Below are 144,179 nucleotides of genomic sequence, written 5' to 3'. Positions count from 1 at the left end.
ATTTACCAACTTTCGTAACAGCAAATTTAAATAACACCTTCCTCATATTATACATGAAAAATATATTCTAACAAATACCAATCTATAATTGTCAGATGAAAACCAGCTCAAAATTAAACAAAAAATATATTTTTTCATTAATTTAAGATTCTTTTACCTGATTACATGTATCTACATGTACATAAAAAATCAGGGCAAATAACCTCTATGGGTGAGCATGTTATGTGGTCGAATGATACAAATACCAAAAAATTCGTAAGGGTTCCACGAAACCCAGTGTCTCGCCTACTTTTGCTGTAAGTCGCAGACACAACAAAATGGGGAAAAAATTATTAAAAATTTTCCTCTAGATACTATCTTTTGATTGTAAGAAGTTCTGTTCAAGTTTGGTAAAAATCCAAGAAGGTTTATGAATCTAATAAATGTTTTAAAAACTTTAACCATGTTAACTGCAGACTGTACGTAATGTTAACTGGAATAAAACTAAGTCCATTTATAAGTAATATACAGAAAAACAGGAAATAAATTTTTACAAAATTTCCTTCTAGATACTAGCTTTTGATCATAAACAAGCTTCTGTCCAAGTGTGGTACAAATCCAGGATAGTTTAAGAAAGTTATTAAAATTTGAAAAACTTTAACCACAGAGTGAATGTTATGTTAACTGGCAGAAAAACTAAGTCCATTTATGAGTAAAATATGGATAAACAGGATTTTTTTTTTTACAAAATTTTCTTCTGGATACTATCTTATGATTATAAACAAGCTTCTGTCCAAGTTTGGTACAAATCTAGGATAGTTTAAGAAAGTTATTAAAATTTCAAAAACTTTAACCACAGAGTGAATATTTGTGGACACCGCCGCCAACAACGACGGAATGTAGGTTCCCTATGTCTCGCTTTGCGACGGCTCGACAAAAAGGGGGTATGTTGACTGATTACTTTCCTGTAAGTAGTTAAATTAATTGATAAAAAGTGACAAGAGGAAAAGAATACTAATTTTTTTTTCTCTTTCCAAAAGCATAAGCATTACAATGTGTGTTGATTTGTTAAACATTGTTTATGTATGATGTGAAGGTAAAAAAAGTTCATCTCAATCTGATTTTTAACATGGAAACAAGTGCTTGTGGTGCCAGGCTAAGGTTTTACGTTAAACCATATTTGAGCTGGTATCAAAAAGAACTGGGTTCTTAGTTATTTGATTCTATCAAATACTGAAGATATATTACCATATTGAAATAATTTTAAATTCTTTTCCAACAGTGTAAACGATTTTTGTTGTCAATGAAGCCTTGGTTGGAATGCAATCACTGCGCATGCGTGTGAGTCAGTGTTAAACATAATTTTATTTTATCGATCGTTTTCTTGTTCTCTACAAGCGTTTAACTGATTTAAAAAAGTGATTAAAGGTTTTCGGTCTCGGGTCAGCACTGTCTCGGTTTTGTAAATGCATTAAGAGAAATATCAATTTCATTTAAATAACATTTATGTGAGTGTTAAAAACTAGCAGAAAAAAATGTAAAGAGACTCAAAATGGGAAGGTTTACAAAACATAGTGGAAGTTAAAAAGTGTAAAACAAAAGGTTGTTGTTTCCTCCATATCTTCAAGTTCCACTAATTGCATGCCTATTAATAGAAATGATTTCCCTTTGGATGGTTCAAACCTGATGAAACCTGGACTATTATACTGTTAGTCCCTGCTCAAACTGTATGCATTCATCATTGTATTTGTAGTTGGGATGCTCTTTTTATACGACCGCAAAAAAATTTTGTGGTCGTATATTGGTATGACGTTGGCGTCGTCGTCGTCGTCGTCGTCGTCGTCCGGCGTCGTCGTCGTCGTCGTCGTCGTCCGGCGTCGTCGTCCGAATACATATTGGTTTTCGCACTCTAACTTTAGTTTAAGTGAATGGATCTTTTTGAAATTTGACCATAAGGTTAAATACCACAAAAGGAAGGTTGGGATTGATTTTGGGGGTTATGGTACCAACAGTTAAGGAATTAGGGGCCAAAAAGGGGCCAAAAATGAGCATTTTCTAGTTTCCAGACAATAACTGTGGAACGGTGTATGGATCTCTCTGAAATTATACTACAAGTTTCCATACCACAAAGGGATGGTTAGGATTTGCTTTGGGGGGTTATGGCTCAAACCGTTTAGGAATTAGGAGCAAAAAAGGGGGAAAAACAAGGTTGTCCTGGTTAATGGACAAATACTTTAGTACAAAACATAATTTAAAGCAGTGTAAGGGAGATAAATCAAATACATCATTGAAATTATCTCCCTTACACTGCTTTTAAATTATGTATAAAGTAATGGTTAATGAACAATAAAGATAATCTAAAACAGTGTAAGGGAGGTAATCCAAATACAACGTTTTGGTTACTTCCCTTACACTGCTTTTAAATTATGTTTAAAGAAATGCATATTTATAAAGGAAGACCAGTAAAAATATCTGCAAATGTTTTCATCTTTTTTTTTTACAAAAAAATCCATATGAAAGATTTGACACTATATTATTATTAATTCTATTATAAAATAGATTAAGTTAGCACTATGGTAAATTTAAATGGGTAATTATGGTTGCCAACTCCATTGGAAATTTGAATTGAGATTATGACCATATCTTGAGGGAAAGAATTTTTTGGGGGGAAAAAGGGGGGGGGGGGATAAAAAGAAATTGTGGGGGGCCAATTTTTTCTCATTTCAGATTTCAGAAATTAAAAAGAATTATTCTTCAAATATTTTTTTTTTTTCAAATTTCAAATATTGAAAAATTTCAAGAAGTAATCTTTAATTGCACAGTATGGCGCATTAGATTTGTAAAATCTTTGATCACATTTATTTATTTGTTATGCCGAATCTAACAGTGTATTTAGATTTTTAATTTTGGGTCCAGTTTTCAAATTGCATTAATGTCCAAAGGGTCCAAAATTAAACTTTGTTTGATTTTAGCAAAAATTGAATATATGAGGTTCTTTGATATGCTGAATCTAAACATGTATTTAGATTTTTGATTTTTGGCCCAGTTTTCAAGTTGGTCCAAATTGGGGTCCAAAATTAAACTTTGTTTGATTTCAACAAAAATTGAATATATGGGGTTCTTTGATATGCTGAATCTAACCATGTATTTAGATTTTTTATTTGTGGATCCCCGTTATCTAATTGGTTCATATTGAGGTCAAAAGGGTCCAAAATTAAACTTTGTTTGATTTCATCTAAAATTGAATTATTGGGGTTCTTTGATATTCCAAATCTAACCGTGTATTTAGGTTTTTAATTTTTGGATCCTGTTTTTTAAATTGGTCTACATTGAGGTCCAAAGGGTCCAAAATAAACTTAGTTTGATTTTAACAAAAATTGAATTCTTGGGGTTCTTTGATTTGCTGAATCTAAACATGTGTTTAGATTTTTGATTATGGGCCCAGTTTTCAAGTTGGTCCAAGATAGGGTCCAGTATTTAAACTTTGTTTGATTTCAACAAAAAATGAATATATGGGGTTCTTTGATATGCTGAATCTAAACATGTATTTAGATTTTTGATTATGGGCCCAGTTTTCAAGTTGGTCCAAATTGGGGTCCAAAATTAAACTTTGTTTGATTTCAACAAAAATTGAATATATGAGGTTCTTTGATATGCTGAATCTAACTCATGTATTTAGATTTTTTATTTGTAGGCCCCGCTATCAAATTGGTTCATATTGAGGTCAAAAGGGTCCAAAATTAAACTTTGTTTGATTTCATCGAAAATTGAATTATTGGGGTTCTTTGATATGCCAAATCTAACCGTGTTTTTAGATTTTTAATTTTAAGTCCCGTTTTTTAAATTGGTCTTCATTGAGGTCCAAAGGGTCCAAAATTAAACTTAGTTTGATTTTAACAAAAATTGAATTCTTGGGGTTCTTTGATATGCTGAATCTAAACATGTGTTTAGATTTTTGATTATGGGCCCTGTTTTCAAGTTGGTCCAAGTTGGGGTCCAAAATTAAACTTTTTTTGATTTCAACAAAAATTGAATATATGGGGTTCTTTGATATGCTGAATCTAACCATGAATTTAGATTTTTTATTTGTGGGCCCCGCTATCAAATTGGTTCATATTGAGGTCAAAAGGGTCCAAAATTAAACTTTGTTTGATTTCATCAAAAATTGAATTATTGGGGTTCTTTGATATTCCAAATCTAACCGTGTATTTAGATTTTTAATTTTAAGTCCCGTTTTTTAAATTGGTCTACATTAAGGTCCAAAGGGTCCAAAATTAAACTTAGTTTGATTTTAGCAAAAATTGAATTCTTGGGGTTCTTTGATATGCTGAATCTAAACATGTGTTTAGATTTTTGATTATGGGCCCAGTTTTCAAGTTTGTCCAAGTTGGGGTCCAAAATTAAACTTTGTTTGATTTTAACAAAAATTGAATATATGGGGTTCTTTGATATGCTGAATCTAACCATGTATTTTGATTTTGGACATTGGACCATAATAGGTAAATTAAAAAAATTCAAGTTCTTAGACCACATTCTTTCTGTGTCAGAAACCTATGCTGTGTCAAATATTTAATAACAATCCAAATTCAGAGCTGTATCAAGCTTGAATGTTGTGTCCATACTTGCCCCAACTGTTCAGGGTTCGACCTCTGCGGTCGTATCAAGCTGCGCCCCAGCGAAGCATTTTATTTCTTGTAAAGTTTAGACGAGTATACACCAGAAACCATATAAATTTAGGTGTACATATGACAAAATTGTCATTAATTTCGAACTTCTTTTTCATCCTGTGCTGTCTATTGATGTTTAGCATGCATCGTGTTTTGATAGCTGTTACATGTCTTGATTTCAGATTGCCAAGTCTGTTTTCTTTATGTGTTTTGTGATCAAATGTAATGCTGTGCGCACTGTAATCGGTACAATGCATTTATATTATATCCTGCAGGCAGTTTTTATATAATAATGTTAAAACAGAGACATATAATACAATGTGTATTATAAGTGCCTGCTTAAATTTATATTTATAGTTTTAATTGTTTTTTCTTCTGAAATTGAAGTAATTATATAAATAAAATAGATACCCGATGAAGAATCTATGCTAACTTGTGACCATATATGTCGAAGAATGACAACACCATGTCTGAGGTTCTGGATGGGGTTTACAGAATAGATAATAATGTTAAAAAACACACAGACTATTAAACGGACGGGACGAAAGAAATACAGAACAGGGAAAACTGGACCAAACTTATACAGAATAGAGAATAATGGGGTGCTAGAATATAAAGAATAGAGAATAATGGGGTGCTAGAATATAAAGAATAGAGAATAATGGGGTGCTAGAATATAAAGAATAGAGAATAATGGGGTGCTAGAATATAAAGAATAGAGAATAATGGGGTGCTAGAATATAAAGAATAGAGAATAATGGGGTGCTAGAATATAAAGAATAGAGAATAATGGGGTGCTAGAATATAAAGAATAGAGAATAATGGGGTGCTAGAATTATAAAGAATAGAGAATAATGGGGTACACAAGTATAAAGAATAGAGAATAATGGGGTGCTAGAATATAAAGAATAGAGAATAATGGGGTGCTAGAATATAAAGAATAGAGAATAATGGGGTGCTAGAATATAAAGAATAGAGAAAACTGGGGTGCTAGAATATAAAGAATAGAGAATAATGGGGTGCTAGAATATAAAGAATAGAGAATAATGGGGTGCTAGAATTATAAAGAATAGAGAATAATGGGGTACACAAGTATAAAGAATAGAGAATAATGGGGTGCTAGAATATAAAGAATAGAGAATAATGGGGTGCTAGAATATAAAGAATAGAGAATAATGGGGTGCTAGAATATAAAGAATAGAGAATAATGGGGTGCTAGAATTATAAAGAATAGAGAATAATGGGGTACACAAGTATAAAGAATAGAGAATAATGGGGTGCTAGAATATAAAGAATAGAGAATAATGGGGTGCTAGAATATAAAGAATAGAGAATAATGGGGTACACAAGTATAAAGAATAGAGAATAATGGGGTGCTAGAATATAAAGAATAGAGAATAATGGGGTGCTAGAATATAAAGAATAGAGAATAATGGGGTGCTAGAATATAAAGAATAGAGAATAATGGGGTGCTAGAATATAAAGAATAGAGAATAATGGGGTGCTAGAATATAAAGAATAGAGAATAATGGGGTGCTAGAATATAAAGAATAGAGAATAATGGGGTGCTAGAATATAAAGAATAGAGCATAATGGGGTGCTAGAATATAAAGAATAGAGAATAATGGGGTACACAAGTATAAAGAATAGAGAATAATGGGGTGCTAGAATATAAAGAATAGAGAATAATGGGGTGCTAGAATATAAAGAATAGAGAATAATGGGGTGCTAGAATATAAAGAATAGAGAATAATGGGGTGCTAGAATATAAAGAATAGAGAATAATGGGGTGCTAGAATATAAAGAATAGAGAATAATGGGGTGCTAGAATATAAAGAATAGAGAATAATGGGGTGCTAGAATATAAAGAATAGAGAATAATGGGGTACACAAGTATAAAGAATAGAGAATAATGGGGTGCTAGAATATAAAGAATAGAGAAAACTGGGGTGCTAGAATTATAAAGAATAGAGATGATAATAAGTAAAAAAGATAAAGTATAGAGAAAAATGTTTTATTTTTAAATACAGAAATGAAGACCACTATCTTGACCCTCATGTTTGAAAAAAAACCGTCGAAAAGTCATATAACTGTCAACAAAACACAGACAACTAAAGGCGGAGCAACACTTTGTATCATAACGGAGAAGCAATTTACCTCTGTAATATTAATAACTGCGATGTTGTTGAAAAATTGAAAAAGGAAAACTTTAACTCATTTTTTTTAGTTCTCAACCGATCCTCATTGTCAATTGCTATAATATTATGACAATCAAGATGAGAAGCAAAATGTTACAAACAATGTGTTTGTCAAAGAAATCAAAATGTAAGAAATACCAAAGTTCTTATATTACATAAACATTGATAAAACAGAAGAAATATATGAAATGATAGAAAATATTTGCAAAAGGAAGACATCGGCTGAATTTGACATTTAATTACAAAACAAAAGTTAATCTATGTTAAGTTAGAGTCATATATACCATGAATTACTTTTTTTGTTAAATATTATAGAAGACTTGCAAAGATCAAACGTCGAACGGCATTTGTTTTATTTTGGCACCGTCCTTTGAAGTACTTTCGGAGTATTTTTTAAATCTCTAATACTTGACAGATCGATGCGAGTATAATAATACGGTAACTCGGCATAATAATTGCCATTTGTAAAAAAACAACTTGCTTACTTATTTTTTAATTGGTTTTTGAGCGTTCCTGATGAAGGTAATTCCAGAAAATCGTTTCGGACGCACGGATTTATATAAATTGTTTCATTTACTAACACTGCTGGCTGTTTGTTATTTCACAGATAAGGTTCCGAATCCCTCAGGCAAAGCTGACCTTAAATCATTTATGATTTTCTTTTTAGGTCCCTGTTATGGTCATATATATATACCTCATCACGTTCACAGCTTAGGTCTTATATATCTTTGGCTTTCAAATTTTTGGGTTTGAGCGTTACTGATGAAGGTAAATCCAGAAGAGCGCTTCGGACGAGCACAATTTACTAAAGAGTTATTTCATTTACGTCTTATCTTTTATTTTCGATTATATTTATTTAAATTTCAATTTATTTATTCTAATATGACCATTCGTATTTTAAGACAAAAGAGAACTAGGACGTTATCTAAGATATACATTTCCAACAGCATTTCGTTTTTTACAACTGCTTGCCATCACGCGCTTTCATTGCAGTAAGAAAAGCATCGCATACATTATACAATGAGGTTTCACGGGAGTGTAAGTTTACTGCAAATCTTATATCGTACGTTACATTATATTGGGAGTATACCAAATGAAAAGTTTGAAAAGGGACATTAATTTGCAAACAAACGATAAACTATTCTTCCCTTTTTATGCTCCAGATGTACCCATTTACGTGTATATAACAGCTTCGGTGTGGAAACGTTTCGATTGTAAAATATATAGACTTACTTGTCAATGATAATTGTATTATAGTTTTTAAGACTGAAAAAAAAAAGACTTCACCGGAATATGAATAAGGGGGGAATACAAGACGAATAAAACAGGTCAAGTTTTAGTAAAGAAAAAGAATCATATATCACTATCTATCTGTAAAATAATTTGATATATTAGAAAAAGAACCTTTCTTACCAGCATTATGTTTTTCTTGATTGTCTTCCATGCAGTCAAGGCTCTCAATAGAAAAGAACTGGCGCTATCGTTCAATTTACTGAAAGTAACGGTGACAGGCACTCTGATTATATGTCCTAGTAAATAATACATTTATGTTGTTCTGTAATCCCTTAATAGCATACATTTACGATGACAATCAAAAAAGAAAGATGCGAGTTTTCTTTTTTCATACATTATGTATCGAATGAATGAACAGGAGCGTGACAACAGTCTGGAGAGCGTAAATTCTAAACAAAGTAAGACATAGTGGCACAAGGTAAGTAAAAAAAAGAACATAAGGACATGCCAATTGGACAATGCAAAGAATAATTCAACGAAAGACAGACACCCGATCGAAACAAAAATCCTCGAAAATACTAAAATTACCTGAAAAATACGCACAAAAGCAAAGACTTAACTAAATGGTGTCCATAAAATATTACACGGAAAACTAAAGGTTTACAATGGATTTACCTGATTGCAACCGGATTTTTATACAAATTTTAAATCTATCTGTTAGAAAAAGAGAGTAGATCGAGTCTGTAAAATTGGCTGTGTTCTAATTGTCGATTCGAATGAAATATATCTTTTCATGATTTTTTTGTCGACTGCCTTCTCATAATTGCCTTTGTATATATTAATCTAATTTTAAGGACTATGATGATCAAAATAGAAGGGCAAATCTTATGTGACTTTCTACATCGATGATAAATGCATAGACTTTTTACAAGTACCGCTCCAAACGTTGACTTGCCAGCCCCATCCCCCTTTCAACATCCTGAATCCGCAACGTATAACTAGAAAATTTATATTCCTGTAGAATTTACCAAAAGTAAGTGTGTAATATTCGCCGGTATTGCATGCAGCGCATGCAATATTGCTTCAAATATAATGACGTTACCGCTTGGTAAGCACAATTTACTGATCATTGGCAAGTTTTGCCACACTAAAAAGTGGTTTTTGTATGAATATTTTATCATTTTATTATTAATACTGATCTATATATTCATCTCCATGTTAATTTTTACAATAATTAAAATTGCATTCAGGATAAGCTATTTTCAACATCTGAGTCAATAGTCATGTTTTCAGTTCCACTCGATGATTTTATTCCACCACAATCAACTCCTTTACAAAGAAGAAAATGTTCAACATGTTTATGAATTTTACTTCTCATTTGTAGAATTTCACGTCTTTCATTTAAAGTACACATTCTGGTAAATATTTTTGGAACGAGACACACAAAAGTTGTGGTTGCAGTTTGTGTTACTACAGAAAGCTGCTGAAATCCATCAAATCGCGTTAATATACCAACAGAAATGTACAAACATAAGAATATGGTGGTTACTTTAAGAAACGATTTTAAAATTTCAACTCTTTTTGGTTTTTGAGCGTCTACTACAAACATGTATAACTCAAGCGGAATTCTAGCTCCTTCAATGTCCTTTGTGTGCAGTATAACAGGACAATCCTCTGCAAGTTGCCTATTCAATCGTTTACATACTTTCTTTGTCTGGTTGAAGAGTTGTTCGTAAGTCTCATTAATGGAGTTGGTGCTATCATACAAGTACATTGTTACAGTAATAGAAAAGATAAGGTATCCCTCTGTGTAACTTGGGTTTGCAAAAAGACCGGTATATGTAAAAATTGCAACTCTCGACAAGAAAATAAAGCTATCAATAAAAATTATAGAAAACATATAAACAGTAAAAGTTAGTAGAACAATACAAACAGGTAACACAACAAACATAGCTGGGTACCCTATCCTACTGTTTTTTAACCAATCATAAACGTTCCTGGAATAAGCTCGATAGACTAGTCCAATAGCAAAAACAGTCGGAAAACCATAACACATTAATGTAAAAAGCAATTCAACGAAGCAAAAAGTAAGATAAGGAAAGATAAAAGCTATCACTTTGAAACAATTAAGAACTAGACTCTCCCCAATTAATTTTTCCGCAATATGTTTGAATCGGTCAATTTGAAGTGAAATTGCGTATTTCCAAAACCTCGGATTGAGCAGTGAAAATATGTTTGCAAGCATGGTTTTCTGAATCTTTCCATACCCGTCTTCTCGAATAGTAAGAATCCTGCGTGAACCAAAAAACTCTCGTAGCTTTAAATCGATCGTTACAACAAATCTTGGTTTGTTTGCTTTCTCGGGTAAACCCACTTTAAGAAAGTCTGAAAAACATTTCGGAGAGCAAACTAAAACAAAAAAACACAGCAAATATGCCCCGAGTGCAATATACGGACCACCAAGAAATATTAAGAAGTTATTTTTGCTCAGTTGGTAACCAGCTATCATTGATAGAAAATTCATAGGCGCTCCCTGTTTAACACTTTCTATTATGTATGCGCGGTCGTATTGAAAATGAACAAACACTTTTATAAATATAATCGCAACACTTAAAGCAGCAATTATAAAACGCAGTACTCGAGACGTCAGAACCGGATACAGACGACAGCACTTTCTAAGCGGCATGACACAAATTGCAAACAGAGTAACTGGATTATGGTGAATCCATTTTTCCTTTTCTTTTGAATTTCTGTAAATGTTTGCTGACATATTTTTATATTGTTGTTTGCGTGCACTTGGAATTTGTTGAACGTTGTTGCTACTATGCCCAGCTATCAACGGCAGGTGTTTGTATAAAACAGATAGAAGAGAAAAAAGCATTAATGCAAAGTATAAATATAATATAAAGCCGATTACAAATGGACACACCCACCATACACCATCAAACACATAGAAATGTCCAGGACAGCGGATAGTAAATCCATGTATGTTAACGTCATATGTATGTTTGCAGCATCTATAACCAATTGTCTCAATTGGACAAATGACGTGCAAACAAAGTTGATATAAAAAGTAATTTTCAACAAATATTCTTTCTTTATAACACCAGTAACTATAATTATATTCATCTTTGGTCAATGCAAGATCATTGGTAAAATTATCAAAAGCCATTGCCAGGCGCATTGTTGTATTTTTGGCACCAATCACTAAGTCACATTTACCTTGAACGGTTAGGTTCATGTGAAGTGGTGTTGAAGTGTGTGCTTTTAACATGCCAATTGAGAGCGTTCCATATTCCGGTGGCCAGGTTAGATACTGTCGTCCTCCGTAGTTCCCCTCAACTCCACGAAATGTCCAAATCCAATCCATGGGTTGGATCACACATCTGGTATAATGAATTTCCTTATGTGATGACAAGTTCAGAAACCTCAAATGGATTGGCACAAACTTGAATTTATATTTCATAACTTTATAGGTAAAGTATTGTTTACTACTAGGAGTAAAAGAAATAATGCATTCTTTATCCAAAGCATTTCTGTTATTGTACGGTCTTAATTCCTTGTAACGACTACATGGTATGCCTTCAGAAGAATTGGCAATGTTCGACATATTTCCAGAATCGGTAACACCTGACAGAAAAACGTTCGGTTGTTGATAGTGACAGTAAGACAATCTTAAATTTAACACAGAATATACTAACAATAACAAATAATTCTTTTTATCTGGCATTGCGAATATCTGCATCACAGAAATGTTCAATATGGGAATTAAGCAGCGTTAGTCTTTTCAAATCGGAATTTCCACCTGTTATTTTTTGGAAGTGTATTTAAATTTTCAGTACATTTAAATCGTTTGTGTTAAGTCACATGAGGAAGTTTTTTAATACACCGATACTGAAAGTTCAAAATAAATGACCTATAAATACTGTGCATTCAACATGTTGTCTAGATATTTGTAAGGTATATACTATTCAATTATACCATTGAATGACTTAGGGTATTATGTTATATATAAATGGAGAAACGGTTTAAGAATTCAATTTGTTTTAAAAGTAGAATAAAATATAAATGACCAAATTACTTTATTCGGTGTCAGTTTAAAAGGAAACCATAGAAATTTGATGATTATTAGTCATTTCAAAATAAATTAAAGAAAGCACATGTTTTCGATTCTACTGACCTGCTGAGCTCATCGGCATGGGTTACTTTGACAAACTTCAAAAGGGGTCAAATTCGGACGGTCCATTTCACCCATGATAGTTGAACTTCATTGGCTTTGTCACTACAGCTACAAGACCACATTGTATAGAAAAAGACTCGTAAAAGAAGTACAAGTTTATGAAGTAATTGTTAAACCTTGTCAGATTATATGGAGTCCGACTAATGGAGTGTCAGATTTATAAAGTGGTTTTTTCCCGGACTTTCAAAGGAATGCGTATACCGGGCTTATAGAAAGTCAATTGAACTAAAAAAAAATCATATTTTAGAATAAAATCACATCTTCATTATCCTGCTTTTAAAAAAATAAATAACTACAAAAACGTTGATAACGATGCACGTATCACGAGATTTTAGGAAGAAAGCAATTAACCAGTTGCATAATTTCCGCATATAATAGATACATATTTAGGAAGTATATGTACATTAAATATATGATTAAATAAGTAAGTGTGAGAAGTCCTGTAAATATATGAAACCCGACCACGATTTCGGGATTTAAATGACGATTGGAAAACCCATTACAATTCAAATTGGCATGGCTTTGACACAAAAATAGATATACACAGGTGAAACACAGGTATGTTGTCAACATATAACTGGGACATTTGAAGAACATCAAATTGAAATATGGAAATAGGATTATTATGTATCATTCTTTATTATTTTTTTAATGCAACATTAAGTGAAAGCATAACAAATTTAGTTTCTCACAGAAAGAAGAGTTTTTGTTATACAAACGTAGCGAAATCTTCGAAAATAAGATGCAGTGACTACGCTGATGTTCGGCCATACAAGGATCAGAGAAAATTGGACAAAGACTGTTCGTTTCACTTTACCCCGGAGAGTAAGGAATATTTTACATATAAAGTGACAAAATTCAAGTACAGGTTTGTTAACTTGCATTTTCAGTTCTGTAATCATTCGTCGACGGTGAAATACACGAGATGTGTAATCCAACCATTAGAATGGGTTTGGACATTCGATGGTTTTGAAGGAGGTGAACAGTATCTTGATTGGCCAGCAGAATATGAAACTCTCTCCATGGGGATGCTAAAAAAGTACACTTCATTACCACTATGGCTTAACATAACGGTTAAAGGTAATTGTAATATAGCTATTGGACAGAAAAATACCACGGAAAGATTTGCTTTGGCGTTTGCCGACCTTTACCATGATCTAGCCAAGATGCATGACCAATACAACTATAGCTACTGGTGTTTCAAAACTAGAATCTTCATCGAAAGCCTGTTTTTGTACAAATTATGCAAACAAGTCATCTGCCCTGTAGAAACTATAGGCTATAAATGTTGCAAACAGATATTTGATGTCAATACAAAGAATATGACGATCATATGTCCTGGCGAATCATTTAAATTCGGAAGTGTATGGTGGATATGTCCATTTGTGATTGGTGTTGTGCTTTATCTTTATTTCGGAATAGTACTCGCCTGGGTTCTGTCATATATCTATAAGCATTTAGATGCTAATGGAATAGACAATATATTCATGCTTCTAAGGCCAGTCGTCGATCAACAGAAAGGTAATCCAAACGAATCAACACCGCTGCTCCAGGAATCGGGACCACTTGAAATATTATGGATAAACCATAACCCGATCACTGTACTTTCAATAATTGCAAGTCCAATCAGACGCTGCTGTTTGATTCATCCAATCACTACCTCGCGAATAATTCGATGTTTATTAGCAGTGACAAGTCTTCTTGTTATTTTTCTGAAAGTTTTGGTTCATTTTATATACCACAGAGATTTTATTATCGAAAGTGTCAAGCAAGGCGCCCCAAAGGATTTCTTATCAATGATAGCTGGATACCAGCGAAGCAAAGACAATTTTCTAATATTTCTCGGAGGACCATTTGTTGCGTTAGGTGCGTATATCGGATGTTTGATAATTTTCATTACTGTACCACGAGATCTTGGAGAAACACTTGTAAGTGGACTTCCAGTAAATAATTCGGAACCATCGTCACCCTTGACAATGAATTTAAGATTAAGAGAACGGTTTGGAACTAAACGTGTTTTATGTAATGGCCAAGGAGGGTATACAAAAATTCACCAAACAATGCTGGCCAATATTTTTTCATTATTAAATCCATGCTTTTGGGGATATGTATTAGATTTACAACTCGGCAGATTTCAGTATTTCACAAACCGCATTCACCGTGGTATTTTTACTTACATCTTTTTAATTATAGTAGGTTTATTTTATTTATTTGCTTGTTTAATTGAACTATTGTTAACTGTTGCATTTTTTGGTTTTCCTACAATTTTTGGGATATTGATCGTATTCAAAGCATACACAAGAAATCTGATAACTTTGCTAGGCGACAAAGGTTCTATTGGGAAATGCTTGGTTGTTTTTATTTTACCTTGCATATTTGTGATGTTAATGATAACTTTTTATATGTTTTCCATTATATTTGTTGACAGTTTTATATTTATTGCAAAAGTTGCTATTTTTACATATACTGGGCTATTTGTAAACCCAAGTTATACAGAAGGATGGGTGATATTCGGAATAACAATTGTTATGTATATATACGACAGTATTCATTCAGTAAATGATACATATGAACAACTTTTTGTACAAACCAAAAAAGTTTGTAAACGAAAAGGGAAGAAGCTGGGCATTATGCAACATTTGTACAAAAGAGAAGTTGAAGGTGCAAATATCCCGCTGGATCTTTATAAATATATTGTTCATACATACAAACCAATACGAGTTGAAGTGTTTGTCTCAGTTATAAAAATCAGTATTATAATATTTTGTCTTTATATTTCTTTGGGTATTTTAGTGAATTTTGATGGTTTTCAAGAATTGAATGTTGTCACACAAACCGCAACGACACTTTTTGTCAGTTTTATTCCGAAACTTTTAAAACGAATGTGCTCTTTAAATGAGAGAAGAAAAGTTCTCAGAATGAGAAGAAAGATAGACGAGATTGTAGAAAGTCATTTGATATACAGGGGAATTAATATGGAGGGAGAAAATATTGCGTAGCAGGCTTTCCAATCTTGAACTTAAATTTTACACGATATACATCTACTTCAAATAAAAAGATGTGTAATTGATTTTAAACTTATGTGTTACCGTACATGTTACAATGTAATCTGTAATGAACATTTTATATCTTGACTGTTCAGATTACGTTATCCATTATAATGCAAAAAGATTTTGATGTTATGTTATACAAACTGATATATTTTGTATTTAGATTTATAGGTATTTTCACTTTATTTGTTAGCAGTACATGTATGACTACTTTTTTCAGAGTATCAGTATATTAATAATATTGAAAAATAAATTGTCGAAAGTAGTTTTTTCTAAGATACACACATCTGTATGTTTATTGATACATTAAACCAGTACCCATGAACTGCAGTTTTATATACTATGATCATAGTTTCGTATTTTACAATAATAACAAAACTTCTGATTTTTCTGCATGCGCTTTACACCACTATTCCCCATGCTTAATTGAAAGATCGTATGGAGTTTACATATCTAAATTGATAAGCTACGCTTATGTATGTTCACACTATGCGGATGTCATTAGCAGGATGAGCGCCTTACAAATACCACAACTCCTCTTGAGTTTTTTAGGAAGAACGACTGAAATCAACACTACATAAGTTTTTCTGTCACCATCATATTGGTTGACAGATACGGAATATATGTCTTAACTCACTGGTTACTTGTTTTCACTGTCTTGGTGTTTAGATACCAGAGTATTCGTCTAATCTGTAACTTTACCCACTTTGTTTCGTATTCTCGATTGTGACATTTTGGCTGAGTGTGGACAGCATGGCTGGTGATGCATGTATAGCAGGAGATGCTTACCGTGTAGAAATAATCGCTCTTGCTCCTTTTGGGGTTCATGCGATTCCTTAGTTACCTTGATTTTGTCTTCTTATAAAAATACGAAGATGTGGTATGATTGCCAATGAGACAACTATCCACCAAAGTTCAAATGGAGTGGATGTAAGCAATTATAGGCAACCGTACGACCTTCAACAATGAGAAAAACCCATACCGTATGGTCGGCTTAAAAGGCCCCGACATGAAAAATATGAAACAATTCAATAGAGAAAACTAACGGCCTAATTTATAACAAAACAGTTTTCGAAAAACAAATATGACAGATATGAACCAACGACAACCACTGAACTACAGGCCCCTGACTTGGGACAGGCACACAAAGAATGTGGCGGGGTTAAACATGTTTGTGAGCGCTCAACCCTTCCCCTTACCTGGGACAGTGGTGTAACAGTACAACATAAGAACAAACTATAAAAATCAGTTGAAAAAGGCTTAACTCATCAGATGGATACAAACAGAAATACATCTAACAAAAACACAAAGTGGACGTGGATGGGTACTTATACATCCCAAAAACAAAAATACAATAAGTACAGATCTGAGAGTACTCGCAGGTTGCTGACAGTTAGTTCAAAGACAATAACAACTAATGAAAAAAATCATGTATCTAAGACTAAAAATGGATTTAGTGTAAAGACGTCATTCACAGTCAGAGAAAAACATGACCTGGTGCATTGCCAAACTATAAGTATCAACAGATTGTAGTACCGTGAAAGTACATATGTGTAATATTTAGTATGATTTTAATTTAGTGATAACAAAATCAATATTTACACCGATAAAAACAATATTCAAAGATTTAATTATAGTGTTGAATAGGTAACCTTTTAGAATAAGTTTATTTAAAGGATTGATAAGCTTACGCAGGTCGTATCTAAATTTCCGGGCTCGGTTTACAACATCACCGTAAAATTTAGGGTGTGCTATATAAGTTGTCTACAGATACAGTCAAACTTGCATACCAAATCTTTGAATCTATGAAAGAATTTAGTAAACGTTTTAAGTAATTTGTGGTAACAAAATCCCTGACTTAATAATTTACTAGTGATACATAGATTACGCTCATTAAAATCCCAAACGTCACTACAAACACGAGCATAGCGAACGAGTTGGGATATATAAACACCGTAAGACGGTGCCAAAGGAACATCACCGTCCAAAAAGGGAAAATTAACAATAGGGAAAGAAAAATCATCCCTTTTGTCGTAAATTTTTGTGTAGAGTTTCTGGTGTAATACTGAAATATCAAAATTTAGGAAAGGACAGATATTGTTGTTGATATTAGATTTATTTAAAGTAAGTTCCTTTGAGTAAATTTCAGCAGTATAGTTAGAGAATTCTTGATTAGTTAACGAAAAAATATCATCAAGATAACGGTAAGTGTTGTTGAATTTATCTGAGTTTGGTCATAAACTGTGATTCAAAACAGTAAAGGAACAAGTCTGCTATTAAAGGGGCACAATTGGTGCCCATAGGAATACCTACAATCTGTCGATAAACTTTATTGCCGAAATATACATAAATGTTGTCAAGGAGAGAAAATTTAGTGCTTTAATCATCTCATCACACCTCCAGTAAGTATATCTAGCATATTTACCTTTCTCATTAGAGAAAAGGCTTTATATGAGTTGCAGCAAATAAATGTGCAACCAGATATATCAAACGACCATTTAATTAGATAGAAAAACTTTTATTTGATAAGATTGTGTAGAAGTGTAGTATAAAGAGTGGAAAAGTCAAAACTGTCAACCGAATCAAAATGACCATCAAATGTATGTAATTTATCTAAAACATCCAAAGAATTTTTTACACTCCAAAAATGGTTCATTCCATTGTTTTCATATGTGTTATTACAAAAATTAACGATAAGTTCTTTGATAGTAGTTGAGGAACTCGTTAAAAGCACCGAAAGATTAGTAGTAGAACACTTACTAGAGGCCAAGATGAAACGATATTTTACGGGTTTTTTGTGTAGTTTAGGTAACCAATACAGAGTTGGGACCTTCAAATGTTTCGAGGAGGCCTTAAGCTGAACTGTGGTAGTGACATGATTATTTACTATATGACTCTCTATGGAGCGTACGGCCTTGAATGTAGTTGAATGTATAATTTCATTAAGGACTTCCGTGTAGTAATTACGTCATACCACCACCACATTGTTGGCTGCTTTGTCGGCCTATAAGTCGGTTTATGTGATTGAACATCGATAAATTACCTTTGCTAAATTTGAATTAAAAATTGATATCACAATCTTGCAAAGACGGTCATAAATCGTGTGGAATACTTTCAAACTGATTAGTTCTTCTATACCAGCGAATAGGGAAGCTACAAAAAGGACTGATAAAGCCCAGTACAAAAGGATAAATGCTCTTACTGAACTATATTTACGAGTTTTGTTCTTCTCATATACTTTATGATGGTATGATACTAACTTAACCCCTAAAGGGAGGGATTGTGCTTGCTTTTCATATTATGAAGACATAATCTTTCAATCAGTTTAATTGAGGCCTGGAGCTGGCATGTCAGTTACTGCTAGTAGTCCTTTGTTAATGTATGTATCATTGTCTTTCTGCTTAGTTTCTTCTGTTACCTGTTCTGACATCGGACTCGGACTTCTTTTAAACTGAGTTTTACTATGCGTATTGTTGTGTGTTTGTTTATTCTACATTGGCTAGAGGTATAGGGGAGGGTTGAGATTTCACAAAACATTTTAACCCCGCCGCATTTTTACGCCTGTCCAAAGTCAGGAGCCTCTGGCCTTTGTTAGTCTTGTATGTTTAATTTTAGTTCATTTAAATGTTTCGGAGTTTAGTGTGACGTCCATTTTCACTGAATTAGTACACATTTGGTTAGTGGCCAGCTGAATCCCGCCTCCGGGTGCAGGATTTTCTCGCTGTGTTGATGATCAATTGATGGCCTTGGGCTGTTTTCTGCTCTTTGGTGCGGGTGCTTTGGTCGAGTTGTTGTCTCTTTGACACATTCCCCATTTCCATCCTCAATTTTATTGAATTATTTCCCAGTAAATGTGGCTCAAATTTACAGCCAACACAAATACCAGGATTAAAGTATCAAACCTATAAAGCCAATGTATATAGTCTTGAAAAAAACACATTTGGTCTTAACAACTTGACTCGCTCTGCAGTTGTATACAATCGCTGATTAACAGACCGTGAAGCATACCTCTGACCATCTAGTTCCAACATACTATCTATACAAAACTCATCATAAGTATTTCTCTATAGTCGGACAGATTGTTATCTATTTATTAATGAAATGCACATTTATACCCTTAGGGGTTGAAGGCATATATAAACAATACAATACAAATATATACACAATGCAAAACTTAAGTTATAACATATTAAACATCATATATAAAGTGGTAAACAGTAATATTTATGCAGGTGTTGTGTCCACTCCCCTCAGTGCAAATGACTTTTTAATGAACGGAACAGTAAGCTGCATAATATCAAATGAAGATAGAAGTAATTGTAATCTATCTGTTTTAGACAATTTAAAGTATTCTGGACATATATTATTTATATCTTTCTCAAGCTGATTACGTAAAGATTTATTAATTTTACATTTTAAGAAAAAGTGGGTTTCATCTTCAACCTCATTTATATTAAAATGTTTACATATTCTATTTTCTCTATGAATTCTTTTATATCTACCCCTCTCTATTTCATGTTATCATGCCAGTAGATTTCGAATTATCACTGTTGGTGGATACAATAAATATACATTGTATTTGTTCCCTGCTTGGTAATTATCTATGAAGGCCTGTCAAAAAGAAAAACCCTGCCTTGCTGTATCAAAATGTTAGAGATACACTTGACGTACTATTACTGTTACGTTTCTGTAAGGAGTCTTATAGTATCCAAGCAATAGTAGTATCAGATGTTAATCCTTCAATAACAGATCATGTCATTATAATTCCATATGGTCTCGCCTAACGGGCAGGTTTAGACTTTATCTTTCATTTGTTTAATAGCAAAAAATATAAGAAAGCCAATAGCATCATCATTACTTACCAGTTTTACATTCACATTTACGAATTGCTTGATCGATACGATGCGACATGTTTTAAAGGTCTTAATTAGGTCTTTAGTTACCAGAATAGTCATGAGATTTGTAAAAAGTGTTTTTTTTTCAAATCTAAATATGTGTATTTTCTTAATTCATTTAAGATATTTTAACATCGATAAGCTACTTACTGTTCCCTTTTAATTTTAACATCTGTCTGGGCACTTCTTTCAATCCAATGCTAGATATAGAAAACTACACTAGCCATCGACAAATCCCCCCAATCAATAGCATCAGAATTAATTTTTATACTATCTGCATCCTCCTATATAAAGTGACCTCCACTAGAGTAGTTGACCGATGTTCAAATCTCAAAAATCAATTAAAAAGAAAAATCAAGTTAACAAACATAAAAAGTTGCCTCTAATTCAATAGAAAAACATTGACGGACTTTGTAGAGTGAAGACATGAAGTCATTTATACAATATCGTAGTTGGGATTCATCAATTCGTTGAGAAGAATCCCGAATATGATATTTGTAAAAAAAAATCTAAAATTGTAAAGGTTGTACACTGTTTATTAGAATAATAAAGGTTCATTTAGATCTAGTAATAAGTTGAAATTTGTTGAATTACAACTAAGGCAGAAAAAAACATAATATTTAGATAATTTTCTTAATTAGCATTGAATTTTTTCCACATGTTTTTATTTAACTCAACATCGTGTATAACTTGTATCATTTATATTCGTTGAATTGTTCGAGCTGCGTTTAGGATTGAATCAAATTGTTTTTAACAAACGTGTTATCAAACTTTCAAACTAGGAATCGAAAACCCCTTTCTATCAAACCATCGATTCCTTTCTTTAAAACGCACGACGACTATGTTTCACTGCTAAATATAGTACAGTTTCTATTCTTTCCTTGCGTAACTTTTGAAATAATTTAATCCAAAAACAAACTAAATGTTATAGAAATTAACAGTTTACTAAGTAGTCTTTGCTATTCTTCCAAAAATATATGATTTTACGAACAACAAATTCGATGCATTTTTCCTTTTGTAGAAAAGTTAACTCTACTTTTCTGCTTTGACAAGAACGTGTAGTATCCATATTCTTCTTTACTTCCACCAAAGGAAACAGCTATCTTCACAATTTGTGTTACAATAGTGAACAAACTGACAAAAGTTACACAGTCTATGCGGACGATGACATTCACTGTTGCATAGTCCTTTAAAGAAACAGTAGTAACAATACGAACACACCCTTGTTCCACCTGCAGTTAGATCTGCCATGGCTGCATCGTAATCGCCAACCATACAAGATCCATTTCTGGTACATAAAAACACTGACAAAAGCAGCACGATACTTTTCATTTTTACAATTTCAATGTCAATGTTTGTAGCTGATGCAACTGTACACTAGACGTAAATTATGATTTGATATTAAGGAGTGACAAGTTCAACTACAATAGGTAATACAAACTATAAACGGATGCTATATTTCTATGTTCCAAATACTTGTATGTCAAAAGGTCATTCAATTGACATGTTTAACTAGAACTCTTAATAATTAAGTATCACAAGTGCTTATACATGTACAAAAGGTGAAGTATCTTATACGAATGAGGTCAACAGAGGTTTGTCAGAGGTTTCTATCTGTAGATTACCAATCGCACTTTTGCAAATTGTTTGTGCTTTCTATTGATATTAGAAAAGGAAATTACTACATAATTTAATCTAAATTAAACGAAGAAAGGGTTCGACATTTAAATGCTAAAATCACAAAACAAAAAACAAAAATATCATGGAAATTGCAATTTCCTATCTTTGTATTGACTCTTTTACGCGTAACGTGAACATTCAATTATTTACTACACATAATATTCAGAAAGACTTAGAAAAACAATTACCAATAAAAACTCAAGTTTTCCATCAGTCGTAAAGATAAAGTCAACCATCATTCTAAGAAGGTATCGGTTTTGAAAAATGCACAAGATAGATTATATGCTTCAAAAGTGTATAACAAAACTAAACGTAAATAAAATAACAAACAAAAATATACAATCATGAAAATATATCACTAACCTAATATAAAAATTGCTGACTTTGACCGTTTAAAATCCCGAATATCGTACAAACTAATTTTTTTCACGTTCAGTAATTTTAAGAATCATTACCAATAACACAAAAGAAAAAAACCTTTTAAGGTAGTCACAAAAATTGCACACTTAAATTGCAAAAAAAGGCAAAACACACGACTAGATCTAAAAGATATAAAGTTAAGTTTTAAAATTCACATCTAGATTTGAAGAAACACTGCTATTTTTTTTAAATTACACATGTGGGTGTGAAAGAGGCATTTTTTTCTTAACAACACAGACAAATTTGAAAACTACACAACTAGATTTGAAAACTACACAGCTAGATTTGACGTGACTTCACTTTATGCATTTTTTGAAAATTTATGTCTTGTTACGTCAGGGTCTGGATTTCTTCCGCGTTTTATTTCTGGTATTTGTGAAAGTTATATAAAGTGGTCCGCTGTATGGATAATGAGGCAATCAAAACAATTATCCCCATTTTTATCATACATACACGCATATTTGACTTTTATTTTTAGGGAAGCAAACTGAGAAATCAAGGACCCATGCTGTATTGGAGGGGATGATTCAAGGGCGGAGCTCGTGTCCAAAAAGAATTTTCAGTATTTTTTATGTTTGCTTAACGTCCAGTGGCAAATATGTCATGCATATTCAGTACTTGAACAAATAAACAGTAAATCGAGCAGTATATAAGTAGGTCAGTGAATTGTTTTACAATAAGATTTTTTTCAATTTTCATCCAAATATGGTCACTATGAAACATTCAGGTAATTTTACATTTACCATATCTTTTCAAAATTATCAAGGCTATCTGCCCTTTAATATGGTACTATCTTTTAAAATGAAAAAGTAATTGCTTTTTAAATAAAACCACCCCAAATTTTCCTGAGATAGATTATTCTGTTTTATTCATACACAAACTCTATTAAAGAATACAATGTATTATGAAATAATAAGAAGATGTGGTATGATTGCCAATGAGACCTCCACCAGAGACCAAATGACGTAACGTAGAAGCATAGATATAATGGCTATTATATCTATGGTAGAAGTAAGCATTTATAGGTCACCGTAAGGCCTTCAACAATAAGCAAAACCCATAAACAATCTTTATTTCAAGAGGATAATCCCTTAGTTAAAACAAATCTTCCTGAGAGTCCTCAAAATAAAAAAAATAATATACACATTAAGTACAATATAATCATAATTATATTGATATATACACAATTTACAATTTTATATAGATTTTAATGAAAAAGCATATTAATCTGCCTTTTTCATGAAAAAATTGTAACATTTTGCTTTAAAAGAAACAAGTGTATTACTCATCTTTATTTCATTTGGTAAACTGTTCCATATTTGAGAACCAGAATATAGAAAAGTTTTCTTCAAAAATTCTTTTTTTTGGCTTTGGAAGTTTCAATAGTTTTTCAACATTTAATTATAATTTTGATTAATTATCAGTAAAATGAAAGTTTTCTCGTAAATAGTTAGGAACCATATCCTTTAATGATTTAAATACAAGTATTGCCTTTTGATATTGAATTCGTTTTTCCACATTCAATCAATTTAAACTATTAAACAATAAAGTGTAGGATATCTTACCATACCGCACAGTAAGCTATAATTAAAAGACCCCGAATTGACTAGTGTAACTAAAAACTATTCAAACGAGAACTACAACCACGGAACCACATGCATTCAGACCCTCATTATCTAAGTTCAAATGTATCAACAATTGATGTGATAAACAATATCAATCATATATTTAAACAACCACTGAACCACAGACATTCAGACCACCATTATCTAAGTTCAAATGTATCAACAATTGATGTGAAAAACAATATCAATCATGCATTTAGCAATCACTGAACCACATGCATTCAGACCATCATGATCTAAGTTCTAATGTATCAACAAGGAATTGTACAATTCCTTGGTATCAACAATTGATGTGATAAACAATATCAATCATGCATTTAAATATTCGACTAAGTGCAGTATTCGTGTTTTGTTCACTGAAATAGAAGTTCCTTCCGATAATATAAGTTCCAAATGGAAGAAATAGTCAGTAAAACTATTTCCTCTAGAACAAATATTATTTGTTTCTAACGGAATGAAGATTATAGAATATTTGTTCCAACGGGAACAGATTTTGGCATTGTTTTTCACAACTTCTGTTTGTCGGATCAAATACACGTGAAACCCGTTTCCACCAACTTGACGTCCGAATCTTTATATCTCCTCGGATTTCTAACTAACTTCTCTTTAGATTTGAATTACCAAATACATGTAATATTACATAATAAACTTAAAATGAACAAAATACAAAATCACATAAAAGGATTAAGATAAGAAAAGAAATTATACACAATAGACTCGTGATGACAACGGATTATAGAGTACGTAACTTATAAACGTGTAATTAGCACATTCATGTAGTTAAAACCTTTTCAGATTTAAAAAACTGCATGAGAAGAAAGAAAACAGTGAACATGTCGAAATAAAAGAAAGGAAAAGTTACTATACTTTAGTTTGACACCATAATTAAATTAGTACTGTGTGGACTGCCTTTAAGTTATCGTAACAGTATGACTTTTATAATACTGAGGCGGTAAAATTAAACGTCAACATAGTTTATTATCCGATTAAATTACATGTACATCCTATTGATATTCAATTTAACCAATATAAACAAACATCTGACCAAATACGGATGAAATAAAATCACAGGTCAAAGGGTACAATAAATACTTACAGTTTGTTAGTATTTGCACCTTTTAGTATTGTTACGGATATTTGATTATTGTGACTCATTTATTTGTTATTTGACGTTTGTACTGAATGGATATATATTCATATTCAATTATCCTGATTTCTGTGTTTTTGTGCCAAGAAATACGTAAGTTTTAATTAATTTCAAATATATTTTCTTTTAGCTAATTGTTTCCTTAGATCATTTGAGGTCACCTGATAAATGAATTTTGAAATCATGTGACAATCCCGCTCTATGTCCATTTCAATGTCAGAAATGTTGATTACAATTATAAAGTGAAAGATGTCTATTTTATGTGTTCATATTAACTTGTAAATACATTATAGATGGACTAAATAATTGTAAAACATTCGATTCTATGTGTCTAACCCCTATGGTTGACTTGGGTACAGAAATATGCCCGTCCGCCAAGGGAGCCCATACTAAAATGAAGTGGGATGCATAAAGACGCAGCCACGTCCGGTCGGACGTTAAATTAGATGCCTTATATAAGGAGAGAACCACACTCACTGCACATAAAGAACCTTTGAAACAACTCTCTGATGGATTCGTATGTGGCCTGTTGCAAGGCAAAATGTATACCCCCGTCCAATACACCCTTATTTTCAAATGGCAGTCCACCAACCCTTAACCTTTGCAGAACCTTCCTAACGAAATAATTGTTAATTCATTCACGTCCTGAACATGCATGAAATATTTGCAAATAGAAGTATAGCAAGCAAAAATCAACCAATCAATCTATTGGCTTATTTTGTGAAATAAAGAAGGACTTGAGATACCAAGGAGACAGTCAAAAATACATTATTTGTAGAAAGGCAACACACTGGCAGTATAGCAGAACATTCTTCATTTCAATACACAAAAGGTAAAGATTGAAACTAACCCACCGGAAACCGGGGAAATGTTGAACTTGGTGCTTTGTAAGAGCAAGCAGTTCAAGCTCCACAAGTGGCAGCTAGCGTGTTGCATAAGGCAGGTACAATTCCTATGATAAATGGCATTCGGTGACAATAAACACGAAAGGAAGACGGGTTGTAGCAAGAAGAAATGGAGGATATCCTTGGTAAAATATGATGGATGAAAGCGTGATTGTTAAAAATGTAAGTACATGTTCAGTTTATTGATTGTTGTTTGCTTTACGTCCAGCAGCAAATATGACATGTACACATTCATGACAATACCAAATTGTCATTTAACCCACTTGGTAGGTTTGTAAAGTGTATCGACTGGGATACAGGGATGCCAAATCTGAATCTGAAAAGGTATGATGTTTTGAAGCAGAGTTTTGCGTTGCAACATGCCACTAGCTGAACCATCAAAGAAAAGTTGGAAGAATTTTTTAAAGTGCAAAGAGCGTTGAACTCTTCTTTCACTAAGCATCGGATTTAGCGTTCCTATTTCAACCTGATGTGGTTGTGTAATCATGCACCCGACACAGCATATGTATAATTGACGCATTGGGAAAAGTAAACGCGATCATATTGGTACACTCAAGCCATTCTTTGGGGTTATAATTTCCTGAACTAATTGATTGTTTACACTGTAAAATGCAGGCTTTGTTTCCTATTTTGTCCTGTCGGGTCCTTTTATAACTTGTTATACGTTATGATTTTGCTCATTGTTAAAGTATTTCGGTGACCTATAGTTGTTTACATCCTAGTCCTTTGGTCTCATTGGCAAGCATACTATATCTCCTTATTTTTGTATTGCAGTGCGACTGTGTTCTTGTTAGATCGATTCGTAATTAACTGGTATCCTTTCTTCTGTCACACTATCAAAATTGTAACAGCTACCAAAGTGATCACGATTACAATAAATAAAATACATTGTCATGAGTACAGTTTGATTTCTCAAAAAAAATGTGCGTGTTTCTATTTTCTTTACCCCTGTCTCTACCACAGCTACAAACTAGGAGAAGCGAATATTATATTTATAGTCCCTCTTATATAACTTTAACACTCCCAAATTTGGTTCAGAGTTTTCCTGATAACTGTACATGTTTATCTAGAAGTGAGCATGGAAAGCATGTGCACTCTCCCTATTTAAACAGTTCCACACTAAGTTTCTTTTGATAAGAAGTACTAACATTTCTCCTGTATTTTTGAATTTTAGAGATAAACACTCAACAAACATGTAGATCAAAACAGAAATTTTGTGATACATGAGTTTCTAAAGCTTCTATTTCTAATTTAACTGTTGCCAATATAACTTAATTGTTAATACTCATACGTTAACCAAAACAATTCATAATTCAAATGGCTAAGATCTGTATAGTAGGTGGATCCGGAAGAAGACCGAGCATCTGCAACTATGAAAAACGATTATTAGCCTATTTTAGAAAGATAAGAAATCTTAATTGCCAAAGACCCGTTAACAAAGCGGATTTTGATCCGAAGATAAGTTGCATTTCTCCAGTACAACGGGTTCATCGCAAATTCCAACCAAAATTCGAGAATATAGGGAAAATATATATTATGTATATGTAATATATACTAGTACATGAGGTTCTATAGCTTTTATGTTTGCTGTTATTTCTGTCCTTTTAATCTGTTCTATTGTGCAATGTAGCCTTTTGTTGTTCACTTAGTTTGCTTTATCTTTTATAGAAACCCAACAGTGTGTAAAGAAAAAATGCGAGAGCAAAAATGGTGGATACAAGTCCTGTAAAGTTAATGCAGTACCAGATGACAACTTCATTACTTCTGTGACTGTCAAGGAGGAGAAAGACTCTGATGAAAGTGATGAAGTTTTTTGCGTATTTAATGTAACCTATGGCTACACTTCCAACACAATATGGGTAAATCAAGGATGCAGGGCTGACTTTATAGCTTGCTACAGTGGAGTAAAAAGTAAGTACACGGTAAATAATGGCGTAATTGTCATTCTATATACATAATACAGATGGCATCGATGGGAAGTGACATAGAAAGGTATTACGATATAGGATGGGTGGTTGATTTTAAATTTCAGGAAAAAATGTTGTTTTAGCATAAATTGTTTTAGTTTTGATCTGTTGATAAGTTTATATCGTGTCATGGTGGTCTATCTTATTGAAGCGAAACACGGACACATGATTTGTACATTAATAATTCTGCCTTGTGATGGGTTATCTGATTTAAAAAAAAACATATGTCAAATTGTGGTTACAGATGCAATGCCAAATGAAATAATGGTCTGATGCGACAGTATTACATGTATCATAAAAGAACAAATCGTAAGGATAACTATTTAAAAAAAAGTTTTTATTCCAGCTTGCTAATTTGAATAATTTTATTTTCTACAAATTCAAGTAATCTCTATTGGTGAATTCGTCCATAAAATGTTGCGGTGGAATTACTCTGTTTTTTTTTGTCGTTGTCTTTGTCATTGTCCTGAAGTTCTATTTGACAGAGCATAAAGTGTTACACTGTACCATGTTAATGACCAAACTATGTTTTTTTCTGTCCTAGGCATGTATTTAGCTAAGACATTTTGGTCACCACTCTTTTGGAATAAGTTGTTTATCAATGCTCGTCTTCTTGATTGTTCAACTGATTTAATTTACTTTCAAACTGTTTAGATTCAAGTGCCCCTGGTGTGTATTGTACCATTTATATTAAACCAGTACTCCTGAATATATATTAAGTCATGTATGAATAGTGTATTTGAATTTCAGCAGCGAACATTCATAAATACTGAAACAAATAGATTTACACATTACATCATAAATACCAGAAAAAATGGTACTGTCTATGTTATGAAATATACTATATTAATTATTTAATAAAAGAAACAAATCACATCAGGAATTTCGTGTGCCCCAAACCACGTTTCTGGAGTTACCTTCAACAGGAACGCTTATTGACCTTATTCCTAAAAATGTGAAAGTCTGTGATGTATAAATACGTAGAAACATAAGAACGCAATTTGACCAAAATAAACCGTGGCTAAAAAAACTACCCACATTTATCTTAGGTCAAACTGTGCCCGATGGAGTTGGAACCTTAGTAAATATTTTCATAGTTCTATATTTTTCAAATGACTTGACAGTAACCCTTTTTCAGTTTATATCAAATTTTGAAAATATGGTTGTGCTGACATTTTCGGAGTTGAAAATAACTTCAAATAAATGTTAATTCAACATCTTTACATTATTCTACAGTTTCTTCTACATCCGTACCTTCCACAACAGAAAAGAAAAATAATTCAACTGCATTTTCAAGTTACATGAATGCAACAGCAAGATCAGGTACTTGTAAATGATTAAGCCACAACGCGTCACATTTCTATATGTATGTTTCACGAGAATCCGTTAGTTTGATTGGTTAACAACAATAGCGCTTTATTAAAAAAAAAATTAAAACTTCATATCAAAATGAAATGTTACATTCGCGATGACACGTGCTTCCACAAAAAAAGTGCACAGGTAAAAAAAAGAAAAAGTTGATAAAACTTTTTTTTCATGGCCTTAGCATAAAAATGTGATTATAAGAAATGCATGCTTCTTTTAGTAATTTGATAGGGTTGTAAAATTGTTGATCGTGCACACATTTTTAGAACGATGTGCTTCCGCGCTTTATACAAAATGTGCTTCGGTCAACACTTTTAAACCCCGATAAAATTACAAAAAGAAGCATGCATTTCTTACATTAATAATCATGCAGATTACCTATAATTTGTGTGACTGTATTCTATAAACATTTGTTCAATATTCATGATTTTTAATAAACACACTTTATGACCTTAGGATTTGTAACCTATAAGGCAGCTACAGGTAGTGATATATTTTTGCAAAAAAAAAAAAAAAAAATGAAGTATCATAAATTAAGAAAAACCTGACAAATTGTAAAAATCTTTCCTTGAAATGAAAACGTACAAATACATTTCAACAATGAAAATAAAAAAGTAAGAACAGTGAAATAAGAAGATGTTGTAAGTATGAAAATTCACGATGGAATAGTTTAAGACCAACCAGCCAACATGAACATATAGCATAGTAAACTATAGTAAGATTGTCATATCAATACAAACGCTTAAACTTTAGTAAACTCAATTCCATTTGAAAAGTAAGAATCTGCCGTTGATACGTGGTATTTGTTGGGCAACCACAAAAAAAAAAAAAAAAAAAAACATGGCAAAAAAGGTAAAGCAAGTGAAACTTTACTGAGCTGTGGTAATCTGTGACATTCCATCTCTTAAACAAGATTCCTTCCAACGGAAAACAACATTAGGACACCTATATCTGGCTTTGTGAATCATTTGTCGGATGGCTTCCTCCTTCCAGTTACTGCATATGTATATGCAGGGAGAAATCATTGATAACTAATTTTAAAGTAAAAGTAAAACATGAAACGATGTAATTAGAATTTACAAATATTGTAACATAAATATAAATTTACATAATAGTCTCGTGTCTTCAACATATATTAGAAAGAAGACAAAAGTATCCCTAAAATCAGCACACTGTCAAAATGAATGCAAATAAACACGTTGTTTGATTGTAGAGTCACCTTTATACACACCATGTCGTCTTATAATTCTAACAGTAACTAGGTAGAGGTAAAGCAAATTTTACTTGCATTCGTTTTAATCACAGGTTCAAAACCAGAAAGATTAAACACCCACTGGAATTCGAAAATTTAAGTGTTTACATAATATACTTTTAAAAATTTCAGCAGCTGTACATACTTCATAAAATTAAGATGCTAACAAGTGCCACATATTGCTGTTGAAGTCAACATTGAGTCTTTTACATGGTTTTGTAAAAGGCATCGAAGGTTATCTTTAACGAAAGAAAATTAATTTGTATTTGAAAGAGAACATATATATAATTACTTCCTTTAGAAATATCTGTTCGCAAAGAATAGATTCTTGTACATTTTTTTCATAGTTTATAAAATTTTACCAAAGTCTATAAAAACTGCAGGTTTGAGCCATCTTCAGGCATTGAATAATTTCGGAAATACGCAAAAATGTCGTAAAAACTTTATTGTACATATAAATCTTTACCACGGACACCATGGATATAAATAATTGAAAAAGTGTTATAAAACGTTGCTGTAGTGAAATAAATTTAAAAGAAATGGCCTTATAATATATTTGATATAGAATATTTATAGAATGTCTATTCCCGGTAGGTATAGTGTCCGGCTAGAATCATGGTTTTTCGAGTGATTTGATCGGATTTTTTCGAGTGTGACCACTTTTTTTCGAGTGAATATAATAAAAAATGGAAACAAACAGACTTCCTTTCTAACAAGACGTGATATAGAAGCTTAAGTTTAATATACAAGGATATACAAGGTGTGTTAGTATTTGAGATAAAAAGATATTATCAATCCGACATTATTTTTCGTTAAAAAAGTTGAATTTAGCCTTACAATGCTTTTATTCCAAAAAACAGAATAAAGCCATTTTTATACATATACCAATGCAAATGTCGATGGAAATGCATACATGGAATCCATATATCCTTAGATATACAGACACTTTACAAAAATTCTTGTTGTTGCATCGAAAACGACATTTTGAGACTAAATTCATTTCTATGTGTTCGGGTTTTTTCGAGAGCAGTCCGGGCTTTTTCGAGTGCGTCCGTGTTTTATCGAGTGATTATACAAATTTCCTATAGCTTAGAATGTTATGTGTCAGTGTATTTGCGTTTAAAAACAATAAAAAAGGGTTCAAATTGTGTACTTTTTAAGGCACAAAACCAATGCATTCGTCAGTTTGATAAAGGTGTACTAACACTTACACTTTATAAACAAGTATCGTTCATTTGTATATATTTTTGTTTGTCACATCTTATAAATTACATGTACAGTTTATATTCATGATGTCAACAATCTAATGTAAGCATAGATAATTTGGATTGAGACGTACGTACAAATAGTAAATTAAGCTGATGAATTATTCATTTCATTGTTAACTATATATGAAATTTAATTCAGATTTTATTTACAATGGGAATAAAAACTGGTCGGATTAAGTCTGTGAATGTGTGTGAATGAGGGGGCATACCTCTTGTAGTAGAATATTTTGTATTACATAGCATTTTTCTGATTCTTCTCTGCTGTCCAGTAGGTTTCTTACTCCGTTTTATAATAACAGCTGCGCCATGGGCGCATGATACGCCCGTCGCGTTTTCAAAGAATAAAGTCCATTCTCTCATGGTTGTGGCTTATTATATATTTCTTGCATGAATAGATATTGCTTATATCACACTGCACGGAGTGTGATACGAAAAAGTGATATGAAAATCTGCGTTAATTTTATTTGCTTATCCAGAGCATCATAAGACGACATTACGGCATTTCCATTGGCTATTCGTTAGGTCATTGACGACCATCAAAGGTTACGACGATGTACATTTCGTGTGCAAAACACTAGACCAACGATTCGCGGAAATTTTAATTTAACACAGTGATGGTGTTGACCATAAGACAAATAGGTTTAACAACTTGTGAGAATGGGATATCGCTTGATATCAACTCTCGTTATTTAATTCAAGTAAGTAAGTAAGTAAGTAATTTCCCCCTCGTTATTTTATTCAAAAAGTAATAATAAAATCACCGGAGGCTCGTTTATTATTATATTGAAATTAAATAACTCGAGTTGATATCAAGCGATATCCATTCTCACTCGTTATGAAACCTATAAATAATTTCTCAATGCCATATAAAAAATTTATGAAAAAAACTAAAAGGGAGGTTACCTTAATCTATATAAAGCAGTCACCAAAGTTTCATGAAAACTCCGCAAAGCAAAACTGTAAAGTCATCCCTTTCTAGCTCACCTGGCCCCAAAGGGTCAAGCGAGTTTTTCTCATCACTTGGCATACGTCGTTGTCCGTCGTCGACGTCCGTTAATTTTTTCATTGTGTTGTCCCGTGATGCTCGGAATTATACGTCTAGAGTGTTTTAAAATTGCTGTTGAACAGATCACAATCTGAGCAGCTTAATAACTGTATTTTAATGTTAAGGATAGCGGATCATGAGCAACGCAATTTTTTTAACAAAAAATCTTCTCCTCTGAAACTTATGGACCAAGTTCATTATAGATAGAATAAACAGCAAGAATGTTCAGTAAAGTTAGATCTACATACAAGTCACCATCACCAAAACAGAATTTAGTCATGAATTCTATTCTTGTCTTTAAAATAGAAGAGTGTCCTTTGTTTGATATGCACTTCAGCACATAGACCAAGGTGAGCGACACAGGCTCTTTAGAGCCTCTAGTTTGTTTAATAAAATCCCATAACTCGGAAACGTAAAATCTAAAAATTTTAAAATTCTAAAGGGAGGATACCTCAATAGATATAAACAATTCACCGGAGTTTCATGTAAATTGTTTACCGCGTTTTTGAGTTATTGTCCGACATGCTGACGACGGACGGGCGGACGGACAACGGTATACCATAATACGTATAAAAATTCCGGGGTTCACTGCGAAAAAAACTATTAACTGTGACAACAAAAGTACCATAAAAATGAAGTTGAAATGATTATGAGTCCCCCTGCACTATGTTCTAAGGACCTTTTAATAAAGAATCCAATAATTTCTAATTTAATACTGGAAAGTTGTGGTTGAACGTTTTCCGAACAGAAAATGTGCATTAAATTGAAAATGGTTAATTTTGATCAACGTAGTAATATGTTTTGGTGATTTATTGAGAAAATATGATATTGTCATTCATAAAATTACTTTTATAAACTAGAAAAGTCATTTTTTAAAGTCAAGAATTCCTTTTTTCTTATTAAAATTTCTGTTAAAAAAAACCCGGACCATTTGTTTAAAAACCCGGACGGTTTCACAGTTCCTCTCGAAAAAACCCGGACAATAACAAACACTGAATTTAATGGTTAAATACAAGGAATTGAACTTACTCAAAACATGTGTAGTATTCAAATAAGATGGGTAGTCATGTAAAAGACTATTTTAATTACGAATTAGCAGTTAATTGACCTAATCGCATGTTTTATCACTCGAAAAAGCCCGATCTACACTCGAAAAAAAATGGACAGATTCACTCGAAAAACCACGATCCTAGCCGGACACTATACCTACCGTGCTATTGATTTATTTCAGGTATATCAACAAAACATATCAACCAATCCACATCTAGTCAAATGAAGATGAACAGCAACAAAAGCATAGCAGGTTAGTAAATGTATTAATCAATCTCGCCTTTCCACTTTCAACATTACTTAATGTTAATTTTATTACAACATCATAGTATATGGAAAATAATTGATATGGGATAGATATACCTGAAACAAACGAGGAAGGTGTCTCTAACACAATATGAAGTACTCAAAGAAAAAAACAAATAGTTCAGCACGAAAGAACTTCCAAGTGATGCGACAGTCACTACAAGGTACTAAAGGACACCTTACAATAATTTCTAAGTTTTCTATTGAACATCGACACAAATGAATTATTTTTTTGCAATGTAGATAAAAAACGAAAATCAAGAATAATCTAAAATACAACCCATTACAACATACCGCATCAACCACCAACCATGGGTCACCCGACTGCTCCGGAAAAAAAGACATACAAACAAAAATGAATCACACATGGTCCATTCAAGTCTGTTCAGATAAGAGTATGCTGGTAAAGCATGTGTAGATCACAAACAATTTCAGTTATAGTAGTTGTGGATAAAAATAATTTAATTTTCATTAATAAATCTGAATTGAAGAGATATAATTTGAAAAAAGCACTCTGTGAATGTAGCATGGGAGATATCCAATTAAATACTTGTATAATCAATATAAACATTTATAGGGAAATTATAGTGATGAACCAAGTATAAATAAAAGGAGAGTGTGGTTGCATACGTCAATGGGACAGCAACGCAACAATACGAAAACCCAGAAGATATCTACAGGTCGCATACGGTCTTTGACCATACACAAATGTCAATTAAATTTGCACATATGTATTAATATTTACAAGCATGCGTAAGTAAAGGACTTACAAGATATAAAGTAAATCCTCTTTTTTCAGGATTGGTTGCAGGCATTATAACAGGTGTTGGTTTCATTGCTTTGATAATTTTAATCTTCATTTTTAAACGGTACGTATTGAGGGTTTCAAGATCTATTCATATTTATTGAAAACTGTATTTGATTTGCATTTAAGCGTTTACTAGGTATTAAACTGAAACTTTTAAAAATCGTTCATTTAGAATGTGTTGATTCTACAAAGTTATACCATTAGTGAAATTTAGACTGCAATCTGAATATACTTATTAATTTCATTTACTGGAAGATAAGCATTTTTATAAATTTGCTTTATAAAAAGAATTCAAATGTCACTTCTCTGGTTTATGAGTATTTTATTGGTTTTGTTAACAACTTTTCAAGTTGTATGTACTGAGTAGTAGAACATGAAAATTTTAACGTAACTTGTTAAAAACTTTTTCTCTGATTCATTTGTTTTGCCACAATTCTAGATATTTTTTATCATTGACATTACCTACATTAACCTAAAAAAAAATGACAGCATTATAAAGGTATATGTTTATCATAATTCAGTGCTTTGTATCAATATAATCAATATTTGCAGAACAAATTCTAATTCATTAACATATCATTTTATATTTTAGTTTTTCTTTGTCCTGTTTTGCAAGGAATGTCCCTTATGAAAATAAAAATGGTGCACAAGGTTACACAGGGAATCAAAATGCTACTTACATCCACTCAAACGCTTCTGATATTCAAGAAAATAATAAAAACTATACCACACTTGGAAATGAAACAGATAGTCATTACTACAGAGAATTTAAAAATTCCCCGCAAAGTGAAAGTGAATACAATAATATCGAACCACATTCTTATATGACCGTGTATGACTCCTTTGACCAGAATAAACAATCGGCATTGACTAATGCCACATATGAGGAAGTCCGACAAACAGAGAAAGGTTTTACGGAAATTCTTGGAAAAACTGGAGCCAAACATTATGATTATGCGGAATTTGCAACAAACATCACAAATTCACAATATGATACTCACTCAAAGAAATCGAGTGAGCCACACGAATACTTTATCCTTGACCCAAACGAAACTACGTACGAAAATCATAAATGTCACAGTTCTGGAAAAGAATCAAATTCTAGTCAGACGAAGGACTATTTTGTACTTGATCCAAAAGAAACAGGCTTTGACAGAAGCTCAATTAAAAACTTGGATACTTCTTGAGAGTACATGCTTCAAAAGACAACCGATAGTATAGGTCCATAATTTTTGCGGAGTAGTATCAGCAAGTGAAGTTACGTGTAGCCATGCACAAGGTTGATTTAATTTTTTTATGTTAATTAAAAGTTCTGTTCACTGACCTTATTTTTTTAATTGAATTACATGTGTTCATCTATTTACTCTCAAGGATTCAATACACTATTAATTGAATTTAAAGTCAGATAGAAAAAGTCAAACGATTCCTTGTTTGCTTTCTGAATTGCTATATGAAACATTTTACTGTAATATTCCCGTATAACTGACCACTTGTCACATGTCAACCGATTTGATAAAATCGTGAATTTTTTTTTTTATAACTCCATTACATAGAAGTTTCATACGAATCCGTAATTTTAATTGGTCGGAGCTTTCCAAACGTCATATTTTATTTCCCAATAAAATTCAACATCTATGACTGCGTGTGCTTTACATATGTACGTTAAAACTATGCATAGACAATCAAACGAAAGGCTTAATTTAATTTTTTATAGCATTAAAATGTAATATAAGAATTGAATGCTTTTTTGTAATTTTCACCGGAAAGGAAGCAGACCAATGTAAAATCATTACTGTAATATATAGGCAACGCTTTCTGGAAAATTAAATAAATTCTAAATATATAAATTGACGCTGTAAGAATTCTAAAAAAAAGTCCATGCGCCCCACAGAGAGTCATATAGTTACATGTAACAAACATATCATAACCACATCACAGCTTAAGGCTTCTTCTGAACATTTTAAGGTCCCTACTATATATTGGTTACCTAAACTACACAAAAAAACAGTAAAATATCGTTTCATCTCGGCCTCTAGTAAGTGTTCTACAACTAATCTTTCAGCGCTTTTAACAAGTTCCTTAACTACTATCAAAGAGCTTATAAACTATTGTAATAAAATATATGAAAATAGTGGAATTAACTATTTTTGGAGTGTAAAAAATTCTTTGGATGTTTTAGATAAATTACGTGCTTTTGATGGTCTTTTTGATTCTGTTGACAGTTTTGACTTTTCTACTCTTTACACTACACTTCCACACAATCTTATCAAACAAAAATTTGACTATTTAATTAAATGGTCGTTTGGTAAATCTGAATGCAAATATATTTACTACAACTCATTTAAAGCCTTCTTCTCTAATGAGAAAGGTAAATATGCTAGATATACTTACTGGAGGTGTGATGAGATGACTGAAGCTGTTAATTTTCTCCTTGATAATATTTATGTACGTTTCGGCAGCAAAGTTTATCGACAGGTTGTAGGTATTCCTATGGGCACCAATTGCCCCCCTTTAATAGCAGACTTGTTTTTGTACTGTTATGAATCATAGTTTATGATCAAACTCAGTAAAGACCCGTGTAAATTGCATTTAATTGATAAATTCAACAACACTTACCGTTATCTTGATGATATTTTTTCGTTAAATAATCAAGAATTTTCTCAATATACTGCCGAAATTTACCCAAAGGAAGTTACTTTAAATAAATCAAATTTAAACGATAACAACTGTCCTTTCCTAGATTTAGATATTTCGGTTTTACACGGGAAACTCCACAATAAAATTTACGACAAAAGGGACGATTTTTCGTTCCCTATTGTTAATTTTCCCTTTTTGGGTGGTGATGTTCCTTTGGCACTATCTTACGGTGTTTATATTTCACAACTCGTTCGCTATGCCCGTGTCTGTTGTGACGTTTTTGATTTTAACGAACGTAATCTATGTATTACTGGTAAATTATTAAGCCAGGGATTTCGTTACCACAAATTACTTAAAACCTTTACTAAATTATTTCACAGATATAAAGATTTGGTTTTGAAGTTTGGTTGTACCTGTAGAAAACTTATTTCAAACGGGATTGCACATCCTCATTTTTACGGCAATATTGTTTACCGTGCCCGGATATTTAGAAACGATCCTGGTAAACTTATCGATCCTTTAAATAAACATATTCTAAAAGGTTACCAATTCAACACTGTAATTAGATCATTAAATATTGTTTTTATTGGTACTAATATTGATTTTGTTATCAGTAAATTAAAAGCAAACTAAATATTATTGTTATATACATATACACATTCATGGATCTACAATCTGTCGATACCTGTATCTTGGCATTGCACAAGGTCATGTTTTTTTCTGACTGTTTATGATGTCTTTACACTAAATCCATTGGATGTTGGATGTGTACGGATTGATAATTTAGTCTTAGATGCATAATTTTTTTTATTAGTTGTAAGTGGCTTTGAACTAGCTGTTAGTAACTGCGAGTACTCTCAGATCTGAACTTAGTGTCTTTTTGTTGTTTGGACGTACAAGTACCCGGCCACGTCCACTTGTATTTGTAGTATTTGTATTTTTATCCATCTGATGAGTTAAGCCTCTTTCAACTGTTTTTTATAGTTCGTTCTTATGTTGTACTGTTACACCACTGTCCCAGTTTAGGGGGAGGGTTGGGATCCCGCTAACATGTTTAACCCCGCCACATTCTGTATGTATGTGCTTGTCCCAAGTCAGGAGCCTGTAATTCAGTGGTTGTCGTTTGTTTCTGTGTTACATACCGGTATTTGTTTTTCTTTAATTTTTTGTACATAAATTATGCCGTTAGTTTTCTCGTTTGAATTGTTTTACATTGTCATTTCGGGGCCTTTTATAGCTGACTGTGCGGTATGGGCTTTGCTCATTGTTGAAGGCCGTACGGTGACCTATAGTTGTTAATTTCTGTGTCATTTGGTCTCTTGTGGAGAGTTGTCTCATTGGCATTCATACCACATCTTCTTTTTTATATTAGCTGAAAGAATTTTAGAAATGAGGCTTACTCGGTATATAAACTATATGCAATGTATACAAGGGAAGAAAGTTTGTGGGTATCCTAAAAAGAGTTTCACCCGTTACTGTAGTATATCAATTATTTTTGCTGTTTATTTTATGGTTAGACAAAGAGGTAAGTTAAACCTTCAAATTGAAAGGATGTAGCGTGAATTATCTATATGGATAAACAATTGAGCATTTTTATTTTTGAAATATTTATGAGGTTAATATCTTTTGCTGGCCAATTTTATACTTTATATAGGAAACAATATTTAATCTCTCTAAGTATTTTCAAAATGTTCTCAGAAGTTTATCATGCATTCATGTTTAGATGAGGGGTGGACAGCTAAAAAGTGAGGTGGGAGAAAGGGGGTAGGGAAGTGGGAGAAGAGGTGGTGGGAGGTGGGAGGCATGGGGTTGGGAGGTGGGAGGTGGGAGAAAGGGGGTGGGAGATGGAAGAGAAGAAATTTTTTCTATGTAAAATTAATCTAGAGCCGATTTTATATCATTCAAAGTGATCGTAAATGATCTAATATTGGTCTTTGATTTTCTTAAACTTTTATACAGCATTTAACATTGGGACATAATTTCATAGAAATTGATCCAATATCCACCCATTTTGGTGTGAATCATATCTCTAGCCTAATTTCATATAAATTAATCCAATATCCACCCATTTTGGTGTGAATCATATCTCTAGCCTAAACATAGAACTCCAAGACTTAATAAAAACAAGAAAAAGACTAAAAACATTGAAAAGTTCAAAGCATTCAAAAATAAAATAAAATTACAAAACAACAGAAAATGTTTGTGATCCTAATCTTGTTTCGGTTCGCATGCTTATTTCTCTTTATAAATTAATTGGCTTAGTCTGCACCGTTATCCACTAGTGCGATGCCCCAGACTAATAATTTTTTTTGCAAAACTTTGTTCAATTTAGAAAAATGTTGGAATATTGGTCTTCGGACTAGACGTCGGAAAAGATTTTGGTGCAGACTGTTGGCAGAAGACTTACATCAACTTAATTACCAAAAATTTCCAAAAAAAACAACCTGTGTACGATTTTAAGATTGATATAAATTTAACCTGGGTATCTTTGGCAGCTTTCATTTCATCATAGGTAATTTTCCTTACATGAAACGTACCCAGCGTACACAGGGTACTTCTTATAGTACCCACAGTGCACTTTCAGCTTCATAAAATCATAATTCGGTGGACAAATATATTAACATAAATTGTGTTATATACCTTATCGGAAAAAAAAGTCCTCGCCAATACGTTAGTGTTTTAGTTGGTTCGATTTACTTTTGAAGCGATGTCCTATATATTTCTTTCTCATGTTTCTGTCAGTTAAGGTTATTCCGAAGACCACTGACGTCACTCAATGAGTTCCGAAAAGTAAAGGAGTAGGGCCACGAAGGGTTAAAAACGGCCCCGTCTCAGAAATTGACGAAATTACTGCAGAAGGATCACTTACTAGTGTAGTTCATAAAATGATAACCATTAGACTTGCAACTGTGTTTGTATAATTTTCCAAGGCGTTAAAAAAGACCAAGGTACAATGGTATTTTAGCCATTTGCGCGTAACGTTAAAATTGTTTTCATTAACGTTCTTGTAACTTTATAATCATTTTACCACAAGAATTTTTTTACAAAATATTTCTTGAATCTCGTCCCTATATCTTGTTTTTTTTTTAACTCTATTAACAGAAACTTACTAATATTAACGTTTAAGCTGCGAAAAGCGCTTCAATTAAATTTTGTATAAGTGGCCCGAATACTCGTTTTCTGTATTGATATTCACGAAATAGAAATTGCAGACTACATGTAAACAAACATAATTCTATATCATAGATTAAATTAAAAGTAATAAAAGATTTTAAAAGATAAGCAATGAATGTCTTCTATTGGGCAGAAGGTATTTAGATTGAAAGCTGTAAAATATCTTGGCGAGCGAGGTACAGTCGTAAAAAAGTATGGAGATAGTTGATCACACCACATCATCTTATTTGAAATGGAAAGAAAACCGTGATTCACTTAGACACAGAAAAGTTTATTTTCTAGTAAAGAAGTAAAACATGAAAACACAGATAAAGATAAACATTGTGTATAGACAGTACATAGCATTACATGTACTTCAATAATCATAGAACACATCATAATTGTACAAAAGTCATCAGACACCATAACCACTCATAAACATCATCTCATTCCAGAGGATAACATGCTTACTCTCAAAGCAAACATTCAGAATTAAACACTTGAATGAACAATAGTTTCTTATAATACTGCCATTTATACGTCACTGACCACATTACATAGTACTGCTATCTCTAATTGTACCTAAAGCGCATGAAATATGTAGTCATTTGTAAAAATTGAAATATAATGCTTTCAAATGGTTCAATGAATCCTTTTTTATATTTTCCCGGAACTTTTTTGCTAGATAAAGTAATAGTTTAAAGGCAGTGGCTATTTTGCCGGCGCCGCCAAAATTAAAAATATGCTATTTTGCCAACTTTCGGTAAGCGGAAGCCAGCATACCAGTAAAAAAAATTGTGTTTACAGATATGCAATTCAAAACTGACTATTGCTTCAAAACTAAATGTAATCTAAACATTTTTGATTTTGAAGCTATGTGATTGATTTTTTTAGACTGTATAATGTTTTTATCAATTCGTTATGCTATGAGATTTTGTCTTTCATTTTTTTTTTACAGCATAGTTTAAAAATTGAGATCTTATTCTTATGCATACATGTAGCATTAGACTGATTTGAGAAGTAATTTCAACTACATGTTTTGATATGATTTCATTGCTACAAATGGATGCTCAATAGTTTTTATTTTTATTCCTTTTTACAAATTCTTATTTTCACTTGGACTCATAAATGTTTTTAAACGATTTTATCTCAAATATTGTGACATTTATCTTATTCAACTATATGTCGAATAATAATTTGATTCTTTTATGTTAACAATGCACATTTTCGTAGTGTTTTTCACAAGTAAATAATTAAAATTCACTCTTTACAAAGAAGCGGCAAAATAACAAATTTGTCATGTTGTAAAAATGCGTGAAATTGTGCATTTTAGCATTTTCATCTTTTTATGTCGTGTTTGGTATCAAAAGTCATTATTTCTTATGAGTAATTAAGTTTCAATATTTTTATTACGGAAGGAGTGCATTTTGTTAGGGAAACAAGGTTTTGAACTATTTTTCAAATATTTTCATAAAAGACATTTATAAGCCGTTTTAGCGTTACATGGAAATATTTATGGATTAAGATTAAGATTATGTCGTGAGAATACTTTTTGACAACAATGGTCATCAATGTAATTTATTTGTCAACACCCGAACTTTATATAGAGTGAATAATGTCAATTAACACTAATTCTTGATTCTACCATTGATGTGATGTGCCGTGTGAAGAGAAAACGGTTCGATTTTAATTGTGAAATGAGATACTATTGGAAATTACTTACACTTGTATTGAACTTCAGTTTGAATTTATATTACATTTGCTTTATATTTAACATTTTTTTTTCACACTTGCATATTTTATTGCTTTTAATTGAACGATTTCGTATCTAGTTGAAGTCCAATAGCCGGTCTATTGTTTCTTTTTTCTTGATGTTTATAGTGCTAAACGTAGTCTGATCAACTACTAGAAATTTTGTATAAGCTCAGTCAAAATTAATATAAATGTGTAATATTTTAAGCAATTTTTTTTACTTCATGAAGGCGAGCGATTTAAAACCCATGATCACGCACCTTGTAATCTACGAAAACAGAAAACTGGATATCGTTGGTATTTGTCACAAAGCTAATTAAGGCAATTGACAGGTTATCCAAAGCTAAGGAAGGCATTCTGATAACTTTGACCAAGATATTGTTCTATTGAAAGTGCGAACGGTATTCTGTCCGGGTTGAAATTTTAAGGAGGTTATAGGGGCCTGCCTTAGATGAATTTCGAACCTCAACGGACCAAAACCTAGCATTAAATAGACGATGTTTTATTTTTGTATATTACTTGGTTTTTATTTTCGTGTAAATGGTTCTCAATTACGTTTACGAAGTAGAGGTTCGTCCGCATGATATATTTTTTTTTTTCAAAATTAATATGCAAGATTATAAAAATTGAGAAAAGTTTATGTCAAATGTAGATGTTGATGTCAAAATGTATACAGCTTCGGGGTCCGAAGCTAGAGGGATGTTGGGAGAGTTGTCATGTTGTAAAAATGCGTGAAATTGTGTATTTTAGCATTTTCATCTTTTTATGTCGTGTTTGGTATCAAAAGTCATTATTTCTTATGAGTAATTAAGTTTCAATATTTTTATTACGGAAGGAGTGCATTTTGTTAGGGAAACAAGGTTTTGAACTATTTTTCAAATATTTTCACAAAAGACATTTATAAGCCGTTTTAGCGTTACATGGAAATATTTATGGATTAAGATTAAGATTATGTCGTGAGAATACTTTTTGACAACAATGGTCATCAATGTAATTTATTTGTCAACACCCGAACTTTATATAGAGTGAATAATGTCAATTAACACTAATTCTTAATTTAATCTGCTTTTGATATATTTCATTGTTTGGAAACTATTTGTTTAGAAGTACCTTTTTCTATTTTCATTGGTCAAAACGCTTCTATGATCATGTTTTATAAAGGTTAATTTTGAAACCAAAGAGAGGTAGAGAAAAGAGAGAGAACTATGTGACGCATCGGTTCGCCCCGCTCTCGATCTGCGAGTAGCGGCGGGTTAATGTATGTTGCCATGATTACTATTTTGTAAATATACTTTATGAACTGTGATTGTATATATGTTGGATGGAAAAATAAAGTATGTGAACGTTCATTTATCCAGTCTCGTGTATTGATTTACAACAACTTCCCAGTACGGAACCTTTGCCATCAGAAACGGGCCTAAATCATTTGGATTGTAAAACAATGTTATTCATCTCCGATGTTGGAGAAATTCTAGTCACGTCAAATTCACTGTATTGCCGGCGCCGACAAAATAGTCATTGCTATCGAAATATGCTATTTTGCTTGTTTTGATTAAGATATTTAAATTAAAGACGACAACATAGCATATTTTCTATTTTACCGACGGCGGCAAAATAGCCACTGCCTAGTTTTAAAAACTCAAAAATTTGACAGAATACTCATTCTCATTTGTCCATTGTGGACGATTTCATTTAGAGATTTAGCTATATTCAATTGAATCTATCCTACTTTTGCATGTTTCTATCAATTACGTTTTCAAAGAACAAATACTTTTATTATTTTATGATTCGTGTTCTCGTTAAACATGTTAAAGGGGCATTAGCTACGAGATATAAACAAAAAAGATTTTTTTTTGTTCAATCATTAATGAAAGTGAAATAGTGAAATAATAATTCGCTTTTAGCAGCCAGTCTGGTTCAGTTCTGTCAAAATAAGCAAAGAAACATCGCTTATGAATTATTCACTTGCAAGTGGATAATTCGACCTCATTAAATCCATATTCATGTGAATTTCAATTGAACCCCCTAGCTAGAGATGGGTTACGCATGAACTAGACGTGTTCAGGTATTAAAAATAAAAGAATTGGAAGTGAAACAAGGGTAAACCATTTGGTTGACTGATTCGATCTACAAAAACTCATTCTTATACAGGTAAAAACGATTATTAACATATTGATTTAACCTATAATTTCAAATGAAACAGACCTAGAAAAATCCAATTGCACGAGTTTGCTATCTATTTATATCTTTGTTTATGTTTAAATCGGGTAAGATGACCGTCGGCGGTCTTCAGAAGGTCGCCTTGATGGTTAATTAGATGGCGTCTAGACTAAAATACACAAGAAATGCTGATACATACTATCGAGTCTATGCATCGTAAATTGTTTATTTTACACTTTTTTTAATTTGAATATACGTTTTAGTATGTTATAAGTCGAATATGAGAGTTTGAGTCAAATCGGTAAACATGAATTTGACAGCTAATGCCCCTTTAAGTTTTAAACTGAAATTCTTTTATAAGGTTTTCACAATCGTCAATTTATTCTTAACTAGCTTTTATCTTGTAGTAGTCTTGCTCTTGGTTAAAGTGTTCCGGTATTCCACATACGACTATCATTCTTATCTCGAATAAAGTTCGAGTGTACTTTCTTATTACTTTTATTATCATTTGGTCAAATTAAACAGATTCATGTCTCAATCCGTATGAAAAAAAAGAAGATGTGATATTATTGCAAAGAAGACAACTTTAAACCAGATACCGAATGACGTGTCCATATGGATGTATTTTAAAACTAATAGATATCCATGAATATCAGTTTTTTTTTATTTGGCTTTGATTGTAACGATATAAGTGTATGTAAGCTGCGTCCATTCAAGTAATTATTATCAATAACTATAATTAATATACAAGATCAATTATTTTCGTCTATATATATAAAAGAGATGTGGTATAATTGCCAATGAGACAACTCTCCACAATGTTTGTTTTCTTTAAAGTGAAATGAAATGTGAACTATTTCTCATGGATATGTTATAAACCGGTAAACATGTTTTAAGAGTTTTCAAAAAATTTGCTTAGTTGCAAAAAGTATGATATAAACAAATAGGTTTCAAAAAGATGAGCAAGAGGAGTACTGAGATAAACGTCAATGTGACCGCTACCTAACAATGATTAAATTAATATTCTATTCTTCAACTGCACTCTGCTCACTGTCACTTTCGTCCATGGCATGTGGGATAAATGCTGCATCTTCAAGAGAAGCTCCTCACTTCTGGACTCCATGTGTGATGTCCAGATTATGTCTTGTATACCCTAGATACCAGAGTCTAGAGGCAATGTGCGCAAATTAACATGTTCTCGTCCGGAATATGCATAATGGGGGGGGGGGGGGGGGGGCAATAAAGAATCACATGACCAATAAAATAAGGGTGCACCCTTATTTGTTTTTTGATATTTAGCAAAACAGTGTGAACCTAGTTAATTTGTAATAGTAAATCTTCAATAGTTCAAAAATCACCTTTCCTGATAAAAGACGATTCATATGATTCGTGATAATTAACATTGTTTATCTTGGTATATCATGTATATTGCCGAAAAGAAAAAATCGTTCAAGAATGTGGTAAATGATTTTGCACTCATTATTCCTAAAATTAGAATTAAATTATTATCGCAAATCGTACTGACTTCATGATTTAGCTAGAAAACTTTCCAAGATGGCGGCTCATAGATATAGAGTTGAATGTTCCGTTTATAGTGTATATCAACCTAAAGTGAAATCCAAGATTTTGACCAGTATTACAGAAGAAATAACAGCAAACTGATCACATTCAAAAGCATCCAAAGATGAGGACTCATCAGGGATGAATACACAAGAATGTTCAAGCCAGATAAAAAGTGGGTTTTACCTGTTACCTATGCAGGAAAACAAATGCGTTTATTTCACAATAATTGTGTGATAATTAGTTACCCCTATTGTCACTTGTGTGTTTCCCCCCCATTAGGCCTTTTTTCGCACTTATTAGATAAGTGTTAAATTGTTATGACTGAATGCACTAATGAACAAACGATTTAAATATTTCAATAACATACATAATTTTAGTTTGTAACTGAAGAGACCTAGCGTGACAATACGATATCAACTACTTTTTGATACTACGGTACAATAATGAAAAGAACAATACTTTATACTCTCGGGTGTGTTGTCTGTTACTGTTTCCTGTGTCTAATTAGACAAACGTCAGGCCAAAACACTGCTAATTCAGGTATGTCATTTTAGTAGTTTAAATAGTTTTTGATACAATGACACAATAGGTCTCAGATAAATAGGGAATAAGGAACGTCATATGAAATCTAGGTTATTTGTTTTAAAAATACAATCCTATTAAAATTAATTGAACGTAAATTGTTTTGCTTCTTTGTTATTTTTTTCTTGTTCGAAATTCCCCTCAATTACTAGACAATACACAACTTCATGTGTTACTTTTGACTGTGTTGTCTCGCCGTCAACTTCATCCAGATTTTACGATTCGATATTACCTATTTACATATAATATTAAATATCTCTGACATACATTGTATTATGAATAATTGCTATAAATTCATTGTTTTTTAAACTAGAAAACAACCATCAATCTGATCATTGAAGAATCCCTCAATATATTTCAAACGATTTTCACTGATTTAAATATCCTTACAATTGAAGTGTTGATCTTTCGAGACTATTTGTGTTTTGATTTGTTTTGGCAATCTTATTCATTTTTAAGAAAAATGATCGAAGGGAGAGGTTTGATCAGAACTATTGTTGGCTTTTGAGAAAATTACAATAAATCAAATAGTAGTAGCAATTAATTGACATGGTATTATAACCCAGAAGATTTGAATTAGAAATAAATCAAATTCAGACAATATATTTTAAGTGCTATAGTATACGTCTATCTAACCTTTTACCTTTCTATGTGATTAATTAATTCAATTGTTAAAATGTTTGTCGTATTGGAAACTACCTTTGCGATAACAAGTTAATTCGTTGGACACTAATCCTTTTCTCTAGATACTGTTTTTATATACTTTTGTATGATATTTTGAAATCGGTTAAGGTCTTGGGTCTAGTACTGTTTGTACTCTACTAATAAAGATTAAAATATTAATGTTCCGAATTTGAGTTAAAATGGCCGGAAAAACTCGTGAGGCATTCTTCTCCCCCCCCTCCCCCCCCCCCTGTTTTGGCACATACTTAAATGTGAACCTCATTAAATTCGATCCCAAAACAGTCACTAAAAAGGAAAAAATATTTTAAAAGTCGTAATAAATTCCATTGAGCACAAAAATAATCCAAATCGTATTTCATTTGCTTTAATATTCTTACTTACATTTCTTTTTTGGCAGAAATTACAATAAAAATATATTATCTTGTTTGACTTTGAAACACTTAATTTAAGATTTACACTGTACACAACATAAAAATATCATAAAATGTTCCAAGGAATAAGAAACACTTTCTATTTCATATTTTGAAATGGCAAAGTTTGTACAAAGTTGTTTATGTCGTAACTTCAAGGTCAGTGGCGGATTTAAAAAAAAAGGGGAATGCGAAGAGGCCGCACACCCTTTGATTGGTCATGTATATCATTTTTAAGCATAAAATCGTCAAAATTGTTTTTAGGGTCGCTACACTCGCCGGTATTTCTTCCTATTTTCTTTTTATGGAATTACGCGCCCTTTGACAAATTCTAGACCGTCCCTAAAGGTAAGAATATTTTTGAACTGTGTAGTATATCTGAGGTATTTAATGCTCACCTTAGCTGTGCATTATCGAAATTATAGCACAGTAAGAACAAGGAGATTTCACCTATGTCATGTGCTTAGCACCAAAAAGCCCATACCTATGTGTATTTTTTCGGTAATTGTGACGAAAAAAAAAGCAAAATTCATGGCGTTTCGCTATTTATGACGACTCTGCATGTCTATACAATGTGTTTCCTGTTCCAAAACAAGCTTATCCCAAAGTTATTTAGAGTGAAGATAGCTGATGTTTTGCTACATAAGTTTGATCGATTACATTAGTAACTGTTCGAAAGGAACCCTTTGTTTACATATCATCTTAATACAAAGACATTAAGCATAGAAAATAACAAGTATAATTATGTTAGATGGGTAAATCTTAGGTCAGGTTAAATGTATTGGGATGTTGAAGAGAAACGCTAATTTAAGCAATCAAGGTAACTTTATGGAAATACCCCGTTTTTCGATGATAGTATAGCCCTGGGATTCAAACAGAAGCAAGCGAGAGTTTTTCTTCAATGTCATTAATCTACGAAGGAAAAGACCAACAGTTCTTTAATTAAGTCCTGATGGGTGAAATTTACAGATTGTAGTCTCAGATTGAAAATCTCATCAATGCAATAAAGGACAGGGTGCGGCCTGTTGTAAACACACTTGTACAGGTAGTAAGTAGTAGCTTGTCAAGTGCGAAGTGTGTCGTCGTAGCTAGTAGGATACCACATTGTTCTATTAAAACAGAGCTATCCATGACGATAAACATATTAGTTAAAAGTACAAATGTAGGAATCAGGTTTATATTGGCTGAGGTAGAATCGTTGTAGATAAATTTTACTATCAACACAGAGTCGCTATTTATAATTTACTGGTAGTTGATTAGTATTTTGATTAGAAGGGGTGTGTGGTGTAGTATTTATTGGCACCAAATTCCCTTCGGACTCTTTTATTTAAACAAACTAAAGTTTTTAGCAAAATTACAATAATTCCATCTTAAACAATAAGAATATATGAAATCGAAATAGAGAAGCAAAATTTAGTTCGTATTTCAGTTAGGACTAGATGTGATCTAATTAAGCATCGAGATGACACCAAAGCTGCAAATGGTCATGTGGCCCTTTATAGCTTGCTGTTCGGTCTGAGCCAAGGCTCCGTGTTGAAGGCCGTACTTTGACCTATAATGGTTTACTTTTACAAATTGTGACTTGGATGGAGAGTTGTCTCATTGGCACTCATACCACATCTTCTTATATCTATGTGACCCAATATAGACTTGAATATAAATAGAAATAGATAGATAAGCATAATGACGATTTTCTAGGCCTAATGATGGAAGTATAATGATCTATAATGGATTTCTTGTCATAGATTAAAAACAAAAAATAAACGTTTTAACTGTATAATAATATTTTGTGGGCCGAATCTTCCTGGTAGCTCCCTTGCTTTCTCTTTTCACTTTTGATATTAGATAAAACAATTAAACATGTGCAGGACCAAGGAAAATGTAATAAAGTAATTTGTCATTTCGAAAATAATATCATTAATGAACTACAAAACATTGAAAATAATCTATATTCTAATGAAGTAACTGATAAACCTATAATAATAAAACAAATAAAACATATTTTGAATAAATTAAAGCAAGGTAAAGCAAGTGGACCAGATTGCATCTTAAATGAAATATTTACACATAGTAGTATGCTCACATTAAACTCTTTAGCAAACTTATTTAATCTTATTTTAAAAACTGGACACTATCCCACATGACTTTGATACATAAATCTGGTAGCAAGTCAGATCCATCAAATTATAGAGGGCTTTCTCTCTTTACTTGCATATCAAAAATATTTAGTGCAGTACTTAATGAGAGATTAAAAACACTAATGAAAGATAAATACACAAAAACACAGTTTGGTTTCAGAGAAAACCACAGGACAACTGATAGTCTCTTTATATTAAAGGCATTGATAAATAAGTAATTACATAAGAATAATAGTAAGTTATATATTTGAGCTGCGTCGGATAGAAATCGACCTGATGTAAGTGCACGTATACATGTTCATTTATAAGACTTTGATTAATTTTGGAAAATTCAAATACGAAATAAAAGATGAATTTTGGTCTATTTTGTAGGGTTCCTGTATCGACTCAATTTTCAAACAGTTACAGAGTTTGCATAAAGATTTTTTCAACCCGAAATAAGTTAACAAATGTATTGATATTCATTTGCATAAGGTCGATTTCTATCCGACGTAGCTCATTTGTTTTTTTGAATTTCAAAAGGCATTTGACTCAGTGTGGAGAAGAGGTTTACTGTATAAATTAGCAAAAATTGGAGTGGGCAAAAATATATTTAATATTATAAGAACCAGTATTTGAAAACTGAAACTTCCTTGAAATGGAACAATACTTGTTCCAATTTCTTTGAACCCTTTCGAAGAGTAAAACAGGGGGACTCCATTAGTCCCACTTTTTTAATATCTTTATAAATGACCTAGATAATATCTTCTGTGCTGAAGACTCCATGCTACCAAAACTAGTAGACTCAACCCTTGGATCACTATCTTTTGCAGATGATCTACTTTGATATCAGATAGTAAAGAAGGTCTACAGAACAGTATAAATAAGTTTAGTAGTTTCTGTGAAAATTGGCAACTTACTCTAAATATAAATAAAACTAAAACCATGATTTTACAGCCACATTGTGCCAAAAGTGTAGTTTCATTTCTTAACTACAATGGTAATATGATAAAAAATGTATTAGAATATAAATTTCTAGGAATTCTTATAAAGAGCAATGGTAACCTTATTTCAAGTTTAGAAGACCTAGCGAAAAAAGCAAGAAAAGTCATGTTTTCGGTTAAAACCAAGGTAGCTTCATTGGGAAATCTCCCAATAGAAATTTCTAGTAATCTTTTTGATAAATTAGTTCAACCAGTTATAACTTATAACTCGGAGATATCCTCTATGGATAGCTATATAACACGATACAGAGCTAAGATAAGAGCTGACGGAAATAATAAAAACTTTGATCAAAGAGTATTTCATTTATTGATAAAACTCCTTTCGAAAAGGTTCACATTAATTTTTGTAAATTTTTGCTGGGCACCAAAAAAACCGCATCGACTATAGTAGTCCGAGCAGAACTAGGAAGACTCCCCCTTGAACATTTTATTTTTTTACAGTCTCTATTTTACCTAGAAAGACTGAATTCTAAAAAATATAAATCCTTTACTTAAAGAAGCATATTATTATAAAAAACTGCTTGTCTCCCATTGTACTTATTCTTGGTATACATATGCAAAGAATATTTCACCCAACCAAGACCGTTTAGATAAAGTTAATAACTGTAGGGACTTTAATGAAATAAAGTCTTTTCAGCCCTTGATTAAAAATGAATTTAAAGAACATTTTTTGAATATGTTTGAAAATAGAATAAATAGTTATGATGAAAATAGTAAACTGTTACTTTATAAAAATTTAAAACTTAGCTTGGATAGGGAATTTTATTTAGCTTCTAATTACTTTTCTATAAGAAAATGCTTCACTAAGTTGAGAATTAGTGACCATAACTTAGAAATAGAAAAGGGTCGCTATTATAAAATTCCTAGAAAGGATAAATTATGTAAACTGTGCCACTTGCTAGAATGAAAAACACTTCCTCCTTGAACGTAAAATTAACAAAAAAACTCAGGGATAATCTATTTGAAAATTGTTTACCTTCTCATAATTTTATGTCTCTTACCCAAGAACAAAAAGTAAAAGAAATGCTAAACCCCTCTTTCATGGAACACGTTAAAAATATTGTCTCCTTTATAAAACAGTCATTAGAACTGAGGGCAGAAGTCTTATGATTTTTTTCCATGTGTTCATTTCTTTGCTATATAATGTTTGTTTTTGTTTTTTTGTCACAAACTAATAATGTTTATATGACAATAAAGATATATATTTTTGAATATTCTATTCTAATTGATAACTGAACATGCTGAAGCAAAGTACAACCCATCTTCAACTAAGGGGAGTATTAATGGTTGCATGCATACGGACATTATTACATCGGCCTTCTTTTTGAGATTATATTTTCAAAATTGAATCAAACTGGTTGCAAATGGTGAATTATCATTTCAATATTCCGCTATTGTGAATGTTTAAAACAAAACAAAACGTTTTTTAATTTGTTGTCTAAATCGTAGCTAATGCTCTTTTAATCGTACATGTTACTTAATGAATAAATCAAATACATTTAATTTGTAAACATAATATTTCGAATCCAGAACTGGTAACGAATCGAACCTTTAGACATTTTAGAAATAAATAGACATGCTTTATACCTATTGTACAACGAAGCCGTCATATTTGAAACCTGATTGGATAATATTTGCTTTTAAACTTAAATTTTCCCACTATATAAACGGTGTCCTCTACGAAATGTGCCTTCGCGTTCTCTGTGTACTGTGACTTCATTTTGCAACACCACATGACAACATGACATTTAGTTTGGTATGTTTGTTTTGTTTTCTATATTGATTCTTTACTTTTTATTAACATGAAATATTACAGAATGAATTTTGCAAACATTAATTGCTCATTTACATAAAAATAATAATAATATTCAAAAATATTTGGGTGTATTGTCTGAGGGTCCGATCGCGTTCCAAGTTTTTTGACAATTTATTTAGAAAATACATTGTTGCAAAGACCAAAGCATGAAATAAACCCTTCTTCAAAACCCTTTATCTTTGAAATCAAGCAAGCATGATACCTAATATTGCTGTAGTTTACATGGAATGAATATACATAGTCGGTTGAGTCTGCAAGTGTACTGTGACTTCGTGTTCACATTAGTCCAGTGAATGTTTTTTTGAGTCGATACATGTCCATATTTGTAGGATTTAATAGCGTATTCTATAAAATTATTGTACTATTAAATTTTCATGTAATTTGGTGCTTTCTTTATTTTGTATGTCGTTCATTTGTGTAATCAGTATTGTATTACCTTATTCTTTTATTTTCCACAGCTGTTCTTTATACTTTTCAACCCAATTATTCTCTATTCTTTATATATTTTGCTCATTTTTCAATGGAAAAAAAAACTTCACCTTATCACATAAAAACATTGCTCACTTAAACTAAGCTAGAAGTGAAGTGATATTTTTTCATAGATTGTTCAAAGCCTATGATTTATTTATACAACATACATGTAAGCAGACTAATAGCCGTTCACAGCACTTTGCAAGCCAATAGTTTGTGTACTTCGTGTGTACTGCAAATGTGTTGTTATTAAGAAGAAGTTTTTAAGACTAAAACTATATAACTTCTGAATCAGACCATTGCTTTTCTTTATGGGTTGGTTTAGCTTGAAGGTACTTTGCATCGGTAAATCTTAAAAGCAGTGACTATCTGTGTATTTTTATTTGTCTAACCCTAGGTGATTACGAAATTCATTATCCATCAACACAAATTGTCTCTAACACTTAAAGTTAAACATTACTAAAACTTTTAAAAACATTTCTCAGGCCAAAGTATTAACAAGACAATGACAGTTAGAAACACCACAGACACTGGACAAAATATCACAAGATACGATATAGAAAGTATAAAGCAAAACCAACACAATCACAACTTGATAAGACCTTGGGTAAATTCATGTGTTGTAAATCAACTTATTCTGAAAGGTTACTAATTCAACATTGTAATTAAATCTTTGAATATTGTTTTTATTGGTATAAATATTGATTTTGTTATCAGTAAAATAAAACCATACTAAAGATTATTGTTATACACATATTGCACCTATTTTGACAGTTTTTTTCACCTACGTTTATTTATGATACAGACAAAGTTTCCATTCTGTGTTTATTTTGTAAATGTATCCTTATTTACTATATAGTTCCACCAATTTAATTTTGAATCCATATTGAATCATAGAAAAAATGGGTTTAAAACCACCTCCAAACGATTCATGATTCTGTAATGAGGAGTACCCAAATTGCATCCATGCTTAAATTCACATCCGTACAAATCGAATAACTGATGTTTTGTTTTATTTCTACAAAAATTTAGAACAAGTTGACAATAGTCCATGCTTACTATTCATTTTTTTCTCGCCTTGACGGAGTCAAAAAGCGAGACATAAGTATGCTGTTTCCGGCGTCAGCGTCAACAATGTATTAGTTTGACATGTGATTAGGTCTAGTTTATGGTGAACCACTAGTGGTAGGCCAATGATATTTGGTTTGCAGTTGTATAAGCCTTAGCACATCTCATTTCCACGGAGAATATTTGGTCCTTACCCCTCAGTCATGGTCTATTGACTTTGAAACTTTTGCTTAGTTTACATGTATTAGTTTGTGATTAGGTCAGTTTAAGATGGACCACTAATGTTAAGTCAATGATATTTGGTATACAAATGTATTGGCATTTGCAAATTTCATTTCCATGGAGATTATATAACCCCACCCCTTCATTATGAAGGAATATTAGAAACCTTTACATAGTTTACAAGTTAATGTATGTGTTTAGGTTTGTTTAAAGGGAACGACTTATGAAAAGTCAATGGTATTTGGTATGCAGTTGTATTAGCATTGGCACATCCCATTTCCATGGAGATTGTTTAGCCCTGTATCTTCAGTCATGGTTCATTGACTTTGAATATTTGCATAACTTACATGTTAAAGTATTGCTATTTTAATTTCAACATTTGCATTATAAAAATAACAAATAGGCGAGACATATCTCTGTGTTAACAGTTTATTCAAGAAATGGATGCCTGTAACATATTTTAATTGCTCGTTTTTAAAAGTTGACTCTTTGTGGATGTTACATTACGACTTTTCCATAGATTTTACTTTATTCCAGTGGATACTTCATCTGTTGATATATACTCTGAACGTTTTGTGTATATTTGAATATAATTAGATATATTGAAAGACGTGCATAATGTCAAATCATAAAAAGACAAATTGTTTAGTCTCTATGAAAACTTCTAAGATTTCCGCTGCTATTTTTGCTAAATGGGTGCAATTTAGGTACTCGGTCTATGACGTTATGCAAATTCACGGTTCTACAATCTTCCTGTATTTTGGCATTGCACAAGGTCTTGTTTTCTCTGACTGTTAGATGTTAGATGTGTACTGATTTATATTTTAGGCTTAGATACATGATTTTTTATTAGTTGTTATTGACTTTGTACTAGCTGTCAGTAACTGCGACTACTCTCAGATCTGCACTTTCAAATTGTGTCTTTTTTGTTGATAGAGATGTATAAATAACATGCCACGCCCGGTCTTTGTTTTTGTTGGATGTTTTTCTGGATTGTATCGATCTGATGAGTTAAGCCCTTTTCAACTGATTTTTATAGTTTATTCTTATGTATTACTGTTACACCACTGGGCTAGGGAGAGGGTTTGGCGCCAGCAAACATGTTTAACACCTCCACATTCTGTATGTGAAGGTCCCACCTCATGAGCCTGTAATTCAGTGGTTGTCGTTTGTTGCTGTACATCATATTTGTTTTTCGTTTATTATTTTGTGCATAAATCAGGCCGTTAGTTTTCTCGTTTGAATTGTTTTACATTTGTCATTACGGGGCCTTTAATAGCTTACTATGCGGTATGGATTTTACTTATTGTCGAAGGTCGTTAACTTTTACGTCGTTTGGTCTCTGGTGGAGAGTTTTCTCATTGGCAATCAAATCACATCTTCTTATTTTCTATAAACGTATTATTCCAACTTACCGGTAGTAACATAAACGTATTATACCGGCCTCCGGCCTCATCCTTATGGATTTTACTAACCCTCAATAGATTCGTAGAGGGTCAGTAGTAAACCATATATAACTTATAGAATGATACTGGCATAAATAAACATACCTTAAACGTTTGCTACCGATTTCAATGCATTGCACTCAACACTCGATTCTGAAATAACATTTATCGGAAACGCTCGAATTAAAAAGTTTTGGAAATCATTACATAAGCGTTCGTTACCCATGTTACTATTGAAAGCAAATCTGTGAGTTATGACCTTAGTTTTAATATTATTGTCCATCAGCATCGGTTTCAATCAAGTGGTAGTAATATAAACATACGGGTATGATACCAAAATATGTCATGTGTAGCTAGAAACTCGAATCTAAATGTTTGGGAATTCACGTTCTGTCCTAATTGATAATTTTTGTACGAAACAATATAATGCCAATGTTTCAATAAGCCTCTACTTATTAACCAGCAAACAAGTCCAATCATAGGACAAACACGAATCTACCAACAAACGTTATTTTTCTTTTAAATGACGTAAACTATTCAATAGAAATTCGTCTCATGAAAAAATAGATTCATCGGGTTATAAAGTAGAAAGGTAAACTTTTAGGAATGTTGGATCCTCAATGCTTTTCAACTTCGTATTTTATTTGACCTTTTTAACAATTTTTGATCCGAGCAACATTGGTGCGTCTTTTGTAAACGAAACGCGCGTCTGGCGTACACAATTTCAATCATGGTGTCTCTGATGAGTTAATTATCATAGAATAAATTAAATCAATGTTCTGTTATATGCTTAATGGACTTTTTAAATTTTTTTCAGATCTCAATTACATTCTGTGTGAAAGTAAAAGAAGTCCAATTCTTGCATGTTCTACAACACAAATAATCACCATTATAGATGCCATTTATGGTAGAACAGATTCCAGTGTGTGTCCTCACCCTAGTGTTAAGTCTAGCGTGTCCTACTCGTGTAGAAGGACAGCTACCAGCCGTGTAGCGAGTAAATGTAATTCTTTCCGAACATGCTTACCACAGTCTTCAAATACATACGGCGATCCTTGCCCTGGAACATACAAATATCTAAATGTGACGTACAGGTGTATCGAAGGTAAATAGAATAATTGGTAACATCAGAAAAAAATATTTTTAAGAACTGCCTGCATGCTTCAGTGTGATTGTCGTGCTTAATACTGACAGTACATGTTTGATTTCTTTGCCAGATTTATATTATTGATATTACTCCATGTTCACAGTTGTGGCGTGATCTTAAGTGTGCAAAGAATTCCGCTCAAACCGGTGCTAAGAATCGTCTTAAAACTGAATATAAAGTTGCATTACTATCAGTTCATATCAGTTTGATGACTATTTTGAGGCCCCACTCCTTAGGTCATGGTCCAGTGACTTTGAATTAATTAGCAATTTTCAATGTTAAGTTTTCTGCTTAAGTCAGTTTGATAAGGGCTAACTGTCAACTATCAATGATATTTTGTATAAAGTTGCATTACTTTCAGTGCATATCAGTTTGACGGCTATTTTGATGTCCTGCCCCCTAGGAAATGGTCCTGTGACTTTGAATTAATTAGCAATTTTCAATGTTAAGTTTTTCTGCGTAAGTTATATTGATAGGAACTTCTTACAATAAACAACGATATTTTCTATAAAGTTACATTACTATCTGTACATCTCAATGTGTCGACCATTTTCAGGCCCTGCCCACTAGATCATGGTCCAGTGGCTGAATTAATAAGTAATTTTGCTGTCTATCAGATTGTCTATTTCTGAATTTTATGCAGATAGGCGAGACATATCTCTGTGTCAACAGTTTATTTTGCTCCGTGTTGAAGGCCTCACTTTGACTTTGAGATGAAGAACAGCAATACAAGCGCTGTTCCTTTGCTTTTTGAGATTTTTACTGTCCACATACTGATTTTGTGTCGTTTATTCAAAAAAATTATATGAAAAGGGTGGGGTATTGGATGTTTCATCTGCTCATCCATACCGACTTTCCCTCTCATCCCTACATAAATTGTTATTTCTATCTCAGAACACCGTTTTTGGCGTACGTTTTCAGTCCGCTGTCGAATGTGCATCTAAACGACAGTCAAATACAATCTTTTAAAAGACATCCTAAAACATGTGGTGAGGTGTCTTACGATTACGATTAAAATTAATACATATCTAAACTTGTAACACTTTCCAAAACGTGTCTTAAGACTGGACACGCCCGTAAGACCGTATTAAGACATGTCTTAGTCCTAAGATACTTTCGAAAACCAGGCACCTGGCCCGTGGTCTCGAATCACTAATTGACTGGTATTGCTCTTAGTTTCTGTATATTATGATTTAGAATCTTCACTACCACAAGATAATAGAGATTGTTGAGATGAATAGATACAGATAGGCAAATCTAAAACTACATATAGTAGATGAAAACGAAAATACCCAAACATAAAACATTTAGTAAAAACCTTTTTCTCTGGTTTGATTTACCAATTTGGGGTTTTTCTTACATAAGAAATGCGGAATATCTTTTTTTGCAAAGGTAAGAAATTGGCACAAATTCAATTGGAAATATTTTTGAAGTACTTAGTGGTGTTAATTATCAGCAAAACGATACATTTTCGATTTATTTATCCCTGACACGGATATATACTGTAGCAAAAAATTTGGCAATAACAGTATTCATTTTTCCTCAGTCGCAATTTCCCGGAAATCTTTTATTACTTTTTTTTTATAATTTTTTACAAATCATACGCATAAATCCTTTTCAACATGAAAACTTTCATTCTTACCCATTTCTACATCCGCTGAGAAACAGAAATGCGTTTTTTTATGTTCGTGCTTATCTTACACTCTTTCTTGTGGAATTGATGCTTCGCTCATAAAGTTCCGTACCAGCAGCTAGTACGCAATTGATAATCAATTACTTTTGTTATTATTTCAAAGTATTTTTAAACTAAAATGTCAATTTTTTTTATCTCTCAAATTATTAAGTCGCTATATATTTAAAGCGATATCATGCCAATTGCTAAATCTTCGGAACGAGTAGTTTTTTAGGTCCCAAGTACATATAACTTAGCCAAATTACTTCATAATGAAAGTCAGGTATGCATGAGTACGTAGAAACGTTAGGAGCTATATAACCAAAAGGCATAAAAAGAATAGCATAACTCATCTATGGTCAAGAAGTTTGCCTGAGGGAGTTTGAACCTTAGTAAACATGTCAATTGTTATATTTGTTTTTCAAATGACTTGACAGCAACCCTTTTCGAGCTCATACCACATCTAAAAACTATGGCTGTGCTATGGGAGTTTGATACATGTATTTGAATAATATATTAACTTGAAATAAATTTTGATTTACCACGTTTTCATTATTCTACAGTTTTATCTACATCCGTGCCTTTAAGAGAAAAGGAAGAGTTTTCAACTAAATCTTTAAGTTCGATGAATACAACAGCACTATCATGTACCTGTAAATAACTAAGCAACCTTACTATATTTAATATCATGCATATTATGATTTAATTTCTTTTATACATTCGTTCAATATTCATGATTCTAATGTACACATTTTACTCACACTAGGAATTATAACATATAGGCAGCTACAGATAATGATACATTTTGAAAAGATGAACTATCGTTAAGTAAGAAAAATAGGATATTTTAAATCTGTTCTTAAAATGAAAGTATAAAAAGTAAGATAATGATACATTTTGAAAAAAAAAAATGAATTATCGTAAAGTAAGAAAAATAAGATAAATTGTATAAATACACATGTATGTTCTTGAAATGAAAAGCATGAAAACAATGCAAATACATAACAACATAATGTAAATAAATCAAAATAAGAAAAGTGAAATAAGAACATGAAGACGTTAGTATCAATATGTACCACAGTCAACACGAACAGAGCATAGTAAACTATGAATTGTCTTAACAATACCTTTGCTTGAACCTGAGTTAACTCAATTCCATTGGAATAGTAAGCAGCTCCCGCTTGATACGTGCTAATTGTCGGCTAACGCATGGCACAAAAAGACAACAATTCATACTTTACAGAGCTCTGTTAATCTGTGATATAGAATCTAAAAAACGAAACTCATTCCAATCGAAAACAATATTGGGAGAATTTAACTTCTATTTAATTATGTCAGCTATATCTGGCTTTGTGAAGCTTTTGCTGGGTAACTCCCGCGTCAGATTTCTACATATGCATGTGAAGGAAGAAAGTATTTTTGCTACTGAATTGAAAAAAAGAAGATAACCAGGAAACAATATAATTAAAATTTAAATTTACAATGACTCAACCGTTAAAGAGATTTAAGATGATAGTCTTATGTCTGCAACATACGGAAGAGACAACACCATCTCTTGAATTGCACTCTTTCAGACTGAATGTAAATAAACATATTATTAGAATGTCATCTCGTCATACAGTCTTCTTGTAATTCTGTAACTGAAAGAGTTATATACAGCAAATTTTCCCTGAATTTGTTTCAATTAAAGATTCATAATTAGAAAATAGAATAAACGCTGGAATTCGAATATTAAATTAAGTATTTATATAACATAAATTTAAAGTTTCAACAGTAATGTTGAACCTACTTCCATAATAATAATAGTCGTTTATTCAAAAGCAATACAGCTTATAGAGTTTACATATACAAATATAATAGCATCAGTGATTAATTACATATGTGTTTTACAATTACAAACAGTTTGAACCATTAAATCATCGGCGGAGAATGACAAAAAATAATATAAATAATGAAATATGAGCATTACATTATGAATAACGAATCTTATCAGCTATATAAAGGTATTTACCTAGATTGTTAAGCTCTTTATTGTTACGAACAGACAATAATTGTATAAATTTATAGCAAGATGTTTTTTTTTCTCAATAAAATGGTTTTATATATTTTTTCCTTATATCAAAATATTTGTCACATACTAAAATATAATGGTATTCATCTTCAATCAGATTTTTATCACACATATTACAAAATCTGTTTTCTCTTTCAACATTACAAAATCTGCCGGTTTCAATGTTAAGGTAGTGTGTAGACAATCTATAAAAAAAAACTACAAATGTATGGCTTATACACATAGTTTACAGGTTTTTGTAGGTAAATTGGTAAAGTATCTGGATCGTGTATATATCTATAAAACTGACACTTTGATGACTCATTGAAAAAAAGCATTCATTTCACTCACAAAACTACCTTTCATTTTATTGACAATTTCTTGCAAAAACAAATTAATACTATTATATTATAGTAATAACATTTTGGTGTAACCATACATCTTGACAACCAAAACGAAATAATATGTTTCTAATTTTACATGCCAAGTTTTGTTTGTAACGAGGTTTTAAAATCTCTCTATGTACAAAGGGTTATCTACCCAACTCACTATATACCATATAATTAACAGTAGATAACAGTCTCCGGGACAAGTTTGCACTTCCGCTGAGTGCAAAAGTTGTCACCTTAATTTTTGGAGTTAAGTCAAAATGAAGTTGATAACTTGGTTGGTATTGGTTCCCTGATATTTGTCCTAAAAAATTTTGGCTCTAGCACCACTGTTGAAAAAGTTATGCCCCTTTTTTCAACAATTTCCTCAGAGGAAAAGTAGTTTTCCTCAAGGGAAATCAAATTTCCCTAAAGGAAAAAGATTTTTCCTCAAGGGAAATTGTATTTTCCTCAAAGGAAAAAGATTTCCCTTAGGGAATTTGCTGCATTAATATTTCCTTTGAGGAAATTCTATTTCCTGTGAGGAAATTTGCGGCTTCAAATTTTCCTTTGAGGAAATTCTATTTCCTCCGAGGAAATTTGAGGCTTCAAATTTTCCTCTGAGGAAATACTTTTTCCTGTGAGGAAATTTGCGGCTTCAAATTTTCCTTTGAGGAAATACTTTTTCCTGTGAGGAAATTTTGTAAACAACTATTTCCTGTGAGGAAATTTTTGACAGACACTTTTCCTTGAGGGAAAATTCAAGACCACAAATTTCCTCTAAGGAAAACATTGTTCTCCAAATTTCCTCTATGGAAATTTCTGTTATTCAATTTTCCTCTATGAAAATTTCAAAACAGTAAAAACAGTATGAATATAATTTTTCTGAGACTGAATAATTGATACAAAAGATAATTAAAACTTTAATAAAATGTTCACTGATGAGTAACATGACATACAAAAACAATAGGCTAGCTGTTTGAGACAATACAATAACAAGCAAAACGCTATGAATATCATACTATTTGTGATGTTATTAATATTGTGCTCATATTTGCAGATTAAATAAAATAACCACTTTTCATGTTAATTTAACTTTTCTTCTGTTTAGGCTGCTGCGAACAATTATTCAATCCCCTACATAACAGTTCAGTGAATAAATAATTACATCCACCAGACATCTTCCTTCAATTGGTAAAGAATACATTTTTGCAATTTGTTCTTCAAACGTCTTCCTCTGTATATTTGATATGACAGAGCTATGTACATGAATGGATAAAGCAGGTGTTTATTTCGACAACAAAATACTATTTTTTCTACATTTCTCCATAATCCATCAGTGAATATGTAGGTTGTTGCAATTACACTATTGTGTTCTTGTGCATCTATGATTGTACTCCATTTTGTTTACAGCCATTTTGTAGAAATTTCCTATTTTCTTTTTCCAGGTAAGCACACATTTTATTTCACATTAATCCAATTAGCACACAATGTAGAAAAGTACTCTTCTGTATTGACCTGTTGATGATCATGAAAACCAAGAAGTCTCACCTATAAATACACAAAAAAATAAATTGAGAAAAAAACAGCAATATGAAATAAGCTTATTTTATCATGTTTAATATAAACATTTTGAGAAACTTAAATTTGATATTCTTACTAATCATGATTATGAGTTCTGTTATTTCAGTGCTTTGTGTCCACGACTTAATATCAGTCGTTTTAGTGCCTTGCAGTGATAATGAGTTGAGCCACTTGCAACAGTTTTTACAGTTTGTTCATATGATGTGCTATTTGAACCACTGTCCTAGATTATGGTTAGGTGGAGTGCTCACAGACATGATTTTTTTATTAATTGTTATTGGCTTTGAACTAATTTGGATGTGTCTGTCGTCAAAATTTCAAATTAATATATTACTTACAGAAGCAATTAAAACAAGAGGCTCACAAAATGAATGGGATCTAAGAACTTAAAAATTTCTAATTTACCTATTCAAACCATATCATTATTATTTGCTTTTATATATAAATCATTCAGAAATAACCAAATTTTAAAGAAAACAAAAGGAAAAAAAATCCCCCCAAAATGTTTTGAACCCCCTTATGATTCATCACCCCCAAACTCAATCCCAGCCTTCCCTATGTGGTATGGTACCTTGCTGTACAATTTTAGAGAGATCCATACACTTGAACACAAGTTATTGTCTGGAAACTAGAAAAATGCTTGTTTTTTGGCCCCAAATTCCTAAACGTTTAGGGCAACTACCCCCAAACTCAATCCCAGCTTTCCCTTTGTGATATGGAACCGAGTAGTACAATTTCATAAAGATCCATACACTTACACACAAGTTATTGTCCTTAAACTAGAAAAATGCTTGTTTTTGTCCCTTTTTGCCCCTAATTCCTAACATTTTGAGGCAATTGCCCCCAAAATCAATCCCAGCCTTCCCTTTGTGGTATGGTACCTTGCAGTACAATTTCAGAGAGATCCATACACTTGAACACAAGTTATTGTTTGGAAACTAGAAAAATGCTTATTTTTGGCCCCTTTTTGGCCCCTTATTCCTAAACATTGTGGGCAATTACCCCCAAAATCAATTCCAGCTTTCCCTTTGTGATATAAAACCTTGTAGTACAATTTCAGAAAGATCCATACACTTACACACAAGTTATTGTCATGAAACTAGAAAAATGCTTGTTTTTTGCCCCTTTTTTGGCCCCTAATTCCTAAAATTTTGAGGCAGTTACCCCCAAAATCAATCCCAGCATTCCCTTTGTGATATGGAACCTTGTGGTACAATGTCAGAGTGATCCATACACTAACACACAAGTTATGTCTGGAAGTTACAAAAATGCTTATTTTTGGCCCCTTATTCCTTAACTGTTGGTACCATAACTACCAAAATCAATCCCAACCTTCCTTTTGTGGTATTGAACCCTAAGGTAAAATTTCATATAGAGATCCATTCACTTAAACTAAAGTTAGAGTGCGAAAACCAATGTGTCTTTGGACAACGACGACGACGTCAACGTCATACCAATATTTTGACCGCAAAATTTTTTTGCGGTCCTATAAATACTGCAAAGTTTCCTTAAAATTACCAATCTAGTGGCAGCAACCCAACAATGGATTGTTAGATTCATCTGAAAATTTAATGACTGATAGAACTTGAAATAATGAACAATTTTACCTCACATAAGATTTGCTCTGAATGCTTTAGTGTTTGAGATATAAGCCAAAAACTGACAATTTTATGTTTAAAGGGTCTATAATTTAGATTGACAACTTCAGACATACTAATATTTGACCTTTTCAAACTATACATTACCAAATCACTACTTAAGGATGTTCGCTACTCTGTTTCAAAATAACAAGCTTTTTAAAAGACTGTTATAAATTGAAAGTATATGAATAAAGGAACTAAAAAAACAGAAAAATGAAGGGTCCATGTGCTTGTTTTTAAGATATAAGCCATTTAAAATTTGGCGGGAAGTGATTCTCTCTAGACTTTTCATACACTTAACACTGGCACCTTTTTCTTTCAAAAGCTATGGAAAAATTACAAGGATTTTATAAGATTTTCAAATATGGCTTAAACTATGAAATAAAAATATGAAGAGAAAAGTAGGGATTTGCGGGCAAAATTTTTTAATGGCACTGCATGGATAAAACCAGAGGATTCCGAATATCTGGTAAAAATTCAAAATCAAGAGGAGCGAACATCCTTAACCTAAAAAAATTGCCACATTTTTTCCAATGTAATTTGGAAGGAGTATGAAAATAATTTGAAAGTTATACACTATCCACACTATAGACCTAATAGAGCATGTAGTCAGAGTAGAAATACTAATTTTAATCAAACTTGGCATGAACTAAGATTAGGGAATTATAAGACAGTTTACCTAGTTTCGTGGCAATAGCATATATACATTAAAGACTATAAGTTCATTCTTATATTTGAACTTTGGGTGTTAATTTTTTGCCGTTTAATGTTTAACATTTAACTATCAAGATTTGGGCCTACATAATTTAAATATTGCAAAAAACTGCTTTTTAAATGTCTTTATAACTATTTATATATAATTGTGTATGTCACATGTTTATTTATATATAATTGTGTATGTCACATGTTTATTTATTTTTTTTTTCAATGCTACATGTTTATATTGTTTAATGTCTATCGTTTTGTCATTAATATGCCTGTCTGTCTGTCTGTCTGTCTGTTTGTTTGTTTTGTTTTGGTTTTGTATTGGTTTGTTTATTTAGTAACAATCCTATTGTTTGGATTTTAAACTAATAAAATTCTTATTCTTATTCTTATTCATGTATGTACATGATGTATTTTAATGTAAAGCAGCTGAATACTCATTTGCTGTATCAGATTTATTTCAATTCTTCAAAAGTCCAATTTATATGAGCCTATGCCTGAAAATAAAGATTTCAAATTAAGGGGGGGGGGGGGGGGAGGCTAATATAAAAATTCTTCAGGTATATTTATAAAGATATTTGTATTTCAAAAGGAAAGAAAGTTACTTATCTGCTTATAGCATACCACATGAGTAGAACAAGGTCCCATTAGGCCATGCAAAACTGAATAACATTTAAGGTCAATATAGGCAGTAACACATTTTTACATGTATATGAAAAGGCATACACATAACAATGCATAAGCTAGAGGAAATAAAAATGTGTTTCTTTTTGGTAATTTGTAGGCTAAGGTGACATCATACAAGAAGTATGAGTGATTCTTAAACTAAAATAAAATAATTTCATCCCCCTACTTCATTGTACAATTAAGTTTACTTTTTATAAAAAAATATAAATAAATAAATTTTGAAGTAATACATGGTCCACACTAAGGAATCTTTTTGTAAAAAATGAAAATCAATGGATGATAACTATGTACTTGGAATAACAGTTAAGATTTCACATGCTGAAATGTATCGTCAGCCCAATCTCAATCAGTGAAATAAATTATTGTTTGTTTTTTTTAAAGTGATATGGAAGTAGTCCAAATAATAATGACGCATTGCAAGGCTTTTTTTTCTCTCTCTGACGCCGTAGGAAGTAGAAGTGAGTTGACATAACATGTATGTTATCATGCAAAATCAACCGTAATGAGTATACCTATGATTGTCATCGTCACTGCAAAAGGATCATTAATACCAGGGGGAAAGGAACCAATAAATTGATCGGATCCGATAATTGAATTATTGAAAGATGAAGTTCCCAGTAACGGAGAACCTCTAACCTGCTAACTTTGAGGTAATATTATTAGTGTCGGTGGTCTCACAAATGAATCAGGGTGAATTGCAGGTTACATTAATTAGCAGAGAATCAACTTGTTATTCATTATCTCGCAGTTATTTACGGTTAATTAGCTGTATATATCCCAAAACAGGTGCTCGGAGCTAGTACTAGTCTATGACTAATAAGTAACAATTATATTTATATTCACAATCAGTGGCGGATCGAAGGAGGATGGGATCCGGGGGTTTGACTCCTCTTTTGGTGAACGATCAATGCATTTAATGGAGACATATATTTGGACCCCCTTTATCCTGGCTGGAATCGCCCCTGATATTACATGTAAATCAAGTCCCGGGTTACTGTTAGAATAATAGCATAACGGTAATCACAAAGAGTGTGGTAATTTTAAAAAGGACGAGGATTTATAAATATACAATTCTTGAAGGTAAACGGACAGAAAGTCACAGGACAAAAAGTCACAGGACATAAAGTCACAAATTGGATAGGACAAAAAGTCACAGGACAAAAAGTCTCAAATTATTTGTTGACAATTTTTTGAATATATAAGAGAAAGATCTTCAAATAATTTCTTTTTTTTTACATTTATTCATGTTTAAGTTTAGGAAATTGTTCATAAGCCTTGATAAATGAAAAATTATTAAATTTTAATCATGCAAATGATATATTTTTTGGAACCATGCAGCCATTTAAGTGCCCAACCACTTTGACATTTTGTTATCATTACAATTATTTGATCATCATTGATATTTATTGAATAAATTTTATTACAATGTTGCTTCATATATTATAGTTCAAGAAAAAATCAAAAATTTATTTTTAAAATTAGTGTTTTCTTGTTCAGAGAAAAATAATCTCAAAACTGAATTGTGACTTTTTGTCCTGTGACTTTTCGTCCGTGACTTTTTGTCCTGTGACTTTCTGTCCTGCATTCTTCTTGAAGAGGGGGGAGAGTGCACTTCACGATAATTGAAAAAAGTGCCTTGCACGTTATTTTCATCATCTTGTCTGAAACAGTCTGAATAATGAGCTCCGAGGCAAAGCGTGAAAACAATAAGTTATGTGAAATACTAATGACAAACACGTTGTACGGACAAACCCTTAAATCCCTCAATGTTATGTCAAATGAATTATAGCGAGGAAAGGCAAATTTAATTTAATATCAAAACTAAATATTTGTTATATTTCGCTCCTGATTTCTCAAGAAATCATAGAATCAATAAATGTATAAATTTTAATTATGCATGTCTGTGTGAGATCCATTTCATGAGACCAAGGATTTCTATAAAATCCTTGATGGGACCCTTTATATATACAGTTTTCTATTTTCCCCGGAAATTTTTTTACAAAAATATAATCTTTTGGGAAATAATCCGATTTTGTTGAATTATTTCCCTTCATAATTACGATATATCCTTTTAGTTCTTCAATTTTAAATTAAAATAAATATTTCATTTTGATCTAACGACAAACTTTTTAAATTGTAGTGGCATGGTCAGTCAACTGATTAGTTGCATGGCTGATTACCAGTTTACTGGCGACCCAGTAATTTTCCATATAACAGTGGCGTGTACCCTTGGGGTGTGTATAACTTATTTTGAATACCTTAATTTTCTGAGGAACATCCTGTCCACGTGTAATACTTAGTATATATTGCAACAGATGACATTAAACAAATTTTCTTTGTAGCATCGGTGTCCATTTCATGTTCAACCACTCAAAAATTTCACAAAAAAGATAATATAATAAAATCATTAAAAAAACACTAGCAAATAAACTTCGCAATGAGTAAACGGAGATTTGTGTTTTAAAGGGCTTATTTCCAGTGGATATATTTCATACTAGATAACTAGACCTGAGATAAACTTTTTTTTTGTAATATATATTTTATTATTTTCATATCATTCTCAAATCTCGATCATCTTAAATAAAGATGTACAAAAAATAATTTTGTTATAACTCATAAATATATGGTAAATCATAATTGTTACAAATTATAAAATGGTAAGTCAATGCCCGATGTTCCGCCGTCTGTTGCAAAACTACGATTTAATCTTTTAAATGAAAGACGTGCACTGCCTTCATCGGAACAGAGGAAAGTCCACCTAGTGTACATTAAAGAGTATCCGTTTGTTATGCTGAAAAAAAAAAAGAGATCATCATAAACTTTTTAGCAGACCTTCTCGTGTAAAAAAAAAACCAAACTTTTAACTGAATTAAACAAAAAATTATCAAACAAAACTCATTAGAACACTCATAGCAACATTTTGTTTAGACCTGAGATAACTTATAGTAAGATTATTTATATAGAACAAATAAAAAAAATGTCCGATCTGATACACGTACCTATAATGTACAAAATTTTGAACAGCTTCAAATATATGGCCTTATCATTGGTAATATATCATATTTGTATCAGTTATTGCTGAACGTGTAAACAAATTAAAATGAAGAAATAGGCTCGAAACCGCATTTTTTAAAGATATTTTTTCAATCCCAAAATAGGTAATAGATATACAGATTAAAGTCCAGATGAGAAGATTAACTTTCTTTTCTACCGAAGAAAATATATTAACAAGGATTTAGGATATCAATAAATTATTAAATTCATCAATTTATTAAATTTGAACATGTGAACCAAAAATAAAAAAAATAACTGACGGGAAATTGGCTATACCTTTTTGGTATTAGCCATGAAGTCATGTATGTACAAGCCACTTTAACTTATTGTTTTCTTAACCTTTAAACAATACATTTTAAAATGAACTACTTTATTTATAGTAGTTCAAGAAAATATATATATATATATATATTAGATAACTCTTTCCTTTATATTCAATGGAACAAGAAGCGAATTCGTTAGCGAACTAGAGTAACTATAGAAATAGCGTCGTTTCAGGTCTTCTTCTGACCGGCAATCATGTGATAACCTTAGCAGTAATGAAAATGGAACGTCCAGTGGGCTGTGCTCAGCCACGTCCGAATGGGGACGTTGAATTCTTGCAACAACTCTTCGAGTGGACTGTAAGTAGCCTGGTATTAGGCCAATTTTCTGTCCCTCCTTTTTCATAGGCAGTCGAAATTTTCCGACCGTATCACGGGCGGTCTCAATTACAAGACCTACATGTACCTATCATATATTATTCGGTACGCCAGACACACCCGACATTAATCAACCAAAAACTCAATATTTTACAGTAGGGAATGAATATCTCCCACGTTCACTTGTCCCTTGAAGGATCAATATTGAATTTCTTCCAATCGCCCCCCCCCCCCCTTTTTTTATAAGATTACATTATGGCGTATGTTTTTTTTTTAATTTTACGAAAGACCAACAAATCGATTTTTATCACCAAATTTGTCTTTGCTGAGATAACACTAAAACGTAACGATTGAAAACTCACAGTTCAGTTTTTAAGATATTTTTTTCTTTGGAAACTAACAGACTAATTTTCAAAAAGTTTTTTCTTGAACCATTATTTATTAAAACGAATTTGTAAACAAAAGTTATTCTTAAATATTGATAATGATCAATGATTGTAAAGAAAAATCCATCATAGTAGTTTGTTAATTTACTGGATCCATGGTGTTAAACATGTCACCTTTCTTTTACAAATAACTGATTAAAAATATGAAGCCTTTACTGTAAAATAAATCATTCTAATAAAAATAAATTCACCAAGATTTTTCTCTCATAACCTTTCAACAGTTATTGTAAACTAATTTATTCGAACTATAATAGTCCTATGACTTGCTGTCCGTTTACCAATATTTATACTTTATTAAGTGTTTTCATATTCATTGATCATTAACTTCATGTTTTGCGAATATTTATAAGGGGGTAATTATTATAGCCAGTAAAAGCTAACAATTTATCTAAAGAAAACGAGATGCTATATTCAAATTCTGAGATACGAATCTAGTTCTTTAAAAAAAAAATTCTCAACAACAAAATTCTACACTTTCATCTATCTTGGTCTTTTTGTCTCCGCTTCGAAGCCGCCATCCCGTACCAAACATATCTATTCGTTCGCCAATATACAATCATGTAAGCAATATACAACAGGCAGTAGATCTGAATTTGTAAATTGTTATTTTGGATTTTACCTGATTAGGACGTGTCTCGTTGAATTTTCTAATAAACTTACACACACATAATCTAACTTTTAATCGTAATGTTATGAGATCTATAAGAACATAGAGCTACTGTATATATATAGGCCTAGTTGCATGCAAGTCTTTACAACTTATATATTTTGGTATGCTATAGTTTGTTTTTATAGACTATTTGTCATTTGGTCGGGTTTTTTTGTTGTTGTTGTTTTTAGTTTTTGACATGGCGTTGACTCGAGTTTGATATATTATGCATCTTTTGTGCTGTATTCTAACAATTATTTACAAGACTGCTGCATGTTTACACATTCATCACTATACCGCATCTAAATATAGCTTTATTGTAAAAAAAAAAATAAGGAGATGTAGTATGATTGGTGATGAGACAACTATCAACCAGAATTTAAAATACCTGATAAAAGCAATTGTGACTTACTTTCTTTACTCAGAGTGATCGTGAATTAATCAGATAAGCTGGAGGAGGGTTTTTTTTTTTTTTGGGGGGGGGGGGGGGGGGGGGGGGGTGGAGGCTTCATGTTAAAAGAAAAGAAATTAGCATTAGCTTTTTGTGATAAATATATAATAAAACTCACAGTAACAGAAATAGCTCTTGAAAGCTCTGTCAGATCCCGGCATTTTTAACTGTTTTTGACGCGTGCTAAAAAAATGCAGCACCTGGTTACAGGGGCTCATTTGACAAATTATCATCTTTCGTAATTTAAGTTATAACATCTAAATTTAAAGTGATCTAAAATGTTCATGACTAACGAGTATTTTCACTTGTACGCTGTGAAATGAGACTAAGAGTATATACATGTATATCGGGATACTGACTGCATAGTAAAATATTTATGTACCTATTAGTTGCGGCTCATTTTTGGTCTTTTAAGTAAGTGTCCTTCCCCTGCATTACTTGATCGCTTTTGTAAAAAATAAACAGCACAACAACAGCACTCGACATCAGTATAATTTGTACCAAAAAATGAAGAAAATATTCAAAAAGAAGGCTCATAAAATTCAAATATTGGTAAGCAAGCACACTAACTTGTCACTACGGACATGATCTTTTTGTTAATGCGCCAAATTCGTTTCTTCCACAGCCACAGGACGATGTCGATGGTGGGGAAAATGACGTCTTGCAAGGCTATTTAGGCGTCCCAGAAAAAAAAATTAAAATAGCCTTGCCAGACGTCATATTTATTTGGACTAGGGAAAACCCAACAAATCATTAGTTCCCCAAATGAGTATCCTAGTTGAAAGGTTTTTTTAATATGATATAGCTATTTCATATTGGAATGGCACATATATTCATGAAAAATCAACTAAGTGACATATATTGAAAAATCTAAGATTTATGATAAGAAGGGGGAGGGACTATGGGGGGGGGGGGGGGGGGGGGGGGGGGCTCAAAACAGGATTCTGTCCTCAAGCACCTATGCATATAGAAAGCTGTAAATATAATAAAAGGCCTCCAAATGACAAATGTAAAACAAAAAAAACAAGAAGCCTAACATTTATAATAGAATTTGAAATAAAATTGAAAATAGAAATGGGGAATGTGTCAGAGAGACAACAACCCGCCCAAAGAGCAGATAACAGTCGAAGATCACCAATGTGACTTCAATGCAGCGAGAAAATCCCACAACCTGAGGCGTGCTTCAGCTGGCTCCTAAACAAAAATGTATACTAGTTCAGTGATAATGGACGTCATACTAAACTCCGAAATATATAAAAGAAATTAAAATTAAAAATCATACAACTGACAAATGACACTGTGGCTCCTGACTTGGGACAGGTGCAAACATATGGTGGGGTTAAAAGCCTATATACTGTAAATTTCAGAAATTATTGCATGCATTTACTAATATTGCCAATTAACATAATCAGTCAAGGATATAACTCTATAAAATTGAGAATGGAAATGCTATAGCATGTATAGGGTTATTACAGAAAAATAACATACATTTGTTATTGTGGACTAAAAAATCAAAGAACTGTGATAACATATGCATGTTACATGTTTCAAAGGGACAATATACATCATTATTTTTCTTAAAATGTACACAGGTTCTATTGATATTACTATTGTCTTTATGTATACTTAACTATAGAAAGATATAACAGTTCATAGCTCGCCAATCATGCATAGTACACCTATGTTATTACTGAAAAAAATATGCCTATAATAACTAACGGGTGTTATTACAGCTCCTCTACATCATTCCTAAGCATTTGCTCAGACATTCATCATGCTTAATTACAATGTATTTTAATTTATTGTAAGAAATAATGATCAGAGCATGTAATGAGGTTCTGCTCAAGCTTCCCAGTAATTCCCAAGTGTCTTATATAACAAGTTAAATGCCTTTAATAACTAATATAAAAAAGAAGATGTGGTATGATTGCCAATGAGACAACTCCCCACAAGAGACCAAATGACACAGAAATTAACAACTATAGGTCACTGTACGGCCTTCAACAATGAGCAAAGCCCATTCCGCACAGTCAGCTATAAAAGGCCTCGAAATGACAATGTAAAACCATTCAAACGAGAAAACTAACAGCCTAATTTATGTACAAAAAATGAACGAAAAACAATAATGTAACACATAAACAAACGACAACCACTGAATTACAGGCTCCTGACTTGGGACAGGCACATACATACAGAATGAGGCAGGGTTAAACATGTTAACGGGATCCCAACCCTCCCCCTAACCTGGGACAGTGGTGTAACAGTACAACATAACCCTTGTTATTACAGCTAAGTTTATCCCTTAAAAGCCTCGTTCATTGATTTGCCATGGTTAATGAAAAATGTATTAATTTAATTCAAAAATTAGTTATCAAGGCTATGCATTTAGTTTCTGCGCAAAGTTTCCAGAGTTCCCTAGAGCCTACTAAAAATCAAAATATTTATGATTTATTTTACAAATAACAAACATATGTTATTACAGATTTAGAAAATTTAAGGATTTAAGAGTAGACAACTCATGAAAGTATCTGTAATAACAAATGCAAGTTATTTTCTGTAATAACCCTATAGAGTTATATCCCTGACTGATAATCATGATAATTTCCCTTTCAATTTTAAAAAAATTCTGATTTAAGTTTTTTGTTGTATATTGGGACTTTGGATAGTCTCAAGAATGCTTTCACCAATTGTTATGAAACTTTGGTGAATTGATTTTATATATTGACATAAACTCCCTTTTCATTTTTATGACCCTTAGTGGGTCAACCCTTGACCGTCTGTCCCAAAGTCATTGGTTTTTGTTCTCTAATTAAGTTTGCCTCAACCAAATGTTATAAAACTTTTACAAAAGCTTATTACCACAATACTCAGATCAAGTGTGGTGGTGTCAGTGTTACCGTTCTAGAGTTATGCCCCTTTACAAATGGAAAAATTGCTGAATTTTTGGTTTCCCGCTCTCTAACTTTAACTTTAGTTTGCCTCAACCAAATGTTATGAAATTTGCACACAATGATTATTACCACAAAAAACAGTTTGAATTTTGGTGGTGTCACTTTTACTGTTCTAGAGTTATGTCCTTTACAAATGGAAAAAATGATGAATTTTTCGTTTCCGTCCTCTAAATTAAGTTTGCCTCAACCAAATTTCATTAAACTTTAACGCAATACTTTTTACCACAAAATCAGATCAAGTTCAAATTTAAGTAGAATAAATTTTACCGTTCTTAGTAATCTTCCTTTATAACTTTATATGATATGCAAGCCGGAGTATCATCCCCTATTTATTTTTATATAAGATGCAGAGTTATGGAATTTTAGTTGTTGAAAAATTGTTTAAAATTGTCCATTTTCACACTTTGGAAGGTTTTAGAATTGTATTTGTTCAAAAATCACGGCCTTAAACTTATATACACTTGCAATATCCCTAAATGGAGCCAAATTATTTTCATGTTTTGTTTCAATGTATACCACTGTGTGCATGTCCTTTTTTAGCTCACCTGGCTCGAAAGGCCAAGTGAGCTTTTCTCATTACTTGTCGTCTGTCGTCGTCCGTCGCCGTTTTTAACTTTTTATATTTTGAACTTCTAGAGAACCACTGAATGGAATGGAATTAAACAAGGCATGAATGTTCCTTATGAGGTGGTGACCAAGAGTTGTTACTTGATCCAAGATGGCCGGCAGCGGTTGACTTAGTTTAAGATAGGACCCTATAGGAAATACATACAAATGTCTTCTTTTAGAGAACCACTGAATGGAATGAAACCAAACATAGCATGAATGTTCCTTATAAGGTGTTGACCAAGTGTTGTTACTCTGTAGCCGATCCATCATCCAAGATGGCCGCAAGCGAAGTACGACAATATTAAACCAAATATGGCCTCAATCATTATTAAAGTATGTGTTATGATTTTTATCTTTTTTATATGATTTCAAAAACCCAAATAGAGTCAGGTGAGCGACACAGGCTCTTTAGAGCATGTAGTTTTTTTTTTAGGGGGGGGGGGGGGGGGGTCTTAGTTGCCCAGTGCTCACAGTTTTTCTATAATGATTAATGTAGTTGATCATTAAAATTCATTTAAAGCATAAACCCAAGCTAAAAGGACAACAAGCTTATCAAGCACTCATGGTACAGCTTTTTATTAAACACACATTGATATATACATTAAACAGCAAAATGATTATTGATGCAAGATGTCATTAAATAATAATTTTTTCTCTTTTTATGTGTAGGACAAGAACTATAGAAGATACAGAGAAATTATAAACAGCAGAAATGATAGGCAATTTAAAATTTGCCGAAGTCAACAAATCCTAAATGGTAAGTAAACTCATCATAGATACCAGGATTAAATTTTGTATTTACGCCAGACGCACGTTTCGTCTACAAAACACTCATCAGTGATGCTCGATAAGACTCACAAGGCCACTTTTATAAAAAATATTGCCCTTGAAAGATGATTATCATGATTATTATAAAAATAAAAAAGATGTGGTATATTAAATATGAAAACTATTGATCATGGCTCTAAGAAAGCAATTAAAGGCCAGGGACGGCCTTCAATAATGAGAAAATTCATGCCCTATTGTCAAAGTAGTCATAATAAAAGGCCCTCAGATGAAAAATTGAAATAATCCCAACTGTAGAACTAGTTGCCTAGTTTATAACAAAACAAATTAAAAAAAATAAATATGACAGAAATGAAACAACAACCACTAAATTTTAGTGTCAGAATAAACTACAGGCTCCGAACTTGGGACAGGCACAATCAGAATATGGCAAGGTTATATTAAAATAAGAAGATGTGGCATGATTGTCAATAAGACAAGAAATGACATACCGGTAGATTTCCTGCAAGAAAATAAACAGTCCGGACTGAGCAGGAAATTTATACCTTTCCCTTAATCGAAAAGACAAAAAGATCTGTTAGTACTCACAATTACTGACAGCTAGTTAAAAATCAATAAAAACTAATACATGTAATAAAAAAATCAGGTTTGTGAGCACTCAACCCTACCTTAACTTTGGACAGTGGTTTAACAGCTCAACATATAAAGAACAAACTGTAAAATAACCGTTGCAATTGCCTCAACTCAAAAGATTGATAAAATGCACAAAATCAACAAATATAAAAACCCATAGACAAAAAGCACAGAATTGAGAGAACTCACAAGTAAGAAAGGAAATATTCTTAACATGACAAAATAAGCTTTTTTATTGCTGTTTCTCTCTCCATTTATAACATTTTATTTGTTTATTTTGTGTATTTATAGGTGATCAGACATCTTGGTTTTCATGATCAATATAGGTCAATACTGAAGAGGACACTGAAAGTTGATATCTATCTGCATGGTGCGCTAATTGGATTAATGTGAAATGGAATGTGTGCTTGCCTGCAAAAAAGAAATAGGAAATTTCATCATAATCACATGATAATGGCTATAAACAAAATGGAGTTCTATCATAGATGCAGAAATTCACAATTGTATACATGTAAATGCAACAACATATTATATATATTTGTCGAAAGAAGGGAGAAATGAAGAAAAAAATAGTATTTTGTTGTTGAAAGGAACACCAGCTTTATCCACACATTTCATCGTTACCTCATATCAAATATACTGAAGAAGATCTTCGAAGAACAAATTGCAAAAACGTTTTCTCTAAGAATTGAAGGAAATTGTTTAGTGAATAGAATAATTTATGCATTGAACTTTTACGTAGTGGATTGAATAACTGTACACACATGACACAGCAGCTGAAACAGAGGAAAATTAAAATTTACAAGAAAAGTGTTTATTTTATTATTTAATTTGCAAATATGAACGCATTCTTAAGAACACCACAAATGGTATGACATTCAAATTGGTTGCTTATTAATGTATACAATTGAAACAATAACAAAGAAAACAGAATACTTTGCTACAAAAAATATTTAATAAATCAAAGTTAAAGTCATATAAAGTATGTACAATACCTTGACCTAAACAGTCAGACTCACTGTATTGTTTTTGTATGTCATGATAATTTTGAGGCAAAAATTTATTAAAGTTTTAAATATCATTTTTATCATTTATTAAGTCTTGTAAACATTATGTTCATACTGTTTGTATAGTGAAGAAATTTACAATGAGTAAAAATAGGGGAAACCATTTCCTACAGGGAAAGTTGATGTACAGAAATTTCCTTTGAGGAAATTTGGAGAATAATGTTTTCCTTAGAGGAAATTTGTGGTATTGAATTTTCCCTCAAGGAAAAGTGTTTGTTAAAGATTTCCTCAAAGGAAATTGCAGTTGACAAAATTTCCTCACAGGAAAAAGTTTTTCCTCAAAGGAAAATTTGAAGCTGCAAATTTCCTCAGAGGAAAAAGTATTTCCTCAGAGGAAAAAGTATTTCCTCAGAGGAAAATTTGAAGCTGCAAATTTCCTCAGAGGAAATAGAATTTCCTCAAAGGAAAATTTGAAGCCGCAAATTTCCTCAGAGGAAATATTATTGCAGCAAATTCCCTAAGGGAAATCTTTTTCCCTTGAGGAAAATACAATTTCCCTTAAGGAAAAATCTTTTTCCTTTAGGGAAATTTGATTTCCCTTGAGGAAAACTACTTTTCCTCTGAGGAAATTGTTGAAAAAAGGGGCATAACTTTTTCAACAGTGGTGCTAGAGCACAAAATTTTTTAGGACAAATATCAGGGAACCAATACCAACCAAGTTATCAACTTCATTTTGACTTAACTCCAAAAATTAAGGTGACAACTTTTGCACTCAGCGGAAGTGCAAACTTGTCCCGGAGACTGTTAGATGTTTAAACTTTCAATATACGTTTTAAAAAGCTAGGTAAACTTTCTAAATATTTTCGGCTTTGTGATGTCCCCAGTTCACAACTATAATTTAATATACATTGTACTAGATACCTATATGTGTCAAAAAGAGATAACATAGTTTCATGGTTAAAACAATCGTCATATATATTACTATATAAACTAAATGATGCTTTTCTACCCTGGTTTGCTAACATTTTCTGTGTTTGTACAAAGTTTGCATAGTATTTAAAAAGTATGCAAAGATGTGTAAATTCATCACATAATTTAATATCAACACAATTTAAGTACCATTTTTCAATCGCTTTAACGTGGCCTCTAATCCTAAACACAAGAATTTTGGTTTTAGACAAGTTAATATTCAATTCATTCTCTCTAGAATATATGTGTACACTGTCTATCATCTTTTGTAAACCATCAATAGTTTCACTTAATAAAACTGTATCATCTGCATACATAAGTAAATAAAAATTAATAGAAATAAGAAGATGTGGTATGAGTGCCAATGAGACAACTCTCCATCCAAGTCACAATGTGTAAAAAGTAAACAATTATAGGTCAAAGTACGGCCTTCAACATAGAGCCTTGGCTTACACCGAACAGCAAGCTATAAAGGGACCCAAAATGACTAGTGTAAACATATTCAAACAGGAAAACCAACGGTCTAATCTATATAAAAAACGAGAAACGAGAAACACTTATGAACCACATCAACAAACGACAACCACTGAACAACAGACTTCTGACTTAGGACAGGTGCATACAAATGCAGCGGGTTTAAACGTTTTAACAGGCGCCAACCTTCACCTGAACCCGAAACAGTAATGTAACAATACAACATAAAAAGACACACTATAAAATATCAATTGAAATGGCTTAACTCGATCAAAGAGACATATAAACCAAAACAAATAAACATACACCGAACGAATAAATTTAAGCATCTTTAACTCATATGATTGACAACCTTGACTTATAAGCTCAGTTTCAATGTCATTAATATACAAAGAATATAAAAAAGGAGATAATGATTCTCCTTGCATCAATCCAACATTACTTTAGATGAAATTTAAAAAATGTCCTTCCAGTTTAACACAACATTTAATTTTGGCATACATAGATTTAATAACAGTTAATAAGTTTCCACTTATACCACACCTGATTCATCTTAACCACAGCGTGAAATGGGATACACTATCAAATGCTTTTTTATAGTCTATAAAACAGCAATAAAATCTTTTTCCACTACGTAAAGATTTAGAAGTTAGTGAATTGAGTGCGAGGTGGCATCAGTTGTTCCATAAGCTGGTTTAAATCCAAACTGTGCATCGGTTATTATATTATGTTTTTTGCTCCATTTGGTAAGCCTGGTGTTAATAATTGATGTGAACAGTTTACCCACATGTGATACGAGAGAAATATCACGATAGTTGCCTGGGTCGTCTACTGGTCCTTTTTTTAAAAAACTGGAATGATAATGTTTTTAAACCATATGTCTTGAAAATCGCCAGCACTCAATATACGGTTAAACAATTTACACAATACTGGTTTGATAAAGTTTATGCTCGTTAGTATACATTCGTTCATAATATTGTCATTCCCAGTAGATTTCTCACGTTTTAAAGACTTTATAGGCATTTCAAGTTCTGATTCTGTGAATGGAGAGTGTAATTCTTCATATACTCTGGGGTATGCTGATACAGTAACTCTTCAGTGACATCTTTCGAAATCAAGTTTTTAAAATGTTTTTCAAAATCTTCCACAATAAGTGTTTGGATGACATTTTTTTGCGCTTTTTAAATTTCCTGTTAAATCGTTTTGGATTACTTTTTCGTAATTAAGACAACATACCCCCCTGTTGATTATTATACTGTCATTTCAGTTGATTTTCCAATCGTTTGTATCTTTGTTTGGCTAAATTAAAACGTAATCTATGTTCACTGTTAAAATTCACCATAGCTCGTTGATAGTCTAAATATAAACTTTTACATTCGTCTGTAAACCATGGTCACGTGTTTTACTACTTGTAGGGCAGGAGTCAATTTACTTCTGACTTTGTGTATTGTTCAAAATATCTTTGAATGGTTTAATCAATTCTTCCACGCAACAATCAATATGATCGCTGATTTGGTCTATATTTGTGAGTAAGTGTTCTTCGCAACCCTCGTTCCATTTAAAAATATCACAAACATGGTTAGAACAATTACACTGGTCTTTTTAAACATTATTATCAGTAAGATTAAAAAAACTTCAAGTGGTGCACGACAAGAAAAATGATTAAACGATCCAACAGAAAAGCTATTAATAATATTGAACATAAAATTTTGTGAAATTAACATATAGGTTATTACACTTCACCAATTCTTATTGTTAAATGTTTTTTTCTGACTTTCTTTACCAATTTTTCCGTTACAAATACGTAACCCAGAGTTTTTACATAACTGCAGGATGCGTTGGCCAAAATTATTTGGTGGTTTGATATCTTCTGAGTGTCTGTTTAAAAATACATCATCATTTACATAATCAATGAATGAATGTTGTCTTGTAATTGTTTGTCTTCAACATCACCTGTAATGTTGTATACGACCGTTTAGATCACCTATAACCGCCACATTACCAATGTTACTGAAAAGTTCTAGATATGTTCTTGTAGGTTAACAAATACATCAATGTCATATTTACGATAGTACACATTTTTATACGGAGGCATATATATAGAATATATATATGAATCATTATTATCACACAAAATACTTTTATCAACTTTGAACCAAATCATACAATCAACACAGCTCTTTGCAAATTTAATAAAAGGGTTTAACCATTTTTTTTTATAAAATCAATAACACTTCCCCCGTTGCATTTTGCCCTGATTATGTACTCTTTTTCATAACCCAATATGTCGAATTCTTCCGGACATATTACCCAACATTTATTTAAACACAATATACAAAATTTGTTCACTATCTACAATAATTCATTATCTTTCAGTTTTCTCAATAAACCTTTTGAAATATTCCATGAACATAACTTAAGTAATGCACTGTTGTGAGGCTCGGGGATATTACTGTCTACTTTGAAATCAGACTCCGAATACCCCTATCCTTGCCATAGGTTGCCGTTTACATATAATTTATCTCCGACTAGATAAGCCTTGTTTTTGTTTTTGCGCTTTTCAAGCATTTTCGGAATAAGTTTTTTCTTTTTTTCTAACACATCTTTTGGATAATGCGGAGAGATACTAAACTGTGTTCTCTTCAGGCGGTTTCAAACACTGCGAACGTACTCGCGGTCAGACATTTCACAAAATTTAACAACAATCGACCTAGGTTTAGAAGCTTCCGCAATTGGTTTTCCTAATCGATATGCTCGTTCAAGCTTGATATTTGTTTTAGCATTTTTTATTGCTTGCAAGTTACTTCTCACAAAAGTCTAAAATCGTTTCCACACAAATTTCGTTTTCTATAGGCTGATCAGTTTTACCTTTTTGTCCCGTTACACCCCTTTCCTTCATCGTGTACCACTATGTTACGAATTTTTCTTCTAACGCAAAGACAGCAGATTTTGTTCCAGACTTTTTGTCTCTATGGTTTCTATTTTATCACGAACAATTGTATTGTCTGTTTTTGTTTACTCGATACCACTACTGAGGTAGTCTTACCTTTTTATTAAGAGCTATATGTTCGTCTTTAACGTCTGATAAGAACTGGACGCTTTGCTCAAGATAACAAATTCTGGCTTTGCAGTTGTTTGAAATTTCACTATCCATCTGTTTATATTTTGTGTCTATTATATCTAAACGCTTTCCTATTTTATAAAAGTGTTTAGTTTTATTTCAACTCTTCCCATACGTTCACAAATCTCCTTTAACAAAGTACATGTATCAATCCCTAATGAATCAGGGTGTTGTGTATGTTGGATTGTGATTGGTGGTGGTGGGTGAGGTAAAGAGGTTGAAAAAGGTTCTATCCCAATATTTGGTGAACTTGTCATTGGTGTTGTGCATCGCAATCCTTGAATCGAGTTGTTCATTGTAGGTTTTGATTGCTGACTGAACTGTTGTCACTTATTGTTTCACTTATAATGTTAAAACGTACCTTGTTATTCTCTGGGTTTTTCGTACATTGCCATTTGTCCATTAACCTTGACTGATCTGAAGAAGAAGAATAATATTTATACTTCTGTGCTCGCTTTGGATGATTATATTTTCTTCTCGGCATCTCAACATAATGTTTTCAATCACAATTAGTTCATTTACACACACGAATACGGGTATAATTCTAATATTTACACATTTTTGTTACAATTTCAACATTCACAGCCATTTTCACTGACGCATGCTAATTATATGTTATATAGAGCTACATATTCCATTTCAATGAAGACAATATTGTACATCTTACATGCTTTTGTATAATTTGGCATCGAAGGATATCTTTATTCAAAGAGATTTGATTTGTATTTCTAAAACAACATATATAATTATTTCCCTTAGAATTTTCGTGAAGAATAGATTCTTATATTTTTTTTAAAAACTGGATAGTTATTCAAATCTTACCAAACATCTATAAACATAACATTTATCGGTCATCTTCAGGCATTTAATATTTCGGAAATACGCCAAAAAAAAATCGTTTAAAAACCTTAAAGTACACATATAAAACGATGACTCGGACTGTTCCTGGGAGGAAACAGATTCAAATCTTAGCGCATTATTTTACATTAAGAAATTTTAATACTTGATTTCAGGTATGACAACAAACCATATCAATCAATCAACATCTAGTCCAATGAAAAGTGGTAGCAACAAAAGCGTAGTTGGTGAGTATATGTATAAATAAAGGCAACAGTAGTATACCGCTGCTACAAACTAAAACCGAGGGAAACACATCAACTATAAGAGGAAAACAACGAAATAACAGAACACAGAAGTGCAACAAAAAACAAACAACAATGCAACATACATAGAAACGAACTATTAGATAACAACTGCCATATTCCTGACTTGGTACAGGACATTTTAAGAAAAAAATGGTGGGTTGAACCTGGTTTTATGGCTAGCCAAACCTCCCGCTAATATAGCAATGTTCAAAATACCGCTAAAATGACAACATTACGTGACAGGAATAAAGTACAAATAAATATAAAAGTAGTCTCGTCATTCCACTTTCTAAATAACTTAATGGAAATTATATTACGATATCAGAGTATACGGAAAAATAATTCATACATAAAACTAATTATCTCAGATGGTGCCATTAAAACAAAATACATATATGGTTTGGCGATATCTGGCCACAGCTTTTATTCATAATATAGATTCATATGATATATATATATATATATAGATAGATAGATGTATATGTATATGTAGATAGATAAATGGTTGGTTACCCGAAGATAATATGGCAACCTTGCTGCAAAATGCAGATATATAGATAGATATATATGAAAATGTAAAGATGCACCGTGGGATACACTGGTGCTTTAAATTTAGAAAACACCGTGGGATACACAAGTGTAGTCTCTATTATCCAAAAACCTAAAATTTCATAGTTAACATTAAGATTCTATGCAGCGAATTCTGCCATTACGGGAATCTATTTATGATGCTCAAAGTTCAAATAAAAGTCACTTTTCTCAACCGCAAACAAGTTAACATCATCAGTCAAATCTGTATTACCACTGTCACCGACAAAAACCTGAAAAATAAATACAAAAGAGCAGTATCTCGTAAAAAAAAAAGGAGTGGGAGGGCGGGTTTTCAATTTTACCGCTTACGAAATTTAAACAGCTTGCTTGCTGCGATGAAATTCTGTAAAGGACTAAATTACGTCACAGAATATAACGTCACTCATGTTAGGTAAATCTAAAACATGAAACACAATCCGTCAGTGGCCCCAGCGATAACTGAATTTAAGTCTATTTACTTAAATTCCATTATCTCAGATGGTGCCATTAAAACAAAATACATATATTGGTTTGGCGATATCTGGCCACAGCTTTTATTCATAATATAGATTCATATGATATATATATATATATATATATAGATAGATGTATATGTATATGTAGATAGATATATGGTTGGTTACCCGAAGATAATATGGCAACCTTGCTGCAAAATGCAGATAGATAGATAGATATATATGAAAATGTAAAGATGCACCGTGGGATACACTGGTGCTTTAAATTTAGAAAACACCGTGGGATACACAAGTGTAGTCTGTATTATCCAAAAACCTAAAATTTCATAGTTAACATTAAGATTCTATGCAGCGAATTCTGCCACATTGACGGAGGAAAACAGAGACTCTGTCAACCGCCATAAAAAGGGCGGTTCGCTGCAAAGCTGTGAACCAGATATGAGATAACTACAGATAGATAGATAGATATTTTTATTCAAAGTACAACTTGGTACATATATATGTTAAATAATCTATATGATGTTTTGTGAACAACTGTTCAAAAACATATTTACCTACACAGATAAAAAATACTAACCAAAACTACACCAAACCATAAGATAGTTGATTGTATTTGTATACCATAACATATAGTATATTATAGTATATCATCAAATATATATTCAAGATGTTTAACAATTCATTTCATAAGCATGTTAAGGGTGACAAGTGAAAAACATCCAGTTGAAAAATTTCTGGTCTGATCGAAAATCATAATATTTTATGTAGCAACCCTGACAGCTAATTATAAAGGCAATAATATAGTTGTATATTCTATAGCAAAACAAGTCCATGCTTTGCAATAACCTGGTCAAATTTGAGACCATACGTACTTAAGAATTGATGAACCGCATAATCCATCTGATCATGTTCTTCATCTCATTGTGCAAAAATCCCACTCTAAAACTACCTGTGTCGTTTCCTGCTACATGTTTTATTAAGAAATATGGTGGATCCTCATAGTTTCATGTTCTGAGTTAACTTTTAACATGCTTGACAATCATGCCACCACAAAGATTCATTTCCGTGCCTAGACCTACGTCAACCCCATCTGGAGGATGTCGGTCTGCTACAAAAACATACTTACTATTGAGGATTCTACTATCCAAACATCAAGCTAATAGGATCTCCTACAATTCTTGTACAGCAAATTGCTACATGGAAGTATATGTTACATATGTAATACCAATACAATTTAAAGCATAATTAATCAAGAAAAATAATAATTCTTCTGTAACCCCTGTCTTAAGTTGTCACCATTGGATCTCCGACCCTTTAATAATCCTCAAAAACAATTGAAAAGACAGCTTCAAACACACTGAATTCATACCAAGTTTAACCAACAACAAGATAAGGAAATATTTGCTAGACTTCAGCATGACTCTGGTTAAGGTAAATGTAAAGGCCTGGAGTGTTTAATACTTCTTAAAAACTGACAAACCTCAAATTTATTTTTTGACACATCTGTTAAATTTTCCTAGAAAAATATCCAAACCTAGTAAAAGTAATGTCACAATTTTTGTTGAGAGAGATACAAAATGTACAAGTAAGCAATACCTTAACAATTCATAGAGAGAGATAGGAAATGTATTCATTAAAACAATTAGAGATCTGAACTCATGAAAAAAGAAAGACTGTCCTCTCTGATACATCTGTATGTACTGGGTGCTGTGGAACTTACAATTAAATGGTTACTAAAGGTCTGAAATAACAGTAATAAAACCCGTGGGGTTATAGCAGGATAAACATCTGCAGTTGGGAACAAGCATCTGACGCGATCCACCTAAAAACCAGAAATGGCTTCAGCCATAATGAAAAATTTGTACCAGAACAGTGATAATGAATGTCATACTAAACTCCCAAATATATGAACTAAAATAAAAATTCATACAAGGCTAACATAGGCCAGAGGCTCCAGACTTGGAACAGGTACTAAATTGCGCAGGGGTTAAACAAGTTATTTAAAATCTCAACCAAATGCAGAGCAAACAAACACACAGTAATACGCACAGTAAAAATCACACAGTTTAAAGAAGTCCGAGTCCAATATCAGAATAGGTAACAAAACAAACAAAACAAAAATTGAAAAATGACGACATTACATAAATCAACAATGGACTACTAACAGTTACTGACATGCCAGCTCCAGACCTCAATTTAACTGTTCGAAAGATTATGTCTTCATTATATGAAATATCTAGCACCATCCCTCCAATGGGGGTTTAGTATCATATCATCATAACATATATTAGAGGAACATAACCCGTATCAACCAGCAACTGGTTTAAGAATAAATGAGTTTTTGTCCGATGCAAAGACTGTGCAAGTGAATCAATATTGAAGCCAAAATATGCCATTTTTTATGCAGGCAACAGTATTCCTTCTTTATAAGTTTGCTTTAATGTTTTGTTAGCTTTTGAGGTAAACTGACATTTTGTACTTTGTAAGGTATATTACCATAAAAGATTGGATGGGAAATACCTGAATGTGTAAGATGTCTATGTAGAAGTGAATTTCTTATAATGTAATAAAACTGCCCATAAATACAAGGCAAGAAGAACTGGATCAACTCAGGCAAATGCAAATTTCAAAGAATGACTATGAGGACCTGTATACTAGAGTCTAAATCTATGTAAGAAGAAACAAACATTTAGTATAACAGCAGCAACCACTCTCTGTCTCGTCTTGGGTTTGAACCAGGTTGCCCAAATGAAAACTTATTTCCATTCGAGGTCTAGGTGACCTGAAACTTGGAATATCATAAGAAGGCCTAGATTATGCAAAGTAAACATGGTTAATGTCTCCTGTTAGGACAACCAACAAGTTATAAAGGATGACACACAAACAAGCTGCTTAACAACATCTAGGTACCCTCATAATTAAAAGCATAACATTTCAAATTAGTCCCGGTGTTCATGCTAACTGAAATTCAACCTGTACTATAATTTTCATTAATAAATATCAACCATAATTTGGAATCAACAGTAGCCCAGCAACCAGTAGGGCCAATGGTTTTATGCAAATGAAATTGTTGTCATAATGCTTCCAGCCTAAAATTAACAAAGCTTGGCCCCTAAATGTACAGCATAAGATACTCATCTATTTGAGCAACTCCTAGAATCTTTCAGGATAAAGATTACAATAAAATCTAGTATATATATAAATTAAAGCTGTTGTCGACACCTAAATACTAAAGATTTTTAACTGGTTTGGAGCAGACTGCAAGACAAGCTGTAAATAATTACTTAAATTGTACTAGTTTGTGCTAATATTACATGTACATACATGTATATATCCTCGCTTATCTGCGTCTGACAATTTACACAAAACTCTGTAATAGTCTCATTTTAAAAATGTTTACAAAATAAAACCATTTTGGCCCCTATTTTCCATTAAATATATAAAAAAAATAAAATTAAAAATAATGAAAATTTCCCACACACCTGAGACTTGTTGGTAGGGTTTGGACAAACAGAAATATTTGCAGTCTGTCCTAAAATAGTGATCAATAAATATACACTTCTATAAATTTTGTCCTTTATAATTGTGGTACTTTATTGCAACATCTGTATTCATGCAGTACATGCATATCGATTTGTAATATTCAGATTATGTATCAAGATAAATAATATTATATTAGTCAATAGTGTTCTCCATTACAAATCATATGTCACAAATCATATGATAATATACAAAACAACATTTAAAAGTTTCACATGTAATATATTTATAATAATATATAATTGTAACCTTATATTTAAGAATTGTTTTTTATTTCTAACGCATGAAGTGGCATCCCCTATAAATTGTAAAAATAACACATTCAGCAATATTTTGTGGATTTAAGTTTAGAAACTGAGATATAATTATTACACAATCTTTTAAATCTAAACCATAAGATTGGAAAAAAAAATAAAAGTTGCCTTAATCTTTATACATATGTTTGTTATATGTTAGAATCACATGTACATGTAGAGGTTTAACTTAAAAGTAACATACTGCTTTTGTAAATCTGATGATTACCTGGTAAATTATCAACTGTGAACTGGAACATACTAATGCAGAGCTCTGGGGGTTTGCATAAATGACGTCTGATGATGATCCAATGTACAAATATATGTGACCTAAAGGAGTTGAGTTGGTGGCGTTATGAGTCGTGAATCCAGTTCAGTCTGGTGACCCATTTGTAAAAACTGATGTGTCATTGTTGTCTATGTCTCTGGTCCAACTGTTACAACCCTGGTGGTGTTCTGTGGCAGAGCAAGGTCGCACTTTTCGCTTTCTAACTGATCTTCCCAACATTGTGCTACAACTCAACAAAAAGTAAATATTAGTTCCACCATGCTACAGCATTGACATAACAAAATCAAATGACTGCACAAAGAAACAATAACAATACAAAATATTACGTATACTCCTAGTTGTGTCGAAGATAGTTACAATAATTTAAAAAAAAATTAATTTAAAATTAGTATATATACATGATATATATATTTATTAATTCTTAAATCCATAGTCAGTTGATAGTGACATAGTGTAATATTTGTATATAATTAAGTTATTACAACAATAATTTAAGCTGTGGCCTGTTGATGACATTATGACTTAATTTGTGATTTATCTGAACTATTCATACCATATCGACCTAGTCTAGGCTAGAGAGTAGTAGCAACTATACATGTCACTATGATGACTGATGTGACAGACTCGACACTCTGACAGTTTTTAGTAACAAGTGTGTAGGTACACGCAAAATTTATAGCAGGATATATACAGATAATGATATATGTTTGCTTAACTCCACCAGCAAGCTAACATTTAGACATGACGATTTTTGGCTACTGCTTCTTAACTCCGGGCATGGTCTATGTGCAAGATTTCCAAGATTTTTGTTTATTTGTATCGAAAGTTGAACTTTCGGTTACGAACCTGGGTCCTTTCGCCCCAAAGGGTACGTCCCTTTTACACCTTTGTACGTTCATATCCTTTCATGGAATATTTGCTGTATATGTGCTATGAAAGATCTAGATACACAATTACCGATGTATACCCTTTTAAGGAAAATTTAATTATAATTCGGGAGTACATCAGATAACGCCTGCCCCACAACACATAACCATTAAAGACACGTTACTAACCTGCATGATCTGTTACAGCGCAAATACAATTGTTAGGCCACAGGAGTATGAAATCCTAGCAATAACGGTGTTAAAATATGCCAAACTCGACTATCAAAGTAGTCGTCATATATATATATATGAGTACCTTAATATCAGTACCAGTCAGACTATATACATGCATCTAATTTGATGTAGAAATACAATGACGAAATCATTATTATAATCTGCAAATCTTAGGACAATAATGCATCTAATTACTCATATTTGTAAAAATTAAATAATTTATAAAAATGAAAACTAATAATGGGACCAATCTCTTTCAGTCTTTGCATGTGCTCTCCACGTGGCGATGAAATTCCTGATGGAATATGGTTAAAAAACTGACGATCGATAAAATGAATTCTTTTTAAGATTACTTCTAATAAACATTGGAAGCATGAGGCAGGTTATAACCATACAATACAAACACTACTTTACCATTTACAAGATACTACTTTTCAATTTTTTCAATTTTACCGCTTACGAAATTTAAACAGCTTGCTTGCTGCGATGAAATTCTGTAAAGGACTAAATTACGTCACAGAATATAACGTCACTCATGTTAGGTAAATCTAAAATATGAAACACAATCCGTCAGTGGCCCCAGCGATAACTGAATTTAAGTCTATTTACTTAAATCCCATTAGGAAATGCTTATGATACACTATCATAGACTCAAAAAATAAATATTGTGGCATCAAAGAATGATACTAAAGTCACTACACTGTACTACGGTACACCTTTCAATAACATGTTAGCTTTCCATTGAACATAAAAAAAAATGAAGTATTTTATTGCATTATACATAGAAACGGATAACAGGAATTACCTATAATACAACACACTACAAAGGAGATGTGGGGCATACGTCAATGGGACATCACCCCAACGACACGAGATATTTAGATGTCAGCTTACAGTCTTTAACTATACACACATGTCTATATAATATGCACAAGTATACATTTATATTAACAAGCATGCATAAGTAACAGACCTACAAGATATTGAAGTAAATACAGCCTTTTTCAGGTATAGTAGCAGGCATTGTAGCAGGTGTTGGTTTCATTGCTTTGATAATTGTAATCTTCATACTTAAACGGTACGTATTGAGGCTATATTTAAAGATTCAAAATCTGTTTATATTTTTTATGCCCCACCTAGGGGCATTATGTTTTACGGTCTGTGCGTCCGTTCGTCCGTCCGACCGTTCGTTTGTCCGTCTGTCCCGCTTCAGGTTAAAGTTTTTGGTCAAGGTAGTTTTTGATGAAGTTGAAGTCTAATTCACTTGAAACTTAGTACACATATTTCCTTTGATATGATCTTTCGAATTTTAATGCCAAATTAGAGTTTTGACCCCAAGTTCACGGTCCACTGAACATAGAAAATGATAGTGCGAGTGAGGCATCCGTGTACTATGGACACATTCTTGTTTAAAGTTTTATTTGAATTGAAAAGATATTAGATATCAATCAATTAAACTACAAAGGAAATTTTCGAAAATCGGTCTTATTTGTGAAATTTAGGTTGCAACCTGAATATTATTTCAAAGTCATTAACTACAAGTTATATGCATTTAAAAAAGAATTAAAATTTTTGTTCTCAGGTTAATTAGTATGTTATTGGTTTTTTAACAGCTTTTTAACTGATGTGTACGGATCATGAGTAGTGGTTCACGGAGAATTTTAACGTAACTTGTTTAAAACCTTCTCCCTTATTCATTTATTTTGAATTATCACAAATCGAAATATTTTATATCATTAATTACAATAACCCAATATATGACAGAATTACAAATGTATGTTATAAAAAATAATTCATCACTTTGTATTAAAAATTCTGTATTCAATAGCAAAAAAAAATAATTCTTTACTATACCATTGTATATTTTAGTTTCTCTCTGTCCTGTTTTGCAAGGAATGTCCCTGATGAAAACAAAAATGATGAACAAGATTATACAGGGAATCAAAATGTTGCTTACATCAACTCAAACGCTCATTCTGCTATTCAAGGAGATAATAATTACTATGCCACACTTGGAAATGAAACAGATGGTCATAACTATAGAGAATTGGAAAGTTCTCCACAAAGTGAAATCGAATACCATACTAACGAACCACATTCTTATATGACCGTATATGATTCTTTTGACCAGAATAGACAATCGGCATTGACTAATGCCACATATGAGGAAGTTCAACAAAAAGAGAATGGTTCACCAAAAATTCTGGGAAAAACCGGAGAGAAACATTATGATTATGCGGAATTTGCAACAAACATAACAACACAAGATGATATTTAATCAAAATAATCTAGTCAGCCAAACGAATACCTCATGCTTGATCCAAAAGAAACAATGTACGATAGAAGCTCAAATTATAAGTTCCGGGCAAGAATAAGACTATAGTCACACGAAGGACTATTTTGTACTTGATCCAAATGAAACAGGCATTGATAGAAGCAACAATAAAAACTTAGATACTTCGTGAAAGTACATGGTTGCAAGGAAACTTATATTATAAGCCAATAATATTAGCGGAGTACATTTGTAATTGATAATTAAATATAAAGTGAAGTTACTTGTGATCTTTCCTAGGTTGATTCTAATTTTTTTTCGTGTAAATCAAAGGTTCTGTTCACTGACTTTATTTTTATTGAAATACAATTGTCCATCTGTGTAGTCTATATAATTCATTACACTTTACATTAATTTTCAAGTCAGATACAGAATACAGATGATTCCTGTTTGCTTTCTAAATTGTTGCATGAAATATAACCGACCACTTGTTGTTATTTGTTTACCAATTTAGTAAAATCGGAAACTCTTTTTTTCATATAAAAATGGTATCTGATGTAAATAAGAAAAGATGGAATATTTCAAGGGGACATTCGAAACTCACAAGTCTGAGACAAACTGTAAAATCTGAGGCAAGAAACGAAAAACGACGAAATAGTCTACAAAACAATACAAAGAAAACTATAGACTAAGCAACGCGTACGCCTCAAGTCCGTTTGTAGCTTTTAATATTATTTCTCTAATAGACAGTTTCTTCTCCATTACAAGAAGTAGGTAGGTCTACCAACGTCCTGTAACGTAGTATTCTCTTAATGAAAAATAAAAATATTTAGAATATACACCTATAAAAAGATGATGCGAAGGATTTATATATTTGCGACTGTAAAGCCAACATCTTGAGTTAATCACACAGGTATCTATAGGTCATCGTTTGGAGGGCTCCCTTGTATAACTTGTATGGCAGTTTGCAATATCTTATCATCGGGTTTGTACTTACATGAGCAACAAGACGATTGTCTCATGTGGAGCAGGATCTCCTTACCCTTCCGGAGCACCTAAGATCGCCCCCTGTTTTTGATGGGGTTCGTGTTGCTCAGTCTTTAGTTTCATGCTGTGTTGTGTGTGCTGTTTTTTTTTCGACTAATGAGGTTGAGTATCACTTTAGGACCCTTTGCCTCTCTTTTTCAGGTATTTGACTTCATGCTCTTCAACGCGCGCCTGGCTTAGGTAATTTTAGTCCTTTTATCTATGACGAGTATATTGTTAATAAAGTTAATGGTAAACAGGCTCCTTCATTATGTGCCAGTCCCAATTCAGGAGGTGTAATTCAGTGGCTGTCGTTGCTTGTCTGGCACGAGTAATAGAAGGGGTGGGGTATACATCAGTGTGCCAGCAACCCAACGACACTTATAACGAAAGACATATAGAGGGCAACATATAGTTTTCAACAATAAACAGATGTCTTAATCTTCTCGAGTCTGTACTTTTTTTTAGGTAAACATCAATATTACTTGACAAGAATTGCAATAAAGAACAGACATACAAACATATGAACCAAGACAAATCACTCATGATGTTCCTGACTTTGAACTTCCTGCGCTCCCTTTATCCTAGTTTCGTACATCTAATTTTAGGAATCGCTGTTTTTTTGTTGTTGCTTTACTTCATTATGGCTCAAAATAAGCCCTTTTGAAGATATCTTTAATTATATCTTCAGTCATTTTAACGTTCTGTCTCGCTAAATATTTTGTATTTAGCTAGGTTGAATGAAATCCAAAACCAGTTTATAGTATGGTGATGTTGGACGACCAACAGAATGAGCGGACAGGCGCGGAAAGTTTGTAATGAATTGTGTAATCAACTTCGCTTACTATTTTTAACCCAGAACCCTGAAACATCACAGAAAAATTGCTAATATGTTGAAAGTGTGCACCAGTCCCGCTATTATGGAATTGTTTGTTGATTTTTTTTGTCATTTTTCTAGACTTGGGAACTTCGTTATTTCTTCAGCAAAGTTTTCGAAAGACGGGAGAAGTTTTGTGTAATAATCTTCTACAGTTTTTAACCTAGATTTTTGAAATTTCATAGAAAAAGTGCACTTACGATTACAGAATAATTGTTTAAGGATCTTTTTCCATTTTGCCAGACTTGGGAACTTTTTTTCAGCAAAATGTACACAAGATTGTACCAGTTCTATGTAATCCACTCCTCCTTCAGTTCACAATCCATATCCTGGATGTTCACAGAAGGATTACACACAAATTGAAATTGTGCACCTGCTTTTTTGGAATATCTTCATTTTTCTAGAATTAGGAACTTAACTGATTTTTCCGCAAAATTTCACTTAAGATTGTAGCAATTCTTGCTGTGCATATAGCTCTTAGGAACTTCATAGAGAGTTTGCTATTGCGATTGAACCTCTTCTATTATGAGATTGATTACAGATTTTCTTTCTCGTTTTACATTTTATATTTTCATATATTTAAATGATCAGCATATACCATTCTATAAAGACCAATTGAGAAATTGTTTCAAAAAGTTTGTTCATTACATTTCAAGACTTTTTTCTATCATTATTTTCTAAATGTTAAATGATTTACGTGGTTGTCACATGTTCTCTCCTTTCCAAGAGCTCCAATTATTACCTTCAAGAGGCGAATATATTTTTAAGATTTTCTCCTACACTCATAACGGGTTATACTTAAGATTAATACTTCCTCTGAATTTATACAGTAAGTAAGTAAATTGCAAAACCCATACCATATAATTAACTATAAAAGGCTTCAAAATGACACGTGTAAAACAATTCAAATTCACAGTATTTATTTTGATGAAATGTGAGGTTCTAAATTAATTCTAATTAATCTATATATTATATATCGGGAAATTAATTTTTGAGTGATATAACAATAAACTTATTGATAGAAATTCATTTTGTTTCAAAAAGGTATATTTGATCAATAAATCTCAGGGAAAAAATGGTGCAACCTTATTTTTTATCATAATATTTAGCAGCACAGTGTGACCCTAGTTAATTTGCAAAAACATTGTTAATTCGGGTCTATTTCTGAAAGAAAAATCGTTTAAAAAATTGATAAATGATTTTTGCTTTCATATTTCCTAAAATTAGAATTAAAAATAAATTCCCTGTTTTGTATAAGTCTTTATCAAATTGTACGAACTTTAATACTATGGAGGCTCATAGATATAGAGTTGAACGTCCATTTTAATAGGGTATTTTTAGAAAAGAAATCCAATATAATAATTGTAATATCTTAATCAGCATTACAGAGGACATCATAGCAAACTGATCACACTCAAAAAGGGTTTAAAGACGAGGATGCAAAGATAAATACTGAAAAAATGTCAATCTCTTTTGTGTGTTTTTCCCTATTAAGGAAATTATTTATTGTTAAAGTGTTAAATTGTTATGATCCGAAAATGTTTGACTTAAAACTAAACATTTCAATGACAAATGTTATTTTATTTTTTGTAACTGAATAGATCTTGCTTGACAATACTATATAAACTGCAATTGAAACTTCGGTACAATCATTTAAGGAAGATTGCTTTAAACTTCCGTATCACGGGTTTGTTTAAAATACTTCTTCTAAAATGTCCATGTATAACGTTGTCTTTTACTGTTGCCTCATTAGTCAAACATCAAGCCAAAATGCTGCCAATACAGGTATGTAAATTTACCTCGTCAAATTGCAATCATAAATATACATGACTGTCTTATTCAAAAGTCCCAATGCCAGAAAATGTGAATTTTGCATTGTATGATGCGCTGTAATAATTCATTTTAAAATAATTATTTGGTTATTTTGCGGAGTCTCATGTGACAATGCATGAGTTCTCGTGACATTAATTTCACTTGTTAATAAGGTTATGAAACAGTCATTAAATGAGGCTAAGTGGAGAAAGAGGTCTATTGTGATATGGTATACGTATCTTCTTTATACTTAAATTAAGAATTATTTGATAATAAATTATTTTGTTAATTTGTTACTTGTTTGAAAATCTCCACTCAGTTCGTGCGTTGAGATTTATTTAAATTAAAGTGTTTTTATATCTATCTCTTGCATTCTCTTTCTGGAGTCTAAAACAATCAGCAATCACATGACTATTTTTCTTACAATATGCACAAGTCAGTGACTTCTTCTCAAAAGGAGCATTTTAGACTAGATATGGTATAACTATGCTGTGTCTTATTCTATGCAACAGGCTTACTATCAGCAAGCTCAGTACTTTGATTTTTGTAATTTCCGCTCGAAGTACTAATAAATTGACCTTTGAAACTTCTTTTATGTGAAAGGGTATAACTATCAGAAACAACAGCTGCATCTTGCAAAGTCTTAACAGTTTTGTCATCTAAATGTGTTTTAAGTCTAAATGAACACACTGTTTGAACTCTTCTAACAACATTAACTGATTTATTTTATCAAAATTGTTATCTATTTTCTTTGACGTAAGCCATTTATCATATAGATCTTCTTTTTCCCTAGCAAATTCAACATAGGTTTGTGATTCAACTTTTTATAAGACCTAAATTTCTGTCTATATGTTTCTGGCACTAGCTCATAAGCTTTCAAAACTTCCTGCTTTACAGTGTTATAATCAGAACTTTTTCTGAGTAAATTTCAGCGATCGTGACCACAAAAACACTTTGCAGCATTGTAGTCTAATAAGGCTTTGGCAATTTCAAATTTTGAGCAATTTTCTCAAACTGTGAAAAATATTTATCGATTCATCAGTAACAAAATTTGGGAGTCAAACGTATATTTTTTGCTGCGTCAAAATGTTCTGATTTTAACCCTACTTTAGTGTTGCTTTCTACTTTGACCATTTCAATTTTCATTTTCTCCATCTCTTACCTTTCCCTTATTTTAAGTTCTGCCTTTTTAAATTTAAATTCACCTTCTTTTTTTTTATTTTCTCCATCTTTAACCTTTCCTTCATTTCAAGTTCTGTCTGTCTTTCTTCTTTTTCCATGTGTTTAAATTTAAATTCATCTTCTTTTTCCAATTGTTTTAATCTAAATTCATGTTCTAGTTCACGCTATTTTAATTTGATAGCATCAGCATGTTATAACTTAAGTTCAAGAGCCTCTTCATCAAAAATTTCTGAGTCAACTAAATTGTCTATAACCAAATATTGTCAAAATATCTGAATGTCCGATTCTAGTCTTTTCTTTATCCGGAATTCTTCTCTTGACTATTTCGGAATCCAAATGGAATATTATGTCCAGTAAGTTCACAAACTAGCATGATGTTGTAGAATTTACCAATAAATAACTCCAGAGATCCTCTGAGAATACTTTTATATTTCTGTTAAGTTAGTCCAATTCACCGTTCATACATATATAGTTACCACGGAAACTTCTAGAACACTGTAGAAGGGAAACTTCTAGAATACTATAAAAGTTCAAATTACGCATCGTAAATTATGATAATTCTGGAATTATTATGTAAGTCAAGTAAAAAGTTCTAATCATTCCATCTGTCTATACGATTGTTCCAGTGATTTCTAAAGTAAACAATAACATTATTTCGTAAACACTATAAACAGGTCATGTAAACATCTTATAAGGTCACACAAAGCAAATCAGGCCAAGATAAATAATTATAATAATTACAATCTCATAACAGTATGAACAAAAAGGACACAAAAGAAAAGCCAAATTCATCTTAGGTCAACTTTGCCCGATGGAGTTTAATCTTGGTTAATATTTTCATTGTTATATATTTTTCAAATGACTTGACAGCAACCCTTTTTCAGTATATGTTAAATTTAGAAAATTTGGCTTTGTTGAACCTTTTCTAGATATTTGAATAATTAAATTAATTTTGATTCATCAGTTTACATTCATTTATTCTACAGATTTTTCTACATCAGTGCCTTCAACAGAAAAGAAAGAATTTTCAACTGAATTTTCAAGTCCAACACCACTATCAGGTAAACATTAATTAAGCTACAAAACGTCACCTTTCTATTTAATAGTCGTCCTGAATATGCATGAAATATTTGCCACTGGACGTTAAACAACCAACAATCAATCAATCAATCTATTTAATATCATGCATATTATAATGTGTGGTGTCTGCGTCTTATTAGACATTCGTTTAATATTCATGATTCTAGTTAACACATTTTACTCACATTAGGAATTATAACATATAGGTATTTACAGATGATGCATTTAAAAAAAAAATTACAATCGTAAAGTAAAGAGAATCGGACATATCGTACAAATCTGTTCTTGATGATTGATTGTTGGTTGTTGACCGTTCAGGTGACCGCTGAGGCCCCCGACTGACTGCATAGACAGTATGTTTCGGTCAGATGAGATATATAGTATTCTAGTCCAAACATTGATTGAAGTAACAAATTATTTGTTTGACCTAGTACAAACCGTATGTCATTTCTCAATAAACGATAATTTTCGTAAAATTTGTTATCTATTTCTATATTTGAAGTTATGCAATGTTTCTCAATTATACAATTATGGTTTCAACTTGCAAGATTATCGTTTGATATATCTTACCAATCCTGGTAGTCCAAAAACACCTGAATGATATTGATATATCATATGGAAACTGATATGACATTTCACAGTTAAAAAACAATTAAAGAGAATATCAATTTAATAAAATGACGTTTTTGATAAAACAAGGTGCAACTATACATGTTGAAGTCGCTACAATTCCCTTGTCAATAATAAAACTTACAACAACAACTCAAATTGCAAATGCAAAGTTGATTTAAAGCCATTATAAAGTATACCGACAAATGGTGGTATTCCGATGGAAACTAAATGTGTCCCTAATGTTGCAGATTTATTACTTTACTGTTATGAGTCCGAATTTATGAAAAAAGATTCTCAAAGACCCAACAAAATACCACTTGATGTATAAAAACGTTTGTAACTTTTACCAAAATAAACATCGTTTAACAATACATGACATAGTCTTTGGTAACATTCAAGATTTTTTTTTCTGAATATATGAATGACATGTATTCGCCAAAACTTATTACCACTACTAAATCAAACATTTATAGTGTTATGTATAATTTTTAGCTCACCTGAACCGTTCGCTGCATTCATTCGCCACATTGTTCATATTGTGGCTCGCGGCTGACATTTTACGATATCAATCGGTAGAAAACCCGATAATCTATACTTATCTTGAAAATCTCTTTATAAAGGAAAATCTTACAGATGTTCAGAATGTTGAGTTCTACCTACTGTCCATCCACATGAAAACTGACTGCCCTTAAATGAAGATGTTTAGCAATTTCTTTATTTTTGCCTGTTATCTTAAACACTATAATAGATAGAGTGAAACTACAACAGCAAAATGATCAGCAAGACAAGATCTACAAATGAATTAACATAGCCGAAATCATGGTTCTCAACTCCTTATAGGTGTTACAGCCCCAAAATGAAAATTATTTCCATTTTTTGTGTTTTGGCATTTTATTTTTAAAACTATAATAGATAAAAAAAATTATTAAATTGCAAAAATAATCAGTAGGCCAAGACAAACAAATTTGTTAACATGACCGAAATCCTTAGTCGACTTCTCATAGGAGTTATTGCTCTTTCATGATGATGTTATAACTTTTTGCATATTTGGCCAAATTATAGTAGATTAAAAAAATTATACAGCAAAAAACATCAGCAAGACAAGCAGAACATATATCAACACGGCCTTGTAGGAGTTGTAGTCGCTTAAAGATAAGGATACGTTCTTATTAATACTAGTGAAATGGTTTACGAATGGAAACGTTTGTATTGTTTCATCTATGGATTCAGATAACTTATAAAGACCTTAATTTTGATGTTGTATTTAATTTTGATGTTATATTTGTTATTCTCGTCGGATTTTGTCAAATGTCTTAACGTCTTTTCTGTTATATTCGTGTGTTATGGTAAAGATAATTAATCACCCCCTTCATTAATTAGATTTTAGTTTGGTACAACGAAATTTATACGATATATTTGGTTTACAGTTTGATTCAGAAGAAACACCGACATAGCTCAATAATACAATTAATTATCTAATTACTACCACAATTTGATATTTATAAGTATTGTAATTTTCATTGTTATTAATAAATGTAATGTCAGTATTACAAATCTAATCTTGAATCAATCCTAATCCTATCTTATTTTTGGGAAATATTTTTACAAATTCAAATGTGACGTCACTTTGTGTGTTTTTTTAGAATTTCAAATGTGACGTCACTTTGTGCGTTGAGGCTTTGGCTAACTTGGCTGTGTATTTTTATGTGTTGGATTAAGTTGTTTTATGTAATGTATCCGTTTTTATTCTGTAGTTAGTCCCCACTTCAGTTTTATCATGTATATCTATTATATAGTCATTTTATAAAATTTACTGTTTGCAAAATTATAAATTATTCTAAATAATAAGGATGTTCTTGTCCCAGGCAGAAAACCCTGGCCGTGTTAGGCGCAACTTTTTGGAAGTTTTGGTCCTCGGTGCTCTTCAGCTTTGTACTTGTTTTGGCTTTCAAACTTTTTTCATCTGAGCGTCACTGGTTGGTCTTGTGTGGACGAGACGCACGTCTGGCGTATTGAATTTTAAGCCTAGTACCTTTTGTTAGCTATTATTCGTGTGTTTCTTTGTCCTATATGTTCTCCCATTTATTTGTATTGTGGTCCTGTCATGTGATGTTGTCGTTTTGGTGTTGTGTTTGACGTTGCCATAAAAGCGGGAGGTTTGGCATGCCACAAAACCAGGTTCAACCCACCATTTTTTTCTTAAAATGTCCTGTACCAAGTCAGAAAAATGGCCATTGTTATATTATAGTTCGTTTCTGTGTGTGTTACATTTTAATGTTGTGTTTTTGTTGTGTCGTTGTTCTCCTCTTATATTTGATGCGTTTCCCTCAGTTTTAGTTTGTAACCCGGATTTGTTTTTATCTCTATCGATTTATGAGTTTCGAACAGCGGTATACTACTGTTGCCTTTATTCATGGTAATCATTCAGACAAACATATACTGATACTGGGAATTTTACAATTACAGTTTTCATTTTTCCCTTTTTGACAGTTTTCCAGAACTATTCATTACTTTGGACCAGTTTTTACAAACCATACGCATAAATCCTTTTTACCACAAAAAATTTCATTTTTTACTTATTTCTTCTTCCGCTAAAAAACAGAACTGCGTTATTGGTCAAACCTATTTCTCCCTCTTTGTTTCAGTATTGACTCGTTTCTCAATAGTTCGACATCAGCAGCTAATTCGAAATTGATAATGAACTACTATTGTTATCATTTCAAGCAACATGACGGGTGCCACATGTGGGGCAGGATCTGCTTACCCTTCAGGAGCACCTGAGATCACCCCCAGTTTTTGGTGGGGTTCGTGTTGCTTAGTCTTTAGTTTTCTATGTTGTGTCATCTGTACTATTATTTGTCTGTTTGTCTTTTTATTTGTGGCCATGGCGTTGTCAGTTTATTTTCGATCTATGAGTTTGACTGTCCCTCTGGTATCTTTCGTCCCTTTTTTCAATATATTTTCAAGTTGAAGTTTCGATATTTTGCATCTCTCATTTCATTTGTTTTAACATGCCATTTAGTTGCCATGCCTAAAGTGTTACCATGTCAATGACCGAAAAATAAGGAAAGTGGTATGATTATCACTGAGACAACTATCCACTAGAATTCAAATAAGAGGATATAAGCAATTATAGGTCACCGTACGGCCTCCAAGAATGAGAAAACCCACATTTAATTAAAGTATAGATTTCTAATTTCGCTTTCCTCATTTAATCAGTTTATGAAATGCCCATACCTTAAAATCGGGTATAAAAGGTCCCATCGTGCAAATGTGAAACAACTCAAACGAAAAAACTTACGGCCTAATTTATAACAAAACAATTTACGAAAAATAAATTTGACAGAAATGAACAAACGACTACAACTGAACCACAGTCTCTTGACTTAGAACAGGCACATACAGAATGTGGTGGGATTAAACATGTTTTTTAGTGCTCAGCTCTCCCTCTTTACATCATAAATACTAGAAAAAATGATACTGTTTATTGGTATTCATTATACTATATTTATGTTACTCAGACTTCAGTTATCTATGTTGTGTTTTGTATACTATTGATCGTAGTTTTCAGTTATTTTGCAATGACGTTGTCAGTTTGCTTTCGACGTAAGAGTTTTGATACCCCTTTGGTATCTTTCGCCTCTCTTTTCTAATAAAACTCACTTATTGAATTTCAAGCGTCTGAAGCGCTTTTCTGGATTTACCTTCACCAAGAACGCTCATACTCAAAAATATGAAAGCCAGGGATGTATAAATACGGAGAAACATTAGGAGCTATATGACCAAAAAGGGACATAAAAGAAAAGTCAAATTCATCTAGGTATACTTTGCCTGATGGAGTTTAAATCATACTTAAAATATTCATTGTTATATATTTTTCAAATAGTTAAGAAATAATTTCCAAAGACAAATAAAATGTTCGTATTAATATATACCAGGGAATCGATAAAGACCTTTATGACAAACAACAGTCAACATGAACAGAACCTAGTAAACTATAGATTGTCGTAACAATACAAACGCTTGAAACTGGAGTAAACTCAATTCCATCGGAATAGTAAACAGTTCTTAAAACGTGGTACATGGCGGGAAACCTATGGTAAAAGTTAGACAACAATTCAAACATAAAGAGCTCTGATAATCTGTGATTAAAAGTCTCAAAAACGATACTCATTCCAATCGAAAAAACTATCGCGAGAACTTAACTTTTATCTAATTCACGTCACCTAAATCTGACTTTGTGAATCTTTTGTTGGGTAGCTTCCGCGTCAGGTTTTTTCAAATGCACGTGTTGGAAGAAAGCATTTTTACAACTTCATTAGAAAATAAAATTAAACCAGGAAACAATATGATTAATTGTTTCAATCACAAGCTCAAAATCAGAAATTGTCACACCCAATAAAATGCGATTATAATTAAGAGCTTACAGAACATACATGAACTTTGAAAATTTTAAAGGTTATATACTCCCATAAAGATTCTTTTACAATTCTTTTTATAGTTACTCAATTTTTAGCAAAGTCTTTTATCATTGCAGTTTTGGGCCATTTTCAGGTATTGAATACTTTCAGAAATACGCAAAAATATTGTTTAAAACCTTCAGGTTCACATATAAATCGATGACAAAAAGTTTTAGAAAATGTCGTTGATGTGAAATCAATTCAGAAAATTTGCCTTTTGATATATTTAATACATACTATTAAATCAAGAATGTATAATCATTTTATTAAGGTATGACAACAAAACATATCAATCAATCCAGATCTAGTCAAATGAAGATTGGCAGCAACAAAAGCATAGCAGGTAAGTATATGTAAAAACCAGGCTTTAAAGGTATTGTGAAACTACCTATTCTAGACGTGGTGTGAATCAGATGTGGATACTTAAAAATCCGAAGATCTTTAAGAGTACATACAAGTTGAGACTCTTTCATACTGCAATAGTATCAAAACACTTGACTTTTCTACACTTTACACAGGTATTCCCCATTCCAAACTAATAGATAAATTGAAGAAGTTTGTCCTGCTTTGTTTCATAAAAAAGAATGGCCAACGTAGATACAAGAATCTTATCTTAGGGAGGGATATTTCGTAACTTGTGAGAAAATACTCTGATTCAAACAAAAAACTCTATGAGACTGACATTATGAAAATGCTTGATTTCCTAATTAACAAAATATTTGTTACGTTCGAAGGACGTGTTTTTCAACAAACAATCGACATTGTCATGGGAACAAAGTGTGCTCCTCTTCTTGCCGACTTATTCCTCTATTTATACGAGGCTTACTTCATACAGGAACTTCTTCGGGAAAAAGAAAAGAAGTTAGCAGTATCCTTTAAATTCACTTTCCGCTATATAGATGATGTTCTTTAACTAAATAGTTCCAAATTTGGTGACTCTGTTGAACGCTTCTATCCCATCGAACTTGAGGTAAAGGATAAAAAAGATACAGTTAAGGCTGCCTCATATCTTAAATGAGACAATGAGGGTCGGTTGAAAACAAAATTGTACGACAAAAGTGATGATTTCAGCTTCCCAATTGTGAAATGTCCATTTATATGTTGTAACATTCCACCAGCGCATGCATACGGAGTACATATCTCCAAGCTGATACGATATTTCAGGGCTTTTTTTTTCCTATCATGATTTCAGTTTTTGGTGGGGTTCGTGTTTCTCAGTCTTTAGTTTTCTATGTTGTGTTTTGAGTACTGTTGTTTGTCTGTTAGTCTTTTTCTCTTTTAGCAATGACGCTGACCGTTTAGTTTCGACTTATGTGTTTGAATGTCCCTTTGGTATCTTACGCCTCTTTTTTAAAACCCAGTTTCGTCATTTCACTCACATCAACCACCAACTATGTGGCAACCGACTTCTCCGATAAAAAACCCATGCATATAAAAAAAGTTGTATGCTCTTATGGTTTTTTTTTTAAGTTATGATGTATTTATTCTTGAGATACCTTCTCTGATGTGTGCTACTTCATTCTCTCAATTTAAGGCCAGTTTTTGTAAAAAAAAAATTTAATAAGACGCACACCACCTATTCTTGGCCCCATTCCTTTCTAAGTAACAGTTTTCACCTTCGAACATTTATTGGGGGCGGGGTCAATATACCGTTATTCACAAATCAAACCGTAATGGTTACCGTAATTTTGGATACCAGGTACTTCATATCTAAGAAACAGGAAATATATGTCTTTTGTGGACAGTTGTCTCATTGGCAATCATACCACATCTTCTAATTTTTATAATATATGCCCTCAATTACACATTTTTGTATTATTCCAAATCATCAGCCAAAAGGTGATCTAGAAAGAAAACAGTCCTTCATCTTTTATTTGAAACTTAAATTACCAAATATATTCTACATAGTTTAATATTAACACCTATGCGTAGGAACAATTTTGTTTTAGATATGTACTATTTTCCAGTATGTTCTTTTTGACCAGGCCCGAGTTGGTGGTGTTACATCTTACATAGTCTACCCGAATTAATTGCCCTTTATAAGCATTATGTTCTTCCAAGTTATCTTACATTTATCTTGACGTGCCCTGTGGTTGTCTAAATGTTTGTATTGTTTTTGAACGCTTCAGTGTGATTGTCGGGATAAATTATGACAGTACATGTTTGATTTCATTGCCAGATTCATTTTATTGATATCAATTGCTCCATGGCTTTGTTCTTCAATTCACAGTTGTGATCGTCAGTTTAAAAAGAATTCTGCTCAAACCAGTGCTAGGGGCCGTCTTAAACTTGCCGTTAGGTGAGAGTTTTTTTCGCTCCTCGTTTAGGGCCTCACTGTGACTTTGAGATGAAGAACAGCAATAAACGCGCTGTTCCCTTGCTTTTTGTGTTTTTTGCTGATTTTGAGTCATGGATTTATACCCAATATCCTTTCTTTTCTATCAAAGACGAACCTCACATGGTTCATTCAAGTCTGTTTAAATAAGAGAATGCTGGTAAAGCACATGTAAAGGTCCCAAACAATTACAATACATTAAGTCATAGTAGTTATGGGCAAAAGTAATTTAATTTCATTATTTATCTAAAAAAAAACGAGAGATATTCTTTTCAAAGGGTAAACTCACAATGTAGAAGGGGAGATATCAAATTAAATACTTAAAAACATATAAAGAAGAAGAATATTGATGAATTAAAAAATAAATAAAAGGAGATGTGGATCAGACGTCAATGGGACTGCAACGACACGCAACGCAAGATGATATCTAGAGGTCAACATACGGTCTTAAACAATACACAAATGTCTATATAATATGCACAAGTATACATTTATATTAACAAGCATGCATAAGTAACAGACCTACAAGATATTGAAGTAAATACAGCCTTTTTCAGGTATAGTAGCAGGCATTGTAGCAGGTGTTGGTTTCTTTACTTTGATAATTGCAATCTTCATATTTAAACGGTATGTATTGATGCTATGATTAAAGTTTAAAGATCTATTGATATTTGTTGAAAGTTGTATTTGAATTGCATACACGCGCTGACTATATATTAAACATCAATCGATTATTCTAAAACTTATAGAAAGTGTTAAGTTAGAATACTGTAAATCAACCAATTTTTGCGAGCGATTTATTTTCGCGACTTTCGCAAGTAGAAGAAAACGCGAATATAAATCGTCGCGAATATGTAAAACTTGGATCTTTCCTAATTCAAATGCTCAAGAAAATGTGAAAATCGCGAAATTTAATCGCCGCGATTTGGGCTAGAAAAGCGAAACGTTAAATAAAGTATCCGCGAAAATATGTTGGTTTACAGTATTTTGATTCTATAAAGTTATAACATTTGTGAAATTAAGTCTGCAATCTGAATATTATGTTAAAGTAATTTACTACACGATAAGCATTTTTATAAATTTTCTCTATAAAAAGAATTCAAATTTTAATTCTCGAATTAATTAGTATGGTATTGGTTTTGTCATCAGCTTTTAAACTAACTAATTAAGTGGTATGGACTAAGTAGTAGCAGACGGGAAATGTTAACATAACTTATTTAAAAAATTTTCTCACTCGTTTATTTCAAATAATCACAAAAACGAAATATTGTTCTATCAGTTACCGAAAAACCTAAAAAATGCCAGAATTACAAAACAAAGGTATGTTGTAAAATAATTAAGTGCTTTCATTAATACACCGGTATTTGGTATTTACAACAAAAAATAATTGTTTCATATATTATTTTATATTTTAGTTTCTCTATGTCCTGTCCTGGAAGAAAGGTCCCTTATGAAATAAAACATGATGAACAAGATTATACAGGAAATCAAAATGTTGCTTACATCGACTCAAACGCTTTTGATATTGAAGGAAATGGTAATTACTATACCACACTTGGAAATGAATCAGATGATCATAACTACATAGAATTGGGAAATTCTCCACAAAGTGAAAACGAAAACCATACTATCGAACCAGATTCTTATTTGACCGTGTGTAATTCTTTTGACCAGAATAGACAATCGTCATCAACTGATGCCACATATGAGGAAGTCAAAAACAGAAAGGTTTAACAGAAATTCTAGGAAAAACCGGAAAGAAACATAATGATTATGCGGAATTTGCTACAAGCATAACAACACAAGATGATACTAATTCAAAGAATCTAGTCAGTCAAACGAATACCTTATACTTGATCAAAAAGAAACAAGGTACGATAAAAGATCAAATTATACATGCCAAAGTTCTGGACAAGAATTAGACTCTAGTCAGACGAAGGGAACAGACTTTGACAAAAGCAACAATAAAAACTTTGATGCTTTCTGAGAGTACAAGCTTACAAAAAAACATGTAATATAAGCCAATAATATTAGTTGAGTACATTTTGTAATTGATCATTAATATAAAGTGAAGTTACTTGTGATCCTTCCTAGGTTGATTCTAATCATGTTTCGTGTAAATTAAAGGTTCTGTTCACTGACCTTATTTATTTGAAATACAGTTGTTCATCTGTGTAATCTATATAAATCATTACACTTTACTTTTTAAGTCAGATACAGATGATTTATTTTTGCTTTCTTACTTGTTGTTTGATAAATAAAGGCAACAATAGTATACCCTGTTAAAAAGTCATAAAACGATTGAGAGAAAACAAATCCGGGTTACAAACTAAAACTGATGGAAGCACATCAACTATAAGAGGAAAACAACGGAACAACAGAAACACTAAAGTGCAACAAAAACAAACACCAACATACATAGAAACGAACTATTTGATAACAACTGCCATATTCCTGACTTGGTACAGGACATTTTAAGAATAAATGGTGGGTTGAACCTGGTTTTATGGCTAGCCAAACCTCCCGCTTATATGGCAATGTTAAAAAATATCGCTAAATTGACAACACTACGTGACAGAAATACAGCACAAACAAACGCAAGAACACTCAGCACAGAGAAACGCACAAATAAATAATATAATAGTCGTTACAAAATGTAAACCGCAAAACATGAAATATACCCGACCACCTGTTGTTATTTGTTTACCGATTTAGTAAGATCAGAAACATTTTTTTAAATGTAAAAATAGTGTCTGATGTTTCTGATGTAAGTAAGAAGGGTAAAAAAGAGGTGGAATATTCCAAGGGGACATTCGAAACTCTGAGACATTGAAAGTCTGAGAAAATTCGACAAAGCCATGTCAAAAAACTAAAAACGACGAATAGACGAACAAGTCTACAAAACACTACAAAGAAAACTAAATACTGAGCAACATAAACGCCACCAAAAAATTGGGGGAGAGGGGGGATGAATACGGGTGATCTAAAGAGTGAGCAGTTCCTGTTCTTCATGTGACACCCATCGTCATGTTTGTGCAAGTACAACTTATAAATTGTAGCAACGAAATTGACCGTCTGGTTGAAAGCAAGTTAGAACAACCTGCCAAACGCCACAACATATCTTATTGCACAATAGTTCTTTAGTGAGTCAGCGTGCTTCTAAAACCCAAAATGAGCACAGTCAAGTTAGCATTCATTTGATCAATATCATAATAGTTTTAACAAATTGTTTGAATTCTTGGAATATTGATTCATAGATGTAAGTCCGTCCCTCCAACCAAATATAATATAACAGGTTATCTTTTAGCTTTTGTTATTCAAAGTTAATATGAGATATACTTATATAGCTTTTAACTCTGTTTCTCTAAATGACAGTTTCTTGTCCATTTCAAGGAGTAGGTAGGCCTACCAACGTCCTATTGTGTAGAATTTTCTTAATGAAATATATAATTATTTATAATATACATGTACATTTATAAAAGGAGGTGAAGGATCTAGATAATTGAGACTGTAAACCAACATCGCGAGTTAATCTAAAGGTCACCGTTTAGAAAACTCCCTGGTAAAACTTATATGGCAGATTATACTTCTTTGCTAGTAAATTCGGTTTAAAAAAAAGGCTAATTCATTATTTGTCAGTCCCATATCCAGAGGTGTAATTCAATGGTTGTCGTTGCTTGCTATCTGGGATATACGTCACTGTGCCAACAACCCAATGACACTAATAACCAAAAGACATGTAGAGAGCTACATTTAGTTTTAAACAACCAACAAAATTGTTTCAAAATGTTGTTTATTAAATTGCAGGACTTTTTTTATCATTATTTTGTAAATGTTAAATGATTTACGGGGTTGTCACATGTTCCCTCTTTTCAAAGAGCTTCAATTATTACCTCCAAGAGACGAACATGATTTGAAGATTTACTCCTACACTTATAACATAACGTGTTATAATTAAGATTAATTTTTCCGCTGAATTTATACAGTAAGTAAGTAAGTGAATAGTTTATTTTTTTGAAAATATATTATCACAATCTAATATTAACAAAAGTAGCAGCTTATATTTTTCACAATTAAATTGCTGCAGACATTTACAAACTGTAAATGAATATGAAATTAATACTTTATAAATTATATGCATGCGAAGCGTTTTTCTGAATTGACCTTCATTAGGAATAACTCTCAAACTTAAAAATATTTGACAGCTAAGGATATATACATATTTGAATGTATGACCAAAATGACACAAAAAGACATACAAATTTTATCGAGTATATATGCAAAATCATTCAATTAAAAGAAGTGTTGAACAGTAATAATCTATTTGCAGCTAAGTTACCCAAATTTGTTTAAGGGCACTGTGATATTCTCTTCTTTAATTGAGCTAAACATTTATGAAATACGCAAATCAAAATAATTTTGAAGCCCTTGATAGATAGGAAAAAATACATTTTGAAAAATCACAAACTCAATGGAGCAAACAAACCTCATCCGCCACATTTTGTATGTGCTTGTTCCAAGGCATATGCCTGTAATTTAGTGGTTGTCGTTGGTTGATGTCTATCATATTTATTTTCGTTTATTGTTTTGTTCATACTTCAGGCTGTTGGTTTTTTGTCGAGCCTGCGACTTTTGTCGCAGAAAGCTCGACATAGGGATAGTGATCCTGCGGCGGCGGCGTTAGCTAACTTCTTAAAAGCTTTAAATTTTAGAAGGTGGAAGACCTGGATGCTTCATACTTTGTATATAGATGCCTTATGTTACGAAGTTTCCGTCTGTCACATGTCCATTGTCCTTGACCTCATTTTCATGGTTCAGTGACTACTTGAAAAAAAAGTTAAGATTTTTTGTAATGTTAATTTCTATCTTATTATGAGTGATAGGATAACTATATTTGGTATGTGCATACCTTGCAAGTTCCTCATGCTCGTCAGACAGTTTTCACTTGACCTCGACCTCATTTCATGGATCAGTGAACAAGGTTAAGTTTTGGTGGTCAAGTCCATATCTCAGATACTAGAAGCAATAGGTCTAGCATATTCGGTATATGGAAGGACTGTAAGGTGTACATGTCCAACTGGCAGGTTTCATCTGACCTTGACCTCATTTTCATGGTTCAGTGGTTATAGTTAAGTTTTTGTGTATTGGTCTGTTTTTTTTATACTGCATGCAATAGGTCTACTATATTTGGTGTATGGAATTATTGTAAGGTGTACATGTCTAGCTGCCAGGTGTCTTTTGACCTTGACCTCATTTTCATGGTTCAGTGGTCAAAGTTAAATTTTTGAGTTTTGGTCTTTTTTTCTTATACTATATGCAATAGGTCAACTATATTTGGTGTATGGAAATATTTTATGATGTACATGTCAGTCTCGCAGGTTTTATTTGACCTTGACCTCATTTTCACGGTTCATTGCTCAGGGTTAAGTTTTTGTGTTTTGGTCTGTTTTTCTAATACTATAAGCAATACCTCATTTTCATGGTTCATTGGTCAATGTTTAGTTTTCTTGGTTAAGTCTTTATCTTAGAAGTTATAAGCAATAGGTCAACTATATTTAGTGTATTGAATGATTGTAAGGTGTACATGTATTTCTTATTTGGTTTATATGACCTTGACCTAATTTTTTGGATCATGTTATATGACGTATCGGGAAATAAATTTTTGGGGTGATACAACAATAAATTTATTGATAAACATTCATTTTATTTCAAAAAGATATTTTCTATCAATACATCCGAGGGTGAAAATGGTGCAGCCTTATTTTTTTTATCTTAATATTTAGCAACACAGTGTAGACCTGGCTAATTTGCAATTGCAATTCAGTGCAATAATCTTTAGTACTATAGTTCAAAGTCACACTTCCGGCTAAATAACGATTCTTATAATTCGTAAATACATAGTTAATTCGGGTCTATTTCTGAAAAGAAAAATTGTTTAAGAAATTGATAAATGATTTTGCTCAAATATTGCCGAAAATTAAAAAAAAATGAAAAAATAAATTGCCTGTTTAGTATAAATGTTTATCAAATTGTACGAACTTTAATACTATGGAGGGTCATAGATATAGAGTTGAACGTCCAGTTGAATAGGGTATTTCTAAAAAAAAAGAATTCCAATATTTTAATACATAAATCACCATTACAGAGGTCAACATAGTAAACTGATCACACTCAAAAGAGTTTAAAGACAAGGACGAATCAGAAATAAATACTCAAGAATTTTCAAGCTGAAAACACATCAGAGATTAGTACTCAAGAAATGTCAAGCAAGAGAAAAAAGTGGGTTTAACCTGTTACTTATCACTGTTTTATTGCACAATGTTTGATTATGATCTCTTTTGTGTGTTTTTCCCTATTAAGGAAATTATTTATTGTTCACTAAGTGTTCAATTTTTATGATACGAAAATGTTTGTCTTAAAACTGTCACTGGTGTTAAACTGATAATCGTAACTGGAATTACGACGATCCCAATATGGCGACGGCAGAAATAGGTAAAATCTTTTCAGTCATTTTTCTCAAATGTAGCCCGTTGTTGTCAAGAGTTATTCAGCTGCAAGGTTTTTCTATATCATTACATCATATTTGAATCGTAACTGTGCACTATAACTGTCTAAGCGCTTAGAAAATTGCCGTCGAAAAATTCAGGAGGATAATCGTAACTCGTAAAAATGATAATCGTAATTTCGGTATTAATAAATAAGAAGATAATCGTAACTGGATAGACTAAGTGTTTGATTGGTATTGACACGAAAACGTCTATCTAATAGCATATGATGAAAATATGGTGATGAATTAATCACGAAAACGTTCCCACATCTTATGACATTTCTTTTTGTGCATATATGATTAACAGTTGTAATGTAAACAGCTTCATACTAGTATATATTATAAAATTGGAAGGGGGACCAGCTTCAATAAATTTGTAAATGGGGAAACACGAACTATGTTAAAATACTGAAAACTCCAGGAACTAGGACCGTCACAAAATATGGGAGAAAATTTAAAAAAATTTCATCATGATCTCTTCATGTTTAGAGTTAAAAAGAAATATTGTTTGGTATTCTATTTAAATACGGACTTGAAAACAAATGTCACACCTTTTTGAATGTGTAAAAACTTTTCAGTCTTTGTGTAGTAAAACGTATTCAACTTATATTTTGTCCCATTTGGATCATTTGGTCAGAAGAACAGAAAAAAATGAACGAAGAGGATCTATTACACAAAAAAAAGCTCCATCTCATTGACAAATCTCTTCATGAATAAAAGTGCAATTGATATTTTTCTATCCAATTCACATTTTAATTAACGGTTAAAAAACTTAAAAATACTTTCAAATGATTTACATTACATTAACTAAATGTCAGTTGCACATTTTAACATGCTATGCTAAATAATACTACAGAAAATTTAATCCGGGTATAATTTTCAGTCTTATTTTTCACCTGTCATTCAACCCAAACTCTAATTGAAAACCCTTTGTTCTTGATTACCTTTGATCTCATCTATCCAACTTTTTTTTTACCTGTACTACCTATAATTTTAAAAAGTTGGATAAATGAGAATGAACCTTCATAATTGTCATGCATTTTTCTGAATCACAAAATATTTGTTTGATTATCTATTAAAGTCTTTGTAATTAAACCAGTTTCGACCCTGATGATCTACATATTATGCCTTCTGAGGACCAATACACATATATATATAATATATATTTGTGTTTTTTTCAGTCCTTCAAATGCTTCGCAAGACTATACGCGCCATTTAGTTAAGGCTTATAAAAACAATAAACACAAGTAACAATAAACACAAGTAACAACAAACACATGGAACAATAAACACATGGAACAATAAACACAAGGAACAATAAACACAAGTAACAATAAACACAAGGAACAATAAACAATAGTAACAATAAAATGGTAACTATTCTAGATCCTTTACCATCCACACTGTTTAAAGAAACGTCCTAAAATACATGGATATTTAATCAAAGTATTTGTGTGAATTTAATTTTTAAAATCATATAAAATATCAGTGTAAAACAGAACAAAAGTGAATTCACTTGAAAAATATGAACGGCTATTTTAACCGGGATACATTTCACTCCAAAATTAAATTATAGGTATTTCTATTGAAATATAAGGAAAAGGGCAAAATGAAAACTCATATCCACCAATCAAAGTATCAACTGTTAAATCCAATAATGCAGTTAAGTAACTGATGGAAAATTTTGTTTATTTCTCGCAGAAATTTAGTATAAACGTTCAGTTTATAGCACCCCCCCCCCCCCCCCCCATTTCCTTTTTTACATAATTTGTGGACCCACCCCCGAATATAAACAACAGGGAACTCAAAACTGACAGCGATCGTATGATAAATGATGTCTATATAAGGCACGGGGGAAGGGGTGGTGTCACTTCTGGCGTGCTGCTGAAATTAAAAAAAAATATCCCCTTTCATATATTGCCAAAGAACAAAAATCTGATCCATGTTATAACTTATATATGTATATAGGAAGTAACCCACAGCCACCCCCGTAGTATAGGGAATATTGAGATAGGGGAGGTGAACTTGCCCTTTTTATTGATTTAAAAGTCGATTGGATATATGCAATATTTGAGGCAAAACATATGGCATATTGAAATGTGGTATACGGGACTTTCATTTGAAAGGATTGCACTTTTGGGATATGGGATAATGCTAATTACCCCCTCCCCCCACCCCTTTTCCCCACTTCCAAGAAAAAACCAGAAACGCGAAAACAGCATTGAAACTTTGAAAGAATTAAAATTATCTATTTACCACAATAACTGACTCGACAGCTGCTTCATTTTCCATATCTTTACAGGTACATGTATTATATATTAAAAGGTAATGCATATTGTTGTCAGTTATAAATCGAGATATATATACATGTAAGTAAATTTGTCATAAATATTAACCTGTAAGTTGCTTCATTATTTTTTTATTTTGCGCTTTAATGTCATCGTTTAACTGGACATTGCCGTTTTTACACACAAAATACCATTGACAAGCTGGAAGACACATTTGTTATTTTTCAGTTACTATTATCCCATAAAGAAATTACGATTATCAAACAAGAAAAATGCCATCGAATTACGATTATCATCCCGAATTTTTCGGCGGCAATTTTCTAAGCGCTTAGACAATTATAGTGCACCGTTACGATTCAAATATGATGTAATGGTATAGAAAAACCTTGCAGCTGAGTAACTCTTGACAACAACGGGCTACATTTGAGAAAAAGGACTGAAAAGATTTTACCTATTTCTGCCGTCGCCATATTGGGATCGTCGTAATTCCAGTTACGATTATCAGTTTAACACCAGTGACTGTAATGAATAAAAGATTTGAACATTTCAATAACAAATATAATTGTATTTGTTGTAACTGAATAGATCTCCCGTGACAATACGATATGAATCATAATTGAAATTTCGGTACAATAATTTAAGGAAGATTGCTTTAAACTTCCGTATCACGGGTTTGTGTAAAAGAATTCTCCTAAAATGTCCATGTACAACGGTGTCTTTTACCGCTGTCTTTGTCTGATTTGTCAAACTTCCGGCCAAATTACTGAAAATACAGGTATGTAATTTTAATTTTCCATGTCAAATTGTAATAATCAACTAACATGACTGTATTCTCTAAAAGTTCCATTGCAAGCAAATGTGAACAGCTGTCAATAAGTGCTAGCAGGAATTGGAATGTTCTTTTAAATATTGCATTGTATAATGCGCTATAATAAGTTTTTTTTTTAAATAATTGATCGATTCTTCTGCGCAGTCTAATGTAACAGTGTATGAGTTCTCGTGAAATAAATTTCACCTGATTGTTCAAGTTTATTAAATTAGGATAAACCTGTTTAATTAAAGTAGAACTCCGTTTTTTTCCGAACTAATCCCAATTGTTTCCGAATTTAGTCCCCATACGCAATACGTGATGTCATTCCTGTGTTAATCAAATCGAAAGGCTGTCGGCATAGTTAAAAAAAATCAACATATCCCAACATTGTACGCTGGCTTATATTTAGATTTATCTTCTACTGTGTTCCTAGAGACATAAAATTACATACCTGTTTTAAAATATTGGATTTTTTTTTTTTTTTGGAAATACCTTATTTTCAACTGGACGTTCAACTCTATATCTATGACCCTCCACAGTTTTGATTTGGAAGAAAAACCGACATGGTTAGAAAATAAAAATAATAACACCACCATAAACGTATTTACACTTTTGGTATTTTGCTGAATTTTGTCTCCGAATAACCTTAGATCTGTCTCCGAATAACCTTCTCAGTTGGAAAGCAGTTTACGGTTTGACCCCAAGTCTATCAGCAACGATAGAGTCACGTGACCGTGAAAATTCAGTAAAACTACGGCTGAGACAAACCGCATTTTTACTCAATAAAATACCACTGACATGATAAAAACTTATTGATCAAAATAATCTTGAATATACATAGTTTTCACTCGTCAAAACTTACACGTCTACTAAAAGTCCTTCTTTCTTAATTCTATCTTCAAACTTGAAATTTGCGTGAAAATTGTCTCAAGTCTCCTGATAGAAAAATCTAAATATTTTCGAGGAAACTAAACATGACGGGCTGAATTTAAATTATATTAGGCATCTCATTAAGACAAACACTCGATATGAATATCCAGGCAACAGGGTTTTGGATACGCAAACGTCAAGTTATTTTCAACACGAAGCGGTGGTTTTTTGGCCAATTTTGTGCAAGTGATTATCTCCCCTGGTATCACAAGTCAAAAATGAAAATCCATTAAAATCAATCAAAAGGAGTTAACATCACAAAAATCAAGAAAAAAAAACCCCAAATACATTTACAATTCGATTAAAACTATGGTATTTTCGTATTAACAAGAGATACCTCCATCCTTTTCAGAGAAGGATAAGAGGTCAAGATTAAAAGACAATAAATTGGTTAAAAATTATGAAATGTCTCCTAGAAAACTAGCTGAATTAATATAAATTAGCTCTGGCTGATGAAATTACCACTGTAATTTTTTTATAATAGGATATAGGATCACATCGTGGTAGAATTTTTCTAAATACCTCAATTAGCAATAAAACATATCTTGTCACAATTTAAAAAAAATCTTTCTGAAATAAAAATGATAAATACTACTGATCATTTAGATTTTACATTCTAAAAAGCCCATGGGATCCAGAGTCACAATAGTTTTTTCATAGCAAAAAGGCCTTTTAACTCAATCTTTGTTTCTTAGTAGAACAGTGCAGTACTGCCTAGAAAATATCTTACAGAAAAAGGATAAGTTTACCAGAAATATTTCAGAAGAACTTATTTATACTGAACAATAGAAATTCTGTTAAAGATAATATTTAAAATGATAGTATTTTAATAAGTGGCATAATTTTGAATTTTAAAATCATTATATTTTTAAATGAAATGAAATTATTAAATTAGCTACCACAGTAGCCCTTGTCAAATTTCTCAGGGTATTTTATAGATTATGAAAGTAAAACTTTTTGAAAAATTCTAAAAATTTGGTCTTCTAGGCTACTCTTCAAGTTGCTGTGTCAGCTGGTATAAATAAATATTGTATACTTGTACCTTAATTGTATATTTATATCCCAAATTACAACAGGATTATTTAACAGTTGGTTCATTTCACTAATGATTGTAAAAACTAAAATTTGACAATAATTTACCATGTGAATAAAATCAGTTTTCTAAGAATCAATTTTTTTATTTGACTTGATAAGCTATTTTTTGCACTTATATCTATCACTTATTTAATAAGGAGATATCCAATAATCAAGGTTTTTCACTTATATGTATAATTAACTGACCTTAATTTCTTCTTTCAGTTTCATGTTATTTTTCCAGAAATTTCCATTGCAAGGAATCATTTTTTCACTCGCCATATCTTGTGTTTTTGTCCATGCATAGGCTATCATTATTTTGTCAGATTTGTTGCCAGTATGAATGAAATTTTCTTAGACGTTAAGTTTCAAACGTTATAAACATGATCTTTGTTTTACTTTTCCAATGTGTAAATTTTCACTATGCACAATATGACCCTGACACATATTTTGTTAACGTTATATGACGTATTTACCAAACCTCTCGAAACAGGCAAAACACCAAAAGACTTGAAACATGCAATAGTTGCACTAGCATTTAAAAAGGGCGAATGATACAAGGCTGAAAATTATAGACCAATTTCACTCACTTGTATTTGTTGCAAATTGATGGAGCACATTGTGACAAGTAACATCATGAACTATTTGGAGGCAAATAACATACTCTACGACCTCCAACATGGTTTTCGTAAATCGAGATCATGTGAATCACAACTCATTCAATTTATACAAGAACTTCATAACAACAACAGCAAAAATATACAAATAGACCTCATTATTATGGATTTTGCCAAAGCCTTCGATAAAGTTCCCCACAAACGTCTACTCTACAAACTTAAATACTATGGCATTCAAGACAACACTCTAAAATGGATTCAGGCTTTTTTATCAGACCGTACACAAATAGTGGTTATAGATGGAATAACATCAAACACAGTACCAGTTACATCAGGTGTGCCCCAATTTAGGAACTGTCCTTGGGCCTATACTTTTTTTAATTTATATAAACGATTTTCCAGAATACCCCGATCACAGCAAATTACGACTCTTCGCTGATGATAGCATTATATACCGTAAAATAACATGTCAACAAGATTGCACAAAACTAAAAGCAGATCTTAACGCAGCTGCTAAATGGGAGGCTGATTGGCTCATGGCCTTCCATCCAGGAAAATGCACAATTTTGACAATAACACAGAAAAAGAAACCATTCAAACACAATTACATTCTGCATAACCATACTTTAGAACCAGTAACATCAGCAAAATATCTCGGCGTAACCTTACAGTCAAATTTAAAATGGAACAATCACTATGACAACATCATATCAAATGCAAACAAATCTCTTGGCTTCCTGAAGAGAAACCTAAAAGTATCGAACACCAATATCAAATCCCGTGCATACCAATCCATAGTGAGACCAAAACTTGAATATGCATGTAGTTTATGGGATCCACACACAACAGAATACAAAAATAAATTAGAAATGGTACAGAGGCGTGCGGCCCGTTATGTATGTAACAACTACCACAACACCAGTAGTGTTACATCCATGTTAAACAATCTCCAATGGCCCTCAATTGCTGAGCGCCGACTCAAAACCAGACTAATTATGTTCTACAAAGTCATCCATGGACTCATTGCAATTCCATCGCTAGTCCTTATACCAGCAGATACTAGAACAAGAAAATTACACACCCAATCATTTCGGCAAATATCCACCTCAAAAGACAGTTACAAATGGTCATTTTTTCCACAAACAATAATCCAATGGAACATGTTACCACAAGTTGTGGTAGCATGTCAAACAATTGAAACCTTTAGAGATCAGTTGACACCAACTGTTCTCCACAACATAAATTAACTCTATAAATACCAATGTACTTATTTTTTAATCACTTGTTGTCTCTATTTCATGTAAATATCACCATTCAAGTATTCTAAAAATTTAAAAATAAATTTTTGTTCAACTATATTTTTAATCACATACTCCGCGCATACAACAGTTCGTAATCTTCAATATAAATGAAGCTGAAACTGAATATCAGAAGAAGAAGAAGTATGTTGAAAAAAAAACAATGTCACCGTCAATTTGTGTAGGGGACCAAGAAGGGTTTTAATTTCTCTGCAATGAAATTATTGTATGGAATTGTGAAAAACAACACTGTTTAATCATAATTTAATTCACATCACTAATAAAATCAGTAGTTTTTAGTACTTTGGTAACAACTTCAATGTATAGAAGCCGAATTTTCACTATTTTAAAGTAGAACCGATGCAAAAAAAAAAATACAAAATGACATGCCTGGTGGCCACTGAAATAATGGTATAAAAGTAAAAAATGATGGCTTATATTTATGTAGAAATTTAAAATAGGCTTTAATTAAAAAAAATTATTTAAAGTTCTTTTCCGTATTTGGATACGCAAACGTCAAGTTATTTGAATTCGAGTTTTTTGGCGAACAAAAAAGATGGCTGATAATTTTTAGAACGGACAGAATGAAGTAATAGTAAATAAAAGTTATTTTCGACAATGTTTCTATGTCGTATTGAAATTATATTGATAAAAAACCTACAAACTTTAAAAATGAATTATAATAATGGCATGACAAGTTAAATAGTTTAAACGTCGATTTTTTTAGCCGACTGATTTCGCGGACTTTTTGTCGTCACCGACGACTGTGGCGCCACCTAATTAATTCCCCCTGCTATTGTAGCTGATAAAGCTTGACAACAACGGACGTTTCCATTGACTTGCTTTCCAACTGTTCTGACGTCAAGCAACAATCAATGTTTAATTATGACGTCAAATTTTTTAAATTGTGATGTCAAATTTTACGTGATTTTAAGTAATGGCGGACAAACTTGCATACAAATGTAAATACGTCTATTACAAACACAATTTCTTTTTAATATTCTTTTCATGGCTAGAAAATTCATATAACACCATTACAAACTCAATATAACACCATTACAAACTCAATCCCAATTTAATACTCTTGTACGTGCGTCTATAATACAAATCTATTTTATTTTTAGAAATTTACCTGTGATAATATAAACGTAACAAAAAATACGTCACTTTTTGTGACGTTGATCCATTCATGTAACGCGCAGTTTATATTTCGTTTGTGGTGTCCTGATGTGCTGTCGTAAATTCATGGGAGGTGTCCGTTGCTATTCTGCGGTTTACATGTTGTGATGTACTATTACATTATTTATTTATGTATTTCTCTGTGCTGAGTGTTCTTGCGTTTGTTTGTACTGTATTCCTGTCACGTAGTGTTGTCATTTTAGCGGTATTTTTAACATTGCCATATAAGCGGGAGGTTTGGCTAGCCATAAAACCAGGTTCGACTCACCATTTTTTCTTAAAATGTCCTGTACCAAGTCAGGAATATGGCAGTTGTTATCTACAGTTCGTTTCTATGTATGTTGGCGTTTGCTTTTGTTGTAGTTCAGTGTTTCTATTGTTCCGTTGTTTTCCTCTTATAGTTGATGTGTTTCCTTCGGTTTAAGTTGTTACCCGGATTTGTTTTTGCTTCATCGAATTATGACTATTAAACAGCGGTATACTACTGTTGCCTTCATTTCCCACAGAGATTAGATTGGGTCTTCTTTTAACGTACCAGAGAGACCGGTTTCCGAATTCGTCCAAGGTCGGAACGCAGGGTTTTCTCTTTGAATTTTATAATTAATATTAAGCTGCAAATGGGAACCAAAGAGTCTTGATGGGACGATTTGCTACGTATCGTGGCTCATTTTCCATACGATCCCCCTATTTTTTTGCAATTAACGCAGATGATTGTAGCTTTCATTGCCTACCAGTGGAGCAAATGCTTGCCAAAAATAATGGTTCGGCGGTTCGTACTTTATATCTTGCCTTATTTTGTCTGCACAAAAAAAAATCTTACTGTGGCCATATCATTCCAAGTTTTTTGTTTATTGTATTTATCTTTCAGAAACAAAAGGAGCTGAATTTATATTCCACAAACTATACTTCGTTCAAGAACTGGGTTAATCGTACATAAGACATATATTGAAAGCAGTTTTGTGTCTTTGGTTTAACGGTTATTTATCCCGCAATCGACCTTTCTACTATAAAAATATAGGTTGACAGATAACTTCGTCATGAAGCATATGTTTTTAGTCTGCTGGTATGCAGCTTTTGTTGTGAGCGACCGATTACTTTAGTATATTCAAATTACTGTTTACGTCACAGTTCAAATGGGGTCATTATAGCGGTCCGCATTTTTAAGTCATGATGATTTTAAAGATTCGGAAGTAATAAAGACTCTACGTTTAAGCGTAAATGTAAAATTGCAGGATAAAAACAATGTTCGTACATTGTAGGAAAATATAAAATGCAATTTACTCTCTACGAAACTGGAGAAATTTCTCTCTGTTTCTAAAGCTTGTGCAAATAAACTTTATATTTTCCTACAATGTACGAATATTGTCTATGTTCCAGTGATAAAATGAAGCAATTTCCTTGATAATATTGCGCCTCTTTAATAGCAGACTTGTTCTTGTACTGTTATGAATCACAGTTTATGACCAAGTGAAACTCAGTAAAGACCCGTCTAAATTGCATTTGTTTGATAAATTCAACAACACTTACCGTCATCTTGATGATACATTTTCGTTAAATAATTAAGAATTTTCTTAATATACTGCCGAAATTTACCCAAAGGAACTTACTTTAAAAAAATCAAATATAAACGGTAATAACTGTCCTTTTCTAGATTTATATATTTCAGTTTTACACGGGAAGCTCTAACCTAAAATTTACGACAAAAGGGAGGATTTTTCGTTTCCTATTGTTAATTTTCCTTTTTTGAACGGTGATGTTCCTTTTGCACCAACATACGGTGTTTATATATCGCAACTCGTTTGCTATGCTCGTGTCTGTTGTGACGTTTTGGATTTCAATGAACGTAATTTATGTATTACTGGTAAATTATTCAGTCAGGGGTTTCTTTCCACAAATTTCTTAAAACCTTTAATAAATTCTTCGAAAGATATAAAGATTTGGTTTGGAAGTTTGGTTGTACCTGTAGAAAACTTATTTTTTAGATGTTGTTTACCGAGCCCAGAAATTTAGATACGATCCGGGTAAACTTATTCTAAAAGGTTACCAATTCAACACTATAATTAGATCTTTGAATATTGAGGTTATTGGTATTAATATTTATTTTGTTATCAGTAAATTAAAACCAAACTAAATGTTATTTTTTTTATACATATGCACATATGGCATTGCACAAGGTCATGTTTTTCTCTGACTGTTAATGACGTCTCTACACTAAATCCATTGGATGTTGGATGTGTACTGATTTATATTTTAGTCTTGGATGCATGATTTTTTTATTATTTGTTATTGGCTTTGAACTAGCTGTCAGTAACTGCGAGTATTCTCAGATCTGTACTTAGTGTCTTTTTGTTATGGGGATGTATAAGTATCCTGCCATGTCCACTCTGTGTTTTTATTAGATGTATTTCTGCTTTGTATCCAATTGATGAGTTAAGCCCTTTTCAACTGATTTTTATAGTTTGTTCTAATGTTGTACTGTTACATGTAGGGGGAGGGTTGGCGCCTTCAAACTAGTTTAACCCCGCCACATTCTGTATGTGCCTGTCCGAAGTCCTGAGCCTGTAATTCAGTGGTTGTCATTTGTTGCTGTTTATCATATTTGTTTTTCGTTCATTATTTTGTACATAAATCAGGCCTTTAGTTTTCTCGTTTGAATTGTTTAACATTTGTCATTTTGGGGCCTTTTATAGCTAACTATGTGGTATGGGTTTTACTCATTGTTGAAGTCCGTACGGTGACCTGTAGTTGTTAATTTCTGTGTTATTTGGTCTCTTGTGGAGAGTTGTCTCATTGCCAATCATACCACATCTTCTTGTTTTTATAGTTAGTGGTGTATGAGGTATTTTCTATTATTTGTTCAATCATTGAACGCAAATTTATCCTATTTGCGATGGTATACATCGTTTTGGGAGCAATTGAGACTATCGTAGTATAATATATGTCTGCATTCCACAAAGTAACAAGGCTTTTCGTTTTTGGGCAATACTTGTTTTGCTTTCAATGAGGATAATTCTTATATAATTATTGCATTTTTTATTTGAAATATAAAGACTTTAGAACCTGATATATCGTCACTCAATACAAACTATTCATTAATGATAAAATAGCACGAGACGGTGAAAACGTAGGTATCAGATAAATAGGACACAAGGTACGCATTCAAGGTCATATGTAGCCTACACAATTTGCTGTTAAAAGACAATCCTATTAGAATTAATTAAACATAAATTGTTTTGCTTCTTTATCCATTTGTTTACTTGTTTAAAATTATCCTCAATTCATAGACACTACGGAACTTTATTTGTCGCCTTTGACTGTGGTGTCAAACTATGACATATTATGAATATGCTATAATTTTAATGTTTCTAAACTAGAAAAACAACCATCGTTGTTTTACGCCAAGGCGTCATATTTCTGATTTTAATGATAGTAGGCGCACATTGCGTTGCATTGTGGGCAGCATTGCATCTCGGGTAATTGAAAAAGAAAAATTTGTCCGAAAGAATTATATTTGCACAATTAATAACTCCTCTAAAAGGCTTGGTCTCTCAAAGCTTATTTTACAGCAAATTGTTGTTTTGGCATGTAGTTTCATCCATTTGGAATACAAGTACTCCGTTGCATTTAAATTGTAATGTGGTCACAAAACTAGGATAAGAAGAAAGGCTTATTGAATTGTTGTGGGTGGAAATTTTCGTTTTAGGGCGATGTATAATCTTTGGAAATGAAGTAATTTCTAAATTATCTGCCGTCTTACATTTTTCTCTATTTTGGATAAGGGTTTGTAAGAATTAGTAAGTGTACTTGTTTTCTAATCGGTTAATTTTCGTCATCAGACATTTATTATACAATTACTGTTCGTTTGTTGGGGTTTCTAAATCAAGTTTCCCCACTTTTTCCTGTATCTGTTTTATCATAGTTTATATCGGAAAGTTAATGTTATGTAGTGGAATTTGATCTATAAAGACGATTTTCAACACTGTAGCAGATATCCTTTCAAATGAAGTGCTAATCTTTCGAGAGTATTTATGTTTTGATTTGTTTTGCAATGATATTCATTATTTTTGAAAAATAATCAATCGGAGAGGTATGCTCAGAACTATTGTTGGCTTATGAAAAAAGACAACAATAAATATAACAGTAGTATCAATAAATTGACATGATATTACCAAATAAAAGAATTGACATACAAGTAACACAATGCAAATAAAAAAATTGAAATACTAGTAATAATATTTGTGAACCTTTATTAGGGCACCACCGAATGACGGGTCGCCCTATAGTGATCAGTCTGTCCGACCGTCCGTCCGTAACAAATCGTGTCCGCTCTATATCTAGAGAACCGTTATAATTTCATACTTTATACTTGACATGTATATTAAACCAACACCAGAGGGAGTGTCATAATGTATGTACAACTTCCTAGGCCAAAGGTCAAGGTAAAGGTTTTTTCCGGAGTGACGTACATTTTTACAAAATACGAAATAATCATATTCAGGGACCTACGTAGTAAAGTTTTATATTGATATTGCTTTAATTTTTGCTATCATTACTTCTTCATTAACTTCCTATTACCACATGTTCAATTAACCGTAATGGCATTTAAAAAGCTTCAATAAACTTTATTCAAAATTTATGGAATGATGTTTGTTGAGACAATTTGATACAAATTGCATAGTTTACATGTAAAATCTTTCATCGAAGGACATAGTGAACCGAAATGATTGTTTTCGTGTGTAAGCTATGCGCCTTCTAATTATTTGGGGGCCTCGGTGGCCGAGTGGTCTAAGTAGTCAATCTACTGAATCACTAGCCAGTCAACACTGAGGTTGTGAGTTCGAATCCCGCACGGGGCAGATGCACTCGACTCCAATCTTAATTGACTAGGATTGTCAGTTTTCCTATCAAAGTCGGTGGTTCTCTCCGGGCACTCCAGCTTCCTCCACCAATAAAAACTGACCGCCACGAAATCGCACAATAGTGTTGAAAGTGGAGTTAAACACTAATCAATCAATCAATCAATCAAACAATCAATCTAATTATTTGTCTGAAGTTCTGTTTTTGATCAAAATACACCAAAATGAATTAGTGGACCTCTTTTTACATTCATAATCCAGTGCTATGCCCAGAAACACGCCATAATGTTATCAGAAATTCAAAGCAAAAGCTGTAGTATTGTGTATTTTAGCGAAAATTGAAAGACACTTGAAGTGTTCCTCTCGTAAAGATATCGTCTCCTACAATTAGTATAGGCAATATTATTTAGTCTATCAAATGTAAAGCTCTAAATCATCCCCTTTCATGTTCAGGATTAGATTTATACAGACTTCCAAAGATTTGTCATCCAAACCAAACTTAAGGGAAACATACTACGGTGTATATAGATAGCCACTGATGATATTTCATTCTAGTACCTGAGTTCACTCCTAGTTGTTGGTGGGGTTTGAGTAGCTTAATCTACAGTTTTTTGTGTAGTGTTTTGTTATTGTTGTTTGTCTTTTCATTGTTTTTCTGTTTGGCCATGGTGTTGTCTGTTTTATTAGACTAATGAATTTTGATTGCCCATTCGGTTAATACATGTATACAGATTTTGGAAGTTCTCGTTGTACCGCTTGGTATATGTATCAGAATCTTCTCTTTCTTTATGGGCATCACATAGTATAATAGTTGGGTATAAACAGGGTTTTTATGAAATCGACTTTCAAAATTGAATTGCATTCAGACGAACTACGAGAGAAACAGAAAAGGACTAACAATAAAAATAAAGAAAGAGTACTATAAAAATAGTAAGAAAATAGTATTTAACTCAATTTTATCTGTTGTATATCAAGCGAAAACAATCAGTACTATAAATATTACTTAAATGCTCGACGTTACTTTAATTTAAGTCAAAGTAATTAGCCAAATCATGTTAATTTCAGTTTGTTTGTTTTTGAAAAGTGTAGTGCCAATAGTAGCAATAACAAAGACAAATAATGTTATAATTAGTTTAAAGAATTTCAGTACAGAAAATTCATGAATTAACAATTTTGTTTTGGTTCTTACTGTAAGTACTAGAATCGATTTTATTGCATATTCAACGAATATAAAACAATTGGAATTTGTTTTGTTTCCTTCCTTCGTAAGTAAAATACAAAAAACAAAGTAAAATTTGGCTGATTATTTGTCATGGCATTTATTCAACAAAATCAAATAAAAAACAACCAACATCAGCAAACTGGCCAACAAGTGAAAACTTGATGACAATTGACCAGTGACGGGAAACCCAACAGTGAAAATGATGTAAAACAATTTCTAGCTGCTGGGCAGATCCATAACAGCTCAATGAACAATATGTGGATACATCACTGCTACTTGAATCAGGTTAGTGTTGTCTTCCAACGCATTTTTCTTAAGAACTGAATTCCATGACGATAGACATATCTTTTTTTAATTTATTGTTGTAAATCACTTGAATTTTCGGTTTTCATTGCAACTGCCGATGAATGTTGAAACTTCTGACATTAATGATGATTCATGACAATCAGAATGGTACATTCAACACACATGGATCTGTTCACCATGCAATCTGAAAAATAAACTAAGATAGCAAAAATTTTGTTTACTAAAGGGAGCCCGGAAAGGTTGGTTGTAATGAATGTTGAAATTTGTCGTAATGAATATTTAGCGGGAACACGTATTTCTATATGAATTAAGTCCACGAGGCGCTTCAAATCATATTCTTTAGAATGTTTAAATTAAAGGTTATGTGAAGATTTAAATGGCAAACTTAAACAATGAACCGTGCATTTGAAACAGAATAAATAAATAAATGTATTTGCAATGCAAAAAATCAATTTAATTATAAGATCATTAAATTTTATAAAAAAAAAAAAAAAAAAAATCATGTCATGAATTTTTACAAAATAACAATAAAATTTGGCAACAATAGGTTTCCCATGTAAAAGGGAAATTTATAAATAACGGAAAAGAAAGGGACAAAATAGAGATAGGAGATACCAAGGGGGCAAACTAAATTTATGAGTCCAATAAAAAACAGACAACACCCTGGTAAAAATAACCAGAAGAAAAGACCAACAACAATAAAAGAAAAGCAAGTAAATATCCGGTATTACATTGCTTTTGGTTATGTCACAATAGAGAAAAAGAGGAAAGATTTGTTTTACGACAAGTGGAACATTCGAAGTCATCTGTGACATAGATTCCATAACGGCTAACAAAATCATAATGGCGTCTAATGTGCCTGTCATAATTGGACCCTTATCATGTATGCAGCTTATCGATTTCTAAATGCATGCTAAATTTCATAAAAATCCGAATTACCGCCCAAATACGTATACTTTACTATAGAAACTTATAAAATTAAATAAGTGTTCTATAATGTATTTGATTCAAAAAATGTTCTTTGTTAATTTTTTTTCAGATTTGAGAGACCCTTACATTCTGTGTGAGAATAAAGAAAGTCCAAATCTTGAATGTCCTCCAACAACAATCATCAAGATTGAAGATGCCTTTTATGGTAGAAAAAATCAAAGTGTATGTAAAGATCCAAGAATAAGTTCTACCTCGTGTAATGTCACAGTAACCGACATTGTAGAGAGCAACTGTAGTTTCTTACAAACATGCTTACCAAAAGCTTCGAATAAGATCTACGGTGATCCTTGCCAGAATACATACAAATATCTACATGTTACTTACAGGTGTATCAAAGGTACATAGTTAAGTTAGTTACATCATCAAATATACTGTAAAAACTGTTTGAATGTAAGATATCGAGAAATAAGATTTCTAGTGCTAAAACGTTAAATTCGATAGGTGGTCTAAATAAAAAACAATAGAAATTTTTTAATAATTCCCTAAAAATGTAGTTTACATCATGCAACTTAAAAAACATGATAAAAAGTATGGGTCAAGGAGCATTTTTCAAACTACAATTTGTGCTAATTATCTGATTTATAAAAAAATTATTTTGAAAAAAAAAACTTAAAAATGAAAGCTAAATATAAAATTTCAAAATAAAATATGAGAAGATATCTCTTATAGTGTGCTTTCAGAAAACAAAAAGAAAAAATGTGTCACCGTACTCGTTTATTTGCTTTTAAATAGAAAAGGTTAAATATACTGTCCATTTCTTTTAAAATTAAATTATCTGATTAATCTCCCTTATGGGGCTAATTTAAAAATATTGAATCAACCTTAAAACATTATGTGTTTGTAAAAACAGGTCGTTTGAATACGATAAATCACATAATCTATGAAAAGTTTTACAAACGAAATGTTTTTCCTATCTCAAACTTTATATTTTTCTTTAAAGATCTAGACTGACAAAATTTATTTTATCAACCCCCCCCCCCCCCCCCCTAATACATCTAAAGAAAATGACAAAAAGACAAAAAACAGTTTAGAAAACAGATATAAGTACATGAAATCATGTACTACGAATTTTTCTTTAAAAATGATATATTATTGCTACTAAAATTTCCGTTTTATTGATATAAAATGTATAGGGTCCCCGAATTCGTTCTTAAGTACGAATAGTTGAATCATCTGTACAGCGTGGAAAAGGCGCTGAAAGGGCAAAAATAATCGCGACGCGACGTCGCGACTTGAAATCTTTTTTTTTTTAGACTTTTTTTTATATATAACAATGACACTAGAATGATTAATACAGAAAATTAAATAACCCCTATAATTTTCATTTCAATAAAATGGAAATTTTAGTGGCAATAACATATCCTTTTAAAGGATTTTGTTTTGAGAAAAGGCAATTAAAAGTCAAATTATTCAATATTTTCTGTGTTATTTACCTGCATCTTATACAGTTGTACTTCTTGTTACAAAATATATTCAATGCTATTTCCGAAAGTATAAAAGTTACTTATATATTATTTTTCGATATTCATATGCAGTTCCACTTGCTCTAGTTGCTTGCAACATTTCATAAATATCCATAAGACGTACCCATTACCTTAAGGGAACGGTTTTTAAATAACTTCTATGTGAAAAATACTTATTAATAATAAGTAAAATAATTTTGCGACAATTGTAACTCACGATTGTTCAAAGTGAATTAAACAGCATGTCATGGTATTTGTAAATAATATCTACGATGTCGGTGTTGATTCTAGATGGTGATATTTTTCAAATTCTAGCACTTTGGTCGATTGTAATCGTTTTAATCAGCGAAATTCCATAGGACATCAGGAATGAAATTTAATTGTTAATACACTCATTTAACATGATGATTTATCGTATGCCGTTTGAAAGCATATACTATACTTACTCAATTTTATCCTGTTTGAGAAAGTGTCAGGTCAAGTGATTGCACTTTCATTAAGTTTACTATTTTCGGATCTAAGGTATCTCTCGTAATTTTCTGAACAGTCCTTTATCTTAAATACTTGCTCCCATTCTGTTATCTTCAAATCTTTGTGTCCTTAATAGTTTTATGTTTTTACTTTAAATTTTTTCCTAAGCTAATTGTGTTGTTGACCTGAAAAGGCTATTCTGATATGTGATCGACAAATGTTTCTAAACAACGCATGATTTCTACAATTTTACAAGCTCTACACAGACTGCTTTTTGAGCATATATTTCAGAAGTTTGATTTCTGTTTCAAAGCCTGAAAACACAATATAATTCAATTCAATTAAAAATTTGTTAAAGTAAAGGTAGCATTTGCTTGCTTATGAAGAGAAGAAAGATGAATCTATTTGTCTTTTGTAGGCGAAACGCGCGTGTGACGTGCAAAATGTTAAAATTGGTATTAATGATGAGTTTATTAGTAAATTGTCTGACAACCAAAAGACCTTTTTAATATAGAAACATTATTTCCGTTTAAAAATATAGTTAAATACTGAGATAATTATTTTATACTCATTACAAAACCAACCTTAGTTTAAACGGTAGTTTTCACAGTAAAATGATAAACCAGTCTGTTGTAGAAGCTCAACCATCATTGAAATCCTCGACACACCTACCCACTCAGTTCTTTACAGCATCGCCAAGTTCATCATCAAAAACTGAACAACAAGTGTCATTTTCTATAACAGGTATGTATATATGATGAAGACCTAATATTTCAATCAGTTTAATTGAAGTTTGGAGCTGGCATGTCAGTAACGGTTACTGCTAGTAGTCCTTTGTTTATTTATGTACCATTGTCATTTTGCTTAGTTTCTTTTGTTACCTATTCTGACATCGGACTCGGACTTCTTTTAAACTAAGTTTTACTGTGCGTATTGCTATGTGTTTCTTTTTTCTACATTGACTAGAGGTATAGGGGGAGGGTTGAGATCTCACAAAACATGTTTAACCCCGCCGCTTTTTTGCGCCTGTCCCAAGTCAGAAGCCTCTGGCCTTTGTTAGTCTTGTATGTTTTTTAATTTAAGATCATTTATATGTTTTTGAGTTAAGTGTGACGTCCATTTTCACTGAACTAGCACACAATTTTATTTAGGGGCCAGCTGAGGACCACCTCCGGGTCCGGGATTTTCTCGCTGCATTGAAGACCCATTGGTGGCCTCCGGCTGTTGTCTGCTCTTTGGTCAGGTTGTTGTCTCTTTGACATATTCCCCATTTCCATTCTCAATTTTATGTACAATTGGAGCTTAATATTGATGCTAATCAGAGCACACTGATTGTTCGATAATCCGAATGACGCACTCATATGTTAAATAATTCATAAAGTAGTCTTTTTCGTTCATTATCTATTATTTATGTGAAATGTACTGATTATGGTGAGATATCATTCTTAAAGCGACAATTCCTCTTTAAAACTGAATTCATTTTCTAAACTATAGAGTTTAAATTTACATATATCGGATACTACTGCTTACAAATAGCTCTTCATTTGCTATGTAATACACATATTCATGGTTTCTTTATCCTTCGCTGCCTTTCATTTGGAAATTAGCTTTTTTTTTATTTTGTCTTAACAACAATGAATAAAGAGAAATTGGAGATCAGGCATGATGTTTAATTTTAAATACACCTATCTAACAGGATGATTTATCATAAATCATTCGTAAGCATATGCTATGCTCAATAATTTTTATTCCGTTTGAGAAAGTTTTAGGTCACGTGATAACAATTTGATTAAGTTTACTATTTTTGGATCTACGATGTCTTTCATTTAATACGTTATGAGAGGCGGTATCTTTCCTATGTTTCTTTACGATCCTTTGTCTAAAATACATTCTCTCATTCTGTTATCTTTAAACCTTTATTCGTGGTTTTAAATCGTTTCCGAGACAAATCGTGTCCCTTTAATTTGTTGTACAGGAAATCGATTTATGGTCCGAATGTCTGGTTAGTACATCTTTTGCGATTTACTTTAAAGATGGCCATGAGTAATTCTTATCCTTGGCATACGGAAGTTTGCTTTTTTTGCTTCAATCTGATTACTAGCAGATCTTCGTTGTGAATTTTGGCGTACTGTTTTACAATTTTTTTAGTGTTCTTTAAGTTAATGTTCTTTTTCTTGTTGTTGTTTAACTTTATTTTACTCATATTGCTTTTTGTACTTCATGATCAAGCATTTAACATTAATTTTGACCTGAAATTCATAACCACCTATATATTATTTTAACATAGAAAAGCAAAAACATTCCTCCTAGATATGGTAGCAGGGAAGGTGAAAACTTCAATCTTTGGGTGTCTATAGAAAAATCATAGCTCTAGTGCAATGAAGGATTGGAAAGCTTGGAATTCAATTAAAGAGGTTGTCTTAAATGAGGATGAATTTCTAGAGTATCATTTCAGTATATTATGGGTTCCAACATATACAACGCTTGTGAAGCGATCTTCCAAATACGTTTAACTTATTAAATATCAAAATAAATGATCTTGGAGACAATGGTTTTTACTTAATGTGATATGAATAATCATCAAGACATCAGAACGGCTGATATACAAAACATTGAAGATATCAAATGCTCGGCAATATGTACTACATGCATATCTTATTATCCGACGAATTTGCTTCTGTCATAGGTAAAATGAAATCATTTTATTGATATAATGAATTAATATCAACACAGTAAAACGCAAACACATGGCAGTAAATTTCAGTTTAAATAAAACCAACCATTTCATTGATAGAAGAAGGTCAGAGAACAGCATTGCAAAAATGACGCCATGAAAAACATGTCTACATAAACAGTTCACAAAATCAAGATCTAGCAACACGAATCCAACAAGATAAGGAAAGTGCACATTCCATGCCCCACAGGTCGCATTCCTAATGTTACTAAAAAAAAAAGATTTTTAGTTAGATTTTGAATTATAACATTTATATTATTATTGCACAGATCTCCGACACTTTTTCGACATTAAATTTGAGTCACATTGCCACTAGAGTAGGTAGTTTTATAGTAGCTTTGATTCCCAGGTTTTAACTGCATCTAGAATACAAGTAAAAATCGTAATGTTGCGACCACAGCTCAGAAGCATAGTTATCTTCCAGACTAAATAATTTGATATCAAAACAAGATTCGTTGTCTCCTCTAATATATAGCCATAGTAATTTTCATTTGACAAAAATGTATATTAAACGCATCCTAGTTATTGCTATCATATACCATTACAAATGTATAAGTATGTGCATATTTTGCTACCGGACCGTCCTAAACCTGTGTGGAACTGTCAACATGTTTTATATACCTAGCCAAATCTGTAGACTACACCCGAACTTAAACAATGAAATGTCGACTCATCAATAAAGAGCCGTGCGATACTGGTGAAAAAAGATAACCTAGAGTAAATCAATAAAAAAAATCAAGTGTATGAAATATAAAAAAATATGTTTGCGCAGTTTTTGACGAAAACGGTGACTAAATATATTAAACAAACATTGCCGCTGTTTGTCCTACCTTGCGCAATTTATCATGGTAGACATGTTGACATGATTTCAAGCTCTTATATTTTTTATGTAACCTAAATTATTTCGTGTAGGCAATTCAAAGAAATCTGCACAAGCCGCAAATTCGAATGGCGCATATCCTGGAGAAACGGGCTGAAAAATGTCAACATCATTTTTGGTCACTTATCCTGATATTTTACGTCATATTTTCTTTCAATAATGAGGAAATCGTTGCATGATCATCATTCATATTATACTATTGCGATTTTTTTTTATTTTATTGTTAAAGGGTTAGCTGTAACAGTTGGAATATCGGTTTCTGTAGCAGTTATCATAGTCATAGCATGTGCACTCATTATCCTGAGAAAAAGAAAGAGGTAGTGTGTTTAGTTGTTTATTATTTAAAAAAAGAAAATTTGCTAGATAAAATTATGGCTAATTTCATTTTTACCCAGCTTGTAAACGCAATATTATATTTTATATGAAATAGGTAGGTTCAAGAAATAAAAATAACACGTTGTAAATTTAATGCGTCTTAAGCGCTTTTCTTGATTTACCTTCATCAGGAACGCTCAAAGCCGAATATTTGAAAGTCAAGGATGTATAAGAACCTTAACAGTTGAGGAGCTATATAACCTAAAGGACCTTAAAAAATATCCAAATCCATCTAAAGTCAACTTTGCCAGAGGGAGTTGAAACTTTTGTTTCTTTATAATTCCAAAATTTATAAACGGACGATTTTAGAAGAATTAGTTATAAATCATGTCAGTACCCAAGAACTGACTACTGAGCTAATGATACTCTCAAGAAATTCAATATTGATCAAAATTTTTTATCATTAACCTGAACTCAAATAAAGCGTTGAAATTCCCCGATAAATGCAAATATTTTACAGTGCGTTAACAATGGTGAAATTATGGCGCAATTAGTGTACATTTTAATGAGGAAGTTACAGTTTTCTGATTTGGCACATCATTTCGATAGTTTTTGCTGTATACAACATTGACGCCTCGAACGCATGAAATTTATGAAGTGTTGTTTTCATTTTTTAACTTCATGCATTGACCAACCTAATGTTTTGTGATGATGTGAATCTACAATGTAACCCATTATCATCTTTTTATTAACTCTTTTAATCTGGACCAAGAGTTTGGACAAAGTTTCCATGAATGTACGAAAGATGCAAATTAGCAAAAGAGTCCAGCATCATCATTGAAAGTAAATGTTAACTGCTTTGGTTTTTTTTTAGTTTTTGTTTTTTGCTTCGTTTTATGCCCCATATTTTTATTCCTCTTCGTTCTTTCTCCGTGACATTAAATCGTCTACGCTAATTCTCAGAAAACGTTAGTCTGATGTTTTCAAACCTATAAAAACAGCTAGCTATATGTCCTTAATTAACCTTAAAGGTTGGTAAGAATTTACATTTTAGAGTTGTTAAGTTGTGTTTGATAATCAAATGGGTAGGATTTACTATAGTAACCAAAAGTTTTTAAGTTTTTTTTTCAAATTATTATTACTAGTTTTTCTGAATAGTTTGGAATAAATGGAGGAGGTATGATACTGAGTCATTATTTGGACCCTGAGATTGCAAACATATCAAAATTGCTCAAGCCTTTCAATATTATATTCATTTAATTGACAAATGAACAGGTTAAAAATCTAGTGATGCCACTATGATGTCATTTGACTTTAGATGACCGTTTTACACATTGTTTTAGACAAGATAGATATGAGCAACAGCTTTACCCCAACAGATATTTTACACACACAACCATCTGTGTAAAATACATCTTTTTACAAAATATCTTTGTTGTTTATAATTAGATATTTAACACAAGATCACCAAATAAGGCTATTTTGGCGGTTTCTGCAGTTTTTGTACTAAATGCAAGAAGTTTGAAGCCCTAAGGCAAATATACGACAAAATTAAAAAAAAATAGATACTGATGTCTAGCAGACATATGTCTAGTGAACATCTGAAGGATGTTATTTGTTAGATTTATGATAACTCTTCATTTTAAATTCAAGGGGCCAAAAAGTGGCATTATCGACATACCTTTTCCTTTCACAGAATTGTACCTGGTAGCTTGAAAGAATTATTCAAATAATGCAAATGCTCTTGTGATTTCCATTTTGATTAATTTCGTGATATACATACTAACTAACCAACGTTTTTTTTATTCATAATACTTGGATTTCAAAGAAAGCGATTCCAATTTTTGTCAATTTCAAAGTCTAGATTTGTCAGAACATAAGCATAGAGGAAGACATCTATCAACTGTACAATTTAGGAAACATTGACAAGGAACCGTTGAATTTCAAAATGTGATTCCAATTTCGTTTTTTTCCACGGAAGTCTCTAAGACAATATGGAAAAGCACCCAGCAGCTGTATATTTTCGAAAACATTAGGACTTTATGAAAAACAAAATGAATGATATTCAGCTGAATTCCTAAGGATCGTCCCAATATTTTTTAACTTATCGTTATAACAGGTCGAGAGTTTTTCGGTAACTTTCGGTGTTATATTAAATATATTTCATATTTCAGAGGGGTGCTAAAAGATGTCGTTCTGTATAACGGAGCTCCACATGAGTATCAACACGTAAATCTTTATATCCTTTCTGTTTCTAAGGGAACTTGATAATCCTCAATTATTTTCTAAAAAGCATGCCTGAAAATACATTAACTTCCTAAAGCATACAATGAATTAATTATTTTTCTTGTTAAATTCAGACAATATGAATAACCTGAAAAGTGTTTTCTATTAAAAGATAGGTTCAATTTACTGTAGTTGATATTTAAGACAAAGGATATCTCATCCTACATTTAACTACGCTCTGGATAATGATGTGATGACCATAAACTAATCACTGTCAGATACTTCTAATAAAATCCAAGTTTTCATACAAATTTTATTTTTATTTGTACTCGTATCTGGATTGTAATAAAGTAATAGAGGGAAACATCGGACAAGACTGATTCAATACAGTCAGCTATATGCGATGGACGTAGTTCTTCTTCCTGTCAATTTTTCTAGGATGTTTGTATTCATGGAATTTGAAATTGATAGTCCTGGCATTCTGGTTCCGAATATATTTATTTTCTTTCAAACCATAGTTTTGTAAAGGAATATAATTTCTAAATGAATTGAAATGGAATATTTTAGCACAAAAGATTGCTGTATATGTGTTTCGTAGTGCTCTATATTTACAACTAGAGTTGGTGCATTGGTTTTCGTGTTGCTGTACATATTATATGTTTTAATCATCAAAAGCTTGTGACTTATATAAGTATCCCATCACAAAGGCATTATACATCGGTCAGATACTTAAATAAAGTTACGTAATGTCACTTCTCCTATATTACTCTACTGTATTCATAGAAATATAAATTTCAAAGATTGTAAACTTGTCTAGTTATTTTAAGAAAAACACATCAAAGAATAGCAGTTTCCATAAAATTACAAAGCTTTTTTTTTAACCAAACATTAAAAACAAATTTCGAAGCTTCGATGCCTTTCATTTCATCAACTTTTTGGTATAATGCTAAGAAACAGGAGTAGAGCGAGGTTTACTGAGCCCTTCAACAATTTCGTGTCAAGTTCAATAAAGTTGATATTTTTTCGACATTGATCTTATATTGTTTTTATACTGCAGCTTAAACTAGCTACACTTATAGGTTTTAAAATGAAAACGCAAAAATAAAACTTATTTTCCATTACTAAACGGGAACCAGATTGCGAAGAAAAGAAACGTGACATGAAATCAAGATTGCGCGAAATATCACGTTGTTACTATATTTGGTAAATAATGACAACATGAATTGTGCCAGCTGTAGTATAAAAAAGATTGACTTCTTACTTAAGATAAATGATATATTCAATTTCAGATCGCCAAAGAAAAATTCTACACAAACATCTGCAAACGGCCAGGATTACAATGGAAACCAGAATATCGCAATGCCCTGGTCAGGAGACTCTCCCGAGTATAACGATTTGAAAGTGCGCCGTGAAAGTCATAATTATGGCGAACTGCAATCTAGAAGCAAGGCAATAGGTGATACATGTTATGACTATATTGATGATAACGAACATACACGGGAAACAAAGGTTTTCAGTGTCGAGCAGGGTATATCTCAAAACGATTTATCTTCAAGATCTTGTCAGGAATATGCAATGTTGGATCCAAGTGAGAAACGCAAAACGGAATTAATTTCATCTTCAAACCGTGATACAATTAGTGACGACTATACTGTTCTTGAAGCAGAAGAAGCAATAACTAATCACCCGGTATACCCTCAAAGCGACCAGTTTGATAAAAGTATAAATACATGTCAAACTAAAATCAATGAGAACAAAATAGAAGTCACATCTGCCCATAACGTTACACGTGAAGACTACACTGTTCTTGACCCAAAGTTAACAGGATTCAATCGAATGAATGAGAGAGCAATATTTAACCTAAATATTAGAGATATGGAGCATAATACAATGCATCCATTAAAAGAAGACACGAAGTATTACGAGCTTGCAAAACCCATTGATGAAGATGAAAAGGAAAATACATGCCATAAATACGATGGAGATTATGGATTTTGTCAAAATTCTGATTACAACCAACTTAAAGCCGGACATCCAAAACACTCCGAGGAACATGTATACAACCACACTGTTGATGACGTATACGATACGACCTCACACAACAGAAAGTGTGCTACGCCAGACAGCACCTACGATTATTTCTGTGGCGATAAAACTCATGATGATTATAACTTACCTATGAAAATGTAAAATGGTGTTGATAGTAAAATAATCACAGCGCAATAGGAATGACATAACACTCTTAAATGTAGCATTTAAACATTTATTTTATTAATTTATATTACCTTTTTTATTTGACAATCAGTGCTTTAAATCTAACCGTGAAAGTTTACATAGATATGTTAAATTAATTACTTTGTTCTTTTTATTAAATTAAGTCTAAATTTATTTTAAACAGGAATAATATTATATTAAAAATTTGCCTTAAAGTTTGTTATCATTCAAAATTTGTAAATGTTGCTTTTTCGCTATGAATATGTGGCATTTAGACGTAGGTTTATATGTAGCCTCCTTCACTAATCCTAATCCTAAATGGAGTGTCTAAAAAGGAAGTCATGCATTGATCATAAACATTACACTGACGATGAAACACATTCTTGATTAAAACTAATCGAGAAGTAGTTTATCCTTGAGCACTTTACAATATTTCTAAGTTTGTAATAGAATGATAATCCCTTTCTTCATGATTAAATTCGAGCGTTAGCTAATACTCATACCTTTAAACAATAACAAAAAAAAATCTGCACTTCTATTTTATCACATACTTACATCTTCTCGTCCAATTAAATTGCTAGTATTTGCCTTCTAAGTTTCATAGTACATACCTTTTCCGTGTACTAAGTAAATCTGCACGAAAGACCACAAGGGAAAGATTTCATTGTATCGTAATCAAGATATTAAAAACAAAAAATCGCCATTGGCTATTTTGGAATACAATGCTGTATCCCAACTTAAAAAAAAATTGTACATGTAATTGATTTTCATATTGATTTTATTTATCCTGCTATCAAAATCTTTTTGAAATTTCAAGATTCAATCATTTAAAATTAAGAATATCAAATATGGTCCTTAATACGTTGATTAGAGTACACTGCTGTCTTACAATTGTGGTACATTTTGTAATTACTCATCAATGCAATTACTTTGTACACAAAAAAGTATGTACTTTACTATGAAACATTGTGAAGGAAAATTAAGGTAACTTGATGAGGATTTTTTAAAACTATCTTGAGGAACTTGATCAATTTCATCATGAATTGAAAAACCGTGATAATATCTGAAGGGAATGTGCCACCTATATCTATATTCTGATAAAGCTTTTAGTTTTTACTTTGAAATAAAAACAAACCTATAATTATCTTAAATTGGTAATCGATTTTTAATGCCATCCACATGGGCAAATATATCTATTTTTTTCAAATTCATTACTTAGCTTTAGTTTTACTGTGAAATTGAAAAAAATGGCATGTAGAGCTCCCACTGTATTTTAACTTTATATGCCTGTTTGTGGTCAATATATTTTGACATCTTACAATGTAAAGAAGTACATGTAGTAAGACACCACTCTATACCAATGTGCAGACTTACAACATCAGCTACCATCTTTTCATTTTGGAGTCAAGGGCCTTTCATAATCAAACATATTTATGTAAGATTTTCATATAAACCGCTATTTTCCTAAAAGAGGGGCGAAAGATACCAGAGGGACATTCAAACTCATAATTCGAAAATAAACTGACAACGCCATGGCTAAAAAAGAAAAAAGACAAACATACACAATAGTACAAAAAACACAACATTGAAAACTAAAGACTAAGCAACACGAACCCCACCAAAAACTGGGGGTGATCTCAGGTGCTCCGGAAGGGTAGGCAGATCCTGCTCCACATGTGACACCCGTCGTGTTGCTCATGTTAGTACAAACACGGTAAATAGTCTAATTCGGTGGGTCACATTTGTGAAAAGGGAACGGGATTGTAGTTAGGACATTAGGAACATATCTGCTATCATCTGTGAAACGGATATTCCAAAACGGTCAATCAACTCGTGATGGCGTCCGTAAAATTTACGAAGTGATGATTTCAACATCACCATTTGGAACTCTTGGTTTAATAGTTAAATCGTGTTTGCTGCATTTATAAACTCACGATCTAGTTAATCACTGTCACAAATTGAACAAATATGATAGCTATGATACTATTGAGTAAATTTATAAAACATAAAACTTAGTTTATGAAATCCGTTTTACAAACACCTGTGATACAAGAAGTCAGTCAAAATAAACTATCAATAGACCACTTAGAAGATTACTTGAGTTGTAAATGTGTGCTAAATTGGATAGTCAATGAAAAGGTATATATTATGAAATTAAGTGCTCAAGGCAAGACCCTCGCTGTAGATTCCATAGTATATATCTTTTCATAAACTAACCTTTACGTATGAAACATTTTACTGTAATATATATCTGTATAACTGACCACTTGTTATGTGTTTACCGATTTGATGAAACCATGAATTGTATTTTTATATAACTACATTATACAAAAATTTCATACTCTTCCGTAATTTTAATAAGTCGAAACTTTCCAAACGTTCTGTTTTATTTCCAAATGAAATGCAACATTTGTGGCTGCGCGTGCTTTCCCTATCAACGTTGAAACAAGGCATAAAAAAAAACCTAATAGTTTAATTGATTGCTTTTTTTGTAATTTTATGGAGTAACTGTTGTAAAAGCATTAAACGTACGCACATTTTTAGTATGACGCATATCCGCGCTGTATACAAAATTTTCTTCGGTCAACGCTTTTACACCCAAAATAAAATTACCAATTCTTAAATTTAAACAATGTTATTTCTTGTTTCTGATGTAAGGATAGAAGTGTAACTTTCAAAGTGTAGCAATAAAATTGATAGGCTGGGAATCAGAATATCATATCAGAAAGCAACGACATATCTTCCTTCACATTTTTGTGTTTATGAGTTTGCAGGCATTTTAAAATTCAAATAAGCATGTAAATCAAATCAAGGTAGCATATAAATCAGTAAAATTCTAGTTGTGAGGCTGCCGTCCCCAAGACCCACTGCTTAATTTTTTTAACAGTGGCTACGCCACTTAATGTAATATCATACAGTTTGTCTACCTTTTTTATCAAGGTTAATGAAATAATATGAAATTCATTTAAAACATCTGGGCAGAATCAAATTAACTTTAAACAATACTTTAATGAGTAGTCATGTAGAGGAGAGGAAGCAGACCTATGTAAAATCAGAACCCAGTATCAGTAATATATAGTCAACGCTTTTTGGAAAAAAATATCAATTCTTAATATCACGGTAGGTATAGTGTCCGGCTAGGATCGTGGTTTTTCGAGTGAATCTGTCCATTTTTTTTTTCGAGTGTAGATCGGGCTTTTTCGAGTGATAAAACATGCGATCAGGTCAATTAACTGCTTATTCGTAATTATTATAGTTTTTTACGTGACTACCCATCGTATTTTGAATACTATACATGTTTTGAGTAACAAAGAAGCACAATTTCCTTGTATTTAACCATTAAACTCAGTGTTTGTTATTGACCGGGCTTTTTCGAGAGGAACTGTGAAACCGTCCGGGTATTTAAACAAATGGTCCGGGTTTTTTTATCGAAAATTTCAATAAGAAAAAAGGTATTTCTGACTTTAAAAAATGACTTTTCTAGTATATAAATGTAATTTAATGAATGAAAATATCACATGATCTCAAAAAATCACCAAAACATATTACTACGTTGATCAAACTTAACCTTTTTCAATTTAATGCAAATTTTCTGTTCGGAAAACGTTCTACCACAACTTTCCAGTATTATATCATAAATTAGAAATTATTCGATCCTTTATAAAAAGGTCTTAAGAACATAGTGCAGGACACTCATAATCTTTTCAACTTCATTTTATGGTATTTTTGTTGTCACAGTTAATAATATTTTTCGTGGTGAACCCCGGAGTTTTTATACGATACGTATTATGGTATACCGTTGTCCGTCCGTCGTCAGCATGTTGGACAATAACTCAAAAACGCTGTAACCAATTTACATGAAACTTCGTTGAATTTTTTTTATCTATTGAGGTATCCTCCTTTTCGAATTTTATAAATTTTTGATTTTACGTTTTCGAGTTATAGGATTTTAGTTAACAAACTAGAGGCTCTAAAGAGCCTGTGTCGCTCGTCTTGGTCTATGGGCTGCAGTGCATTTAAACAAAGGACACTCTACAACATTAAAGACAAGAATAGAATTCATGGCAAAATTCTCTGTTGGTGATGGTGACTTGTTTGTAGATCTAACTTTACTGAACATTCTTGCTGTTTACAGTTATCTCTATCTATAATGAACTTGCTCCATAAGTATCAGAGGAGAAGATTTCTGTAAAAAATGTTTGCGTTGCACATGATCTGCTATCCTTAACATTAAAATATAGTTATTAAGCTGCTCAGATTGTGATCTGTTCAACAGCAATTAAAACTCTAGACGTATATATCCGAGCAGCACGGGACGACACAATGTAAAAGTTAACGGACGACGACGGACGCCAAGTGATGAGAAAAGTTCACTTGACCCTTTAGGGCCAGGTGAGCTAAAAAGGGGTGATTTTACAGTTTTCGGACAATATTTTTAAAGTGCTTTGAGAAGTTTTCATGAAACTTTGGTGACTGCTTTATATGGATTAAGGTTACCTCCCTTTTAGTTTTTTTTTTATAAATTTTTGATATGACATTGAGAAATTATTTATAGGTTTCATAACGAGTGATAATGGATATCGCTTGATATCAACTCGAGTTATTTAATTTCAATATAATATTAAACGATGCTCCGGCGAGTTTATTATTACTATTTGAATTAAATAACGAGAGGAAGTTACTTACTTACTTACTCACTTGAATTAAATAACGAGAGTTGATATCAAGCGATACCCCATTCTCACAAGTTGTTAACCCTATTTGTCTTATGGTCAACACATTCATTGTGTCAAATTAAAAATTCCGCAAATCGATGGTATAGTATTTTGCACATGAAATGTACATCGTCGTAACCTTTGATGGTCATCAATAACCTAACGAATAGCCAACGGAAATGCCGTAATATCGTCTTATGATGCTGGATAAGCAAATCAAATCAACGCAGATTTTCGTATCACACTCTGTGCAGTGTGATATGAGAAATGTATATTCATGCAAGAAATATATAATAAGCCACAACCATAAGAGAGTTATAGATTATCGTTGATTATCTCAACGAGATTGATTTTCTCGCTTGAGCCGGTACGGCGAAAGTGAGAAAAGCAATCGAGTTGAGATGACCAATGATAATCTATTTATCGCTATTTTACCTTTGACGACGTTGTCAATTTCATGTCAATTTCCTTAGCCACGTGCCCCATTAGTTTCTAGCGATAATTTTTCATATCACTCGACTCCGCTGAGAAAGGAAATTATCAGTCAGCAAGATCAAAGGAAAATTTCGTAAAATAGCGATAACGAACTTTATTCTTTGAAAACGCGACGGGCGTATCATGCGCCCATGGCGCAGCTGTTTATTAAAAAACGGAGTAAGAAACCTACTGGACAGTAGAGAAGAATCAGAAAAAATGCATTTGTTTTTGTTAGATATATTTCTGTTTGTATCCATCTAATGAGTTAAGCCTTTTTCAACTGATTTTTATAGTTCGTTCTTATGTTGTACTGTTAAACCACTGTCCCAGCTTAGGGGGAGGGTTGGGATCCCGCTAACATGTTTAACCCCGCCACATTCTGTATGAATGGGCCTGTCCAAAGCCAGGAGCCTGTTATTCAGTGGTTGTCGTTTGTTGATGTGTACATATTTGTTTTTCATTTATTTTTTTTACATAAATTAGGCCGTTAGCTTTCTCGTTTGAATTGTTTTATATTTGTCATTTCGGGGCCTTTTATAGCTGACTACTAGTATGCGGTATTGGCTTTGCTCATTGTTGAAGGCCGTACGGTAAGCTATAGTTGTTAATTTTTGTGTCATTTGGTCTCTTGTGGAGAGTTGTCTCATTATTTCTTTTTTTATATGTCATAAAAAATATTCTACTAAAAGACACTTAATCCGACCAGTTTTATTCCCATTGACAATAACATCTGAATTAAATTTCATATATAGTTAATAATGAAATGTATAATTCATCAGTTTAATTCACTCTTTGTACGTACGTCTCAATCAAAATTGTCTATGCTTACATTAGATTGTTGACATCATGAATATATACTGTACATGTAATTTATTAGATGTGACAAACAGCAATATATACAGATGGCTGATACTTGTTTATAAAGTCTAAGAGTTAGTACACCTTTATTAAACTGATGAATGCATTGGTTTCGTGCCTTAAAAAGTACATAATTTGAATCCTTTTTTATTGTTTTTAAACGTAAATACACTGACACATAACATTCTAAGCTATAGGAAATTTGTATAATCACTCGATAAAACACGGACGCACTCAAAAAAGCCCGGACTGCTCTCGAAAAAACCCGAACACATAGAAATGAATTTAGTCTCAAAATATCGTTTTTCATTGCAACAACAAGAATTTTTGTAAAGTGTCTGTATATCTAAGGATATATGGATTCCATGTATACATGTCCATCGACGTTTGCATTGGTATGTGTATAAAAATGGCTTTATTCTGTTTTTTTTTTGGAATAAAAGCATTGTAAGGCTAAATTCAACTTTTTGAACGAAAAATAATGTCGGATTGATAATATCTTTTTATCTCAAATACTAACACACCTTGTATATCCTTGTATATTAAAATCAAGCTTCTATATCACGTCTTTAAAGAAAGTAAGTCTGTTCGTTTACATTTTTGATCATATTCACTCGAAAAAAAGTGGTCACACTCGAAAAAAACCCGATCAAATCACTCGAAAAGCCACGATCCTAGCCGGACACTATACCTACCGTGAATATATGAATTGACGGTGAAAGAAATCTCCCACAAACCCATAAAAATTTTTAGGAATGAGGCTAACTCGATATATAAACTCTGTACAAGAGAAAAAAGTTTGTAAGTCTCT

General features: G+C 32.1%; 4 protein-coding genes and 4 long non-coding RNA genes across 17 annotated transcripts in view; 6 read left to right on the top strand and 2 right to left on the bottom strand.

The window, feature by feature from the left end:
• LOC127707462 (intraflagellar transport protein 56-like) overlaps positions 1 to 1,317 on the bottom strand; it is a 20,752-nt gene extending 19,435 nt beyond the window's left edge. For both annotated transcript variants that reach the window (XM_052211988.1, XM_052211989.1), the window contains exon 1: positions 1,228 to 1,317. In XM_052211988.1, the coding sequence (XP_052067948.1) occupies positions 1,228 to 1,230 (3 nt within the window). In that variant the 5' untranslated portion in view covers positions 1,231 to 1,317. The remainder of the gene's footprint in view (positions 1 to 1,227) is intronic.
• Positions 1,318 to 12,729: 11,412 nt separating this feature from the next.
• LOC127708027 (uncharacterized) lies at positions 12,730 to 15,692 on the top strand. Its single transcript, XM_052212820.1, has one exon. The coding sequence runs from the start codon at positions 12,926 to 12,928 to the stop codon at positions 15,314 to 15,316; it is 2,391 nt and encodes a 796-aa protein (XP_052068780.1). The 5' UTR covers positions 12,730 to 12,925; the 3' UTR covers positions 15,317 to 15,692.
• A 9,387-nt stretch (positions 15,693 to 25,079) lies between these two features.
• Positions 25,080 to 36,735, top strand: LOC127710059 (uncharacterized). 2 transcript variants are annotated; one of them, XM_052215785.1, is made up of 6 exons: positions 25,080 to 25,227; positions 27,708 to 27,950; positions 29,243 to 29,329; positions 34,168 to 34,239; positions 35,092 to 35,161; positions 35,693 to 36,735. In XM_052215785.1, the coding sequence occupies exons 1-6, from the start codon at positions 25,170 to 25,172 to the stop codon at positions 36,285 to 36,287; spliced, it is 1,125 nt and encodes a 374-aa protein (XP_052071745.1). In that variant the 5' UTR covers positions 25,080 to 25,169; the 3' UTR covers positions 36,288 to 36,735. The 2 variants fall into 2 exon arrangements, with proteins under 2 accessions (XP_052071745.1, XP_052071746.1); XM_052215786.1 differs by lacking the exon at positions 29,243 to 29,329.
• A 10,004-nt stretch (positions 36,736 to 46,739) lies between these two features.
• On the top strand, positions 46,740 to 107,129 carry LOC127710060 (uncharacterized). Of its 8 annotated transcripts, none has more exons than XR_007985920.1 (9): positions 46,740 to 46,905; positions 57,002 to 57,289; positions 82,842 to 82,913; positions 90,250 to 90,319; positions 91,111 to 91,575; positions 97,397 to 97,471; positions 102,834 to 102,905; positions 105,455 to 105,524; positions 106,313 to 107,129. XR_007985920.1 is itself a non-coding variant. In XM_052215790.1 (9 exons), exons 5-9 carry the CDS (start codon positions 91,509 to 91,511, stop codon positions 106,629 to 106,631), a joined length of 603 nt encoding a protein of 200 aa, XP_052071750.1. In that variant the 5' UTR covers positions 46,740 to 46,905; positions 57,002 to 57,289; positions 82,842 to 82,913; positions 90,240 to 90,319; positions 91,111 to 91,508; the 3' UTR covers positions 106,632 to 107,129. The 8 variants fall into 8 exon arrangements, 5 of the variants coding, with proteins under 5 accessions (XP_052071750.1, XP_052071748.1, XP_052071747.1 ...); XR_007985921.1 differs by having other exon boundaries at positions 105,445 to 105,524; XM_052215790.1 differs by having other exon boundaries at positions 90,240 to 90,319.
• LOC127710063 (uncharacterized) lies at positions 67,759 to 70,345 on the top strand. The gene is made up of 2 exons (XR_007985924.1): positions 67,759 to 68,271; positions 69,590 to 70,345. It is a non-coding gene; the product is annotated as an uncharacterized LOC127710063 (long non-coding RNA).
• LOC127710061 (uncharacterized) lies at positions 83,368 to 89,916 on the bottom strand. The gene is made up of 2 exons (XR_007985923.1): positions 88,695 to 89,916; positions 83,368 to 88,364 (listed from the first exon to the last, which is right to left on the bottom strand). It is a non-coding gene; the product is annotated as an uncharacterized LOC127710061 (long non-coding RNA).
• Positions 107,130 to 114,396: 7,267 nt separating the features above from the next.
• On the top strand, positions 114,397 to 129,694 carry LOC127710146 (uncharacterized). The gene is made up of 3 exons (XR_007986011.1): positions 114,397 to 114,507; positions 127,065 to 127,352; positions 129,586 to 129,694. It is a non-coding gene; the product is annotated as an uncharacterized LOC127710146 (long non-coding RNA).
• Positions 129,695 to 132,801: 3,107 nt separating this feature from the next.
• Positions 132,802 to 137,533, top strand: LOC127710147 (uncharacterized). The gene is made up of 2 exons (XR_007986012.1): positions 132,802 to 132,880; positions 136,394 to 137,533. It is a non-coding gene; the product is annotated as an uncharacterized LOC127710147 (long non-coding RNA).
• The last annotated feature ends 6,646 nt before the right edge of the window (positions 137,534 to 144,179 follow it).

This window comes from Mytilus californianus, unplaced genomic scaffold, assembly GCF_021869535.1.
Source record: "Mytilus californianus isolate M0D057914Y unplaced genomic scaffold, xbMytCali1.0.p SCAF_7, whole genome shotgun sequence".
Taxonomy (NCBI): Eukaryota; Metazoa; Mollusca; class Bivalvia; order Mytilida; family Mytilidae; genus Mytilus; species Mytilus californianus.
This window is presented reverse-complemented; position numbering and strand designations above follow the sequence as displayed.

Excerpts from the sequence above, each read along its gene's own strand:
- LOC127708027 (XM_052212820.1), top strand. The coding sequence starts at position 12,926 with ATGGAAATAGGATTATTATGTATCATTCTTTATTATTTTTTTAATGCA.
- LOC127710059 (XM_052215785.1), top strand. The coding sequence starts at position 25,170 with ATGGATATATATTCATATTCAATTATCCTGATTTCTGTGTTTTTGTGC. Across the intron at positions 25,228-27,707 it reads GTTTTTGTGCCAAGAAATAC|AAACCCAACAGTGTGTAAAG; the intron begins GTAAGTTTTAAT and ends TATCTTTTATAG. Across the intron at positions 29,330-34,167 it reads GAATGCAACAGCAAGATCAG|GTATATCAACAAAACATATC; the intron begins GTACTTGTAAAT and ends GATTTATTTCAG.
- LOC127710060 (XM_052215787.1), top strand. The coding sequence starts at position 46,809 with ATGAAAAGAACAATACTTTATACTCTCGGGTGTGTTGTCTGTTACTGT. Across the intron at positions 46,906-57,001 it reads CCAAAACACTGCTAATTCAG|ATCTCAATTACATTCTGTGT; the intron begins GTATGTCATTTT and ends AATTTTTTTCAG. Across the intron at positions 82,914-90,249 it reads TAGCAACAAAAGCGTAGTTG|GTATAGTAGCAGGCATTGTA; the intron begins GTGAGTATATGT and ends AGCCTTTTTCAG.